This window comes from Struthio camelus, chromosome 7, assembly GCF_040807025.1.
Source record: "Struthio camelus isolate bStrCam1 chromosome 7, bStrCam1.hap1, whole genome shotgun sequence".
NCBI classification, from domain to species: Eukaryota; Metazoa; Chordata; class Aves; order Struthioniformes; family Struthionidae; genus Struthio; species Struthio camelus.
In genome coordinates this window covers 7,656,488-7,800,666 of record NC_090948.1, presented here as the reverse complement: position 1 = coordinate 7,800,666, position 144,179 = coordinate 7,656,488, and the positions used below count along the sequence as shown (strand labels likewise).

The following is a 144,179-nucleotide window of genomic DNA, read 5'->3' as shown; positions in this document are numbered from 1 at the left end:
CCTGCAGCACGGTGCTCATCTGCATTGATAAATGTTGGTAATGAGGACTATACAGAAACGTGCAGTGTTTTCCCTCTTACATACACATGCACACACATGCAGGCACACACACACACACACAAAATACTCAGAACATTAAAGAAAGCTGTTAAGCTAATCTGGTGCATCTAAATGGGCAATATATATTGAATCCATGCTCCATTGATCATAATTATTGTGGTGCCCTTTATCAAGTAACCATCTTAAACCATTATTTAGAGATCATTTTGCTTTCCATTACTGTCACTATATTGCAGAATTCACTAGGAATTGGCCGCTGTGTGATAGAGGGGTATGCAGCTGTATTAGTCTGGAATCTGCTCATGTTATCCAACAATGTTTCTAAAATGAGGGACTTAGCACTGTATTCACACAACTTTTGGACAGCTTTTAACTTCATTCTGGAGTAACAAATCATTCACATGAGCTTTGTTTTTCATATGACTGCTTCCTCCTCAAATTATTTGCTTATTTTCCGTAACATCAAATAATTTACCTTAACATTAAATAGTCTTCATGTGAAGGCACAGATTGTATATGTTGAAAGTATTATTTTTTAAAGAAATTAAGAGTTACTAAAAGGTTACACTGCTAGTCTCAGAGCGTATTTGAAATGATTTATTAGCCTTCACAACATCTTTATTATGCTTTTGGGAATGTGAAAGAGGGAAAGAAAAGTATTTTATTCTCAGTTGGCCATTTTAAGCTATACATTACACAGACAATACAATAATTGCTCCGAACACAGTGTATAATCATCTGGAGCAGTACAGTATTCTCACAAGTACTCTGAAAACACTTGGTTTGTTTGTCATGTAAGAAGATTACAGGAACACAGCGAGAAAGAGGAAAGCATGGTTCTTAATGAGGCCAGCATCATTTTAGACTGAATCCCTATCCCAAACCTCTCTAAGTAATGCACCTGATGTGTGCTGCATGCTGTGATATTAACAGATGTATCAGGAACTCAGGCATTTAAGCTGATACTTGCCAGTTTCACCAGATGGTAAGGAGATGCTAATGTCAGCAAAAAGTAAGAGGATGGAAAAACAGAAGTTTCGGACACTCATCATCAGTGTTAGACTGTGAAGTGATACTAAACATGTTTGATATAACTAAGTCAGCATTAATCTTCTGTCAAAAAGCTAGGTGCTCAACACATTAAACTTCAATTCAACTCTTGATCAGAGTTTGATCCATACCTTGTCACTTAAGTGTAGAAGTCCTTGTGAATGGCCTTCATGCTTGCCTTCGTGATGTCCTTTTGTACATGACAACCTGAGGGACCTCTGCAAAAATCACTTAACCTTTCAAAGCCTTTCTTTTCCTATTTGTAAAATGAAGACAATAATAATTCCTAATCTCAGAAATGGTGAGCCTTTAATTGATTATTTGCATTTGTATAATCATTTTGAACTCAGCGCATATGTAGTGCATATGTAGTATAACAGATAAACATCTTGCCTAGCCGTGGAGACGGTCATCGAATCTTATCTCCTAGGAGCTTAAGGTCAAAGTCAGAGAGAAAGCCACTGAATCAGATAAGGGCTTAAAGATTACAGGGGAACTACTTATATTCTGAAGAAGTCACCAGTATCACTTTCTCTTTGACTCTCATCCACTCTGAGATGCTGTATGTGCTCTCAGGCCAAAATCTATATCTTTCTCCATGTCTGAGGAAGAGAGCATATTGACTAAAACTGGATAAGGAAGCCAAGTGAGAAAATACTCAGTGTCTTCATAGCAGCTACGAGTTTCTACAGTTCTTGTCTCTGTAAAAACTCTTCTAGTCTCCTTAACCCTTGGTAGAAGAAAGGGAAGAAATGAGAACGGTTTGACTAGTCAAACTCTAACCGTATTGAGACGGCAGGTAGAGCCACTTAACAGCTGTTTGTGGGATCCAACCACTCATATTATAGATGCACAACCAAATTGCTGATATAATTTCAAAGCTTCACAACTCTCCAGCCATACTGGGGGTACATTACACAGTAGAGTAATGGTGTTACTAGGAGCAGACAGAGTACCTTCTACCTGTGCAAAGTGCTAACGGAAGAATTTGTGGAATAGGAGCATCAAAGACTGATGGACATCCTGAGATCTGAAAAGCTACCACCTATTTCCAGCTGTGAAAGTCAACCGAGCAACCAATGAGGAACCATTAAGGATAACACTGTGATGTCCAAATTCAGATGTGAATTTGCATTAGATATATCACTGTGAAATCACTGTGAAACTCAGAATTCCTCCATAGGGACTGTTTCTGCAGCATCTGTCTTTTTAGAGCAAAATACGTTTTCTCCATATGGTCAGATATTATATTAGTTCAATGACACCCCTTCCCTTCTTCCCCTCAAAGAAGCATATGAAACACATTGCTGCCTCACATTTTCCACTAACCCAGAGTTTTCAGTGTCCTTCTCATACATAGATCAAGCCATGCACTCTGGTTTACGCACTAATGTTACCAGGTGCAGGCCTGAGAACAGTTAGTGTCTGCATTAGTTCATTAATATTTCTTAAAAAGGGATGAGACTGTCAAATCATGCTGTTACATCTCACCACCAAGAAGTGTTAAGAGAACTCTTTGCTTACCTATTCATTTTCTCCCAGGTGATAGTATGCTTTCCAATTCTAACTTGAGGAGTTTTACAATGGCTGAATTAAATAGTATGACTTACCTCCAGATGGTGTATGAGTTGCCATCAAAATCTTTAGTCTGCAGATCTTGCTGACAGAATTAGAATTTGAAGGGATATTTTGTAAAATTGTCATTTTCTCCACCATAATGACAGATGCTGAGCCAGGAAACAGAGCTAATTAATGTAAAGCCTGAGATAGTTGTTATGAAGGATCATGCTAGATTCAGTGATTCATACCTTCCTGGGTTAGACTAAGCCTTGGTAATTTCTATTTTCCATTTTATTGCATAAAGGAGTTCACGATTTTGCAGTTTAATATCTTTCTAGTTAATTTGAACCTAATTGTTTTCAAAGGTGTAAAATACGTTTGTCTTTCTTCTTCCACCCTTTAGAAAGATAATGTCCTTGAAAACACCAAGGAGGCAGAAGAAGCAAACCTGGCCCTATCCTGGTATCAATCTGCTGTACTTCTCTTAAAGAGAACAGCAGTAATTCTCCGCCGTAGCTTGATTCTTTCAAAACTGAGTTACAGGCAGAACTATGCTATCTTTGTGAGTGTTGCTAGTTTTCTTAAGCACTCTTCACATGGTGTTACTCATGGTCACCTCCAGGTACTCTACTTTACTTTAAAGCATCACATCTATAAAAGTCTAATATAAAGTTGTTTGTGAACACCTATCTCAACTCACTAACTACCCTACAATAGCAAAGTAATCAGAGTTTTATTATGAGGGAGAAAAAATCTGAAAACTAATCATGTGGTCTTTGCAAATACAACTCAAATGTACAATGGATTCTGAGCAGCCAACCTTGACTGTGTCTCTTTAATCTTCCTTGAGGTTAACAATAAAATTCAAATTAAGGTCCTGATTCTGCCCTGAGATTGGTGTTTGCACATTGCTGCTTATCAGGTTCCATCAGCTACTGCTCTCCTGTGCTGCGCGGCAGATTCTACAGAGTGTAGTGCTGATGGACGGGATCAGCCCCTTGAGGTTTAGCTCCTGTGAGTCATTAGAGAAAGATTTTTTTTTCCTTCATTTAATCAACAGAGAGCTTTCCCACATACAATTTTAAAAGTGTTTGCATTGATTGCATTGACTAAATTTCATTAAATAATTGCAGTCACATAATTAATACCATTGAGAAACCCTAAAGGATTTCTTGAAAAGGTAAAAAAATTGATGTCTTCTCAAACCAAGTTACATATATGAATAAAAAATAAAGGAATGCACTTAATATCACAGGTAAAACAATGTGAAAAACAAAGTGACTATATGATTTCCAGCAAATACATAGCTTGCATTTTTAAATTCTTCTCCAAAGCTAAGCTTTTTCTTCTTGTCAGAGTATAAGTCAATTATGCTGTAGCACGAAAAGAAATCTGCAGTATTTTACTGTCATTGTTGGTAATTTGTCCCTTAGGGTGTTAGTATTCATACATAATTGCATATTGTCTCTCCCTGTAACATTTTTCTACTTTCTTTCTCTGTTAGAACAACATAAGAATTATTGCATCCATGGGTTTTAGCAAATTATCCAGCTAACTTGATTTACATTTTATTCACAAACAGAATTACAGAAGGGAAAAACACATTTGCTTTGTTTTTTTCCCTAGCTATCTTTTGGCCCTGAAAGATTAGAGTTTGTTCGTTTTTTAGTTTGTGTGTGAGCTTTCTTTAAAAATACAAACAAAACCAAGGAAACACAATTGTAAATAATGATATTGAAATCACTAAGTGAATCTGTTTGGAAAGATGAGATGCAGTTTGCAGACAATTCCATTGTAACTTGCATAAGAAATATTTGCAGTTTGTAAAAATAAAACTGAAAACGCTCATTACACAGGTGAAGGCTATATCTTGAGCTCCTTGAAATCCCTGAAAGGAAAAAACTTCCCCAAAAAACTGAATAGATTTTTTCTTGTAAATGCTACATATTCTGGAATAAACTGTTCACCATCAAAAGTGTTCTAAATACTGGCAGAACAATGCACTTAATTCCTATTGCATTTAAATATGGATACTCTAGTGACTATGCTGTCCTAAACTGTGGGCATATTTCTCATCTGGCCAAGCTGCAGGACTGATGGAGCAGCCAAAAGTGTCTTTAGGCTTGCTTGTTGCCTCCTTGGTTCCCTGGCCAATTTAGAGTGTCTAGAGCTGATTCTTGCAGGTAGTATTATCTACAAATAACCAGGGCGATGTCCTGAAGATTATTCAGGATATTAAAGATGCAAGTTGGCTGTGAAAAGCTGTATAAGGGCCTTATCACTCAATAGAGTTATAGGGCAAGAAAATGACAATTGAAATTCAATGTAGGAAATGCAAAATGAATGAACATGGAAAAATTCCTTAGTTTTGCGTAGACTATGATGAAGTCTTAGTTGTCTGCAAGCATGAGGAACAAAATGTTGGGGCTGTAATGAATAATTTTCTGGAAATATCAGCTCAATGCCACATAGCAGTCAAAATGCATAAAAAGCTGGGTATTATTTGGAAAGGAAGAGAGAACAACACAGGAAACTTAATCTTTCTCCTTTATAAATTCATGATGTACCCAAATTTTGAAAACAGTGTAAAGTTAGAGTCCCCTTATGTCAAAAGCAGCATGTAGAGCTGGAAAAGGCATGAGACAAGGTGACAAGAACGGTTACGGTTTTGACATGGTTTCCACTTGAGCAGATGGTGACTTTAGCCTGGAGATGAGTGAAATGAGAAGGAACATAAAATCATAAAAGGAACAAGAATAGAAAATTGCTGTTCGCTGTCCCTTGCAGGGAGAAAAACAGAGAGCTGCAGGCAAGCAGAGAGCTGCATCTTCATTAAGTTCATAGTAAACCTGTGTAACTCTGCTACAAGATACAGTGAGTGCAAAAAATTCCATACAGGCTCAGACAGCGATGGGAAAAGTCAGCTTAGCCAATGCAATACAAGGGCAGCAGTCATTGATCAGGGAATGACAGATACCTGGAGAAAGCTTGTTCTTTTCGTATTCTTTTCCCAGCCAGAGATAGGATACAGGCTAGGCAGATCTTCAGTTTGACCTGTGTCAAACTTGTATCCTTACATACTTATGACCTTGGCAGGTCTTCCACCTGTCCAGTAGTTGGAAGATCACCTGGAAATCTCAGACAACAGAGATTTTTGTATGAACACAAACCCACGGACAGAGAGTGAGTGGAGAGCTATTTTGCACCGTTGTTGCTGCTGAACTGACAGGCAGGAAGAAGAGGATCCTGACTGCAATTAACAAAGCAGCTTAACTACTAATACCTTCGTTATGTCCCTCATATTTTAGATGAAAGTCTCAATCAGTAATTTGATCCGAGAAGAAACACACTGAAGGGATAGGTACTGTGAAAAAAGGAGTACATGAAAATAACAATTTATCCAAAATGACAGGTTTTCTGGATGGGCTCACAGGCTGTGGAAACTACTTTTGCAGAGTCGAATCAATATAGCTAAAGCAGGTGAACTGAAATCTAGTGCAAGTCTTACCTAACAGTTCCCAAAGCAGCTTAGGCAGTATTTCACAGATAAACAAACAACAAAAACAAGAACACGCACAAAAAACCTTCCAAATGCCTATTTGAGTTTTTTTTAGAGTATACATCTGCTTCAATGGGCAAAACTAATAAAAGGGCCCAATTCTGTCTGGGGAAAAACGGGAAAACAAACAAACAAAAAAACTTGCAGATTTTCAGCTGGGAATTTACTGTAGTGTTTTTCCACATGCATGCTTTTGCCATACAGAAACCTCTAGGTTTCATTCCACAAATCTCAGAGTGGGAAACGTTTTTTCAGATGCAGAGTACTCCTACACAAAACCACTTTGCTTTATCCCTCCTGGTCCATCAGCTCTCCAAATAAATACACATTGGTATTTTAGTTAGGAAATCACCATTACTTCTTAGTATACATAATGGCTTGGGTATTATTGCTAAGTAGCAAAACAGGTTGAAGAGGAGAGCAGTTGAGCAGCCTTATGCCCAAAAGGTTCAAGATTCCTTAGGATGGCTGCTCTTTTCCTGATTAATCTTGATATTTTATGCATTCCAGGAGGCCAGTCTTACCTGCGTGAAGGTAAATCTATTTAATGTATAGCTCTCTAATATTTTGGTTACTTCTTCACCCTGAGCTCCGTTGATTTAACAGCAGACAACTTAACCTTTCCTGGCAAGGAACTGACACTTGGCAACAAAGGTATTGACAGCTCTGTAGGATCTCACTGAATTACATGAAGCGAAGCTGATGATTGCCAGCTGACGACCTGGTACATTTCTATTTTGTGTTTTTTTACCATTCTTTGAACATGATAACACTAGGGAATATGCCTGCACAAAGAATTGATTTATACATATAAAAAGAAATGTTTTTCATTTTTTGGAGGTAGTATGGCAATCGTCTAATAACTCCACAGTACAATAACTATGAATCTCACCCCATGGATGCTTTTGGCTAGCATAGCTAAGCCATAGGTATCATAGCTAAACCAGAGAAGAAGCAGTGACTGTGGAGCTGATAATTTCTTCTGAGATGCTTATCTAGAAATACTTTTTATTAAGAATTTTTTTGCATAAATTTTGAAATCCAGATGTTGAATTTTTCCCCATTTCAGTTCTGTCTGATAGAGCTCCTACTTTTATGGCTTAGTGGCTCTCTGTATTCATTGCTCATACAGCATGGGCTATGTTTGCTTTGCTCTTCTCCTCCTCCTCCATCTCTCATGAATAACAAAACCACAGGAACAGTCTGAATGTATTTGGAGTCACTCAGGTAGCAGATGAACTTTGAATGTTGACTTTTTCACCCTCGTAGGCATTGTCCATTTACTTACTTCTTATATCCCTTCTCTAATTTGTACAAAGATACTTGTGATTAGCTGACATTTACCAACATGTATCGATCTTTTCATTTTTTTATAAAGAGTTCAAACAAATAGTGGTAGTCAATTCTAGCAATAATCCCCCAAGAGGCTAGGAAAGATACAGAAAAAAAAAGATACACAATCTGTAGACAGAGCACAATGTGTTAGGGGGTGAGATTTCAGATGTCTGTGGATACTTTCACAATATCCTTTATACAACACACAATCATATAAAAAGCAGTATAGTGGGTCATTAAATATGTGCTGTCAGGTGTCAAAGGATTCCTTCCTAGCTTATGCATCTTTTGAGAAAAAAGGTATGTCTAAATCGCACTAAACACTAAATGCCAGAGGAGGAAACAGAATAGTTAATTTAGTGTCTTAGTTCTAAAGCAAGGAAGGCTCCTGCTTCAGATCTCCCTTGACTTAATTCAAGGCTATTCAGTGACAGGGGAATACCAAAAATGAAGTTCGCTTCATTACAGTGTAAATGGAGATACTAAACAAATTCAATTGGGAGGTACACACTCCCTAGCTAGGCAGTCTTCTATGCTGAAGACATCTACAGAGGCATAGTCAGGGCTATGGATACAGGTATTTGTATAAATCACATTGCTGACAGGTTTACTCTTCAGGTATGGCAATGTTTCTCTACGTACCATGTCAAGTTGTTCTTTGCTTGTGAAAAAGTTATTGATAAGCATTTCCACAGCTGAGAGGCCATATGTCAGCTTGGGTAATTTTTTTTTCCAGTAGGACTCAATTTAGTGAAATGGGTTAAATGAATGTTACAAAAGAAAATACTCAATTTGCTTAAAAACACCCACATTTATTTTTTAATGCAACTAGGTGCTTCAAACAGCTCTGCCAGTAATACGGGTAGTATGTTAAACTGAATGCTTATTGGAGACTGTAGTGGGGTTCTGACTTGAAGCAAGGATTATCCTATGCCTCTCTAAAAGACTGCCTACATGGGGGATCATTCAGTTCCAGAAGCCCTGGAATTAGATTGCAGCTAGCTGTTAAGGGAACACTCTTTGTTATTCATAGACTTCGCCTAGCACCCTCATCCGAAGGTTTGATAAATTAAGTGCATGGATAAAAAGTAAGTGTTTCTTATGCAATGAAATGTCCTGTGAATATAGGAGCTAGCAGAGGGAGCAGGAGTGAGGGATTAAGTTTTGGGAGATCTGGTCCCAGATATGAGAAATTCTCTGCAAGTATTCAGAGTGAGTTGCCTTATTCCACCACAGACTGGTATACCTAATTGCTCTAGCTTTCGGGGTTCTGCCTCTCATCTCCCTAATAAATCTAAGGCATTCAGAATGCCTTCGTGTCTCAGAGTGTGTGCAAATAATTGCAAGAATCATCTGAATAAAATAAAACCACCGTCAGATAGTCTTAGATGGTGTATCACAGAATGTTATTAGCCAAACAGCCCAGCAGTCCTGTGGTATTTAGAATCCTCTGGCATTTCAGTGACCTTTTACAAGGCATACTGCGTTGAACTACTAATTTATTTCATGATCATCCTATTGTATCCAAGAAAAAAATGTGAGACAAAAACCAGGTGTCCCGATCTGGGTCATGTATTGCATTTCAAAACCCATTGAGTAGAAGCTAATTTCAACAATTTGCATGAGAGCCTTTTGCTATCAATTCTATCATAGTATCAGTGTCAGCTCAATTTTCAGAGCAGCTGTAGCTCAAACACTGACCTGCTGCCTATTACAGTAGTGTAATGAAGTGCAATGAACTCGTAATTATTCTACATTACCGTAGATCAAGTAACATGCAGCCCTCAGTTATCACAATGGAATCCCAGTTCTTGCTCAAAATGAGAAAACTGTCCATGAAGTTGATTTAAGGGTGTCATCAAAAATTACTTTTGGAGCCTGAAAATGTACTGCTTATTTCCCAGATAGCATCTGACATTGCTGTGTAAATGTCTCAAAGTCACTGCATACTTGAATAAACTAGTTTCAAATAATAAATGAAGAGTTATATCTGAGAGGCAGGAGTAAACTGAGATGGGATGTTCTTAAAAAGTTCTAGCAATGAAATTGCATTAGGCAAATTATTTCAGTGTCTCTTTTCTAACACCAGCTGTGAAACAGCCTAACAAATTATTCAGGAAATCATACTTTTTTTTTGCTATTGCTGCATATGAAATATTGAGCATTATGAATTTGACTTGAAAGCATGGCAAATCACTCTCTACCTGCCTGTGCAAATAATGACCTCAGCCTGTACAGATCATTCCGAAGAATAAGCCAAGATTTTCATCAGCTGTATGTTTAGTCCTGCTCCTTACTCAGCCCTCTGGATGCAACTGTCTCAAATCTTGCATTTAACCCTGTATTTTGGAGGGAGGAGACCCTGAAGGCAACTCACAGCTTAACAGCTCTAGATAGTTTGGGGGTCAACTGCTCCAGCAAAGTCAGGTTTTATCACTAATTACTGATGCACTCCCTCAGAATGGGAGGAAGTGAGAGCTCCTCCTCGGAAGTCTGCATTTACTGCCTAGAGAATGGGGAGGGGAGGCATGGTTGCGGGCTACATACTTTCATTTTCCAAGTTTTTACTTGGCTAGTGGTATTATCGGTAGGTGCTCAGCAAGTTACGTTGTGGCTGTTAGAGGTAATTATTTCTGATTTTGTTAAGCAAGCTTTTAAAAAATATATTCCCATGTCATCCGCAGTATCTGCCACAAAATTTAAGCTCTTCCCTACTAGAGGTAACAGGATATTAAAATATATGGAACAAGTAGACTGGAAAGTTTAACTGTCTAAAACACTAACATTTTATCAGAGGTAAAATCAAATTAAGTTCTAAAAAGGTAAAATAATCCCTGCAGAGAAATTCATAAGAATCTGTTTTCTTTTTTGTGGAGCGAGGGGAAAGGGAATGTGGCTTAGATTTCAGCCTGCACAAAATTAACACATAGTAATTCACTTCAGGTAAAATATATAGAGATGCACAGCCTATCTAGATAAATATACAGTCCCAGTAGCCTAGTCAAGAGTCTAAATGTTCTTTGGGACAGAAAGGGGAAAGTGCTGGGAAGGAGGGAATCACAGGGATTATGGGAAGGTACAAGAAGATGGAAAATTCAGGAGCAAGCATAGGCTGCAATGTATCAGAATAATTGCTTTCTCTTTTGGTTAAAGCGAAAGGACAGGAGGATAATTATCTTCAGAATAATAGCAATGCATCACGTTTAAGTAAGTTTCAGACTGTCTGCTGAATACTGGTGCTGGTTTCGCATTTTGAGGGGATTATAAAACCTGAACTCCCAGCCGTGTATTCCACTGATATCCTTCCCTGATCCAGTTGTTCCTGTTCACAGGTCAAGAAAACCATCAGGTGATACCAGTCATCTGGATGAACTCAGCGGGGTAACCATCTCCCAGGACAGCTTTTAAAGCATCAGTCTGTCTGTGTGCCCATCCACTCCTGAGCTGAACTCCGCAGTGTCAAAACAAGCCAACAGGCTGTCTGCAACAGTTAGTTACTTACAAACAATAGTGAAGATAAATATTTAGGTAATGCTAGAAAAGAATATGGATGTGACACTGCAAACTCAGTTCAACTAGGTGGGTTTTTTTCCCTCTTTAATATTCTCCTTCTGTAAATGATCACTGGCAGGATGTTTGACAAAGAGTGGATTTTAAATAAATGTCTTGTGTTACTAAAAAGCAAATTTTTACTTTTGAGATACAGGGGAGTTATTTATACAATTTTAAAATCAGAAACCTAATTCTAGATGTGACAAAACTTCAGTCAAGGGCACACTGATATCACAAGACCAATGTGACCAAGCAAAAGAATTTACATATTGAATCTTCACTATTTGCAGCAAGTGACTCACTAATGAGCTGGCAAGATTTGATTATAGCAACTATTGTAGAAGCAGTCACAACAATAATTATCAGAAGAGCATAACCTAGTTTTGCATACTTCAGATAAAAGAGACAAAATTCATCACATAGACTTCGTTACGAAGACATATTCACCAGCACTTAATATGTATTATTCACTGGCACTAAATTACGATTCTAAATCATGAGAGTAACAAGGTGTTTTCCTATATAAGATTTAGCTAAACCTCTGGAGTTTTTAATCTGTTTTCCTAACAAAGTTTGTTCAGAAACATTGGCTCTATTCTGACTGTCAAGAGACTTCAAGTCTCCCTGTGTAAATTGAAAGAGGCTCCCCATGCTTGCTCATTCTTTTATTATGGGAATCACACTAAATGTGATAATTTCAGTGAAGTGTGTGTTTGCTGTTGCATCAACTTTTAATTGTGCTTCCTCTGCATCAACAGAATATGAATGAATAATGTCAGTCTAACTTTGGTCTTGTCACCAAACATAGGAACGGTTCCCTCATGACCCAAGGAGAAGATACATCTAAAATGTGGCAATTTGCAGTGGGTCCTTTTCAACTGCTCTTGGTAAGAGAAACATCTAAAACTTCTACCTTCGTTTCTTCACAAACTTTATTCTGAATATTTTCCAAGGGAAAAGCTGTAGGTCCAAAGTCGACCTTTATTTATTCTAAAATTCTTTATTCTTATTATTCTGCCTTCATTTGCATTGGAAAACCACTATTGGGCCAAAAGTAACATGGGTGAAAGTGAATCAATTCTCTTCAGCATGACAGTGAACTTGGCCAAATGTTTTAGTGGCTGTCCTGGCTAAGGGCTGGTTTGTGTCTGGGAAGGTCATAGGCAGGACTCAACTTCAGCCATGCATGGAAGCTCTGCACCTTTTAGAGGACACACATGAAGACTTTGAGAATTGAGAGAGAAAGTTGAAGGGCTAGTATAGCATTCAGGTATTCTGGAGAACGCCTCTTATTGCAGTATAGATGATTTAATTTAACATCCATCCACATAATATTAGGAGAGAGCACTTGAAAATGTAGAAATGCATCTTCAGCTTTTGTCAATCAGTGTGGCTCTTTTCCCTTGAATCTGCTTATTCCTACCTGCCAAAAATTTGGCTCATGAACCAGACACATTTAAAATGTAAATCTCTGATGCAAATATCCAGAGTTGGCTGGGAACCTTTTATAAGGATGATAAATAAAATAAAATAACAATAAATATTTTTTCCAGTAAAAAATGCAGTTTCTGCCAGTTCAGAATTTTCTAATAGAAAGTTTTTTTTTTCACTGAAGATTGAATTAACTATTTCATTTGACCTGAAACACATTTAAAATCATTAGTGGTTTTTTTTTTCCTGGAGTGAATTTCCCTATGATTCTTTGCCATATGCAGCTGGAGTTCAGCTTCCAGTGTTCATGTGCATGCATCCATGATCTTGATGTTCAAAGTCACTCATCCACCATGTGACCCAGGACATATGTTTCACAAAGGGTTGTTAGCAAAGAGGGAGAATGGCAGCCTCCCATCATGCTTCTGCATAAACCCATGCCTTGTTGTCTGGATTCTCAAGAGGACTGTAAGTCAATCTGCTGATTTTCTCCTGACCTGGACTGATATAACTTCAGGGGATCACAGGATTTTGGGGGCATCATAGAAGTGATGGTCTAGTTAGGAAGTCTGAGCTCCAGGAAGAACAGATCACAGCTACAGCTCCATTAAGGCTGTACCTGGCTCCCATATGCTTCAGAGAAATAGATTTTTGAAGTAAAAAACTATTACTGAAGTAAAAAAACCATCAATTTCAAAATTGCTGAATGTTTCATTTTGTTAGAACATCCAAATTAATGTTTATCATTTCCTAGCTGGAGTTCATGTAGAATTTCTATCCCACAAAAAAATTCTGAACTTCATTTTTTAATACTCTTTTAGGTGGAAAGAAAGGCTGAAATGTCAACATTTCTTCTGGAATAGGAAAGCTGTACCTGCTATGTTCTGTAAACAACTTTGAATAGGAGACCATTTCAATGGAGATCACATTCTGAAATGTTTGATTTATGAACTTACAGTAGCACTAACAGCAGATTAAGTGACTGTAAAGATCTTTTTTACCTGAATAGTCTATGACTTTAACATAAACTTCCCTAAACTGTAAGAAAGCAAGAGAGATGAATAGGATAGAAAAGAATAAAACAATAAAACACTTGGCAAACACTAAATTTCCTCCTAAAAACTGTAAAGAAACAACATGACACTGACTGCATACTCGACCTGAGTGAGCAAACTGGTTGCTACTTTAAAGTGGTGTCGCTCTCTCCCTGCTCACTGTGTTACACATTCCCCTCTAGTGGCTTAATAAAAGATTTATGGGATTAATTTTTTCTGAGAGCTAGAACCAAATTTGTAAAGGGAAATCAAGGGGAATTAGGCATGTGAGTACTTTTAACAACCTAAACAGAGGTCTTTAGGTCATGCAGTGACAGAACTCACCCTTATTGTGCTATAAGCAAAGATCAAATCACTCTTTTGGCCTAAGGCCGATTACATCCAGAAAGCAAAGTCTGAGTAGCATTTTTGGTACAGCTTGAGGGGGGAACAGAGTTATGGATGTGAAGAAGTGTGGAAAATTTGTTTTGTACAAGTTTGGAAAGTGTTTATGAATTTTTTAGTACTTGTTTGCCCTGCTCCTCTTTGTCTGTCATTCCTTCTTTTCCCTTTTTTTTTTTAAATAGACGTAAGTAGCTTTATGATGGCTGTTGTTTTGCTTTTGTGGGGTGGGTGGGTGGGTGCGTTGCTTTGCTTGCTTAGCTGCTCTGAGTTTCAACTCCATCTGGGTCTCCTGGAATTGGGGATTGGGGTCTGGAGTGTGTTTGTTCTGATTCAAAGTAAAATTGCAGTGCGTTTGCGCTGAGCATACCTGGTTCTTCTGTTGTTTGCTATGTTGTTCCTGCCCAAACCTGGGAAAGGAACAAACAGGGGAAAAAAATCACAAAAAACTGCTGTATGGCTCTGTGTCTGCTTGCTGCATCCATAAAGCTTTGTGGGATATTTCAAAAATCCCTGTCCTTTTCTGCAAGGATACTGCCTTGTAGGTTAGACCTTAAGTTTGGATTTACCCTAACACATATGAATCGTGAGTTATGTTCCAGGTGTGGGGAGCACCGGGGACATAGTCTCACTGCCTGTTTCTCAGGGCCAACTCCAGCATTGGTGCTAGGTAAAACTGCAGTGGGCAACTTCAGCTGCAACATTTTCTTAGCTATCGAGGACTTCAGCCCAGAGCAGGAGTGCCATGCAGAGCAAGTCTTCCTTACACCCTTTTTGCTAGCAGACTCCTGCTCTAGGAGGATGAGGCATAGGTACATATACCAGCAGTGACGACTCCTTCAGTAAAAATATTTTCTGCTGGATATGTGGAGCTGCCTTATGGCTTGCTTGTATTGACTGAAAGGTGCCTTAATCCACCTGGTAATGTCCTAAACTTACCAGCCTTTGCTCAAACAAATGTATACTTCATTCTCAGTGTAAATGATCACATAACCTCTATTGATACAGGACCAGCAATGTTTTACTGCCAGCAGCCAGAACATATGTTAACTAGCAAACGAGTTTTCTCTAATTCCTCTTTCAATAAGGGGGGGTGAATCAGGCTCATCAGTTGGAGAATATGTCACTACCACCTTCTGACTGTGTTTTCAAACAACATTTGGGAACGATTTATGCTGCGTTATGACACTGGTACCATCTGCTCATCATCATAAGCATAAATGAAGTGATAATGAAGAAAACGTTCTAAGCAGCTAACAAGACGATTATGTTATAATAACCTAATTTTGACACAATCTGGATCTTCAACAATCTACACACACTTCATTTCAGAATCTAAAGATCTGGAGTCTTACTGGAGCTTCGCATAACTCTCCTGACTTAACTGTACGGCCAGAGCAAAACTGGTGGTTAAATGTATCAGAATTCTTGCTCCACCTGTTTGCTGACTCACACTTTCTCCTACATGGCATCTGCTGTGCTGCAGGTTCGTGGTTCATTTTCTTGCCTGCTTCACCCGCATTTCGGAAACTTTCCCCCTCAGAGTAGGTTCAGTATCTCCCCAAGGCAGGAACAATCTCTCCCTCCTGCCAAGGGTTTCAACCTGATCTAGTCCCTCTGTTCTTAAGGGAAAACAACAGGAAATGTGCCTTACAACTTTTATCAGACCTCTCCTTTTTTTTATTGAAGAGTAAACTAAGAGTTCCGAGAAAACCTAGACTAGTGGTGATTTTGCACTGGATTCAGTGAAGTTTCAGCCAAAAAAAAAAGAGGAGCAAAATTTTAAAAATATTTTTAGATTTTTTTTTTTACTTTTTGTTTAAAAATGGCAATTTGCTTAGAAAAATACATCTAATTTCTTTAAAGTCAGAGAGTGAAATGTATCTTTTCTTTTGAGTCTAACAGAAATGTTTCAGTTCAGCCACTAAATGAAGAACTTCAGTTTCCCTGGGGTTAAGACAGTCTGATACAGTTTGACATGAGTTTCTATTTTTCCCCAAGATTTTTCTTCTTAGTTGCCAGTATTGTTCTAAGAGGGAATATCCTGGCCATCCTTACAAGTGTTAGGTCCTGCAGCACTGTGGTTAGTGGTTATTTCCAAGAGCCCTGATTTTCCAAGCAGGCCTGCTGAGACAAGTTTGAATTTTCCTCTATGATTCAGAGCCTTCCATAATTGTCATCTGCTTTGTGATCTCACAATCAGATATTTCTTATGTACTCAGTATTTCGATGTATCAGAATTCAGATGTTCACACAGAGTGGTGGATATGCTACCACACAGATCCTCAGAAGAAAATGGTAGATAAGGTATTTTGAGATACACTAACAGAATTTACTCTCATTTATCTTTCAAACTGGAGCACGGCCTAGGGGATGTTCCAACAAACCGGAAGGACCTGAGTGCACAATGCTCTTGATGACTCCTGCTTCCCCTCCACCCCCCGGGACTACAAGGGAGAAGAGCAGAGGGATGGCACTGAAGCTACACACTCACTACCCAGGAAACAAACTTGTCTTGGGAAATTCTACACAAGGCGATTGTTTTCCACCTGCTCTAGTTCACTTGAGTAGCAAGAAGCAAAAAATATCTCCCAGACTAAAGGCAAACATTTCATAGCAATGCTTGAGATCTCTGTGTGGAGGCACAGGATCAAAGACACAACCAACTTCCTAAAAAATGAATGGCACGAAGAAATGTTAGCAGGTGCTCCTCAGTGATTTAAAGAAGCAGAGAAGTAAATTAATAAGGGTCTGTAAGTAGTAAGAACTCAGTCAAAACAAAACAAAACAAACAAAGTTGTGTTGGTTTTGTACAAATATCTTTCCTGATTTATATTTAATTGTGAGAAGGGAAAAATAGGGGGAGAAAGGGAGTAGCAGCCTTTGCCAAGTGTTCAGTGATTCTCGTGTACCTGATTCCCAGCTGAATCTAACTCATTATCACCCTTGTGAGTATAACACTTCTCTGCAAATGCTCCAGCCACTTAGGTTTCTGAAGAGGGTTTTTCAATAAGGATGGAATGTGATAAATGTAATTTAAACAAGCCACTTAATCAACTTATTTATATTAGATAACAATATAATCAGAGCGAGTGTGTCTTCCACACAGAAGCCCACAGGAAACCCCTGTGGAAAAGAAAATACTGCAAGATCCCTTCTTGCACAGACACCCTCAAATTATTCTTCTGCTGGGTGATGGATTGGTGTCCCTTGTGCTCAGAATGGGCAGTCTGGGAATGTTTATAGTACAAAACTAGTAGGTGAGAATTCATACCATGGCTGAGTGCAGGTCCCTCACCCCCTGTAGATCTCCGAGGCACCCTCTGAGGTTCTGGCATTGCTTGTGCATGAGCTCTGACACTCCATGTCCCTCTCACTGTACCACAGTTTTATAGAGCTCTGCTGAGTTTGTCCTATTGATTTTAGCAGAAGACTTTCATTTTCTGGAAGACCAAGGAAGAGGAGTCCAGGAAAAAGAAAACAATGGCAGGTTTTGTTAACTTTGAGAAGCTTCCCCCTCGGAAATGCTATGTGTCTGCCTCTGTCCTTCTGCCACACTATTAATTATGCACTGGGTGAAGAAATGAGAATGTGGAACTAAAATCTCTAGTGCAGCTTACTCTGCCCAAAATGCCAAAAGGTCTCAGGAAGATATTTGAGAAAAAATTATGTGTAGGTGAAGCTACCAAAAAAGACAATAAACAAGAACAATTTTTAAAATTATGTTTTCGGATCATAAATAAAAGATGATGTTGACATAAGGTGACGGATAGGAGAACAGAGAGAGAAATTTTTTATTCATTGTATTAATCTGAGACTTCTGAGTTCATCATTATTTTGCTTACGGAATCTCTAATTTGAGATCAGAAGCGGAATCAGAGACCCCAGACTGAGAGGACGACTAATACAGGTTTAAGCTGACAGAAATTTAAAAGGAAACAAATGACTTTTGCCATTCTGAGAATGTAAGTAGAGAAGACCACAGTTTTGGATGAAAAACAAGACAAATTCATGGAAAAATGATTCATAAACCACGCACTCCACATTAGAAAATGCAAAGCCAAAGGTGAAACTACAGGAGATGGAGAAAAATAGAGTGAGTTTGCAAGAAGCATCTCAAAGTTTACATATACAAGCACAAACCTAGCCAACTTTTGGAAGCCCTCTTGCCTTTGTAAGAAGCTAACACATTGCAATGGTTGGAGGTATATAAAGAGAAACAGAATGTACGTCATTTGCACAGACAAGAAGGTTTTTGGAAGCGTTCAAGAGACAACTATATACAGTGACTTAATATTACACTGAACATGAGTGGAGCCCTTTTTACTTATCATTTAAACACTGTTAACCAATTCATAGGTTATCAGAAATTAGGTCAAAAATTGTGAAGAAAGAAATCAGTAATCAGTTGAAAACAGGAGGGTAGAACTTCAGCCCAGTAAGAGGGGAATTTGTGAGTTGGGTATGGAGAGAAGATGGCTTTCTGTCAGGATCCTCCCAAGCTGTGAAACAGAACAAGAGAAGACAATTAAAACCCACGAGGCCTTTGAAGATTTGCAAGACATTGGAGACCAGCTCAAACTGATTGATATCTTTTGATACGCCTGGCATATTGGGACTTTTTCTTTTTAATTATTAATTGATTTTTCCCTTTTAATGAAGGAAAGGTAAGTGGAATTAGCCTATTATGAGATGTAGGATGAAAAATAGCACTTTCTACAGTGTTGTAACTAAGACTAAATGCTGAAATTAGCTGATGAGCTATCTGCAGGAAACATACAGACCAGTCCCTCACCCTCCATCACAAGGACCCTTTCCTCAAACATGTGTTGAGCAACCTATTATTCCATCAAGAAACATGTTTCTACTTTGCAGCTCAGGTTTCTCCTACATAACCATGTATGAGCACATACATGAAAGACTGTGATTCATTCTTTCTTCCCCTGGAGTTCCAGAGCGGATCTGCCGCTCACCCTAAGACCATGACTCCCCCATTATGAATGGCCTTGATTGCACCCAGGATTAGGCCTAAATTCAGCCTTTCATAACTGTCACACTTGTCTTAGCCACGTTCAGTGTTTGCATTTATACAGCAATAACAGCTGTCAGCCACTGATGGCAGGATCCCAAGTCTTGACCGGGTTTATGGTTTCAGTGTTACATGCACACTTGCCATATGGACAATCCTACAGTAACATGTCTCCTAGACTATCATGGGTTGGAGCTGGAAGTTCATATGGAAATATTTTTTTGTGTGTGCTAGTTTTGCCAAACGTCCTGTTTTAATTATTCATCTCTCCTCATGAAGAACTGAAAAGGGGAAACATCAAAAGTTGCCAAATACTCTGTGCTGGTCACAAACGCTGAAGGTTTCTTTTTAATGTACAATCAGAAAGTTGGATTAAGATTCACTCCTTTGATATGCAGCTGATTATTTTTATATATATAAAAAAGAGAAAATTCCTGTTCCCTGCAATTAACTATATATTTTTTGAAGTGCAACAGGCATAGAGAAATCACATATCTGTGGCGACTCTTTTCAAAGAAAACAATTAGCATCCATATCAAAAAGCTAATTCAGAGAAATTAAAGAACACATACATCAGTAAAATATAATATTTCCTCTTTAGCACATCTCATTGTGTACAATGTGTCACTGTAAAATTGTTAGGCTTGGAGATAATGAAGAGTGACAGTTGAAGGGTTCAGGGCTTCATATAAGACTTTTGGGTATGTAAAGATTTTAATTGCACATAATTATGAATGTGGAAGTGGAACGATTTAATTTTTTAGCTTTCATGCTATTAGAAGGCTAATAGAACCAATATCAAACTGAGTTAGTTACAGCAGAATTACTAGAAGAAGCTATTTTTCATTCAGCAATTTAAATTAATCAAAACAAAAAAATTAAAATAGCTCATTTGTTTCTCTCTTCTTTTACATTTCTATAGTGGTAGCAAGATATCTGGTGTATGTATGCTATTAACAAAGATGAAAAAAACAGTTCTAATAAGATTAGACTGTCCTGGAATAATGGGAATGGGTAGTGGGGGGCATAGAAGAAAAAGGACAACTATAAATAGTACAGTTAAAGTGAGAAAGTCATCTATTAAGTTTGAGAGATACTATTGTCTAAGGAAACCCCCCATTCTTGCTATAAATATATAAGCATACCCTCTCCCTAGTCTAGACAGACACACTGCTGATTAGCATAACAAGAGGAGGAATGAGCGCACTTTTTTCAGGCTCTGTGCTGTTTGTGACTGCTGAAAGTACACAAATAGCAGAGTCAAAATGTGCTGAACAGCTGGCAAGATTTCTGAACAGCGCCTCACTTCAAACTGTCTGTGAGTGAACTGTATTTCTCACCTTGGCAATGTCAACAGGGACCACAGCAAGGATTGTCCTCTCGCAGTGTCCTGGGTGTCCATAAGAGTGAGGACAACTTCCAGGAGAGCACGGAGTGTGATAAAACAAGATTTGCGTCATAGCCCATTTTCTGGAGGGTTTAGACCACCCCATTAATATTTCCTCGTTTGTTCCCAGAGCTCTGGAGCCAGCCATCCTACGCACATCTTTCCTTCTTCTCTTTGTAGTGCCTCAGTTTCACATTCCCTTTCTATCACTCCCTTCTCCTCTTGTATATCCCCAGTTCTAGTGAGCATTTCCTTCAAGCAGCCATTAATTCAGCCTTTCTCTAATACCTCACGACCCTGTCTGCTAAGCAAAAGCTCAAGCTGGGGGAGACTTGAGTTTCCCTTCCCGACTTTTCATCTCAGTGCCTGTTCCTTACTGTACAGCTGTAACACAGCCTGCACAGCACAGGGGACAGAGGGCAGGAAGAGCAGTTATCAGCAGAGAGGAATGAGAGGAAATAATGTCCAGACACTCAACATTTTCTGTATCTATAACCTGGTGTTTCAGTACTGGATCACTTTTGCGTTCTGCATATCAGTCTTTGTAACAGAAATAGAAAATGAGTTCCTGTCCACTCCTAAGCTGTATGTAAGTCCATTTTTCAGCAGCAATTAGAAGTCTGCTGATGTTAGGATCTCTTTGCAGATCTTAGACTTTTTCAATTAATTTTAATCAGGTTCATTAACACTTTTTTTAATGTGTAAGAAATGGGCAAATACATAACTGAAGAGTCACTTACCTTGTAATGAAGGTAACAAATACGCAATTAAAAAAGCTTCATCTTTCCACAACTTTGCAGTAAATTAACTTGTTTTGTCATTATTGTGCATGCAGAATGTCACTTACTCTGCAGTTTTGACATGCAATTCTTTATAATTGGCAGAATTAGCAAGTAGCATTAAGAACTAGGAAATGACAATTAGTTCATGAGTTAGGTGGGATGTACAATGTGTTAATTATTGAGGGACCAAACTTCATGCAATTAAAATTTCAAATCAAGATAAGGATAATGTATTATTAGGTGACTAAGTATTCAATGAAGTTGCAAATGACTATGAAATTTTATACATTAATTTTAAGGTTTCTTGACTATTCTTATGAATTTTTGTGCTGTAGGACTTATAATGGGCTGTGTCTGTTTGGATGTAGACTAGTAATATGAATATCTGAAATATTATAGGAAGCTTTACTTTTTTCAAGTATATGTATACCTACAAAGATGTTTATTAAATGTCTGCTTCTAAAAAAGGGTATGCTGATGCTACCAGTGTATATACCTTGCTACACCAAGACCCTAATTTTAAAGCTGCATTTCATATGAAGCTCCCACACTAAATAGTTTATTGCTTGCGCATTAATAAGCTGTTGGAAGTTCACTCTTCATTGTAAGCCCAGTCTAAGTCCCCTTAAAGTCAATGTGCATCTTCCCAAGTGGGCCACGTTCTATCTGTGCAACATTCATGGAAATATGGAGTAAACGCTAACAGCAGCTGGCCGTTGGCTGCTGTTGCACTTGGATTACATCCAGAATGCATGAGTCTTGATCCTATGGCTGCAGGTGGAGGTTGGAAGAGTCATGAAATTAGACTAATAAGTTATCACTTCTCTGTGAACTGCCAGCCCTATATCCTACCAATAAACTAAACAGGGTAATAATAGGCCCTCAAGAGGGATTATATCCGGGATGTATCACACTCACCCTGCTAACTACAGGGTTAGGGTGGATTTTAGAAAAGGAGCCAGCTGTGTGCTGTTGTTTGAGGGATGCAAAGGAAACAGGTTGCAGAACTGGCCAGGAAAGAGCTGAGGATACCCATGATGATCTCTTCATGTGTCCTCAGCTGCCTTTAATTCAAGAATCCCATGACTAAGAGGAAAGGGTCTGTCAACGCATTGCTGTTCTTCAGGTGCCTGCAGTCTTCAGCCCTCAAGGTGACTGTTAGTGTAATGGCCCCTCAAGATGCTCTCAGCTCTGCAACTCCAGAGCCTGAGTTGACTCCTAGGAAGCATCATGACACCAGATTAGTGCAGGGAATAACCCCCAGCTCTTACTAAGCTCCCATTGCAAAGGTAATTCAGCTAGCCTGATGAAAAAAATGGCCTTACCATTTTTGGATTCTCTGCCTCTCATGGCCACCTTGGTGCCAGTCAGTGACTGCCTGATATATGTAATAAAAAATAGCCTATAATTTGCCATAGAATAGAGCAACAGAATAGGCTTAAACACCTAGTTGGGGGGCAGGAGGGAAAGTTTCTGTGGCTCCCTTTAGCTTAACTGGAGGTCTGGGTTATAAACACTATCTTTGGAAGAATAAACAAATAGAAAAACCTCTTGCAAGCAGCAGAGCTGTCTTGCTGACAACAGACTCTGTCCAAACTCTGCTTCCTCTCCCCGTGGACTGTTGTTTCCTAAGCATTTTGGCATCTTCCTCCTGCAGGGGTCTGCTTATCTCCACTTTCTGACCATGTATTCACCCATCTCACACACAGTTAGCGCTGTTTTGGCATCCCTAGGCAGCTACAGTTGAAATCTAGCTGCTGAGGACAGAGGAATCTACCTAGTCAACCTTCTCATCAGGGAGAAGATACAGCATTGCTGGAAGGTCAGAGCAGTGTCATACTGAAGGCGCAAAATGAGGGCCTCATGCACAGCCTGAAGCATGAATCTTGCCTTTGCCACCCTCATACTGAAGGACTTGCAGTGACCAAGCTGATGAGTAGGCCTGCTCCATGGTCTGGGGTACTGGGCAGGTTGCACTGGTTTCTTGCCTTTAAAAATATTTTTAAAAGGCAACTTGGCCATGACCCTGACAAACATGAATCACACCCTAAACCACTGCTGTAGGTACAAGTGCCCCACGCTTGCCCTAACACTGTAAGCCAGTGTCAGAATCCATTAGCAGGAGGTGCCAAAATTGCACTGGGCAATGAAACACCACATCCGACCCTTGCCCTTGAGGAGGTCCAGTCTCCGTAGAAGCCGAGTCTCAGCTCCTTACAGCTCCTGACACGCGGCACTGCAGGACCAGCACGGCCTCTGGGTTGTGCCAGGGCCCAGATGGCCCTGTGCAGCCAGTATTGGTGCCCATTAGCCTTGGGTGGCAGTGCAGGCTTGGTTTCATCACCAGCCAAGCACTGGACTTGCCACCTGCTCTCGCAGGGCCAAATGTGACAGCGTGAAAAGCATATCCCACATCACTGGGCTGTATTGGGCAGTGCGGGACAAAGGCAGCAAGCTTGGCTGGCCCCGTCTCTTACTCCCTTGTAGGGCCACTTACCTTAATTTCAACAACTTCCGCAAGATTGCTTCTTCTGTAAAAATCTTCATATTTCAACACCCTCGTTTGCAAGAGCCAGGAGTAAACTTCACAGCAGTCTTGTTGGTGTGCTCTTGGATATCAGCCTCAAGTTTTGTCACACTTTCTCCACTGCAGTGAAATAAATCTGCTGTACTTACGAATCAACGTCACAGATGATTATATAGCATTCCCAACATGAGTTACTTGAGCCTGCATCTGCTCTTCTAGCTGGATGATCCAACAGCAATGAAGCCTTCAAAAATCTGAAGTCATAGGACGCCCTACTTAAACTAAAGCTGTGGCCTGCTATTTATGCCTGTCATAATGAATGAGAAATATTAAACAAAAAGTGTTCAGAATATAGAGGCTCTTCTTATTAGACTTACAGAGTTAAAATAAGGTCAGAAAATGGCTAAAGCCTGATCATACAGAAGGGCTCTCAGTGCTTTTTTTGTTCTGTGTAAATGTGAGAGGCATGTACTGAACAGACCTACGAGAGGCATTCAGTTTGTGCACATTTAGGGCTGTGTGGAGATGCCCTCTGATGACTCGTCAAGCTTTTGTTGTTTTTTTCCACCTTTTTGCTCCAGAGTCTGCAAAGGACTGAATGAGAGAGTAAAGCGTTCATATCTTAAGGAAAAAAAAGATCATAGAGAAATACCAGTGGAGATGCCCTGTAACAAATGCGTCAGTCCTAGAACAGTGTCTCTATAACAGAAGATTTGCTGTGTCCTTTTCATCCTGCGGAACGGGCACATTTCTCCTTCAGCAGTAGTCACACTCCTGGTGGCTGTACTTGGGCTCTTGTGCTGGCTGTGGGTGTTACTTGCTGTTCCTGTGCTTAAAGTAGTGCAGCATGTGCCAGTGATTCTACATGCAGTCCACAAACAATGCTCTATGTAAACTATCTTTTTTGTTTCACTATCCTTCCCTCATTCACCAGGCAAATTATCACATGTGTATTCAGTTTCAATAAGATAAAAAATTGCCTAATAAAATATTTACTCAACCTTTGTCCCTGCAAGTGCAAACTCATGTAATTACAGAGTACTCCAGAACCTATGACTATAAATCTCTAGAAATAAAATCCTCAGCTCATTGACAGAATGGCTCTTATTGTGAAAATGGGTAGCTAGTCCACACCAAGCTGTTAGATTAATTTAATATGCTCCAACTCACGCTCCTTTTTTCTCTTCAGTCTCTAGGGAAGGATGTTTATCTCTCCCGACTGCCTAATGAGGGCTGTCATTATCTTTCAATCATACTTTGAAAGAGTGGTGATTCCACCTTTCTCACTGAAAACATTGTCTCTCAACCCGGTATTGACTCTAGCTGTTGGCTACAGCGGCGGCTGTGGTCAGTGGCTCCTGGGACATGCTGTTACTGGACTTAGGCACAGGGTGAAGGAGGTAAAGGGACTTTGGATGCTGAAACAGGCACAAGTTAACCAGCACTAGTAATGAGCACTGGGAGCTTCAGTGTAGAAGAAAGGAAGAGATCAAGAGGATAAGAACAGGCTGAGAGAGGAGTCGACAGAGGGAAGAAGCTGGACTGTGTTTCAGATAGCTGGGTGCCACATGGCCGCAATCGTTTTAAGCTATCAGAACAAGAATGTGGTCATACCTGAGGGGCACTCAGCAATTGCATCTCCCAGGTCTCCCGGTAGAGAGGAGTTAATGCAGAACTGCGTGTGGTAAAAGAAAGGCCGATATGTACAAATGCACCCAGAAAATTCAAAAAACTCATTAAAAAGGAGGCTTGGATTATCTCAGCTACTAATGAGTATTTGGTGGATATTGAAGTGCCTGATCTTCCTTGAGTGTGCAGCATGACACTTCCACAGGAAATACTGTCAGCAGAAACACAGTGTGACAAAACTGCTATTTCCAGGAAAACATTCCTGAGACTTCAGGGCTAAATCTTGCCAGGGAATGGGAACGTAAGTCTGAGGAGGCTGCCTTGAAAAGACAAATGGTTAGTGATAGTCTGTTCATTAGACGGACAGGGGAGAAGAAAGGGTATTATTTTTATTTTAAATAATGTTTACATTGGGACTGTAGTGCAAAGGGATCAGTAGAGAAGGGAGCACAAAGAATAACAACATCTTTTGTGCCTGTCACTTTAATATATGCCTGCTCCCACTTTGGCACAGCACCAGGGTTTTTGAAACACAGTAGCTTACAGCAGTAGGGAGTATATTTTGAAGGAACTTTTAATTAAGTCTGCCCTTGGGCTCCTGAGAAGAGAAAGGTGGGGGCTCTGGTGGTTGTTTTTAAAGGGTTCTTCTATAAAGGCAATTTTTTTCCCAGGCTATCACAGATCTGGAATTGGGGGGGGGGGGGGAGGAACAGGTAACCTCTCTAACTCAGCAGGTAACCTAACCCACTAGTCGCTGAAAAAGCACAGCTTCATAAGCTTTTACTTCCCAAACTAATTACTTGAAAAAAATGACTGCTTGGATGTAAAACAGGTATCAACATTGCCATTCAGCATTGTCAGTCCAAGCCGCAGCAGTAGGCCAACAGACAAAAGGGGGAAGTAGTAAGCAGGAAAAAAATCCTTTACTGTCCTATAAAGGATCAAGGAGACTCTCAGAAAACCCTGCACAGGAATAGGTGAGTGACTCATTCCTCAAGTTAGTCATGCGCCTGGGGTCTCCCTTCAAAAACCAGAGAAGTTTTCTTGATGAAGAAGATTTTTTTTCTTCTTGGCTAGATAGACCACCGCAAAACGTAGGTTTTCCTCAGTCAGTATTTCTGCAATGGAAAACATTTTGTTGAAGAAACCCCCCAATGAGATGCACTGCCAGCTTCTGCTAAGAAGTGACCCAAGGTGACAACGACTGGATGGGATATGAGAGAGGAATTTCTTTATTTACAAAAAACAACCCAAGTTTCGTGATGGCAGTGATTATGAAAATAAGGCTGTCATATCAGCTTGGGTGATCATGTGACCTCTGAGCTTAAGCTCAGAAATCTGTTTTCAGTAGGACGCTCTGATGCCACATTTGCAATGGAGCACATTGACAAGAAAAGCTGTCAGCAGGGATGTACAGCCACAAAAATCAACTTGAAATGAAGTCAGGCTGAGCTGAGCACTCACACCTTTAGTGGAGGAGTTTTTCATTTGTAGCGCAGAAGGGTGATCGGAGATGGCAACCTGGCCATTACAGTTTGAAACAACTGCAGGCGGTGCACTTCTAAGGCAGGAGGGAGCTGCCTAGATAAGTTGGATAAAATAAACTTGCCTCATCTGTTTGGTAAGTGCTGGCCTGGGAAACCAAAGGGAACAATTTTGAGGAAAGCAGCTCAGAGGACTAAACTCCAGCCGAATGGGAGGTGGTGGTGCATGGCAGGCTGCTTTGCAAGCGCTGCATGTTACCATGATGGCCCTCCACTAATTATACACTTTCAGAGGCCAAAACACACCCTCACCTGAGAGGTCACACACCCTCACCTGAGAGGTCAAAAATGGGAACTGGGATTTCCTGCTTCCTCCAGGTTAGTCCAATATTACTTATAGCACCAACAGGTGCTTCTCTCTGGATTTCTAAGTTGTTTAAGATTCTGCTTTTTGAGCACAGGAGCAAAACTGAAACCTTCTCATGCCTTTCTTCCATCCGTTTCTCCTTTACTTTCTCTCCATGTCAGTGCCCTATAGTCACCTCATTTCCAACTGGATGCCAAATGGGATCTAATTCCAGCCTAGACGGCAAGAAGATGACTGCTTAGGTCTCCTCTGCCTCCTCTGCTCCGCGACTCTGTCCCATACTGTCTTGACTCCCTGTCCCGATGAATGTCCATCTGACTCAAAACACAAGAAACCCTCCCCATCTCCAGTTGCCCCGAGCATCTGATTGGGTTTTATTGTCTTTTTCCTAATGGAAGGGAAGAGGAGGGTGAAAAATGCTGTTTCTGCCAACGTGGTATGAGACAGTCTCCAGGCTGGCAAGGCAGGATTACATTCCAGAGAATGAATTCAGTCATGCCCTTAAAAAGTAGAACAGATCTGCCTTTTCTTATGGCCTGACGGTCCTAGTCTCTGAGCCTCCTACTGCGGATTATGTTTCTAGTGTGACAAGTGCTGCACCAGCACTGGGCAGAGGCAAGAGTCCTGCCCCAAGGACTGTCCTGTAGAGAGGGACATGACCCAGTACATCCATTCCAGAGGTTATTTGCTTTAAAAAATGATCATAACAGCTAAAATAAATGACTGAAGGGTTGCCTTTCTTACTGCTTTTGCCCAGTCTTAATAAAAAACAAACATCCCTTGTGCAGAATTACATTAACAAAGTAGAATTAATTTTTGGAAAGCTAACTTTGAATTCACTGAAGCAGCATTAACTTTCCCAAACACATCCATCACATGCCACCCTGTGGCTGAAAAGTACCTCTTGCAGCTATTGTCCAAAGCTATGTCTCCACTGCTAGCTGATAATTAATTGTGTTTCCCAGCTCTGCCAGATCAAGACTGCTGAGTACGCAGGGTAGCAGAGGTGAACTCACACGCTCCAGTCTGAGGCAGACCCAAGAATACTGTGCAATTGCCAAGCCAGTGCTCTAGACCACAGCTGCTGGAAAGCCCACCCTACATGTGGGTGCACGTTATGCAATTCCCGTGACGTCTGTATATGTTCTTGCATGTCTTCCTTGTGAAAACTATATTGGCTTTCACCCAACAATCTTTTATATATACAAAACATGAATATGGAAATGCTTGTGTGTAATTGTACACAAGAACTATTTTTGTACATATAGAACTATTTACCATATGGGAGCAGCTGGAGCCCTTTGATCCTTCTCACTCATAACGTTTGGCTCAAGTGGGCTGGTGTGAGAGAGCTGGGTCGTGGGGGGGCTAACACTGCTACCCTTTCATTTCAGTGAAGGCCAGGGCTGTGCCTGTATTTTCTCATTTCCCATGAATGTTTGGGAAAGCTATTTCCCAGCACAGCTGGAAGAAAGCGGGGGAGTTTTGCTGGTGTCATCTCGAGCCATTGTCAGAGGCCTTTGTTAACAAGCCAGAAGGGTGCTCTGGAGAGTTTTGCTGAAGCCAGAGGCTCACCTCCCTCCCCAGAAGGGACCTGCTGCCCTCACCTCTCCCGCTGCAGCCCGAGAGGAGGGTACCGCTCATTTAAAACAGCAGCAACTGAATAAAAAGTCTTATTGGGAAACTTCTGCAATAAAGAGATTACTTGCACTAAGATCATAACGCCTGAAGGTGGGAGGAAATCTGTTCACATCACAGACCACTCTGTAAAACGGGTGGTTGTGTCCTGAGAGCGTGGACAGCTGTATTACTCGACTCAAACACCTATTCTGGAAAGGCTCAGTTTTTCTGCTTTCTCCCCCCACCAGCTCGTCGTCCTTCTTACTAGTCCTGAAGTGTCTCCAACCGCTTCAGTAACACTCATTGGTGGCACAAGTGTTTGTAGGGTAAGGCCTAGTAGTAGTTGTTCACTGATTTGAACAGGATTTTATAACAGCAATACCTATTTTTCCATTGTTTGCACAGTTCCCTGAGTGAATGATGCTGAGACTACTTCGTGAAAGGTGAATTATGTACTACAAACACTACCTACAGTCAGTTACTTCTTTTATAGCTTGCCTCTTGAAAAAAAATCCTCTAACAGAAACACTGGGAATTTAGTTGTATTTCACATGGTTTGGTGGGCTCAGGTTGTGATCCAGCCAGCCTGAGTCTGATTTTTGACTCTGCCAGTGAACTATGTTTGGGTAACCCTGGACAGATCACTTGCCTCTCTGACTCGGTTTCTTCCTCCCTCCTTCCTTTCCCCTCATTACAAATTCCTTGATATAAGAGCTGGTTGTTAGTTTACATTTACAGGGCATATAGCACAAGGGAGGAAGAGCTTAGGGGCGAAGAGCAGGCGCTAAAGAGATCCTGCTCACGGCGTGATAAAAATAATCAACCAGTTGCATTTCCAAAGGCAACAGTTTTAGTTCCACAACTTATCCATCCCCCTAACCCATGTGCTGGCCAGTTTAGATCTGGGCTGGCCTCAAAAATGGGCTTACCCTCAGCTAAGGTGCAGCTCTGGCATCTGCCTACACGGGCTGCAGTCAGAGAGGATGTGCCAGGCGTTCAAGTTTTGTGATTTAAAAATACGCGGGGAGCTACCCCCAAGATCAAAGACGCTGGCACTCTCAGGAAACAAGCTGCGCGGCCGGGTCTGAGTCGCCAGAGAGGGGCCAGCGCTGCCGACGTCTCGCCCCGGGGCACCCCGCTCTGCCCCTCCGCGTCGGGGGCCTGCTGCCCACCGCCCCCCGGCCGGGCTGCTTTTGGAAACAGCTGGGAAAACGCGAACGGGTTCGGACCCATCTCTGCTCGGAGCCAGATAGGAGTTTGCAAGGCACGTCCGCCCGAGCGAGCAGCCAGCCTGCCATCCTCCCCTTCGCAGAGACGGAGAGGAGGGGGTGTATCGCCCGCGCTGCACGGTGGGGGCAGCCGGGAGGTGCAGCGGCCAGGGAGGAAGAGGCCTCCCCTCCCGCGGCTGCGCTCGGCTGCAGGGATGGCAGGTCGGCAGGGCGGGAATGGGGCACAAAGCTCCACAGTCTTTGGCAGGAGGCATAACTTATTTTTAAGGGCCTGCTTACAAGCATTTATTTGTAGAGAAAAATCTAGTGAGAGAACTTTAATGAACGGTAATGGTGCTAATGCTTTGTGTACTTTACTCATCCATATCTATTATTTGGGCAGTCCCGCTGAAGCCAAGTGAGATGCTTGGGTTCAGGACCGCTTACCTAAGAAATATTCACTGATATAAAAGAATTTTGTACATTTGGGGCCATAAAAGTGAATCTCATTGGAGCCATCTATCCTGCCTTTCTTATTGCTAGAAGGTGAGAAAAGATGCATGCATGCAGTTTGCAGTGTTAAAGTACAAGCATTACTGTCAGTAAATCCGCATCACATAACAGGTACCTGTAAACGCCATCCATTCATCCTATATGGACAACGCTGAATTTGATTTAAACATTTTCCCCTCTTTCTGTCTTTTCCAGGCTATCTGACCACAAAACTGGCCAACAGACACAGCTGGGAAACACACTACAGCACAAAGAAAAAATCATAAGGGTTGGGAGGAGTTTTTTTCCCCTCTACAGAACTGTAATTGGGCCTTCTATTTTATTTTTTGTAAGCTCAGCTGGGATATGAACTCCTTAATGTTAGTTTGACTTATGGGAAAGGGAGGGCATTAGCATATTTATAAAAATTTACCTTGTTCTGAAACTGTAGACATGCTTCGTCCTTTAATTTCATGATTAGTGTCATTTCATCATAGGGTAAAAGCCATTTTTTGTATCCAGCGGCACAAAACGAATACAAATCAAACACATGCTTTCTGGAATTATTCACACAATGTTTTCAAAAATCGACATAGTTCAATAGTTGAGCAATAAATTTTCTTACTAATGAGACACTAAAAAATGTTTTTGATGTTACGCCCAGGGAGAACTAGTTATTGCAGATTTATAGGCAATCTGTGCAAAGACTGTCCTTTCCTTCCAATGAGTTTCTAATTTTGATTTGATGATATCCAGCTGCAGAGATTTGGCCATGATATTATATAACTTGTGATATCACATCTATACAGTATTTGCTTCACCCTCAGTGACTGGTCCTTTCATACGTGAGCTGGACTGTAACTTCCCTTGGTTTCCCTGTGCAAACACCCGTGGTATGTAGTGTTTAGGAACCCATCTAAGAAGCATATGTAGTTATGGCACGTGTATCTCATAACTCTCTGACATAAATGGGGCAAATTTAAGTTTTGCTTAAAACACCACTTTTCCTTTCAGTTCCTCCTGCACTCACTGCATTACTGGGAGTCATAGACCAGAGTGGGTTGAAGTGTGGGCAGCAACACACTAAAGGCATTTTGCCTTTCCCATTCTTCTAAGCATCTCTTCGAGCATTAGACTAGAGCTGAACCTGTCAGGCTTATGACCTCCAAGGGCCAACTACCAAATCAGGGACCAAAGTCACTGCAATCTGCTCCTCCACAGAGGAAGGTTCAAAGGTGGCCAAAGGTGGCCAAAGGCGGCCATGACATGCCTTGAACCTCCGCCATGGCTCAGACAGAAAATGCAGCTTATGTACAGATGGCTTTCATAACAAGGTACATACATAGCCACAAAAAAAAAAAAAAAAAACAGCAGGCTGCATGCAGGTGACTTCTTCTGTCACCATTTTATCAACAAGAAGCCTGAGGTGGAGAGTCTCTCAATTCAGGCACAAAGTATTTTCTCCACTCAGCAAAAGCAAAGCAGCACGTTTAGCAAAGGGTAACCGCTGGTGGCCCAGTGCCTAAGTTTATTCCTGGGACTGCACTGAGATCCCCACTGAAGATGAACCCAGATCTTCCCTGGGGACATTTTTAATCTGAAACAAACTAAGCAGTGCCGATATTGATACTGCTGGCAGGCCCCCTTCCGTAGGAAATGAGGGAATGTGGTATCTCTCAAAGGGTAATAACAAGGCTCCTTGCCTGGATACAAGAATGATGAGTGCTTCAGAAGTGCTGATGATTAAGGCCCATGTTTAGGACGCTTGGAAAAAGTAGTCTCCAAAACGAAACAGCCATAAGCCAGTTTGTTCTACCGCTTGCCTGCCTTCCACCCAGATGGCTTCCTTGTGGGCCGCCTGCAGACAGCCGCCGTGAGCGCATCTGGCAGCAGGCTCCCGCGCCATGTGTGCCTGAACACGCAGGGGCCTGCGTGTGCCGGAGCGTGCGCTCTGGCTCTGCCTGATGCCATGCCTGGCAGGCTCACAATATGTACGGGAAAGAGGCTGGGACTATCCTTAGCAAACGACACAGATATGTCTGCATCCACTTGGCCGTGGTGCTGCTGCATGAGACTAACACGCAATTATCTCAACAGATGAGGAACGCTAATTTTTTTTTTTTTTTAGGGTGTCTGCAACTTCAGCACGCTGTGAGTAGCTAGAAAGCTCAGTTTCTGACAGAGGACAATGGGATGGTGGCATATCCACCATCTAAAGGACTGCAAACAAAATCTGCAGAGCTATTTTTGTTTAAACAAACATTTCTAGTTTCTGAAAAATGAGGAGGACGCTGTGGCCAGCCTAAATAGCACTTAATTAGCTGACAATTGGCTAACTCATAACTCAGCTATTCTTCTCAAGGGGTGCAGGAAGCACACCCGTAGCATAGGCTACAAATACCTTGGGCAGGGAGTCCCCTGTGAATCAGACAGAACCATCCTCTCTCCTTCCTCACATGCCGTATGCACGTGCATGTTCCGTATAAATCACCAGTCTGAACAACGTAGAATTACTGAAGAATGTTAAAAGTCCACAAAAATCACATTCAGAACAGCATCTTATTCCAAAGGTCCGATAAGCACATGATCCATCAGTGGGTTGCCATTCACTTTTTTTTCATAATCCAGGCTTTTGGTCCACTCTTCTTCATATGCACCTTCTAGTCACATTTCTATCTCCAATTCACTGCTCAGGCAAATGGTTTCAATGGCACTTCACAAACATAAGCAGAAAACACAGCCAGATGTCTTACTTGGATTTCAGGAAGGCAAAGATGCGTCAGAATTAAATCTGGATTGCTATAATGTTGCCAAAAATAGTTTCTGCACTCACTCTGTGTCTGTGAAGATGGGTCTCAAGGCCAAACACAGAAATTAGCTTCCATATCAACGTTTTACTGTCACTTTCATCGCCACGCCAATAGATTAGTTAAAATAACATCGTTTACTGGCATTGAGTGTTATTGCAAGCAGATGTCATTGTTAGGATGAAGACCAGTTCTACTATTTCATCCAGGAACTTATTCATGGAAATTTTGATTTTTCTCCTGAAACAACAAACATTTTTCAATCTTTGAATCTCCTACCCTCCAAAAACACTTCTGGAGAGTTTTTTTTTTGTTTCCCCAGTCCTGAAGAAGAAATAAGCATTTTGCCTGACAAGACAAAATTCTGATGGAAATTTCCGGTTAAATGTTTTCCTCCAATGAAAGACAAAAGTTCTTTGGGAAAATATGTATGAACAGCTCTAGTTTCCTGTATAACTTTCATAATCATATTTAAATGCATACAGTTTCTGTCAGCTCTTCTTCTGGAGTTGAATAATACTGCAATATATGCATTTTTCTCCATATGTCTAGTTATTGAGCTGCCTTCTCTGTTATTCAAATAAAACAGGACATACTATTTAAATGATTGTTTTTCACTGTCTTTATTATGCAGGAAACATGTATGGATAATGGATATGCATTTTACTTCATTTACGAGAAAGGAATATGAAACGGTGTAACAGAATGAGATTGGCCTCCAGAATACAGCAGTTCAGAACAGATAAAGTAATAGAGCACCCTGCAGAAACCTGCATTCTTAGTCCCACTGGAATGAAAGACAGCACTCCTATTGAGTTCAGTGTGGCTAGGATTTCACTCTAAGAATTTGATAACACAGCAATTTCAGGTAAGTTCAAGTGGAAATGCATGCTCACTGGAATAGTTTAAGGCTTCAGTCTTACACAAACAAAAGCCCATGCATTCAAGGAAAAGAATTTTGAGACCCAAAGTTGTATTTACTTAATCGACCTGCAACACATTAAATATTAAAAACTACGTTGTCATGGATTTTATGTACCTCTGAGAAATAACTGTAAAAATTACCCAGTGCACACAAAATGCAGTAGTGGCAAATCTGTGCTCTTTCTCATTCTGTTGCGGTGAGGATGGCAAGAAATAAGGTCACATTATAGTGACCGCTTTCATGTAATAGGTTGACTCATTTCTGTTCTCCAAGTCTATTCATTTCATATACTGCAGCTAATGGGTTGTATATAACTTGTATATGAAGCTTGCGAAACATCCCCATCTCATGAGCTCTAGTGCAAAGACAGGAACTCCTAGAGTTTCACCAAAGCCCTGGACTCTGCTCCTACTTAGATAAATGAGAAAGTTCTTTTAGATCTCAGTACTGGAGGATCAGTCACTAAAATCAAAATCCTTAGGGAAAAAGTCCTACTATGATCTATTTTAAAAGTCCAGCAACTCACTCTAAAATAATCTCAAGTCCCTCAACAGTATGGAAGAATTGATACTGGCAACAAAAGACATCTTTGTAATACAGGATAAATGTTTAATCAGGAGAAGCGGGAAGAACTTATAGTAACACTCCCAGCATGCACACAGTAAGTCAGCCTGGCTCCTGCAAAATACCGAGTTGAGCTCTGCACACTCACAAACTGCCTCAAGCATGTACAAAGTGAGCAGAGCAGGGACGGAGTACCAGCCTGGGTGCAGCGAGGCCCGCAGCCCTCAGAGCTGCTGGAGCAGACGGACACCCCACTACGCTCATGAAAACGGCCCTGACTTCTAAATCGATCAAAACGTGAAGGGGCTGTTGACTGTAAACTCTGGCTGGAACGTCGGTTTTGCATCATTGGCACTAACTCTCTCACCATTTTTTCTAGTATAGAGAGTTGTTGTAATGCTACAACTCTCTATTACTGTTCTAGCTAGGATAGGCTGTTGTAGAACAAGTATTTGTCTTATATCCTTACTCATAGCTGTGTGCTGAGTTGCCTTAGTGCGTAAAAAATCTTTATCTTGCATCTACTATAAATGCATATAGGGACCACTGCTATTGTCTCATTATAACAGGTAGAGAAAAGGGCAAGAGTTAGTTACTGATGGCGGAGGAGCCTAGAGAAACTCTAACTGGATTTTCTATCTTTTTCTGCATTTGCCTTTATTGTAATTATGTTTTAGAACAAGTTCTTTGTCAATCTTCCGCTTCCAAATATAAACATTACTTCTTTTACCTGGGTTCGAAATAAACTGTCAGTTTGAAATAGCTTCTAACATGCTAATAATGAAATACCATTTTACCCCCACGGAGAATAAAATGCTAGCACTAATCATTCCACTCTAAAGGGCTTATAAATCAATAAATTGGTAGGCCATGAACAAAATGCTGATGGAAATCATAGGCACATCAAGTACCTGCAGATAATCAAAGTCACATGTTTTAAAAAAAACAATTTTCTTAAACATGTGGATACACACGGTGCCTTGCTAGATTTTTTTCTCACAGTGTGATATGATTACCTCACCAAGGTAGATGAAAGCACAATTTTTCTAGCATAAAGCTAGAAAATTAGAGCAGATCACTTTGTGATGTGACATTCATAATCCAAGATTGGTACAGCTTCATAATAAACTGTGTCCTGTACTTAGGCTTTTTATTGTATTTAATTTTTCTATTCACCACTGGGATACCAGCTTGCATCTTTCGGCTGTGAGCAGTTCTGGTGTGATTTCCAGGCCATGGCTGTGCCAGATGGCCAATAGAGCGGCCGCCAGTTGATCTGACTGCCTGACTGGAGGACGAAGTAGGTTCTGCTGGGTCTCAGATCTCAGACCCAGCTGCCCACCCAGTCCCAGGCTGCACGGGAATGTGGGACTTTTGAGGGTATACCTCACCTCCCACCTCTGAACTGTCTTCCAGAGTTTCTCTTGGCCTTTTCTCCCTGAAGCATGTGCTTTGCTGCTCTTGGCCACACACAGATTTTGGTAAGCAGTTCCAGCCTGGTAGCTACCTCTGCTGTCTTGTATAACATAATTGTTTAATGTTGACAGCTGTGGTGTCCATGTTAGCTGCATGCACAGCACACCTGCAAAGTTCCTCCCTAGGTGAGTCATGTTCTTCCCCACCCCACGGAGGTTAGGAAAGATTTGTAAGTATAGTGTTGGGAAAAGCTTTCCTCAAATGCGTGATGTTGCCTTTAATGAAGAGCTCACGCAACTGCTGTTACAGAATTGCTACCCCACTTAAGTGTCTGCAAAGCTATGGTATATGAAATGCTTAAGAGCATTTCAGCTTCTAAGGCTCCATAGTGTGCCGGCACCTTGGAGGTGTCCGGACACCTTAGCTGGGGCCCCAGCACCCTGGCAACGCAGTTCACAGATGTAAACCCCTCCTGAAGAAAGGAACAGCCCTTTGCTGACCTAGTATCACTTACCAGAGGCACAGCTGCTCTCCCTGCGTTTGTCACCCAAATGAAGTTCTCTGTCAATTATTGATATGATCCTACTTGTAACCTATAAACTTTTGGCCACTTACTGTTACCAGAGCCCCAAAGAATAACTCTCAGGCCCTGGCACAACTAATAGCTCATCTAGTCAGCAAAACCTATCCTTTACATCACCAGATGGAAGTTTGCAGCAAATCCTTGTCACCCTGGGAGGGACTCACTGGAATTTTTAACAAAAACTAGAATTTTTCACAGGAATGACATTAAATGCAAAAAAAAAAAAAAAAACAACAGATGACTTTCAGTTTTTTTGTAAACTGGTGAAATATGACGGAAGCCTATAGGTTTCAGTAATTTCCTGCATGACAGTAAGAATGGTTCTTACTGTAGTTAGCCTCTCAATTATTTCCTAATATACTTTGTTGAATCTTTGCTTAAAGATAGATTTTGTAAACTCATTGCCTTTATGTCGAGAAAAATATTTCCAGGATACATCAAGCATCATCTGTAACTTTTTACTGCGAATTCTGACACAACATAATGAATGAAATAAAATAGAAATGAAGGAAGTTGCTGGGAATTTTTAGAGGTATAGCGTAATGACAGAGCTTTTAATTATAGATCTAGGAATAAATGAAGCGAGATTTTTCTTGCCAGAGAACTGTAAATTCAGATAATGGATATTAAGATTAAGTAATTTTTTTCTGCAATACATGATGTTAATAGAAATTGATTTTATATATTAGCCCAAGTGTCTTTAAAGACTTTTAATGTCATTATTCAATAATGGACACAAGTTTTAATAAATTTGCTTTTCTGAATAGGTAAATGGATTAATTGATAAAGGATGATGAAAAGCTTTGCGAATGTGTGTTGATGAACTTGTTAATAAAACATCACACAAAATGTTTTATTCACATGAGACAGGTGGGTTCACTCCTTGTTAGTATTCAACAAAGTAGTAAAAATGTTCTTTTGAAGTGGCATTTAGACATGATCTCCAAGTGATATGGGGTAGAAACTTCCTTAACAAAATCTTCCAGAGGAATATAGCACATTAGTGGCTTTAAATTGCCACACTTATGTATGTTGAGCAGTACCTTGTTATTTGAATTGTCCAACTATTGATATTACTGATTTCTGAACCTGTCTCCCCAGGTGAGGGTAGCTCTGCACGAGTGAGGTAGCTCTTAATGACTGCTTTCAAAACACGTGGAAGGGATTCAGTATGGAAAATAAAATAATATGAAGCTCTTTTTTTTCTTCCTTTGCAAGGTGAAAATGGTATTTCTTCATCTGTTATTTCCCCAGATCAGAATTTAATAGCCTAATTCTCAAAAGGGTATTTGAGCTACAACTCTAAGTAAGTCAACTAATACTGTCTAGTAACTTTCACTTGTTGGGCCCAGTGAGCCACAGTTTCAAAAGTGCTCAGCAGTGCTATGGAATCCAGGCACCATTCTTCAAAAAGTATTGAGATATCTAACCCCTACTGGAATCAAGTAGAAATTTAATCTGGTGTCTCAGAGCTGGATATTTCAATAACTCCAAGAAGCTAAGCCACAGCTTTTTAGAAATTCTACCTCCAGCTCTACCAAAGTCATGAAGTTCCAGCTCTGTACTTTGTCTGCCTCAGATTGTGTGGTCTATGTCTGCCACTGAAAGTCAGCTAACAGTATTCTGTACTGTGAGTGTGTGTGGTGGGAGGCAGTGCACAAACAGCAATTTCCAGCCTCACAGAAAGTTTCATCGTTTTCTTGGAGAGCCACTGAAAAAAAAATGGAAAGGCCTTTGTGCTTTTTTGAGCAGATATGTAAGCCTCTCCTTTTCCCCAGTCCTCCACTAAGCTGTCTGGATGTGGCAGCATAACTAACTACCTTGGTAATTATGATTTTCTTAGGTCCTCGTTAGTGCTCCGGAGAGTCAGAGCAGAGAATATATCTGACCTTCATCCATCTTCATTCGGCAAACTCTTAGTCCTCTTTCAAAGCACGTATTTGTGTGGTGGTGTTTGTAGTAGTTTTACAGGTAGAGGCCACCCAGGCACCCCTGTATTCATGCTGTTCATTGGCACCAGCATTGGCTTGTGCAGCAAACTGCAGGTCCAGATTTTATGCGCCTTGACCCCAGCTCCCTGTTTGTTCAGGGAATGTTGCCTCTGGGACCATCCAACATTACAGGCAGCCACCAGGAATTAGGAGGCCCACAGGGAGAAAGGTGTGATGTTGCCTGCGACAAGTAACGTTACTGCTCACGGTTCAGAGCAGTAACAGCCGCAACCAGTTTGTGGGAAAAAAGCCAGTGTGGCAGGCTGAAACTGTAGGAAGTGATAATCCTACACCTGTGAGATTTGGGACAATACCTAGGTGGATGTCATACCAGCATGTTTTATAGCTTCTGCCAGTTACAGTTCAAGCACTCAAATTTCGGGAAATGCCAGGATTCAAGTTTCTGAGAGAATTTATCTCTGCCCTTTTGGTGTGTTTGTAAGCGAAAGGCGCTACTCAGGAAAGCGTGAGTGACAGACCTGTAACTGCCTGTAAAAATATGGGGGAAAATTAATTTAAATGTCGAATGTGTCCACTATCCCCTCAATAAGTGATTTAAGGCCTGTTGAGTCACTATCCACTTCTGACAGTCACAACATTCCCCTTGACAAATTCTGGAGTTCTGCTTCAAGCAAGGGGGAAAACAAGAAAAAGTTAAGTAATTTGGCTCAAAATAACTTCTTCCTAGAATGGAGCATTCACTCACCATCCTGGCCAGGGAGAGTGTACTCTCTCCTTTACTCTCTGAGGCTGAGTTCACTTACTGTGACAGTAAAAGGTTAACAAAGCCTGGCTTTGGTTGAGCTACTCCATTCTGTAGCTTCCACTGACACCTGGTGGACACAGGATTTATACTTCAGGCATTTCTTGGTTGGTCATTTTAAATTCAGGGTCCAAACGTGAAGGAGAGAGATTTAGGCACAAAATACACTAATCCACCATTTAATTATTGAAGTACACAGTATACTGGTAACAATAAAATATGGTCAGAATCAAGAAAGCCTGTCTGTTTTAATTTCTGAGTTTATGAAATAAACCTAGCTCTATCTAAAACACAGACTCTATTCACAGTCATATATTCACAGTGGTTTCCCAGCCAAAGAAAAAGCAATGCTTTCTAAACTGGAAGGTGGACTTCAGACCTCAGGTCTAGTTCCAGTGGAAGGAGGTTTGGAGAAGAGACTGAGTAAGCCAGGCCCTTTCTGCTATCCCCAGGAAGCTCTTCAAGAAGCAGTGGTACTGGTTGCCATACTTCATGGTGTACAACAGCCCCACAGAGATGTGGAGATGCCAGCTAAGTTATAGGGCCCAAGTCTTAGTCCCTTTTTCATAATGGTTGGCAACTGGCACTGGGGGAATAACACACTTGTTTTCACTGCTGAGTGCACTTACTCCAGCACTGCTGGAGGAATTTTGTCTGCAACAGGCTTACAGAGACAGACTGATTGCTCAGACTAGCTCCCAACAGGTACACAGACAGAGCTCTGCAAAAGAACAAGAGCACAATTAAATCTGTGTGTAAATGAAGGTGGGTCGTGCGAGCACAGCACAAGAATATGCAATGTTCATACGCAACAGTGGTTTACTTTCCTAGGGAGAAGGCATGACCAAAACTCCATCCTTTTCCTATTAAGGCACCAAGCCCTTGATGAGTAACTGAAACAGGTGAAGAGTGCTTCACTCACTCTGATGAGACATGTTCTTGCCTAGATGCTGTTATGTATGTCCTTGACCCTGTAGGAAACTCACCAATACAGAAACCCTAACTTAAAAGCATCTGGCTTGCCAGCACCCAAGAGCAAAGATTCAGCCAATTTTCTTGCCTGTTTATACAGCCACAATGGCTAGAACTGCATCGAGACTAGCAAATGCAATTGCCAGGACCCATTCTGTGATTTTGAAAGCTAGTGGCATGGCACGGTTTGTTTCTCCAAGACTAAACTCTCTCCTCTTGTAAAAGAGGGTGACTTCCTCTGTATTTCCTACCAGGAACACCCCCTGGTATGCCATCCCCCTGCGTAGGCACAGTCTTGGAAAATGTTACTTGGACAGGGGCCAAAACCTTAGTGGGGGGGCCTGTGAGCAGTCTGGACAACCACAGAGCAGAGCTTCAGCCCATGTCCTGGTATGTTTGTGTCTCTAGCACAAACAAGCCTAAGTGTGCCAAGCAGATACAAGGGCTGCTCCCACAAGGCACATCAAAGTTGTGGGCCCATCTCATAGTTTCGGATGACAGTAAAGCTGGGATACGATGAACAAGAGTTACATCCTTGGTGGATACTGACTAGAAGCACTCTAACTGTGGTCCAGGAGTAGTCCCACTGATTTCAGAGTTACCACAGGGGTGAATATCACTGTAGCGAGAAATATATACTATATTAGAGCAAAACATTTCTCCCCGGAAGCCCACTCTCTGTGCTGACAGGCTCAAGGCAGGTCTAAAGCCTGGTTAGATGCTCTCCCACATATACAGCTTCTGCTGTTGACAAAGCTGGTTGATGCATTTGAACCCATAGGGAAACTGTCCATTTTGTGATAAGATTAACATTTGCAGGCATTTCAAGCGTGCTATTACTCTGATTGACTGTCATTCTGTCATCACAAGAAATGTCTAAGTATTTCAAGCATTTAATGAATTGAGTATTGCTACTGATGACAGTAGACTCTGGAGTTATGGACGTTTGGTTACATTATGGCTGTAAAGTAGCTCTTTCACGTGCAGAAAGCCTTGCTGTATGGCTCCATCAGGAAAATGGAAGACTGCAAACAATCCCTTGGCCATATAATAAGCAAAGGAAGCTCTAGAGAAGGGTGAGTATCAAGGATTTCTAAAGGTCAGAGCATGCCCTGCCCTAGCCAGCAGATGTCTGGCTAGATGGCTGTACAAATCCTGCTGTCAGCTGCCTCACTCAGCCTGCAGACTACAAAATAGACAACAGTTTTCTGAAGACCGTCCCAGCCCTCCACAACAGAAGCACTTGGTGCAGAACACGACACAGTGCAGCACTTACTTAACATCCAGCCAAATGGTGGCATGCTGATACATTTCATGGGGAATAGTTTCAGATCTACATTATTGTATCTGAGAAGAAAGATGCCCTAAAATATAGGCACAGTCCTAGATTTTGGAAACTAGAAAATGCATCAGGATTTTAACAGTAGGTCATTTGCTCTGGTGTAACACTTCCCAATCTACTTAAATGTGAAACAAAGCCAGCCACTGATGGACCTAAGCCTTTCCTTCCATTTCAAATTAACATCATAGTTTGTAAGTTTGGCTGTAACAACTCAGACAGACATGAGCTCTAGGTAACTGAAAATGTCTTGTCCATAATTAGCTCGTGATCTCTAGTTCTCAAACTTTAGTTTTTAACTAAAGCCTCAGAGTGCTAAAAACACCACAGCTCTATACACTTTTCCCTCCCCACAGGTATTTTCTAAAATGGTTAAAAATAAAATGCTAAAATGGCTAATTTTTATTAGGGGGAAAAGGGTCTGTTTTGGGTATACAAAATTGATAATCACATTTTGAGGTCTGGTCAACAGGGGACATTCAGGTGTGTTTATTGCTGGCAGAAATTAAGGAACAGTTCAATCTTCCACTTTATTAGATTTCCAGGTTCATTTAATGCTTCCATTACCACCTTGCTAATGTCAGGCTAAACTCACTCGGTAATCGAGTTTAAATGAGATCCCACTAGACACGACCAGAAGGTGGCGGTGGAGGAGCACCCACTGCTTGACAAATGCTACGTGCCTGTCTATGAGGCAGCAAGGTGCCGTTTAGCACCGCAGTGACAGAAGCAAAGGTGTGTTTTACATGACAGCATAGCCGGCAGCTGTAGTTCAGCGTGTTTTTAGGAGATACCTTCTATCTATGATACCCGAACTGCAAAAAGGTACTATGGTTAATAAACCCACTGGCTCATTTTAAAACTAGGAGGAGAAAAGCTCTTCTCAAAGTGTTATTGCAAAATAGTGCATTTCAAGACAGCTTTAATTATATAATTACTAGGCTCAAACATTTGAATATCCAGCCCAGTTCAACTGCCTAAAAACATAAAGGAGTCTCACTACAAACAAACGTCCCAGAATTGGAGTAACATTGAATTTTTAAGTCCATACTTGTTAATACGCTTGTGCCCCACCTTCTCATTGCCCTTATTCTTGGGCTAACCCAGACAAACCCGCCAGAGGGAATGAAGATTTTTCGGTCAATGTCAGTTTAGCATTAGTTTAAACTATGTTATCATGACTAATACTACAGACATGCAAGCTGCTGCATGTGGAAGGACCTGCCTGCATCTGTTTATAATCCCTTAAAATGGAATGGGCACATTGCTCATTCATCTGTTTTGTGTTTTAGGATGTAGAGAAAGAAAAATTCAACCATGTCTTACTTGAAAAAGTAAATTATCTCTCTAGGAACCATTTACTGCCACACTATATTAATGTTAGCACGGACTGACCTTCCCGTACCACTGCAGGTGTTTCCCTGCCAGCCTGCACTTCCTTCTCATGGACCTGCCCGGGCTGCCCCTCTGCTGCCCCAGGAGCCACCCATGTTCAGCTCAGGGCTAGTCAGGCCATGCAGCTTCTGTATTTCCCTCTCTCTGTTTATGTGAAAAGGATTTGTTTGGAATCAGAAGGCAAAGCAAGCTTTGCAAAACCTCACTGCAAAAGGGAAAACCCTGAAGAAAAACTAATTGGGAAAACCTGGTAACTTTAGATCACATTTCTTTTCCGAAATGAAACATAGCTCAGCTCCCTGGACATCCTAGGGCTCTTCAAGCTTCTTGAAGTCAGTGTCTATTCTGGCCCACAGGCGACCTCCACAGTGAGGGCTCCCAGGATGGACAACCTTCCAGCAAGGTACTTAGAGCCCTGGTGCAACTGGAAGAGCCATAGACCTGCCCCAGGAGAAGGCTAAGGGTTAAAAGAGGTGGGGATGATTCAGATGTAGTCGCAAATACAGATAATGGAAAATTTAAGACACAAAAAAAAAGGGAAAGAAAGGCTGAACTAGGCCCCACTGGAAGGTTTCCTGGTACCTCTCAGGGAGATGGGAGGAAGTACTTTAAACCTATATGACAGTAAACTAAGAATGGGATAAAGAAACTGGAGTGAAGTTGATGGGTCAAACATAATCTGAAGAAAAAAAGTGGAATGTCCTGCCTTACAGGGGTAAGAGACTTCCAAGTGCCCCACCTCAGTGCCCTCAACTAAGAGGGCTGGGGAAGTACATGATGGGTAGAGCCTCGTATCTACCATCTCACTACTCAGTAGACTGGGTCAAAGGAGTTGTGTCCTCTCATGACATCCTGAGCCTGAGTAGAAAGTGTAAGGAATGGAATTTCTTCCTCTCTTTTCCCATGTGTCCTTTCCGTTGCTATATCCTATTTCTTTCTCTTTTTCACCTTCTCTTTTAGAGGAACATGATTTCACCAAGACAGCTTCTTTCACAACACTGCTGTGAGACCAAGGCCAGAAAGGCAGCTACAAGCAGCACTTGAGACAGCTGGTGTTTGTACATATTTGCCAGATCACGGAGTGACTGATCAAACCGCTTGCTGTGCTTGTATTTCTCCCACAGCAAGGTTACAAGTAAAAGCCAGCACCAAAGACAGAAAGGCAACTGGGCTGTTCTTTCCCGTCCCCTGTTATGTTGTGTTTATTTACTAAAGCAGGCAGGATCGGATCATACACAAAAGAAACAATAAAACTTCTCCGTATTTCATATTTCTGAAGGATTTTTGTTGTCGCTGTTCCTTTCCTTTTCTCTATAGTGTTGGTCAAATGGAGGTTTCTTTCCAAAAATTCCTTTTAACAGAAAGGAAAAAAACAAGGAATAATTACTGTGAAAAACTTATAAAGAGCTTTGATTCAAATATTTTACTTTTTAAACTTTTTATGGAAGATGCAGTAAAGAAGGAAAAAGATTTTTAGTAGGCAAGTGAATGGAGGGTAGCAGGGCAGAACTCTGAATCAGGCTTAATTTCTATTTGTGGAACAAGGCAGTGATGTTAACACCTTCTCAGCAGGATTAAAAGAACAATTTGGTGAGCCAGCCAGAGAGGTGGAAGAAGGTTTGGAAATGTGGGAAAAGTCACAAGCTCTTCATTCACCTTAGCTACAGAAAAGAAGCCTATAGTAAATAGAGACTAGATCAGACCACTGAGACGAATATCAAAGACTATTCTAAGTATACAGGGAAAAAAAAATTAAAAAGGCAAAGAATGAGAACTGACAAGAAATTTCAGGAGTAGCAAGAAACAATTCTAAATATACATTAATAGAGAAAGAGAGAGAGAGAGAGAGAGAAAGAAGCTAAGCAAAGTATTGACCCAGTAGCAAATGAAAAAGGGAAATCATGAGCAGAAAATGCCAAGAAAGCCAAAGGTTCAGTGTCTTATTTTGCTTTTGTGAGAGAAAAGATCAAGTGCAAGCAAAGGCTAATTTTAATAGTATCAGCAATAGAGTGATAGGATCTCTTCATAGAAATACAGGAGACATCAGCATACTTAGATGTTTTCACACTGCCTGGGTGTGATGGATTTTATCCCAGGAAACTGCAAAAAAATGGCAGAAGTAAAGTCAGAACATCAGGACATCAGGAAGAGTCAAAAAGGATTTGTCAATTGCAAATCCTCTCAGAGCAAACTGATTTCTTTCTATAAACAAGTAGCAAGTCTAGGTAGAGACAAAACAATAAATGTCATCTACGAATTGCGGAATGGACTTTGATACCTTCTGTAATGAGCCTCTCATTAAGAAGGCAGAGAAAGAAGGCAGAGTCTCTCTAAAGGAGACTCTGATATGGCACTGGCCAAAATGGCTGAATAAACATGCTGAACTAAGCAAAATGTAGCTGTTATCAGCGGTTCACAGTCAAAATAAAAGAATATAACTAATGGGCTGCCCAGGCAACTGTCATGGAGCTGACTCTATTCCAAATGCTTTTATTAGTGACCTGCAGGGTGCAACAGAGAGTTTTACTGTTAAAGCAGTATACCCCAGACAACACTAAGCTAGGAGGAGGTGCAAGGATGTTAAGGGCACAACTAGAAAACTCAAACGAGCTAGACACATTGGAAAAATTCAGTGAAAAAAACTGAATGAAATGTTGTAGGACCAAGTAGAAAGATGTTAATTTGGCAGGAGTGATTAACTGCACAAATAGGAGATGGAGAACACACAGAAACTCCGGGATTAGAGGTTATAGGAACTCATGAACAGAATGTAAGCCAATGTTATATATAGGCTTATGAGTGAAATTCATTCAGCAAAACACTCAAACACACATTTGAGCCAGTGTACACTGGTCCTTTTTCTAACATCAAGTACCTTTACATAGCAATTAAGCAAACATGTTCATGTTCTGTGAGAACAAACCTTGCTGGAAGGGACTGCAATAAAAGAAGAACTTACCTCCTCTAATGATACCAATTCATTTCCCAAAAGCTGAAATTGCTAAGTGACTATCTGTGGTTAAAAGGCCTGATACATTTAAGAAAACCTTTTCCTACCTCTGGCCAGACACTGAAATTTCCCTTTGAGTTTCACAGGAAGTTAATGCAATATCAATTGATTTGGCACTTTTGTAAACCCTTCAGCATAGGCATAAGAAATCAGAACTTTCTACCACAGCTTGTGAGACAACCTTCACTAGCCAGCATCTGCCATTTTTCAGTATTTGCTTTATCTTATTTCAAATTTTCTGTCATATTTTGATGTGCTCATGAACTCATGTTCTAGCAAGAAAATATGAAGTGATTCATTCAAAAAAATCCCCAAAACATAGGTTCAGTGGGGTCAGAAGAGAACATCACAATTAGTAGAGGCTTTAGTAATGTAAGATAAACCACAAGATCTCCCTGTTTATTCTAATTTGAAAAAGAATATCTAGTTTAGGTAGATATATATCTTTGATTTGAGAATTACAAGTGATAAAAAATCCATAGCTGCTATTATGAAACTATTCCAGTAGCTAACAACCCTCACTGTTGAAAACATCTACTGCCTTGTGAGTATGAATACATCCACACGCAATAGCCGGCCATCAGATCTTGCCCTAGCTCTGTCTGCTAGACTGAAAGACCAAATACGAAAATAGTATCCCTCCTGCTAGTATCTAGCTCCTGGAAATGGGAGCTAGATCTGGTTACTCTATGAGAGCTGAATACTTTCAGCTCTTAAGTATTTTTCTGTGTGTTCCAGTCCTCAGGAACTGCTGTATATTAGCAATCAGGCAGCTAAAATGGTCATTCTTACCTGCGTCATCAATGGAAGCAACCCCCCCCGCCTTCCAGCTCTTCTTCCACATCTGTAGGCTCCTTTTATCTCAACCCATGTCGTGACCTTAATAAGCAACTGGTCTTATGTTCCAGGCTACATGTATCAACCCTTGTTTATATGGTGCGATAAAGTAAAGGCAAAAATAGCCTACAGGATTCCTTGCTCCATTACCCACTGTGAACAAACTGTTTACTTTCCGGGGGACCATTAATTAGTATTGATTTGTCTTCTTGCTCAGATTATTCACAAGCATATGGATAGAAGGCTGTGTGCCAGCTTGTACAGTGTCCAGAGCCTGTTTTCCTGCAGCTTTTTACACAAGTTGGAAAGGTTTGCAAACAGAAGACATACTACTTAGTCTGAAGCAAAGGTGATCTTCAGATGACCCATCTTAAGTGGTTAGGGAAAAAAGGAACAGATGAGATAATACCAGTGGGAGTAAGAGACTCATTTGGAACAAAAAGATGTTTAATGAAATAGTGAGGATCAAATTTGAAGTTTACGAAAAGACTCAGGCCCCAGCTCAGGATTCCAGAGCAAGATGTCCCTATGAACTCGTGTGGTGAAGTCCTGCACAGATGCAGGACTGAAAAACAGAAATCAACACTGTAACTGACCTGGCTTATGGAGATGGTCTATAATACAACCATCACAAAATCTGGGTGCACAGGATAACATCTGGAACATCCCCAAGGTAAAGGAAACCAGATAGAAAAGTCTTTCCATATATTCATAAGTGACTGTGTGCACTCAGCAGCCTTAATTGACACTTGTCACTTCTTCCTCTTCCTAGAGACCTTCTCTAGCGCCATGTTAAAAAGACCTCGAAAATGCCAGGTATTTACAAACCTCAACTGCTCTGGCAGCTGGTGCTGTCCTACTACTTCTGGCATAACTAGTTTCACCTGATGTCAGCTGTGTGCTGTTGCAGGGAGGAGAGAGAGCACGGACGGTGATAAGAGGCCTCCGTAGGGTAAATCCTGTCTCCAACAGTGGAGGCTCAACCCTATCTGACTGGAAATGAAAGTAAGTGAAGTGACTTACACAGTTCTTGGGCAAAAAAGGTAACAGCTGAGGAGCTGAGAATGCCACTCCGGTCTGGCCAACAGGCTTGAGTAGCTAGCAAAACAGGACACTTGATGTTTAACTGAGTCAGCTAGAGGTGCAGTTCCCTGAATAATGGTGAGAACAGCTGTACAGACAGGCATATATGCCAAAGCCTGCTTACTGCAGGTAGTACATAGAAGCCCTGCATGAATGATCTGCAAATGTCTCACAGTGTGGCAGAACATAGATTGCATATAAAGAGAGCCCAGTAGTCTCTGGCTCTTCACTGATGGCAGCTCTGTCTGACTGCTGCTCGTCACCACTACATCGTTGTTCTGATACTCACTGTACTGAATGAAAAGGAAGCACAAGGAACAGCTCTGTCATCGAACTGAACTCCTACTAATTGCAAGCACAGACCCTGCAGCAAAAGCCAGTTTCAGGTAGGAATGAGTCTGGTTTTGTACCAACTGATCCTCCTCCCTCCCCCCAGCCAGTCCCAAGACCAGCAGATGCCCAAAACATTGGGAATTAGTGACTCCTGTAAGAAGAGATAGCAATTCTAACCAGAAGATTAAGTTTCTAGAGAAAAATATAACAACTTAGGGACAGCATTCCACTGTTTCAACAGAACTAGGAGATCTAAGATTAAGTGCGACATCAATTCCTTCATGACCTCCCACACCTTTTTTTAATAAATCTTCATTCAATATTCTGTTCAATATTTTTTAAGAGATTAGGAGGAGGCTTCTCTGCTCATATCAGATGGTTATTCTCATCACCCTCTTGTGCATGTGGGTTCTAGCTGACTTTAGGTAACAGTATCTACAAATAATGCAATCATGTAAAACCTGCTAGTTAGTAAACTACCTATAAGACAACCCAGTCCAACCCAGCCTCTAGCAATACTGCATGTGTTTTAGGGGGATGGGGGGAAGGCAGGGTCTCTGTGCTCTACTTAAGGCTCTGCTTACCCAGCTGGGGCCTTGTGATGGTGGAGGAGAAGGGTACCATGCTCCACAAGAGTGTGAGCTCTCCTTAAATAAAGAAGATGTAAGAATTTTTGATGAGGGAAACACAGGTCGTGTTTCTCATTTAGAAAGAATTAGTGAGAAAAACAACTGACTAGCTGATTCTAGAGAAATGAAGAATGATTTATGAAGAAACTTCAGTGAGTAAAGATCTAGCTATTTCATTCAATATAGAAATGCTGAATATTGACATACTGAAAATAAGCTGATACTAGTTTCTTGCAAAGAGCTTGAATGTGGTATAGTGCCTATGTATGAATTAGGGTTCTTTCTTCAGCTCTGGGTTAGGATGATAAATTATATATACTACTGTGCTGCTATCATAGCTGTCAGGAGAAGATAAGGGTCTCCGATCTTGGGCTTTTCCATTTATTGGAACCTGAACAATGTGCATGCAGGAGAATCCTGTGTTGCTGTATCCTGAGGGCTTTTGACCTTCTGCAGAAGATCAGTTCTAGAACAGGATACTAATAGGGTGGAAGCTCAATTATTTTGTGTAGTATTTCCCTTTTACTAGCACAGAAGCGAAAGGCAGGGACCACTTGTAAAACTGTTCTCCTGAATCTAGTATTAAGACAACTACTGACAGCAATAGAGCAGGGATTAAGCTTCTTGGGTACCTTGGAGCAGCCCTAAATGGGACTGCAGCTAGTGGTGCCCTGGGTAATCATTGAGATATAACTTGTATTTGTTCTTCTTCTGCTCAGGTGATTTGTCCAAATATACTTCAGAAGAAAAAGATGTTCAAAACCTGCCGTACCACGGTGCTTAAGTGCTCTGAATTGTAGAGAGGTTACAGGTTCCCATTAGGCTTCTCTGCTTTTCAAATACAATGTAGCTTTTTGTGACAATTTATCCCACACTCCTGCTTATTCTGAACTAAATGAAACTGTCAGTCTCTGGTGGATTCTCAAATGGCTAATTAGTACTTACTGGGAAGCATACATGTGGGGTTAAGAGTCAGTGAATAATAGGTATCTGTTGGATTCTGCTCCATCAATAAAAGGATTTGACATACTTTTGCATAGCCAGACTGACATATTTCGTTGCGAGTCATGTCTTCCTTGCTGTGTTTCAGCAGGGCTGCTTGTCACGGTGATTAAAAGTGGCAGCACCTAGCTTGCAAAGATAGAATATTTTCTAAAATATTCTCTGGAAACATTGGTGGTCCAGAGCTGCAGAAACCAAATGCACAAGACAAAAATTACAGGTCACAAGAGTTGTAGTTTTACAAGAAACACCTCCAGCTATGCGAAGATAAAATGGAGTGCCTTAAGCTTGCAATAGTTCTGTCGTATCTTTTGATTTTAAAAATGTTTAGTCACTGTAAATGGGACATTAGCAAGAGTTTCTACTTACATAACTTGCTGCTGTTTTCTATCTTCTAGTTATGTTGTGAATGTTAAATTAAAATCTAGTGCATGGATGCCTCGTATTTCATTTGGGGACTACTCTCTGCAGTAGAAAACCATACAGGCTCAGTTAACTCTCTCAGATCCATCTGAGAAGAAACAATATACTCACAATAGTGTATGCTCAAAAGTCCTTGTCTTGAAGAACTTACCTTTTATGCAATAAAGGGTCAAGTCAAGCTGTAGATCCATGTTTCAAACACCTATAATTTGGGGTAATCTATGGGGCTTTATAAGTTTTTTAAATAGGTAAATAGCAAAGCTTAATGTGGCTCTAGAGTACTCTTATCCATCTCCTCCATTCTCATTCTTTGGGTGTGAATAGCTCCAGATCTAGAAAACTGTACTGAAACTCTCCAGCTAAGTCTCTATTCTCTACTGTAGTTATGAATTTTAAGACTATTCTTGTCCCAGTCCGGCTTTCCCTCACCCCACCTTCCCTCTCTGTTTTCAAACAGCTCAGGTTAGAACTGGAAGTAACCTCATCTCTGTTGCCAGCATGGCTAGCAATGTAAATTAGGCTGTGTTTGTTGAATGCGATTTTGCAGATTCAGTTCGTCCAGCCAATTCACTTTAGCACTAAAAATCCTGTGCATTTCTCCTTCTCTTTAAAACCTTCTTTGCTTTTCTGATCACTGAGCAAATCCACAATGATCTAGAAAGTCACCAAATATTTAACTTGCATATACGCTTGCATATATCTTCCGTGATGGGTAAGCATTAAAATATCTTCTACTCGTCTAAAAAGAAACAGGAATTAAAACAATTTAAAAACTTATTTTCTATGTTGATCCACTTGTTTAAGTGGGGTTTTACCATATAACAAATTTTGCAAGTATGGAAAAGGTATTTAACCTAGAGCTGCAAGTTACTTTACCACTTATGTTTAAATTTTATTTGTGGGTTTAGCCCAGCTCTTCTTTCCAAGGATTTAAACCTCATAATGACTATATGAGTAAATATGTTGGAATATTCATAGCATCCCAGGCAGGCTATCTGCACAGGGCACTGGGGAAGATGATACACAAAACAGGGAATGCCAGCTTGCAAAATGAGTTGCTCTGTGACCTAAACTAGCTGACAGCTACCAGTGAGGATGTGAAACGAAAATATGATTTAAGCCCTGCATGTCTGGGATTGGGTGTCTCAAACTGGGCTGCAGGGGCATGAGAATTAATAAGCCTGAAATTCAGACACCTTATCTTAAAATATACCGGAGGAGAAGGTAAGTCCTCTTATTGGTGAACCACTGAAAGACAACTTTTCAACAAGCAGCTGTGTTCAATAATTCAATGGCCTTAGGATGTGGAGAGTCCTTCAATCCCCACTTGAGGTTTGACCTCTGTCTTTCATGTTCTTGCCTTATCTCTAATTACCAAAGTTTACAGGCGGTTAATGCCATTTTAAACTGTTTCATGTGAAAATGTTTCTTCATTTAGCAATACGTAAACAACTTTGTGAACTATGAAAATATGATGATGTTGCTAAACACTGCATACAACTTTTCTAGGTGAAAAAAGGGTTTAAAAAATGCTTTCTTCGGTAGATTAAAAAAAAAAATCTACCCCTTGCTAATTACAGCAAAGCATAGCACTTCAAAAGCTTCCCTGTCCTTTCCTGGTGATGTGCCTAGAACTTAGTTTGACTGCTGATGGCTTGTATTTCACTCATCCTGAGTCTTTGGCAGTTTCCAAGAGGAGGCACTATTCAAACCATCTAGAATTTGCTGTGACTAACAGCTGTGGGATGGGTGGTACAAAAGCTTTCACAAATACACATGATTTCATAGAGCAGACATGAATACATGTTTTAATGGAGAAGTGATTTTTAATCTTAACAAAGTCAGTGATATTAAAAACAAATTTGAAACCTTCTGAAGCAGTAGACACAGCATATGGCAGACCTGTTTAAGTTATGCACATTAACAGTAGCCTTTGAATTTAAAATAGATCCAATAATTAAGGGGAAAACATTCCAAAGCTGCATGCTGAAGGTTCTTCTTTGTAATTCGAAATACTTCATATGTAGTGACACAAAAATTAATTTCTAATTGATAATGTAGCTCATGAATAGCTCTTGTATATGGCATTTGGATTATTTTCATCTCAGTTCCTCCAGAGCAGCATGCACTTCCCATGAATGTCATTGCTGAGAGATGGGTTGGTTGAACGCTTGCCTCAGAACTTCAGCCCTGGTTTTCGGCTCCATGTTTTGGCTCCTACTTTCTTCAATGACTTCTATAAAAGACCCTTTCACAAGTGCATCCCCCACAACTCATCTATCTCTGTACCATGAGCTAATGCTTATGGTGTCATGTATATGCTTGGTTTGCCCCTATTCAAGTTCATTGTCTTACTGAGGGATGGGAGGAAAGGGATGACGGGGCTGGGTAGAGGGATGGACAGGGCAATAAACCTCCTAAGATGAACTGACACACTGCAAGTGAGAGACAACACTCAGTCTATACATGAGGGCTAGTTTTATAATTACAGTGCATTGCCTCTCCTTCCTACTCCCATATATAACTGGTTACAGACACGACTGGTTATAACCTGTGATAGCTCTTCACTGCTACCATTTTGTTTCCCTGTCACGCTTTCACTAGAGAGTCCACCTGTCTTGTTGCAGGTGTCAGGTGCGATGGGGTAATTCAACACAACTTCTTATGGCTGAGAAACCTTAGAGAGGGCAATGACATCTCAACCAGCTGAAAACCCCTCATGCTGTTTTACACAAGTGTCCAGCCTCAGAAGAGCACCAGCTTCCGCCAGTTAGGCTTTCTCAGCAGTGGGGAATACAGGAGCGGCTTAGGAATGGTCCTTGGCATGACACGTGTCACTGAGCTGCCAAAATCCACAGAGTTAAACATTTCGCCCTTCTGCTGCTGTAAGCCATAGGTTGGGTTTCTATCATGCTATCTTGAAGCCAAGGAACTACACTCAGTAGGAAAAGGAAATCTTGTTATTCTGGAAAGTATCAAGCTTCCTGAAAAGACTGTCTCTCTGCCTCCATGCTAGCTGCTGAAGAACTAATACCAATGTCTCCAGTGCCTGACAAAGATGTAGAAATTAAAATCATCTCCTCCCCTCATTCATATATTTCCCGTAGAGAAAAAAACAAGGAAATTACAACTTCATGGTGTTAATTAATATAAACAAGATGCAAAGAGGGCAAAGCCCAGTCAGCCACAGATAGCAGTGCTCTCAGGTTGATTTCCAACAGGCTAGAGACACAAAGCAGGGAACTCCTGAGTGCATATATTATTTTTTATACAATTACTAGTTTAATTAACTTAATTTGACAAACCAGGCTGTAGAATGAGAAAGTAAACAAAGCCAGACAAGAAAGTCAAGCCTATCAGCTTTTTGGTGAAGAGATAAGATCCCAAAGAGGCATAACTCCCAATGAGATATTTTTGAGCTTCATGCCTTTAACCCTTGACGTTCTTGGATAATTCAACAGTGCCTGTAGGGAGGCAGCCTGGTCATTTCACAAGTAGTTCTAAACTGCTTACACCATTCCTTAGGTAATCCTGGGGAAATTACACCATACCTAAATAGGATAGCACTTGGATGTCTTTTCCTTCGCTGCTGAACACCAAGAAGACATTAATATTCTTTCTAATTTCACACAACTTACAGGATTTCAGCATCTTTTAGTCTACTGCCTCTACTGACTTTTTCAAATTGATCAATGGTTTCAAAAGACTGGAGGGGGTTAGGAGAGCAGGGAGCAGAGAAATATATACAAAATATGATGGAAATAAGCCTGGGAAAAGCCTGCCCCATCTGATTATATCAGAACATGGTACGAATGAGCTCATTTGTAGCCTGCTCTTGAAACAGGGAGTGTGATAATGATTTTTGAAGGGTAGCTCTCATTAAAGTGGGCAGGGTACCTTTGATGTGTCTGTGGCTGCTCCCTGGGACTTTCAGTAACACAGAGGCCCAATTCTGTTGATTTAGAGGGAAATTAGGTTCAAAGGACCAGATCGGTAGGAGGAGTTAGCAATGCTCTTGCCCCACAATGAGATTGCTGAGTATGGGGAGGCATATTTGCTTGACACAACCACAAAAGCCAGTGCTCCAAGTGGCAAACAGGCGAGGTTCACTCCTACCAGCTGCAAATCAGTTTTACAAAAAGCTTCATGCAGCAGGTGGAGTTTACTGGAAAATTTTGTATGATGTCAGGCAAATGTGCAACTTGATATTTTTGCTGGCAGAAAGAAGTTTAAGGGAGGAGAGGCTGATCTCCACTTTGTAAAGGCTCACTGATTTCCGTATGCTTTTTTGAGGTAGGAATGTCTGCTGCGACTCTTGAGCAACCTTTTCTCCAGGGGAAGAGGTGGGAATGCAACTACTATTTTTATGAGAAAGGAAAAAGATGATGGGCAGTGGGAGGGATGGAGGCAAAAATTCGAGTTATATTTCTTTATGCAGAAGTGGCAGCGACAGCAATTTCCTAGACTTCATTCCAAGCGTACTATTTCTTTCTCTGTGCTCTTCTCATTTGGTGGGCAGATTGACGGATGCATTGTACAGTTCTGTCCAAATTGGCATTTTTTCCAGCTGCAGGTGTAGAGTTTTCAGCTTATATCTGTACTCTGCTTAATCTTAGACAGCTAATTATAACTCACTATTGCTACCTTCACAAGTAAGATTTGCTCAGGTAAAACTATATAGACCATCTGCTGTTCAGTTGGTATAAAAAATACTGCTTCCCCAGTCTATCAGCTGGGAAGCACTCACCATATTCCTCCGAGTAATGGCCTTACACTGGGATCTGCCCTCACCTACCCCAGATGATCTGCCATTCCCCAAATATAATTTGATTTTTGATACAAACCAAAATTTTGATACATTTGATACAAATACAGCACTTACTTTTCCTCTTTGGAGTACAAGCAGTGAACTTATCTAAAGCAATGCATTGCACAATGTAGTCTTTGGTGACTGCTGTGAGTTGTCATTTTCAAGGTCTGGGAGATACACCTGACCCGAACTGAATTTAGATTAAATGCTGTTTTGTTTTCATTGTCTGATTTAAAATTTAGCGGATTTTGGTCTGAAAACCTGGTTTTTCATTTCTGCTCAAATTCTAATTTACATTTTCATGTGGTCCATAACTGCATTGTCTTTTAATATCATCCTACTTTTGACCATAGAGAGTAGCTTAAATCTCATTAAGCATCTCTCCATCTCTAAACTTTGGAAGTACATTGTATTTGCTAGATGCCCTATGAGTCCTTCCAACAGTTATGTGGAATAGCTTCACATAGTGAAGCTGTGATTCCTTCTAGTAAAATCTGTGTTCTTCACTCTAAAGATATCTCACCTTTTCCTGCCTCTCCCCATCACCTCCTTTCCTATCTCTGTTAATCTCTGCTTTTAAGATACGCAAAACCTTCTGAGCAGTAGAGGCCTGGCCCCAATGAAATCTCCTAGTTGATTTTAATACTGAATAAGTATGGTCCTAAATGGGACCTCCATTTCCAAAGTCCAAGGCTCACTGTCCTCTGATAACACACTTGCTGGCTAACACATTTGATATCTACTTGAAGGAAATATCACAAAATAAGGATACAAACTCCACAGCACATCTAGGAGTGTTTACAAGAGATGGCATTTGGGAATAGTCTTAGGAGCCTTCATAAACAGCATTACCGCTGTAAAATGCAGAACACCTGAGTCTTTCACTTACCTACTGAAAGTCTCTCAGTACCTGTGAACATCCGGAATGAAATTCCAGCAGGCAAGGAAGATATAGCATTCTGCTCTACCTCAGCTCAGACATAAACCCTGATCCATCCCTGCAGCAGCGCGAGAGTCCTTGGATTTGAATATATACAAGAAACAACAACTAAAACCCCTACAGGGAAAGTTAATAGGTTCACCAAATTTAGAGCTGTGCCACTTTATAAAATCAAAGCGTGTAATGATTTCTTAAATTGTAATTAAAAATTATACCGCCCAAAATACAGTAGTGATGAGTCCTAGTCCCTCAGAGAACTACATTTGTTCCCCAGAGAATGGTGGAGGCAGCAAACACATTTCACATGAAGGCTTTTAATATAATTATTTGCATAACTGGATTAAAGAAGTGCACCAACATGTTTCTAAATCTTATTATTGTTTATTACTCTGGATATCAGAGAAAACAGTAATTATATTTAACCGAGCTTCTTGGGGCTAGACTCAGGAGCAGGGCTGAGTGAATGCAGTAGTGCCTCAGCCCTCCGTACCCTGCCCCTCCATAGGCCCGCAGCCCTTGTGCTTGTGGCCAGACCTCTTTTGTGCAGCATGCAGGGAAAGCCTGCCAAAAAGGCCCTGCCACTGAGGCAGCAGTCACTGAGCCGGGCCAGTGGGACTGCTGAAGAAAGAGGGAGCTTCAGGACCCCATGAAGGTGGCATACACATGTTTCTGGAGTGTATCTACGAAACCGAGACCCGCAACCGAGTGACTGAGAAGGTCCTCAGGCAAGGGGCAGGCTCTGAGCTTTCTAGTTCAAAATGCAATGTTAACAGCAAAGCCCTGGATGGAAACCCAAGTCCTGACCAATTCAAGGCATGTGCATGTTTAACCAGCACTTAAATAAGAGTGCTGGGAACACCCATGGTGCCTGCAGTGTTGGACATTCCTGACTATCTCCTGCTGGTGATTACAGACCCGGCGCTTCTGCAGCTGCAGCTCCAGAGATGTCTATAGCCACAACTTCCTAGTGAGTTCCTGAGTAAGGTACTCTGGTACCCAGGGACAACATATGCACCGAAAAACGATTCATTTCTGTCATGAAAGAAAAGATAAATCCAAACTCTTATTTGCTTTATACAGCTCTTTGCAGCAGATCACTAACGATCAAGAGAACATTAACAAACCAAACTGTAGTGCCTGCAAATGAGGGTAAAAACATGATGTATAAGAAGGAAGCGATCCAAGGCCTGCTGCGGTTAACAGTCATTATAGTTGCTCCACTGGGCTTTGGATCACTTTGTATTAAGGCGCTGTCCGTATTTAGTGCTTGAAGTTGTAAACGTTATGACACATGAGTGTCATCTCAGCGCTAATTAGCCTTTACAAACTGACAGATTAACAGCTTGAATAACATGATTCTATTGGAGAAAAATCTTTAAAAATCAGGATTTTGTTGTGTTATTTGAAGCTACTTTTTACAAGATAGTTTCGGTGCTCTCTCTTGATGTTTTACTTTCCGTTCTGTTCAAAAAAGTCCTGAAATTTATTGAGTTGAAATGAATCAAGTTTTAGAAACTCTTGTTTGGAGGGTTTTTTTGCCTTTTTGAAAACTCCAGTTATTCCAGTAACTTACTATGTTGGGCTTGAAGAAAAAAATAAATGTTGGAGTTCCTAAAATTCAACAAAAGCAAAACATCTTTTAATAAGTCATTGAAATCTTTAAATCAAGGTAAGCAAGGCAGATAGGTACATTTAATTACAGTGAGAATGCAAGTAATGTCCGCTTTAAAAGGCCTTCCTTGATTCAGCGTCCATAATCAGCTTCTAATAGTCAGTTCTTAATTATAAGCAACAGAGCAGCTTGAAATTCTAAGCAAATTTGCGGAAAGGGATTTCAAATGTTTTCACAATGCTTTTCCTTGTGTGTGCATATGCACGTGTGTATTTGCTTTAACCTGATCAGTTTACCAAATGTTGATGAGCAAAATAACATTCACACTTCCACAGTAGGAGTAGATCTACAAGCTAAAGTAACTTTAATCTTTTTCTTCCCTCTTTTCTTTCCCACTTTTCTATTTGAATTGCCCAGAAGCATATACATTTCTGGCCATGTATAGTTACAGTAGGATAGCTGCCCTTGCAGATTAAAGCTGAAATTGCCCCTTGATTGTGCTGCTTCTATGGATAATCTCAGTTTAATATCTAATAGTTCCTTGCGTCATTAAAGATTCTAAATGAGCAGGCTACAAGAAACCTCTTCAGCAAAAATGTCCGTTTTCAGAGCTTTTTCACTCACACTGGTCCATTATCTCAGATATTTTCGGCTCAGACAGAAGAGGGAAGAAATTAGAAACCATTGGGTTTATTATAGCTTTTAACTCCCTCACTCTATTGAAAGGTAGATGTCCAAGGAAATTTCTTCCCAACAAACTCCTCCAAAAGAGAGCACTTGGCTCTCCCTTCTATTTGACAGGCCTTTCTTTTATTGGTCACACAATACTTATACACAGGTCAACGTCAACAGCACCTTCCACCCGCTATCTCTTAACAGACACATCCAGACGTGTTCCAGAAGACTAAACAGTAACAAAGTCTCTGGCTGTTCTTGGAGAGCAAAACCGATGGGAGCATTGCCACGCATCAGAATCAGTTCCTCGAGGAATGAGCAGAAAGTACCCTGACACTGACAAGGCTATGACAAACTCCACTCCACTAGCTGGGAACGCAGCCACCTTACAGTAGAGTCAGCAAATTAGGTTTACATGAGACAGTGATAAGAACATGATTCGGTGTCAGTGTTAATGGCCATCTGTAAAATGGTGGTATGCCTTGATGTTCTCCTATTTGGATGAGTTTCCATCACACATCATTGTCTCCTGTCCATGCTTCCTTGCTGGCAGCATCAGCAAGTCTACCAGGTGAGTTTGTAAATAAGCAGTCAATCACTCTGCATCACAGTTATACTTCACATAAATAACTTCACTCCAGCTTTATCTACGCTCTCCTATTATTGCAGCTTGCTTTACTACATGCTGTGTTGCAGGGTTGTGAGACGCAGCAGGTTTGGCATCACATGACAATGCTGAGCTCAGAAAGCATGAAGCAAAGATTCCTGCCTAACGCTGCTGGCCACAGAGGACAGACGAGCAGCCCTGCTGCAAATGCTACTGTTCCAGCTGCTTGGCCAACTGCAAGGAGAACATGGTAGTGAGGAAGGATACCATATGGTGTGGGCACAGCACCCCCCCACCAATGGCCTCAGAGTCTTCATCTAGTCATGGACCCCAGGCACGCAACCGTGCCAGTCACCTTGTAGAGAGGTGCTTGGAGGGAGTGTGTGACCGGCAGCCATCGCCCTGGGCAGCTATCAGGAATGATGACCTCTGCACACTGCTGCTGCCAGCACAATTCGGCTAGCAGGAGTAGGCTCAAAGCAGCTCCTGCCAACCTTGCTTCCTGCCCACAGCTGGGTCAGCTCCTCAGGAAGTGCATTTAAGAGAGCATTAGGCTATTCTTACAGCATGGCCCTAATGGAAGAGGTCCCCACAGGAACACTGCTAGTCCTCTACCCTGGATCTTGTGGTAAGGACCGGACTCTGGTAGATGCACAGATTTCATTTCTAACCAGTTGAAAGCATTTCCTCAATGAGGCATCTAGGTGTTACATTCATCCTCGCTCCTCCATGTGCCCATGTCTATGCTGCCAGCAACATCCAAAACAGATGGGAAGGATTCCTGTATGTAAGGGGATCTGATTGTCCTAAAATCTCCTTGGCCTCTAACTTTCATCAAAAAGGCAAAGACATTTCTGGGACATGACCTCTGCCATTCCTTCCCCAGCAGGGGGTGAAGCTGCTGGGGAAGCTATGCATGGGACTTTATCTGGTATGCCTGCCTGAGCCCTAAGGACAAATGTCTGGCACAAGCCCTGATCATTAGTAAAAGTGGAAATGACTTACAGTGCTACCACATGGAAGAAGTGCACTCCCACCAGCTCTCACAGCACTACACTGGCCATAATGCAGTTTGTAGTGGGTCTAATTTTCTTCCTTTTCCAAGCAAACATTTTCTTCAGCTCCCCCCTGAAGCTGTCATGAAGCCAGGCATACAGGAAGGCATTTGTACAAGCAGACATCATTGCAAACCAGTGACATAGCAGTTGGATGAAGTTGAAGTACTGCTTGTCAATCAGGCTGATATCTATGTCCTTTATCATGTTGAAGATATGCAGAGGCAGCCAACAGACTCCAAAGGCTGCCACCACTAAGACGAGCAAGCGAAAAGTCTTTCTCCTCCTTGCTCGGTCCCACTCGGCTTGGCCTTGGGTGACATTGCCTGGAACCACTCGGTTTTTCAGCTTGACTGAGATTCTCAGGTAGGACAGGGAGATGACAGCCAAAGGCAGTACATATGTGATAATGAGAGTGCTGTAGGCATAAGCTAAGCGATCTCGTTTCATGTGGAACCAAAACTCCTCGCAGATGGAGAAGTCCAGTTCTGGGAATTCTGCGTGGTAAGTGTGGACCAAGGCTGGGGCAGCCAAGGTACAACTCAGCAGCCAAATAGCAGCCAGGATATAAGCACAAATAGGGATTGTGAGCCTCCTTCGAAAAGGGTGCACCATGGCATAATACCTATCCACAGCTATTACAGTCAAAGTAAAGACAGAGACACACACAGTGACAGGTTGCATCAGGAAAACAAAGTAACACATGAAACGCCCATACACCCATCCTCTGGGCTCAAAGGCATATGCAAGGGTAAGGGGCACACAGGTTGCACACATGAGCATGTCTGAGAAAGCCAAATTGCCTACCAGAAAGTTGGTGACGTTGTGCATTTTTTTTGTCTTGCAGATAACATAGATGAGAAGATAATTCCCAATGATGCCAATAAAAACCACTAGGGAGTAGCAGGGGATGAGGAGTGGCTTGAAGGACTGAACAAACTGGAGCCCCGAGAATAGAGTGCTGGCATTGCTATGAAACGCAGAGAAGAAGCTCTGGGAGGTTAAATTGTCCGAATTCATCATTTCCCTTGTTTTGTAGTCCATCCTCAGCTGAGTGTAGTAGCTATCACTGCACTAGGCTTGCACTTGATCAGTGCGGGTAACGAATGGATTACTGGATGTCCAGAGGTTACCACATGGATAGTAAACAAGCATCTGTAAAAGCAAAAGGTGAAGTTGTAATCCTCAAGAGGCAGCTTTCAGCAATTCCTAAGAAAAATCAAATACAACCAAGTCCTTCTGTTTTTACTATTAAATCTAGCTTTTGACAGCATGCCATTTAAAAAACATTTAATGCAGTGAGTACTTACTGCTGTGGTTTTTTAGTCCCATAAGATTTTTTCCTTTGGCTGGCAAGAAGTGCCCTGGATGTCTGTCTTCTGCAAATCCAGGAGCCTTTGTGTGTGTGTGAGGGAGCGGGAGAGAGAGAGAACGTATGTGTGAGAAAGAGGCTGATGCGCATTTACAAGCTAAGTGGAGATCAGTGTTTTTAAACAGTCTTCACTACTAGGTCATGACAGATTTGTGTATAAGCTTTTATCCCTATTGGTTGTCCTGGGTATTACGTTGCTCTTTGCGTGTTTCTTACTGAAAGTAATTAGTTCTTGAATATCCTTTCAAGAATTCCCTTCTCCTTGTAGTGCATCTGTAATTGCCCCACTCAGCTATAAATCAATTTATAGTCATTAATGTGACCCTGCTCTGCATGTAATCCAAGATTCACTTTGCCACAGTCCTTTTCAGTGTGTGAAAAGACTACCTGTGAATTTGCTGTTATAATGTGCCTGCAAAATGGAATTTTAACAAAATACTGAAGCAAAATAAATTTTTATGCCACTAGAGGGACTCAGCTACTTACTTGGTGAATGAAGTCCTGATTAGAAATGCACATTGAGCATGTAGCAAAAAGAAGCTCATTTTACTTAAATGTATTTTCTAATGGTAGTACAATGTTTGCTCACCCACTGCCAGTCTTTTCAGTGGGGTTTAAATGCCATTAACTGTAAAAACATATGATAACTTAAGGATCAGAAAAGAAAGATAAGCATCCAAATAGCTTAGCCGTAAGAGCTCATCTGCAGCGAACTTTCCTTGTCTGGTTCAGGCATTAGAAAGCAAGGGATCAGGACAGCTGCTTTCTGAGCACACATTAAAGCAAACTTCACCCTCAGGCTCTTAAATGTTGCCTTAATTCTCCTTTAACTCTCCTCCATTTCAACCACTTCTGGGACCAGGACTTCTGCTGATGAAAAATCAGTCCAATTCTATTTCATCCATTTATACCAGCTAAGATCATTACGAAGAAAAAAAAAAAACTAACAACTTATGAGCACTTCAGCGCAGAGAACGTTGCTCATTTTTTCAAGGCGCACTGGATTTAGAAACAATATCAGTGGACAGTTTATGTTCTAATCTCCTAGACTACTCCAACGAAATATTTACCTATTATTTTCTATGAGGCTGGGGACAGACCCACTTCCTTCTTTTAACTCGATCGGGAGAGTGACTGACACAAAACAAAGATTTAAACAGATTTCAGATGGTTCATAATCCTTTCCCTAATCTGAAAACAGAAATTAATCTGGTGGAGCCTTTGTTCAGACCTGTGCTGTTCTCCCACAACTATACGTGACGGATGGGCATTTCAGACCTAATCAGTGCTGACTCTGTGCCACGCATTTATGATTAGGATATGCTATGGACTGGACTGTGGCTGTAGTTCCAGTTGGAGGGAAGAGCAAGCGTGTAGCTGCAGTGCTCACATGTGCCATTCCTCAGTTCGTGAATGTAGTAACCTACCCATATCTCATATGAAATACAGGATCTTATATCCCAATTCAGTGTCCAGCCTCACCTATCTGATTCAGATGGGGTGCAGGAGAGTATAGTACCTATTCATCTCTACACAACTAAATCCAGAATATCAGAGGGACCCAAGGGTGGAGGTTGCACAGAGGTCATGAAACAGGGGATTCCTACTTCTTTCATCTCCTAGTGTGATCACGTTCTTTGGTCTTGAGCAGTGTTCTGCATAATTATTTCCTAACAACACCCATAAATGCAATTGTTTCACTTAGTCTGGGAGAAAACTACGGTCTGGTCTAAAGCCTACTGAAGTCAAAGTGAACCTCTCAAATGATTTCAGCAGGATTTGGATTTGTAAGCCATGAAAAGTGAAAAGGCATAACAAAACAAACTGAGAACCTTTGTAAATAGCCTTCATATTGCCCACATCCTACTGGAATTGTATCACTTCTTATTCTAAGAAAGAAGCCTCACAACAGTATCAGTGCACACATAATAATTGAAAGCCACATTTTTAACACAATAATTATTCTATATTTCTTTCCCGATAGCTGCACCGTAAATCTCAGTGTAATTTTACAAGAAAAAAGGTTGATACTTTGCTACCTGAGAATAAAAATTAAACAAAATATCACCTAAGCAGCCTTGAAGGTCACCTTAATGCTAAGGTCACATAAACCTATCAATAACCTTAGAGGTTCTTTCATTTCAAGCTGTACCAAGCAATTTTTTCTACATTTTCTCTTATCTTTAAATGTGTTTTCTTCACCTCTGAAACCAATAACTGGTATATCCTTTGTTTAAAGGCTCCCACCCTATTTCTGTTAGGGATGCTCTGTTTGTTTTGGCTTCAGGCAGAAAGCTTCTTCAGCTCAGCTGTATTCTAGAGCCAAGACCTGGAAAGATAGCATTTACTGGGGGATTGAATAGACAAAGTATTTCAGCTTTTTACCCCAAAGAAATCTTCTTTTCTCCTTTTAAAATTGCAGATATTAATCTTGCCCAGAATTTCCTAGATTAGATGACAAAGAAGTTCCTCACAGCCTGAGTATAAGTCCATTTCACACACAGCATTTTCTCATTAAAAAAGAAAGGTTAGCAAAACTGCACTACTGTCATAACAGAATTGTTTTGACATTCCAAGTATATGAGGGTGTCATCCATAGAAATGCTGATTAGTGGCTAATGTGAAACCCAGGTCTTCCTTAAGTCAATGGAAAATGTGATAGCTATATCTGGGCCAACATGTCACAGTAACATTTCACAGCTGAGCTTTCATGGTCTCTTATGCTAACCTGCCCAGCTCTGTACGCATTGAGTAGAAATATTCGGTTAGCTGCTTTGTGACTTTCAGAAAGTGGTAAACTTCTTAAAACACGAATGCTGGTTTTTATATGCATGTCTGATCATGCCTATAGTTCTTAACTAAAACAGCATGATCCAGGAACCAGATTGGACGCTAGTGGCTATTCTTGCAAAGTTCAACAGTACTTCTTAAGCTAGTAAACCTTCTCTTCTACTGCTTAGGCTTTACAGACTTCAAAATGTTTCTTCTCTCATTAAAGTTGTTAAAGTTTCAATTGTTAGTTGTTCGTCTGCCGTGTATCTTTTTCTATAAAAGACAATTTTTTTGCATTACAGAATTATTCTTAAAAATTTTTTGTATTCAGCCAAAGAGCTCAACAACTTGAATGAAGAGCATTGAATTTGAGTCAAAATGTAAAGTGTAATGTGTCTGAAGGTGCATATTACATAAAGAAAAAGGGCTCTACTCTTCGCTAGGTGACTAAGAACTCTTAGTCTGCTGAGCAAAGTAAGCTGAGCAAAGCAAGCTTGTTCTTAGACGGCAAAGGTCTTGCGCTAAAATAAAGATGGCTATGTAAAAATGGAGGGAAAAGTAAGTGGAAATGAAGGTATTGAATCACAATTTACCATAGCAAGATAAAAGCTAAGTGTAAAAGTGAATAAACTCAAATTGTTAGCAGCCAGCTAATCCCCATTACAAAGTTCTTGAAAGAACTGGAAGATGAAACTGGTGGGTGAGAGGTAAAGGCTTTTCATATCTTTATGGCATGGAAATACAACGCTGTGACTGGAGAAAAGCAAATGAACCATCTGTCCTTAAGAATGGAGAGGGAGGAGAAAGGTGATGGGAAAATGCAGGCCCTTTAGTCTGACTGCAGTATTACAGAAGGCTTAAGACTAGTTTAAGGAAAAGGGAGACGAGGGGAGAGACAGAGAGAGACTATCATACAACTTTATTTATCAAAAGAAGCTTTTATCAAACTAGCCGTCCACGTTTTTGTGTTATTAAACTGATTTTTCAAGAGCTAGAAAATGTCGTAGCTCTTGTCAGTTTGGGCTTCAGTAACACATATGATGTAGTAGCATTTGAGAAACTGTGAGTTATATAGGAGAAAATTACAACTATCCTAAGAACTGTAAACTAGGCAAAGAAAGCAACACATAATATGAAGGAATTGGGCCAGAAGGCAGTTCTGCTCCTGGCCATTCATGCTCTTCAAAAATCTTGCTTGGTATTAACCAGTCTTGATAGCTCTTTTCAATTTTATTATGTTAGCACAAAAAGCAGGACTAGGCCAGTTCAGTTTGCTAGCACCACTGTGTTTGGAAATAGAGACAATATGGAGGATGACTGTAATATTACACAGAAAAACTTGGATAATCTCAGGCAGAGGGGAAGAAGGGAAGAAGTTTGATAGCATTACAGAGGAAAGACTTGTCAAAAAATACAGAGCCAAAGTCAGCTGATAGTAAGGATTTTCCCTATGGCTTAGGATGGAGTGAATTCTGTTGCACATCTGACCAATGGAGCAGGCAGTGCATTTGAATGTGCAAGGAAAAGAAAATATACAATTTTGACTGTGACTGACAACTTTGGCTGTGATTGACCCAAAGCTGAATCTGCCACTAGCTTGTTACTGTTAGGACAAAGTTAAATCTCTGGAAAATTTTCCTGCTATGAGTGTCTATTTACTGGAGCAGAATTACACAGTAGGGAAGGACAGTAAACTCCAAGGTGGATAAAGAGGTATTTAAGCTAAGGGACAATACTAATGAAAGCACAGACTCATTATGGGCAAATTTAGGATGGAAAGTAGAACACTTCTAAGCAGGAAGGCAACAAATTGCCCCTCTGAATTGCTGACTTTTGGAGCAATTATTGTAGTATGGAGGCTAAAATACCTTTTAAGAGAAAGCTTGATCCATTTATCACATGCATGACTTATGATTACTTGCACCAGGCTTGGACTTCAGGAGGTACCTTTCCACCTTACACAAAAACAGATTTAGACTAAGGACTTCACGCATTCCTACTTGAAAGTAACATCACTTTCAACAGTATTCCCACTGATAATATTCAAAAGGTATAATTAAAACTTTTACACAGGCACACCCACACATGGGCACCACTGCAAAAGGACTGTAAGTCCTAATATGTTCCTAATAGGGCCTTTAATGGGAAGATTTGCAATTAGTGCCTGTTCAGATCAACTACAACAGAGCCTGAATGTTTGCCAGATGACCTTTCACTGTTGCTCATCTTGGCACCTGCTCAGAGCAGCTGATGTGCAAAGTGGGAACAAAGGCAGGGTCATAAAATCATTCTTTAAAAATTTTCAACCAAGACACTTGAATCAGTACAATCATTGATTCTTCTTTCTCTACTCCTGCTTTACACTGCAGATTGCTACACAGAAATTTGACACAAATAGGTTTCACTCCCCCACCCACCCCCACTGTTGAGGTTTTTTTGCCAGTCAAACCTACACAAGAGCTAACGATCAGGAAAGAAGATGACCAGATTTTTTTTTATTTTTTTCTCTTTTATTTTTTTTTCCCCCTCTTTTTTTCTTTTTCTTAAGCACAGGAGAAGTGGGTTAATGCTATGATGATTTGAGAGGTATTCACATTGAATTGGTTGACTGACCATTTTAAGGCAGAATTTTGCTGAAAAATAAGGACTTGGTGAGCAAGCCTGATCATCTCCCAGTTTTCTGGACTGTAATCAATAGAATTTAAGATCTGTATCAGGGATATCTCAGTAAAACCACCACTGAAATAAAGCCTTCTCCTGTTAGCATCCTTACTACAGTAAAAGACAGTTGCTGTCTTAAGAGTTCACATAGACAGCCCATGAAACACTAGAAATAAGTGGGGCAAAACCTTGAGAAATATCAGATCTAGACTACTTCTTTTCCTTCATTTATAACTATTATCTGAGGCAATAGTGCTGACAAGTGATGGTAAACTCTGTTTATATTTTATTTATGACTAAGTGAGGATTAACTGGAGAAGAGGCATGTGAACTTCTTTGATCTAAAACCTGAAAGGTCTCCCTTACAAGGAAGGATTACACTGAAACCATATGGAGAAAAACTAAATCCAACAGTTCCTACATCCCCAGAAAAACTGCCAATTCTGCTCTGCTCATGAGCCCTGGAGGGATGTAGACTGCAATAACAATACATGCCCAAGTTAGAACAGACTGTGGGAATTAGTTCCCAGAAACACCTGCAGATTGAATACTGAGCCCTGGAGAAACTCAGCATTAGAAATGTTCCCTGCAGATGTAAACAGGCAGGAGTCAGGATCACACATACCCCTAGGGGTGGGGGTATGCTGTTCAGCTCTGGTAGAGGGTTGCCCAGAAAAGCTGAGCCTTTCCAGCAACAGGGCAAAATGCTGCCTGGCCAGTGACATTTCTTTTACAGCACCACGGAGAAATAGTGCTTCTCTGCTATCCTCTGCTGCTGGTGTCTGAAAACCCTCCAGGGAAGCGGTGCTCCGTGTGGGCAGGCATCACCTGAGGGACTGAAAAGTATGGCTCTCCCCAGGCTCTCCCTACCTGCAGAGAGGTGGCCACCCGGGGACCTTGCTCGGGACTCGGACCTCCGCCGGCTGGGGAAGCCGGCAGCTCAGCCACCGCCGCGCCGCAGAGCTGGGCGCGGAGCCTTCAGCACCACGGACAGCATCGGCCCCCGCCGCCCCGCACAGCCCCGCACCGTCCAGCACCCCACTGCACCCCACCGCCCCGCACAGCCCCGCATCACACAGCACCCCACTGCCCTCCACATCACCGCACCACATAGCACCCCACCACCGCACAAAGCACCACACTATACTGGACCCCACTGCCCTGTATAGCACCTCACTGTCCTGTATAGCACTGCACCATATAGCACCCCACTACCCTGCATACTGTCCCACCCCATATAGCACCACACTGTATAGCACCTGACTGCCCCACATACCACCATGCCATTTAGCACCTCAGTGCTTCGCATAGCACCGCATAGCACTGCACTGTACAGCACCCCACTGCCCTGTATAGTACTCCACCACCCCATATTGCATCTCACCGTGCAGCTTCCCACCACCCCATATAGCATTGCACCATGTACTTCCCACCACCTGTATAGCATTGTTCCACTCCATATAGCACCCCACTGCCTCACCCCATATAGTACTGCCGTGTATAGCACCCTACCACCCCATATAGCATCACTCTGCTCCATATAGCACCCACCCCATCCTGTATAGCACTGCACCACACTGCCCTGGGACTCCGCACTGCACGACATTGTATAGTACCACCTCAGATAGCACTGCACCGCCCCAGGGCCCTGCAGCACAGAGCCCCGTGTAGTAGCACACCACCCAGCCCTGGGGTCCTGCACTGCACGGCCACATAGAGGCACCACACCACTCTGAGGGCCTGCACTGCACGGCCCCCAACTGCACTACCCCAGGTCCTGCACCCCATGGCCCCTCACAGCATCACCCTGCCCCATCAGCCGGGGTACCCCACAGCTCAGGCCCCACCACAGAGCAGCGCCCTGGACAGCACCCACACCCCTCGCTGTCCCATCTAGCTGAAGGGACGTGGCTTTGCACAAGATGAACTTCCAATCCCCCGGGTGTGACAAGGCAGACCAGCCAGAGTGTGGCTGAAAGACAATAGAAGGACTCTCACAATCCCCCTTGTACCTACGAGTTTTCACGTCACATGCAAAATTTACTTTTTCAACAAAAAATACTTAGTGTGCAATCTATGAAAACTGCACAAACCAATATTTATACTGAACCCTAAATCCAAAGGGGATCTCTCCCTAACAGCAAGAAGAAGAAAAAAAAAACATTTGATGCTTCCTGGGATGCGAAGTTACCCTGATGATGGGCAAAGGGCAGAATCAGAACAGAACACCTGCTAGTTCTGTTCCATCTAGTAGTCCATCGTGTCCATAGTGCCGCAAATAAGCTTGCTGTTTTCACAGGGGAGTGAGTTCAATTAATGTTTGTCAAACAGAAAGAGAAAAACCCCAGAGCACCAATACCATTCCAGCTGTTCTTAGTTGTTTGTATACAGCAGTAACAAACAACTTCCACTTAATTAACTGTCCCACTAGCAACAGTCTGCCCTAGAGCTTTGAAAGCTCTTAACACTAAGGGTTCATCTGGAAGACTGTCATCTAATTTGATTATAGTTTGCATAATAACACTGTACAGAGATGAAAACACTATTTCGAAATGTATTGGTCTGCTCTGTCATGCAAACTCAAGTCTGAAAAGAAGGAGGAGAAAGATTGATGCCAAGCCTACCACCAAACGAGTCCCTACTGCTTCATTAAATGAGTGAACTCCACTGCTTTATGAGTATTGATTTCACATTCAATAACCAAAGAATGTGGGGACTTTAACCCGGAATTATATTTTGTTTTGTCTTCGGTAAAACCTTGCAGTAGATCACTGCAATTTCAGAACAACTGATGGCGCAGGTGCAGTATTGTCTGATATTATATAATATGTGAGCAGACCTTGGCTGAAATCTGTTACGTCCAGCCTGCCCCAGAGGTTTACATTTCTTACCTCAGTTTGCATATATTTTATTTCATCATTTCAACAAAACAATTCTCTCCTGTCAAGAAAGAGAAGTATTATGTTCTCAAATTTTTCATTCCCAGTGGTACTGCATCTTGAGGGCCCTATCCTCATTAGAGTAAAATGACAAAGCTCCATAAAAGTCAGTTGATATTTGCTACATTGGATTTGTGTATTATCTAATCCTATTGCTTTAGTAGTACTTTGGGTGTTCAGAGGGCCTTGCAATCAGCATTATTTCTTGAGCCCAAACCAAAGACAGTTTCATGCCTGCAAACTAAACAAGCCGAGAATATCACAGCATTTTGAACATGATAATGAACATGCCTTCTGACTTCAACCAAAGATCAGGGTCATCTCCTTATTAGAGAGAGTGAAGCTGAGGATAATTTTTACACTGCAGCAGTACAGGGATAATTTTACACTGGAGCAGCACAAACACTGATGGCAGAACTGACCAAGGAATCTAGGTGTGCTGACATCTCCTCTATGTAAATCACCTTTCCCTGTTACTATATGAGGTGTCACCATTTCAGAGGAAGAGAAGGTAAGGCAAGAATTAACCATTCTCCCTCCCTCTCCCATTCCTTTTTCAACATTGCAAAAGCCTAGTTTCAAGCAGACAAAAATCAAAAGAGACAGCCCTAGGCAACAACTGCCTCCAAAGCTTTTTCTGAAGATGCCCCCACAACTGCACTTTCAAAAAATACAAGACTCTATCCTATATTATTAATGGTTCCTATTTATGGTTTTCATAGGCAAAAAAGCTTTTAAGCCTGGATAGATTTTTACTTAGCAAAAAAACCAAAAAGAAAACCAATAAAATTCTGTTTAATAGAAACCGAAGAAGAAAAACACACTGAATTTTGACCTCACAATTAGTCTCTCTGAGCACTGGAACAGTCTTTTTAAGGTCGTGAACCCAAACTCCCTTCTCTTCAATAGCTGGGAGAGAACTGGAGTGTCTTGTAAATGGAACAGAAAACATTGCTGATTTGGAATGATTAAGTAAGACGTATACTCAGGAGTTCAGAGGAAATGGAATAGCTATATTTATTTAAGCTTTTTTTTTTTAAATGAAAGTTCCCACTGAGTATTTTAATAGAAAAATACCTACGAGCTCCTCCAGAATATTCAGGAAAATGCATTATCAAATGGTAATTTATCAAATATTATTAAAAATAATAGTAAGCAGCCTGATGCCATGTTGAGTGAAGTGAAATACTTCAGTCAGTCAGTTCCTTTATGCTCCCCTCAGTCTTGTTCTGGTTTATACCAACTAGCATTAGCCTGCAAGATGCAGGGCTCTCAGCTGAAAGAAGGCAGCACAGATGAAACTGGACTGTGCTGACTAAAGGCAGGCAGAGGCTGTAAGCAGTGTGACATGGGCCCTTATGACTCCAGTCTCCCTTCCAGCCATTCCTGTCTGCTCAACAGCACTCCCAGGCAGCATGAGACCTCTCTCCTCTGGCAGCACTACATAAACATTGACAATATTTCAACAGCTGGCACGAGCCCACCTGGCTGCAGACCATCCCTTTCAATGAAAATATATTCCTACACAACTGCATTACTGTGATCCAGAGGCAGAGGCAGGAAATGGGCCAATAGAAGAGTGATCAGGCCACCTGTTCATAGACTGCACAGATGTCTTTTTCAGGGTAGAGTTGGTAAAGACTCAACCTTTGTTCTGATGCATAGCGAAAAATTAAAAAGCTTGGAATTATTCTCAGACCATTTTCCCTCTAGTCCCTCTGAGTCATGTGTTACCTCACAAGGTAGTAGTGAAGTCAATGGCTCCAGAAACATTTCCTATTGAAGAGGAATAATCCCTCACAAACTATCCTTGTGTCATTCTGACTCAGTGATTGCCCTTAATCATTATCTGTGGGCCACAGTAAGAGCCCAGTGAATAGACAGTGGTGTATTCAATTGCCCCATATCCCAGCTTGACTGCTGTGCACTGCTATCCCCTCTGCCAGCACATTTCTTCCATCATGTAAGTAGCCCTATTTTCCCTACAGCTCTGCTAGCTATCTCCTGTTAAAAAGAAGCTCACACTGAATACTAAAGAGGAGAGATCTCTGAGTAAAGCAGTCAAGCAATAGGTTGTAAAACAATTTGTATCTCTTTGTTTGTATACTTGGAAAAATGGACGTACTGTGAATCCGGAACCTAAACACCTGGGAGACGTCTATTCCCTCATCGACAACCTTCTGCAACTAAGACTCAAGCTCCCATCTTACCCCTAAAGACTCACCTTTGCCATCTGTGGAGCAACACAGGACGACAGACATATATCTTCCCACACTGGTTTTAAATACTCAAGATTATAATTCCCCTTGACATGACCTCTGACCCAAACTCACACAGCCCTGGCTGCGTTCATACCTCACTTCATGATGGGAAGTTTAACAAATTGCAGTGGAATCTCAATAGCTGAGAGCCAGACAAAGCCATCTTTTAATAATCAAATTAGCTGGAGGGAAGGGCTGGAACTGCTTTCAGTCTGGAAAGAAGGGGAAATCATTAAAGGAAATCATCCCCTTTTCTTTTCCCAAGTAATTAGAAGAACCATCTGTATATTCATTCCACTACTGTTAAGGGCGCAGATTAGCATTTCAGAGAGATTTTAGTTCAACCAGCAATACTTTGATGTGTTAACGTGAATAATGCTAAAATTTCTAAGGCACTCAACGTTATACAAGTTAAAAAGGGTACACATGTCACTATCCAGTCACTCTTTTTAAATGACTAGTCAGTGGAGCCAAATTTACATTCAGATAAGTTTCCTTTTACGACCAAAAGCATATTAAAAGAATCTTTCCATTAATATAAGTATTATGTTTACATAATGCCCAGCTACAACCTTATGGATTTATACTGCCGGACTATGTAGCATGCTCTGCCATTATGAAGTCAGAACTGTACAAAGAGCTTGCCAAAATAGTCCAGATATAAACAGGTTAAGAAAGCCTTCTAGTTATGAATATTTTTACCCAGCAGCAAAAGTAGTTCCTCAAAATTTTAATCTATGAGTTACCAGGGTGTATCAAAATTTCAGGCACAAAATCATAAATAACTAAAGCCAACTGAGAGCAGTAAAGGAAAACCAAAAAGTTTTAGTGACTTAGTTTTACATACATAAAATATGACAGTCTCTGGTGTGGGGCCACCTCTGATTAATCCGGAAACAAATCTTTACCACTGTTAGTTCTCTGCATATTATAGAAATCTGTATTTGACCTAAGGCCAAATGGAAATTATCAGATAATATAATGGACCCTATAATAGACCCTACAGACCTTTTAAATAAAAGATCATGGGCTGTATAAATCCTTCAACACAGAGCTCTCTCCATCACTGAAATTAACTCATATAGATAAGTAAAGCTGAATTCAGTTCCCTCAAGCTCCTTTGTGACTGTCCAGTTCTTTCAATGTACCTGTCCAATGCACTAGACAAAGTTCTGCCCATTTATTTACTAATAAATGGTAAACTCCAGCTCTAGCTAGGCTAGAATTGCCCTCCCTGAACCCAAGTCTGTTCTCATCATCCATTATTATTACTAATCCTTAACTTTCACATGAACATGTGTGTCTCAGGAAAGAGTGCCTTGAGTAATGATCACATTACTAACCACTGGAATATCCTTGCTCCATAAATGAAAACAGAACCTGGGGAATGCTTGTCCAAATGGCAGTGGTTCCGAATTTTGGAGCTGAAGAACGACAAGGGAGGAAAGAAGCAATTTATTTTGCTGCATTAATTTTGCAGAAGAACTAGTGTGGTAGTGCCATCTCAACACCATGTCCAAGAGTTTTGTCCTTAACATCTGCTGGGCAATGAATTTTATTAACACAATGTTAAAATAATTTAGCTAATGTACTCTATTGATTAATTCAATTTAAATTAAATGGCAACATGTGGCATACTGATCTGATGATTAAATTTGAACAAACACACTTTCAAGATCAAATGGTAATCTGTAACACTCTCTCAGCATTCCTGTTTCATAATGAGAGAACTTCCTGCTAAAATAGATTCTCATTTAATATGGTATAACAGCCTGTGGCAGAGATGGATATTCACAGAGACTAAATTTAGCCTACTGAGATTCATTTCCGTGGGCTTCCTGTGTGGTCAATGGAATGAGAGACTGAGAGAGGGTAATTAAAGCAGCTAAGTCTGCCTCCTGAATCACTGTCCATAGAAATCCCTGTTTTCTTCTCCCCACTCCCACTCTTTGCTAATGAGCCAAGGGGTGTTAGCCTTGTGGATACCACCTGAGTCCCCATTCTTCTCATGCAATCACAGAATGGCCAAAGTTGGAAGGGACCTCTGGAGAACATCTAGTTCAACCCTCCTGCTCAAGCAGGGTCACCTAGAGCACATTACGCAGGATTGTGTCCAGATGGCTTTTGAATATCTCCAGGAAAGGAGATTCCACAACCTCCCTGGGCAACCTGTTCCAGTGCTCTGTCACCCTCACAGGAAAGAAATTTTTCCTCATATTCAGACAGAGCTTCCTGTGTTTCAGTTTGTGGCCGTTGCCTCTTGTCCTGTCACTGGGCACCACAGAGAAGAGTCTGGTGCCATCCTCTTGACACCCTCCCTTCAGATGCTTATACACATTGATCAGATCCCCCCTCAGTCTTCTCTTCTCCAGGCTGAACAGCCCCAGCTCTCAGCCTTTCCTCATAAGAGAGATGCTCCAGTCCCCCCATCATCTTTGTAGCCCTCTGCTGGACTCTTTGCAGTAGTGCCATGTCCCTCTTGTACTGGGGAGCCCAGAACTGGACACAGTACTCCAGGGGAGGCCTCGCCAGGGCTGAGGAGAGAGGGAAGATCCCCTCCCTTGACCTGCTGGCAACACTCTGCCTAATGCACCCCAGGATCCCATTGGCCTTCTTGGCCACAAGGCCACATTGCTGGCTCATGGTTAACTTGCTGTTCACCAGCACTCCCAGGTCCTTCTCTGCAGAGCTACTTTCCAGCAGGGCAGCCCCCAGCCTCTACTGGTGCATGGGGTTATTCTTCTGCAGGTGCAGGACCCTGCACTTGCCTTTGTTGAACTTCAGGAGGTTCCTCTCGGCCCATCTCTCCAGCCTGTCCAGGTCCCTCTGAATGGCAATACAGCCTTCTGGTGTGTCAGCCACTCCTCCTAGTTTTGTATCATCTGCAAACTTGCTGAGAGTGCACTCTGTCCCTTCCTCCAGGTCACTGATGAGCAAGTTGAACAAGACCGGACCCAGTACTGACCCCTGGGGGACACCACTGGCTACAGGCCTCCAACTAGACTGTGCCACTGACAACCCTCTGAGCTCTGCCATCCAGCCAGTTCTCAATCCACCTCACCGTCCCCTCATCTAACCCACACTTCCTGAGCTTGCCTCTGAGGATGTGATGGGAGACAGCATCAAAAGCCTTGCTGAAGTCCAGGTAGACAACATCCACTGCTCTCCCCTCATCTGCCCCGCCAGTCATTGCATCGTAGAAGGCTATCAGGTTGGTTAAGCATGGTTTCCCTTTGGTGAATCCATGCGGACTACTCCTGGTCACCTTCTTGTCCTCCACATGCTTAGAGATGGCCTCCAGGATGAGCTGTTCCATCACCGTTCCAGGGATGGAGGGGAGGCTGACAGGCCTGTAGTTTCCTGGCTCCTCCTTCTTGCCCTTTTTGAAGACTGAGGTGATATTTATTTTCTTCCAGTCCTCAGGCACCTCTCCTGATCTCCAGGACCTTTCCAAGATGATGGGGAGTGGCCTAGCAATGATGTCTAACAGCTCACTTAGCACTCGTGGGTGCATCCCATCAGAGCCCATGGATTTATGGATGTCAGGTTTGGACAAATGATCTCTAACCTGATCCTCCTCCACCAAGGGAGAGTCTTCCTTTCTCCAGACTTCCTCTCTTGTCCCCAGGGTCTGGAATTCCTCAGGACTGGCCTTAGCAGTGAAGACTGAAGCAAAGGCAGCATTCAGTAACTCTGCCTTCTCTATATCCTTTGTCACCAGGGCACCCGCCCCCTTCAGCAGCAGGCCCACATTTTCCCTAGTCTTCCTTTTGCTATCGATGTATTTGAAGAACCCCTTCTTCTTATCCTTGACATCCCTTGCCAGATTTAATTCCAGCTGGGCCTTAGCCTTCCTTGTCGCATCCCTGCACGCTCTGACAACGTCCCTGTATTCCTCCCAAGTGGCCTGTCCCCTTTTCCACATTCTGTACACTTCCTTCTTCTGTTGGAGTTTGGCCAGGAGTTCCTTGCTCATCCATGCAGGTCTCCTGCCCACTTTGCTCGACTTCTTCCTCAGAGGGATGCACCTGTCTTGAGCCTGGAGGAAGTGATGCTTAATATTAACCAGCTCTCCTGGACCCCCCTTCCTTCAGGGCCTTACCCCATTAGATTCCTCCAAGTAGGTCCCTGAAGAGGCCAAAGTTAGATCTCCTGAAGTCCAGCATTGCAATCTTACTTATTGCCCTGCTTCTGCCTTGTAGGATCCTGAACTCCACCATCTCATGGTCACTGCAGCCAAGGCTGCCCTCAGCGTTCACATCTCCAGCCAGACCACCTTTGTTTGTTAGTACTGTACAAACTGCAGTACCATAGGAGCATCCTTCTCTACTAAATAAGATAAGGACATAGTTTTAAAAGCTCTGTGTCCAGCCTATGTCTACAGACATCTCTGTTATTAGTGGGTTAAAAAATAAGATTGAGAGGTTCCAAAGTTATTACTTCACAGACTGGTTTTCCAAAATGCTTATCAAGACATCGGTCCCCTGGACCTCACTGTGAAATGTGTCCTTGGTATTTTTTAACACCAGAAAACATATTTAGTATCCAGATAAATCTTCAGGGTCAAGACTTTCTAATGAGTGGCTAGCAATTTGGAAGTGTCTTAACCTATCAATCCAAACTGTTCAAGCTGGCAGTGGTTAGACCTCAACATTTGCTGAAAAATCCTTTCAGTTAGCATCAAGGTTGCGTACCTTCATTTACCAGGCCCTCATAAAAATGGCTGCACAGAGCCTATCTTTTGTCTCACGTTTTGAAAGTCTTAATTCCCATTTGTGAAAATACGAGATTTTTCTGCTACTTCTGGTGCAGTATCAGTTTAAGAGCTGTTAACATGTAAGTCAGAATTATATTCTATGATTAACACCTGTTACTCCTTGCCTTGATTACTCAGACACTCTTTAACTTACTTATAGCCATATAATGTATTACTTCAACATCAAAGGGGCCTAGAAGGACGGATCTGAATGAGAAGAGTGAAATAATTTAGTATTGCTACAGTGCTTGCCCACACAAAATATCCCATTACCAAGGGAGCCATTTCCCTTTTGTCCCATCTCTCTCTGAAGTTAATACTGCTTGGCTACAATGAATCATAGTAGATGGTATTTCCCATTATCAGGGCAGCAAAAGTAGCCTACAATTCATAATGAAGCAAATTTTAAACCACTTGAAATTCTTATCATACTTACTATTTTCTGCCATGTATAGAAGGAGTTGCCTACATCCAGTCTAGATGATTGGTTGCTATACACAGACTTATTTCACATGAGTGAAATTAAACACTGCTTGAAGGCTACAAAATGCTGCAGAAACAGTGAGGAAGGAAAAAGATAGCAAACATCACAGAGGTTGTGACTGGGTGGAAAACATGCTTCATGTTGATGGGGATTAGAGGAAAAAAATACAAGCATTTGGTCATTTGTCAAAGGTGAATCAGAATCAAAGCTCTCAGAGTAAGAAATTGCAAAGATTTGGGTATCTTCAGATCTTTATCACAGGAAAAGACACATGTAAGCTGTTGGAGCAGTTTGTATATATCAGTTTATCCAGGATCAGATACCAGGTTCATAAACTGATGAAGCAGTTCTAGAAGGCTCAGATAGAGGTGCACATTTGGTGCAAAGGGGAGAGAAGAAGAAGCCACATAGATTCCCCTCCAGTTTGCCATACCAAACTGACAGCGCCTTCAAAGTCACGTAACATAGCCATAGCCTTACTGCTATATTTCCACCTTCCCCCTTGTCAACATGGCTGGAAATGGCTCAAGGTAGCTACCATAAATGGGTGTAGTTCTATGTCTCCCAGGGTCTAAATGTGTTTTAAGACACAGTCTCCAACAGGAGAGTCTGAAGTTACTAAGCAGGAAGCATAGGAGTTTAACTCCAGCAGAAGGAAAAAGGATCAATTTTAAGAGACACACAGAGCAAGAAAGGAAGACATACTATCGCTGTAGCTGATAAATTTAGTTTTATCCTGCTCTAAAACTCATATGGAGAAACTCAGACAACCTGTAGGATATCACTGAAACCTGGTGGGGAAAAGGGGTTGTTTGCATAGTACCCACACGTAATAAGGCATTTGGAGTCCTCCTTTTAAGTGAAAAGACAATTTTGCCAGTGACTACCATGTATAGAACGTAGAGTCCTCATTATCCCAGAGATCTAATAAGTTGTTCCATGAAAAGCAGAACTACAAAAGCTTGGATTCATACAGCTACGTACCTTACATTTCCTATTTAACACATACATGACACATGCTTTCACATGCTCATGCCCACCATGACGTATTCACTGCAGTATTCTCAGCTACTCACTATAGCCACCAGCTGGTGAGGACTGACTGGCCCCAGGAATATCTAGTAGTAAAGTTGAAATTAATGTTAATGCTAGGGATAAAAAGAAGCAGAAGAACTAACTCTATTGCAGGACTTCTTATTTATTAAGCAGATATTTCTCAAGCTTTTTAATCCAACAAGATAATCTTTCAGGAACCCCCTCCTACACACTTGCACGCACATGTACCGTGCTATCACAGCCATTAAATTTTACAACTAAATAAAAGTTTAGTGTTGAAACCTTGGTCTTTCTGCCTAACATTATAATGTCTAATTATTTTATAGAGAAGCTATTTCCATATATTTTTGAAAGAAAAAAAAGGCAAGTGTCTCGGGAAATAAGGTACAGGGATGATTTTGGGTGGCAACTAGGCACAGAGATGATATAAAGCTATTTCAGAAGATAAATAGTCCCATAACAGGAGGTGAAAGCAGAAATTATGAGTATGATGTCTTTCGTGCCCATAGAATGTGAAAAAAAAACTACAAGGCAACACTGGCCAAATCTTTCTGCTACTTATCCTTGAACAAGACAGTTGTAATTTGTAGCTTCTTGAGTCACAGTCTAAGCTCATGATTAAATGAATTTAAATTACATATCAGGAGAATGGCAGTAGGAGGTTGGCCAAAGAGGTATCTAATCCACAGGCCTATCTCTGACAGTGCCTCTTGCGGGAAGGAAAAGGGGAAGGGAAACAGAATATAGTGGCTCATTCCCTGTGACAGCCTTCCAGTAATTAAAATTTTAGGTTCTTTTAAGCCAAAAGTTAAAATCAGATAGGAACATTCCATGAGCTTTTCTTACACAAACCTGTCTAACTGCTTTCCGATCTCTATTCATCATAAATCCAAAATACCTTCTGCCAAAAAAATGCACATTTCAATTATTCAGCTCTGCTTTTTAAGCCTATTGCCTGATGGGTTGCTTCCTGGTTTCTACTTCCTCAAGGTTTCACCACATAGTTTGTTTGCTACACTAAATACATGACAGTATGGTATCTGACTGTCTGACTTTATTTTTCCTATAGAACAAGCAATATCGAAAATGTCTTTAGTACTGCTGAAGGCACAGACCAAACTGCAACACAGGAGACCACAGCCTACAATATTTGGCACTTCACCATCTTTAGAAAAAAATACTGTTAGGATGTTGTCACTGAAAGTGATTAACATAGCAGAAATTATGTGATCTCATTGTTAAGTTTTGACATGATTTTATTCTCCATCCCCTATCCAGCAGTACTCTCCTGACTTCATTAATTAATTAGCATTGCCTGGAGGAATAAGCCTGTAACATTTAAGAAACAACCAGAAAATCAGTAATTCAGGAGACCTTCAGAAGCTTTGATCATTCGTTCACTTATTTTAACCTACAAATACTTCTATCTTTTTCCTTTGAAAACTCTTATTGTAAGACAAGAGCCCTAGATGTTGTTGCTGAGGTCCTTTCAGGTAAACTTCTTGTAAATAGCTTCAATCTCATGCTGCTATACAGAGTTCTTCACAGGAGCTGTACACGATGGATTGAAACCATTAACCAGCTAGTCAGAGCTTCTCCAAATGATTAAGCATCATTATGAGATATTCCAGATGTAAATAAGCCCAGCAATTTTGGGTTCTAATTTCACCCCCTCAGTAAAACCAAGCAGAAGCCAGCCATGAAACTGTGATGACCCAGAAAAAGTTATTTACCAATGCCAGCACTGAAATAAGTTACCACAAACCTCATTCTAAATCAACAGCAGTGTTTACTTCTTCATACAATGATCACTTCTCGTTTGCTCTGCAGTAATTAATTCATCCGTAATTTGATAGTGAAGAATATCTTGCATCTATTGCTCACCTTAACAAGATCAGCAGCCTAATCTCAGAGGAAAAGAAACTGAATATTTTTGAAGACTCCCCATGCATTTCATCTGGAATCAATACTGAGCTGGTTTTGCATACCTAGCACTAATAGCTGTAAATACTACTAGAAGGAAAAACAACACTATGTTTTATACAAAAAAAATCATTCCTTCTTCAAGTAAGAAATTGCATCATTAACCTTTCCGTTCAAGTGCTGTCTACATAAGATTCACACATTTCCCAGAAGAGTCATTGATTTCAAGTTAGGCAGTTTATTGAAATTTAAGCTCTTTTGTAATTTAAAACTATTCAAAACAGCTCTTGGATTATCTTATGTACTGGATGACTGAAGAGTTAATAATGCAATAATGAATTTCCCAACTTAAACTGTTTCCAAAGGGCAATCACACTGTAAAAGCCTGATTATCTTGTTTAAAAATACATGTTAGTAGTGAAATTCACAGACTAAGGGGGGGGGGGGGGATATTCCCCAAAATTTACGTTTGGGAGATTTTGATCACGATAGTACCAAAGCCTACTAAACCAGCAAACTGAGGCCAAATAAAGATAGCAGCATTAGGAGTCAGGAATTTCTGAGTTCTCCTAATTCTACCTTTGCTTCAGTCTCAAGAGTTTAAGTGGTATTTTAAACATAAGGAATGCCACCCACTCACAAGCATTCACCCCAATAACCATTAATTACAGAATATTCTATTTTGAAGTATTACAAGAATAAGGATTTATCAGTATTTTATTCTGAAGATATAAGGGAGTATAGATTTTGTTTGTAAAGCTGGAATTACAGATATTCAGCTAAACCTACCAACATGTTAGGTGTCCTTTGAAAAACATGCACCTTGACAGGGATCACATTTTCCCATCCTCCCAGCCCTGTCCAAGGCAAGGAATTAAACTGGGTAAGCTCTTGAGTTTTGGATCTTTTAAAAATCAGTTCCTTCTCAGTTTCAGTCCCCTTGGCAGCTTACTGGAAGAACAGCCATGGAGCACTGGTGACTGCACAGCAAGTATATGACCCCTTTCCTTCAGTGTCTCCCAGCCTGTAGACAGGTACTGATCCCTACAGAAGCCGAAGAAGCTTTTCCTCTTTTGCCTTTACGGGCATGCCCAGGTTCAAATTTCCACATTCCTGTGCTGAGCTAACCAGCCAAGAAGTTGCACTGTCAAGACTGCTATTAGAGTTCAAGGAGGTTTTTTTGCCTTGCCTTTGAAATGCAGAACTCCTTCAAATAGCAGTGCCAGCTGATGCAGTTCCCACTTCCTCTTCCTGCCTCCTGCTGCTGACTTGCTTCTGCCTCTCAGGTCTGCCACTGAAAGTGTTTGGGCAGCTGCCTGGTGAGCTGGACTGGGGAACTGAGCTGGCTTAAAAATAATACAGCAAAAAGAAAAATGATTAATAATCAGAGATGGTTCACAGGCTGTCCCAAAACACTGTATCTCTGACTCATTAGCTCTGATGTAGTGCCACAGGCTGTATGTGAGCAGACCATAACCTTGACATAGTGTTCTTTGTACCTTTCTGAAAATGGCATAAAACATGCAGCTATTTGCAAGGCAGCACAAGGGACATTTTACTGCGGTGCCCACAGTGCTGACAAAGATCCCTGCCAACCTCACCTCCAGAAGACTGCGCTAACAGTTCACTGATTCCTGGGAAAAGCTTATTTGACTAGATCACTTGCCTGTGTGGCCCTCAAACGTCCTCATGGGTATTACTAGGGAGAGCCATTCACATATTTTCAACTTTTTACCCTGTAGATATTCTACTGCTATCCAACAGATCAAGCTAATTTTTGCTACACCCCACACTTAACGCATGATATTTCTCAGCAAGTGGCAGCCAGATCTGCATGAATCATCTTCAGAAATTATCATTTCCTACGAAGCTCCAACTGATACAAAATTCCACATGAGCTGCTTGCCATCTCATAACAACTGATACCACTGATTGAATCCATCTTTTCAGTGCTATTGCTGGTTGCTTCAGCCACACAAGTGGCACTTAGCAATGCAGGAAAAGTGTCTTTCATGCACTACTTCCAGCTGTGAAGAGATCAGTGTGGCAGACATGGACTGTGCTACAAAGTGACTCTATCGGCTGAGCTTACTGACACACTGCTTACCACTCTACACAGCGAAGAGAGGAAGATGATGCCTGTGTTAAAAATCAACAGCCTGGATGCAACCTCCAAATGTGTCAGCAGAGAGTCAATGGCGCGATGCCTCCACTTGCCTCTTCACTAGCATAGGCAGACAAAAATAGACTTAAAAGCTTCCCAAAGAAAGCAACCAGTGCAATACAGGCAATACAGGACTACCGTGCTTACAAGTGAACAGAAAAGTTCTGCCTCTCTACTGGATAACTAGGAAAGAAAAAATAGTTTATTGTGTGACAGACAATAGTTTCTAGTGCGCCATTATCTCTCTCCCAGCTCATATGTGCCTAAAAATAAGTGTACTTTTAGTAAGTTTTTTCAGACCCTTTTGTCAGACAATAGACCTTTCTGTTCCTTCCACCCATATCAGATGATGTTCAGGAGGTATCAGCTAGACTAAAGGTCAACGGATTTAAAGATCTAAAGATTTGCAGGGCAGCAAATACTATTTATATTTGCAATATTAGTAACTACCCATGCAGGAATTATTTTCTCCCACCGGTATTATGCTGTGCTCAAAACCAACAGGACTCCGCACCCATATTTATTGCTGTGAAAAGTACCTTCACAAAGTAAGCTTTGTGGGACAGATCCACAGCTTGCAGAGACTCAGCATAGAGCAGACATCAAGGTCCATGTAGCAGCATCCCATAGAAAAAGCATTATCTGGTAATTTAGGAATCAGATTGAATGGTATACTGCCCTGAACAATCAATAGGAATTCTTTGAAGGCTTAAAATATGAAGATTCAATGATTATACTGGAAGATTTTCTTTGATACTTTACATATTAGCCTATTACCCCCTTTTCTTTTAAACCTTAGTTGTTCTCTGTAACGATTAGGTATAATGGAACCATACAACGTTAACTTTTCTGGAAAGATGACTAAGTATTTAAAGCGTCCTTGAGTAAAATTAGGATAAATAAATAAGTAAATAAATAAAGAGAGAGAGAGAGGGGGGAGGAGAATTACAGTGAAAATCATTTGCATTTTTAAAAATATAATCCTATTGACTTCCATATAACTCAAGTAACATGGAGAACACTGAAATGGAAATTACTCTTTCATCTACACAAATTATTGGAAAGTAGTTAGAAAGGGTGATTGTTATGTAAATGTAGACAAAAATGCAATTGCAAGTTCTGGGAGTATTTTCTAAGAGAACATGTTCATTCTGTGTCTATCACATCATATCTACCCCCTTCTAATGGCCTTTGAGTCAGTATTTTCCAGTCAGCCCCAAATACTCCCTCTTGAACAGAAATATTGGGAACTATGAACATTCACACACAAGTTTTCATGAATTACAAACTTGGTGGATGAAGGAAACTATGCTAATGTGTTTGTATTTTTGTAAAGCATTTAAGATAGTGTTACATGGCATCTGGATAAAAAACAAATAAAAAAACAATGTATCAGAAGGAGGCAAGATCAAACCCAGATGACTGAGATGATATCTGAGAAAGTAAAAGGTTATCACGCCAGCTAAGCGGAGAGGTTGTGTTGTTTTGCTTTGTTTGTTATAAAATTTGCCGATGACACAAGGGATAGGCTAGCTTCAAAGGAGCAGCAGCAGAGATGCAATCAGGGGATGGAACAACAGTCACGTAGCACTTGGGGACAGGAAAACAGATATCCCAGGGCATGTGCCGGACAGCCTTGTTACAGCCTTAGCTTAGAAGTGTAGGGACACGAATGGCCACAGATCCCAAATACCACATATCAAATGGGCAGATGTCTTGTATGCCAGCTTTAACCCTGGGGTAATAGTAGTGGCTGGAGGAAGCTGATCCTTCAGTGACGAGACAGTTGTCTCAGTTCTTCTTTGAGTAAGGCTGTATGCAAGGATAGTTACTATGCAGCAGTTAGTTACACAGGCTATGAGCTGCTGGAGCACAAACATGATCCTTGGATATAAAAGCAGAGGAATAGCATCTAGAGGGCGAGAAATGTTTGACAGAAAATGATCCAGCCTCATTAGCAGCAGAGCCCAAGCCTCGCTTAGGGTGTGCTTTCATGGGCCTTGCTGATAGATCAGCTGCAATCCCTGACTGCCACATTTTTCCAGCTCCGTCACCTCCTTCTGAACGGCCTCACAGCTCAGGCTTAAAATGTCCCATTCATTTAAGTGCCTAGTTAGCTCTCCAGGTAGCCTGTTCTAGGCTAGAAATAAGGCACAAGACATTAACTGTGAAGGTAATTGGACATTGGAGCAATTTTCTGAGAATATGGATTCTCTGTTATTTAAAACCTTTCTAAAGTTTCTAAGATTCAAGGATTGATTACCTTTCTAAAAGATGCTCTTTTGCTCACGTAGGCTTTGCACATTTGGTGAAAAGATTGCCATTGCTCGTGCTGTACAGAACATCCTATTAGACTGACAGAGTACTCCCCTCTTTCCTGAGGAGAATATATACTCCTCTATGAATCTGCATTTGTGTCTGATGTACGCATCTTCTTCCTTGCCTGGAATGTGATTATGGTTCTTGCTAAGGACTTTGATTTCTATTTAAAGCTATTAAAAGAGATGCTCATGGAACACACGCTCCATTCCTGGGTCACAAGCACAATTTCAGATGGAACTTGGAATAAAAATCTGTAAGTTTTTATGGCTCTGCGATAAGGAAGGCAGAGTGAAATTAAATTACAGGGGCAGCAGCTGAGCATTTTCTAAGCAATTCAAGAATATTTTATGTGTTCATTACTAACTGAAAGCATGCTTTACTCTTCGCACTGTTTTAATCAGGCAGCAATGCATAGAATCAAGGTACACTTCTCTCAACAGACTCGATGTCTTCTCTGTGTACTTCTACCTCTTCTCAGTCTCGACCTCTTCTCTTCCCAGTGCAAAGACAGATTACCACACAGCAGAGGGACTATGCAGTTTTCTGAGTGCTGGGCTCACATCATGAACCAAGGACCATAACTGAACAATCATATTGCTTTGTTGATGATTTCTTTATTTTAACATGAGGAAAGACAAGAATTCTAGTTCTTTAATAAAACTAAGCAAGGGGCATGTTGTCACATCCACAGATAATAATTGAATGTTCCTACTGGCTAGAGCAGACTCTGTATCTGGCCCTTATCTCCATACAATTCTTCTGCTATGGCATATAAAAATGCAGAATACCTGAAACATAATTCTTTAGGTAAAAGCATGAAATCTGTGTAGGTTGGTTTTCAAGTTTTTTGGGGGCCTTTCGGGTTTTTTTGCAACAATGTTGGGATGATCTCTGCCTGCTTTGCCCTATCCATTGAACTTACATATCAAGTGCTGCCACAGAGGAGACTTGGAACTGAACCAAGTCCTTAAATGGATCCATAGTTAGTAACAAGCTCTTTAAAAACCTACCTTGACTAAAATCTGCAATCCTTTTTTTATTAGTACAAAAGTGGACTCTTTTATTATCAGTGTATCATATACCTATACAAATCCCAGCACTGGAATCTTTCCAAAGGAGGCCCATTGCATACAGGAATAAAAATCACTGAACCTTGCCTCAGAGCGGTCAGCTACCAACCTCCAAACTTTGCCAGTATATTACTCCAGTTTTGGCCTCCCCTTAGTTTTTTGGAGCTCGCCACACTTTTTTCTTGATCTTAAATGGTCGGTACAAGAAAATGCTACAGTGCTCGGTCTAACAGGCAGAAAGTCATGAACTAGTTTGCAAATACATCAAACCACTGCAGATTTGCTTTGTGTGCTTCTCTTGGGATAAGTCTCTCACAATAGGCTGTAGCAAATTCCCCTGTATGTTACCGTCACGTTATATACCAACAACCACAGAGAAGGCAGATGTACAGTTACCAAACCACCACTTGCACGAGTCATGATTTTGGGAGATCAACACCAAAATTTCATTACTAAGGTTTACTTGGTGTGTAACTTTGGCCACCATCCTTCACGCAGAAGAAACTGGGCATGATTCAGGCACCAAGAAACTTGTGCCTCAAATGGATCTACTTCTTACACAAGGGGATACTCCTGACATAATTTCAACCTATTTTCAACGCATCCCTTTGGTAAGTGTAAGGAACAGCTCCAAGGCACCAGTGCACTAAAACCCTTTGAGCCAATAAAGCTGATTCTCTGAGTCACCTTTTCAAATCCACCCCCTCTTATCCTGCAGGCACAGCCCTTCACATTTCTGCTTTGCCAATTAGCAGTTGCCTCTTTGCACTTCATATTAATTGAGTTGCAGCTTAATACACTGCCAGGCAGCACAACTGTTTCTCCTCACCAGATGAATAATAGATTTTTCAGTTTGAGGAAAGAACTAAACCATAATTCTAAAACCTTAGTTTAGGATAAGCACAAGAAAAGAGGAGCTTGACTGGAATAAAAAAAAAAAATAATAATAATAAATTTCATTTTGGGTAATGTTCTGGCCATTTGAGGTTACTTCCCCTCATACCTCATCACCAAAATATATCATGTCAATATAAAAAGTTGATTTCTTTTTGGGAAAAAACAACAACACGGAAATAAAATATTTGGGCAATTCTAGGGTGAAGTTTTTCTAAAACGCTGAGCAGAGATGTGTTTTCAAAACTTCTCCCTCCTTTTTTCCCCGCCAGCAGACTCTACTTCCTCAGTTCTGTTCAAATTCACAAATAATTTCTGCCCTTCCACCTTCTGAAAAAACCCTCTGATTTTGTGATGAGTTTGTTATTTCTAAAAATCAGCCACCAAACCAGTGCTAAAGGCACTCAAACATCTAGCAGCCCCTCTATCCCTCTTGGCCCAGGTCCATCCCCACTGTAGGTAGTTCCCTTCCCTGGAACCATGGAGGCAGCTCCCCAATACCTCCCCTCACCCCACTCCTATCCCCCACACTCTCAGCTCACCCCAGAACTGTTAGATCTTGCAGGAATGAAGGTATTAACGGCCCAAGAAGTCCAGCTTTCCTGAGTTTAAGGCTGCTCCTCATAAAAACATTTTTTCTAATGCCCAGCCTGAACCTTCCAAGTGGCAATTTGTGGCTGCGATCACACCAAGTTCAATCCACAGTGGATTTAACTGTCTGAATCTCACCTAACTGCGGCTTTCAGCATTCCTACTTGAAAACATTTAAAATGCATAGGAGTCACTATTTTCCCGAGCTGAAATAGCATCAATAGGAAGGATTAGGATCTCTTCACCACTGAGGCAGTCCAGCTTACTGCCTGGGTACTCATGGTGTTTGAACTGCTCTCAGGCAGGGGTTTCCAACAGTGTTTGGTTAGGTGGTCTCATAGAACAAGGGGTAAAGGTGGAGCACCCTTGCCTTTTCCTAATCTCTTCCTCCCTACAGTCTCTTCGGTGTTATGAAAGAAAGGACATCCCTAACGTCAGGAAAGACTTCATGGAGGTAACTAACTGCTACAGCCCAGAACCTGGATATTTTCTGCTGGGCGTCCTTGCTTGCACCAGCTTTGAGGACAAAAAGCAATTTGCCCTCACAGCTACGCTTGCCCAACTGGGAACCTCTGCTTTTAAACTGACAGCTCTCATTTGCAAGGCATACTCTATGCCTATTCATATACATATGGATACGTAGATATGCACATTTGGAGGAAATCCTACTCATATAGGAGTTAGGACACCAAGTTCAGTGCTTGGGGTTCATGTTCATCAATTAACTTTAAATGTTCCTGGTGTTGCCATGCATACAAAGCCAAAGCATCCTTCCAAAAATGTCCTTGTTCCTCTAAGGAGCATCACTTCCAACACGTTTACAACTAAACCTCTAGGCTAGTCACTGGATAAAACAACCCGACAAAGCCCCACTGGCATCAGCAGAGCTCTGGTGATTTACCCAATACAAGGAGCTTTTCTCCCAGCTCCAGCTTCAACCTGTGCCTGCAGTTTATGCAGGCTGCACCCGCAGACAGCTGCCACATGCCTTGCCAGGAAGCAGATTCCTCCTGTTGCGGGCTCTCATTTCAAACAGGTCACTACAAGCCTCCGAAGGGAATAAGTGTAAATGACACGAGCAATGTCAGGAAAGAGCAAGAAATGACAATAAAGCAACATGCATAAACATTGGTCCTTTCATTCAACGTGCACAATAAAAGCCCTGAAAGTAAATTAAACCCGCCAAGGCTGCTGCTGCTGTTCTCAGAAGCACAGTGACAGTACAGCCCAGACCACGCGGCATGACTACGACAGTTGCTAGGCTACCTGGGGACTTACTGCGTTCAATGCAAAGCGGCACGCTCAGGTAGCAAAGCGCAGCTGTACGCTAATCTTTGTCGAATAGATCTGTTTCATAAAAAAAAGAGACTAAATCAAACTCGCATCCGAGTCCATGCGAGTCTGACACAGCGAGGAGTTGAGTGTTCTTTGCCAAGCATTCAGACTGCTAGATAAATGAAAAGAGCGTGTCAAAATTTTTCATCAAAATAGTTTTACCAAAAATCTAAGCTCTCACCCAAACCGTTATTATTTTATGCAGTGTCTGAAGTCCATGAAAGTTTCCATTCTGACCAAAAGATGAAAGCCACTCAGATCTGAACTATTCCACCAGGATATCCTGTCACGTCCTGGCAATTTAAATTTAGAAAGCAGGTCTGGAAGAGAAAACCTAAGGCATTGCCTCCAGCTGGCAGAGCCACCCTAAATTATATAATCCTTTTAATAAACAGATTGAGCTCAGTACTAAGACCATCTAGTTTTTCTGTCCATGCCCCTCCTCCTGAAGGCAGGGTGCAAATCCAAGTGCTTCAACAGAAGCCTCTTCAACTTGCAATTAAATCTGGCTCAGTGACAGTTCGATAACGTAGTCCTGCCATCCAGCAGACAGCAGGGAAGGCTCAGCAACGGGGCCTGAAATAATGGGTACACTTTGACTGGTAGATTGTGTGTGGCCTGCCCTTACCTGAGTCAAACAAAGGGAAGTCAGTGGCATTATATAAACCTCACAGTAGGTTAGACTAGACTGGCTTACTGGTCATCCTCCTGTTCCTCTTCTGTTCCTCAAACTTGCTAATCTTCTGTTCTAATAACTGACCACCAGGTTACACAGAAACCCAACTAAAATCAAGTCTATCTTATGCTGAATACCATTCATAATGGCAAATAACCCATGGTCTAAAGGATGAGCCTAATGATTTTAAAACAAGGTAGACAAAGAATATATTGAATTTAGGAAGAATGTTGTTGTTTTTAATATTTAGCTAGTATGCCAAATTTTCAAAGGAAAAGCACATGTCCCGGTCATGAAAAGTGAATAATCATTCATTGCTTCAATTACAGTTCAATCCCATAAACCATTTGCAAAGAGGCTCCTGGGTCCATCCCACCACCTGGCTTTCTACCTTACATGACAGTTACAAAATACATCCCCAAAGTAATTTAAAAGCTGGCTAGAATAGCCTGGAGTTTTCCAAGATTATGACAGAAAGAAGCGTGATGGAAAAGCTGTTTATTAGGAAAATACTAGCAGTTGGATATATTTCACTTTTAAACGCATATCAGCCCTATTGACCTTTGTCAGATGGACAGGATAAAAGAAGCTGAAGCACTTCTTTTCAAACACTTTTGTTTCCACTGGCAAACAGTGGAACAAAAGGGACAATCATATTTAGTCTATTGATTTCTATGTGCCATTTTCAAATAGGTTTCCGTTAAATGATTCAAGACACACAAAAAGGGGAGAGAAAAGTCAAGCAATAACATAATAGTTTAATAAATCACTAGAAATTGACTGTTTCATAGTTTAATTTTGGTTTTTCACATTTTGAACAGATAAGGTCTTATTTCCAAGCAAAGTGACAAAACTTAAATCCAGACTTCAGTCCTTTGTTTGGGTGTTGACTTCAGATTAGATCAATTTTAAGTTATTTTCCCAATAATTACAAACAATCAAAATAACTTTTTCAGTCTAAAATGCATTTCTCTTTAATAAATCTTAATACATGAATCATCTGTATTTTTATGCTATTGCCAAAAGGACACAAAAGCATTACGCTCAAACTGAAAATGCTGTGAAACTAGATGACATTTGCAAAGAACGTCTTGTCAGAATAGTTTTCCCCCTAACCTTTAATGAGTTTATTTTCTGTATATGTATTACTGTCAATGGAAGAACATTGTGTCCTGAAATAAAATATTTGTGGATTTTCTATGTCTTTGCTGCCTAGGTCTCCCAGTTCAAAGTACTATTCAGAGGCTTTTAAACTGTTCACCATATCACTCCTGTCAAGTGGAACTTGAGCTGGCCTATCTGTCCTTCTTCTGCAGTATTGATGTATCGGCAGGAAAGGTTTTCTTAAAGCCTAAATAGTTTTCTCAAATGCATTTAGCAAAACATACATATTTGCGGTATTATTGCATATTGCTAACAGTAGTGCGATTGCAAGCCACCAGAAGTGGCACCACAGGCCGTATCCAGCTCACAGACTTTAGGTTCCTCGTGTTCAATTTAATGTTAATAAATCTAAATATTTGTGTACCCTGTACAGATTCTTCACATCCAAGTCAGCAGGTATGGGACAGCTCCTGAATCATATAGTTAGCATATAAATAAGCCTTTTTTTCTCTCCTTCACATTTCTTTCCTCTTTATAATTACCCAGCCAGTATTAACCTTCAAGTTCTTTGTGGATTTTGGATACTTGTTTCCAAATAGGCACACATGTATTGATGCTTCTCTTTATGACAGCTGTAAGGTGTTTTGACATCCTAACATCAGAACACAGCTTTGGCCAACCTGACATTCCAAAACCCTCTGTCTTTTTTTGCAGATGGTATTTTTTTTGTGTGGCTCTTTCACCTCATTCTTGGTCATGACCAGTAAGAATGTTCCCTGGAACTTAAGCAGAAAGTGAGATTCTTGTGCTTAACTCCTCCTTTTGTTTTACTTGCTTCCCTCTAATTTCTCCTATTTTTTTCCACACACCTTGTTATTTCTGTTGCTTTGTGTGGTTCCTTTTAACCTGATTCACAGATGTGCATTTCATGTATAGTCTTACAGTATGCACCTTTATATCTCTCAAAGGAAAGAGCAAAAAGCAACAAAAGCGGAAAACATCTCCTCTTTGTCTAGAGAAAAGCTTGCATGATGTTTTTCAAGCTACCACCTTGTGATGAGATTTTGCTGCCTGGGAACTTGACACGGCAGCCTAAAGTGAGAATAGGATGCTCACTCACAACCCACAATAGTCTCCAAGCCTGTAAACCAGTTCCAATTTTTCTTTGGAGCAGATCTGTTGTTTCAAGCATATGACAATATTCACAGCCTTTTCTCAGGAGTTGCACAATTCTTCAAGTTTAATGAGGAGACTGAAAATTTGGTAAACAAATTGAAGAAGGTAGAAGACAACAGGGAAAAGGTCAGACAAAATAAAAATTGCACTGCATTAAGAACAAAAGTAAAGAGGTATGCAATACACAACGAGCCTCACCAGATTACTGAATTCTTAGTGCAGACAGTAATTCTCTGCTTGACTGAAGGTGAGAGGTCATACTGGTACACATGAGACTAGGGTCAAAAAAAACATTAATTATGTTGCAAAGTATTGGTAAAAAACATCTTTTAAAAATTCACTGCTGGTAAGAGAGAGAAAGCAGAAGATAAAAGTTCAAATAGGATTTTAATTAGATGCCTTATTTACTGCGCTCTGTACACAGACCCATGCTAACTGGACACTTTTTTCATCACACTACAGAATGGCTACAGCCATGCTTGGGGATCGGAAAAGGAGCAAAAGAATTATACCCATCAACATAACTTCAAACTGGCTGTAAAGATCTAGAGTTAAACCTGGAGATAAGTAAAGCCAAAAGATTTGCTAAGAATCAATCACAAAGCAAATCAATTTAATGTCCTTGTCTGACTGCATAACAAGCCTTAAAGATAGAGAGGAGCAATAAATATGACTCATGCTGATTTTCAGTAGGACTGTAGGCTCTTATATGAGCAAGCTAACAAACATGACCTCCCTAGATAAAATAGTGTGGGATGGGTGAAAAATCCCATTTAGGCACAAGCAGCTCTGCTCTCAAACACACTTCTCCTATATAGTACAATTTGGAGGACAAGGATCTTGCCCCATTCAGTACTTTCAGCATGCATCTGGAAGATGGACTAGAAAGGATGCCTATTAAAATGCATACAATAGCCCGCTGGAACTGGCTTCAGGCATGTTCAAGGAGAAGTTTAGTATATCAAAGGGTTTTGTCAAACTAGAGAAATGGCCTGAGAAAAACAGCATGTGACAAAAAGGACAAGTATGAAGCACTATGTTTGGGCAGGAATAGTCAGCTGCAGGGGTACGGACTGCAGAGATCATAGAGACGGTCCTCTTCAACAGCCAGCTAGAGGAAAAACACCCAGAAAATAGGCAGCTTGCAAATAATTAATTCCTTGCTTTACATGGATCCCAGTGCCCACTGGAATGCTTCCTCCCTCAATATCAAGCCTCAGTATTTTGACTGAAAACATTCTTAGAAGAGTTATGTAGCGGTCCTTGCCACTCTTATCCCATGCAGTAGAAAGCACCTGGAAATTCTTGTGGAATCAGCAGTTTGCGTGGATTACAGGTTCAGCCGGAGGAAGTAAAAAAATCTAACATGCACTCCCATGTCAATCAGCTTTTGGCCACCCCAGTGGTAATGCACATCATCCCATAAATATTACATCTCCATTAGTTCTCTCCGCAACAAGTGTTACAACCTCAGACCACTAGAAAGCAGGGTGTTGCTAACTGACCCCCTCCAGGTGTCATATTGCCTACACATGAGAACCTGCATTTTAAGAGAGGAAAGCCATTATTCATACCTAATGGTGTACACTTCAAATCTCATGCCTTTCTTCCTCTCAAGGGTCTTGCTATTTCCAAAACTAATCTTTCAGTGAAGAGCAGATTTTAGGAACCAATTCAGACTTAAATGAATTATGTTTGCCTTTATCTTTCTTATTTTCATCTGATCCATTTTCACTTTTTTATCTGTTATTCTAGCATGCTGTTGTTTGCTGTACAATCAGAAGTCGAAAAGTATGCTCTTCTTATCATGGATCAGAGTTGGCAAATCTTCTCATTCCTTAGTTTTCCCTTCCTTTCCATACACCCCCACCCCTTCAACAATTCATTGGGTAATCTAAGAAATTTTCATACCTTTGTTTTCCTTACCAAAAGAAAAATATGTCACAGTTTAGAGGTTATTTGAGTACTGAGCATGGAGCTAAGGATTTTCTCTAGATTCTCTATTATATTCCACATATTGCGGAAAGTAAGGTGTAGGTGTCATAAGGCTTGGTTAAAACAAACCTACAGATCATTTTAAAATGATTTGAGTGCTCAATTCCTGCAGCCAAATCTTCCATTAATTCCAATGCCAGACTGAGGTACTCATCACCATAAAGTTGGTGCACAGTAACTTACAGGATCATACATAATGTAGGGAAATTTATTTTACACTTTGCAAAGTACCAACTGTGGAAGAAATTCTATTTGTGCCTGGAACTGACCTGCCAGACTGGGCTGGTGCCATAATCCAGCATTTATTCTTGTTCTTGGAAGGGTAAAAGCAGGTTGCAAACTGGGAGATTAAAAAAAAAAAAAAAAAAAAAAAAAAGGTCTCTCCTGACTCCCTTGAGCTAAGAATAAAATATGAATCCATGACCAGTGTGAATAATCAGATTAAGAACCTTGTAGTGGAATATGGGTTGAGGTATTAGATAAAAGGATGGTTGATCAGAGCACAAAAGTTTCAGTCCAACAAACTGTGGTGTAAGAATCTTGAAATGGCCACCAGTATGCTCTAACTTTAGGTGGGAGATAAGCCAGATATTCATCTCCACACTCCCACTTTACTCACCAGAGTTCAGCTTCCTCCCAGTACAGAATCGGCAGAGGGGAGAGCTGTCTCCCGCACCCACAGGAGACATTGGAGAAGTGAGTAACACACAACTGTGGAATAGCCATCTCTGATTACAAAAGCCATCGGAGAGAGAGAGAGACAGAGAATCAGGTAGTTCCTGAAATGAAATTTCCAACCTGAAGATACTTGAGAGAAGAAATATTGACTGATGATATATAAAAGAAATGAAAACCCTACTTTGGAAAGTCAATACTTAAATATACAGGCTAGCACTCAAGGACATTTCATGGCTGGGAAGAAAAACAAGTGCAGCAAGGACATCAGAGAGAGAAGTCCCTGTGGAAAAAGCATGAAGGGGATTGACAGGGCTTAAGGAAATCCCTGTGGAATGAATGCAGTCTGCAGAAGAATCAACATTCACAACCTTAGCAGGAGTATGCTTAGCTTTGTAACGATGTGAACTGAGAAGTATGAATCAAAAATTCTGTTCTAAGATCTTTAAGTCACAGGATTTTGTATGTACAAAGGGTGAATGTTCTTGTCTAGCTAGGAGAAGAAATAACTTCTGAAAGTTAAGACCTGTGATGAGTTATATCTAAACAGCATCATGTCTTCTTCTACATCTATTGTCCCCATCTCTTTCTGGCATCCATTTTATTTCATTGTATTGTATTCTTTTTTCTATAGAAACTAAAACAGTGTAAGATTTGATCACTCCTGCAAGGTTTAAGGGTTATAGTTCCCCCAAGCAATCCAAGTGGAGGTCATGTAGCACTTAACCTCCTCTAGCATGTTAAGAAGCTGACCTGACGCAGGGGTAACACCAGAAATGCATAAGCGTAACTTCTGCAGAGGAGTCCAAGACACTGTCGGAGCCTTTCTCCATACTGGGCACAGCCAGTCTCCAATCCCTGCTGGAGGTCACCTTTTGTTTGGAAATAAATTATTGGGGTTTTTTTTATTTGGGGTATTTTTGCTTTGGCTTACCCCAAAGCAGCTCTCCTGAGATCACTGCAGTTTGCCATAGAGCAAAGTAGCCCAAGGTGCAAGTGCAAGTGTTAGAGCTGGCTCGCAAAAGACAGTACTGAGACATGTGAGTCCACAGAACTGGGAGTATGCTACCATAGCAGTGTGGCTTCAGGCTATATCCTTTTTCCTTCTCTCATACTTATTAATATTTCACTCTGAGGAAGAAGGACTAATATTCATTTTACATGATTAAACAACTCATCAGTAAGGAGCAACTATAATTTATGCAATACTTGACTGCAGAGTAGAAACAGTTCATTGTTCTGAATCTATTCTAAAGGATGAAATTAAAAGATAAAAGTAAATGTCTACAGAGATATAAATACATAGTATTTCTCCCAGTTCTTCCTCTTTTTCAGTCTCCTTACAACATAAATTACTAATGTTTTTATTATCCTGTCTTCAGCAGGCAAGCATCAAGACATTGAGTAGTAAAGTCAGTTTGCTATGGAACTTAAACAACTGTAAGAATATAAACATGTAATTGTAAAAGCGGAGCAAAGAAAACTTTGGGGAGAAGATTGACTGTTATATACTACTTGAGCCTCAGAACACTGCTACCTGAGACACTAAGTCAAGATTTAGCACACTAGGAGGCCAAATCCCCAAAGTATTTTATAAGTGCATGTTCTGCAGCAATTACAAACCATAAACCACTGTTGCCGGTCTCACGTGTTGCCATTCAACTATTCCTATCACTGAATCCACTGGACAACAAGCTGTCAAGGATTCAAGTTACTGTAGCTTTTGCATGCTTATTAGCCTGATTATCAAAGGGCAGAACTGCGGTCAATCTGTTGACTACTTAGATTTTTCTTGTAACAATGAATAGGGGATTTTAATAGAAATTGTTATGACTCGATCATTCTAACTACCCTACTGGAGAGGGTGCACCTTACACTGGTTTGGACATGAGCTGAGGGACCTGAAGAGGTTAGCAATTTTCCATCTCATACTGCAGGAGCATTGCTACACAGCCGCTTTCACTCTTCACAACACTGTGTGACTCATTTCCACAGGACAGGGCAGTGTGCATACAGAGAGAGGAACATGTCAGTGGATGTCCTTTGAGTTATAATAATTTAACTCCAGCTGTTTTCATTATCCTATGAAAGGGATAAAAAACAAACACAGTCAATTCTGAACATAATGCAAGACGTTCTTGTTCATGTCAGAGACATTAAAATTATGTCTAGCAACAGAGCAGAGAAATATCAGAAATAAACTGTTTACTTATGTAAAGAGCCAAATACTGGGCAATACAATACTGAATTTCAGTAATTAATTACACGTTGCTGAAGTTCAGCTGTATAACCTGTGGTTTTCCTGAAATGCTAGCAGTAGTTTCAGCTATTCTTTACGGCTCTGTTTCAAAGCCCCCTGAAATGGATCACAATCTCTGTATTGACTTCAAGAGGCCTTAAGTCAGACCCCAAATACTCAATGCTGGGGATACATCTGCAGAAAATTTAGGATTCAGACTCCAGTCTTACTCAGAGAAGAGTGGAAATGAGGTCTTTGTACAGCATTTGCTAAAATGTCAGTATCCAAGCTCTGATTTTGCACATATTAAAAAGTTAAAAAACAGAGAATCGGGTCCATTAGTCTTCAGTATTTGGTTAGTCAGTATTAGTAGCACAGGGGATAATTTTAGAATTGTGTAAATTACATAGAATATGCATTTGTCATTAGGAAGGAAAGTTATTTTGCTGCCAATAGGCCCAAGTAGCAAATACTGTCAAAAGCAGCTGAAAATTGGACAGATATATAACTGTGTTAGGCTACAGAAACAGGAACAGAGAGGTAGAGCTCCACACATTCATACTCTCATGACCACGTATCAATGAATAGGACATGCACGGAAGCAGTTGAAAATAATCTGAGAAACTTAGCCCAGTTTAATTAATGGGGAATTTTCCCTACTGTAGGTAGTACCCACAGGTTATCATCACCCATGGGTATCCAAATGATAACCAACCTTTCTCAGGAATGGTTTCCTATTACAACATATGTTTGCTATGGTTGTCCCTTCATGCATTTGTAACCTTTACGAGACTAAAGTCCAAAAAAAATTAATTCCTCCAAATCCATGTCTTATGCAACATAATGAATATCTTACAAACCAAACCATTTCTAACCAAATTTTATATAACGTGTCACAACTGTATTTCTTCCATAGAAAGTTCTGCATGTAGATGTTCCCGTCTTAATTCAATAGAACTTTCTGTAAAGCTGTATTAATTTGGGGAATAGCAAAGGCAAGCGAAACATGAACTGCTATATGAACCCTTAGTAAATATCTTCCTTAAACAGGAAATGTTGAAAAGCTCTGAAGGGGCCAGGACCTAAAGGCAAGAGAAGCAGCCTTTGCAGCTGAGCTAGTGGCACGTACATAATCTTTTCCTGCATCCCAGGATGACAGATGGTTGCATCTCAGAACTGGCTAATGTGATCACTGTGATCACATGATCATACCTATGTGTTGTATTACACAAGGATGTAAAAGTTATTGCTATATGATAGCAAGGGATCAATTCAGCTGTCTAAATATAGGCACCTAACTGCATTTGAGACGCACTAGGATATTTAAGACATCTACATGGGGCTGGCAAATAGGACACAGGACTGAGAAAAGCAGTGCCCTCTTGGAGCCACAGCTAGATGCCAAGAAAGATATACAAAAGGATAATAGATGCCCATATTTAGGCAACTGAATCAAGACCTAGTTGACATAACAAGTAGAAGAAGAACCTGCCATATGAGAGATCTAAAAAATCTCAGTTATCTACAGGAAAATCATTTAGAATTAGCCCTTTTATGAGTAACCTAGAAGCAAAAAATAACAGAAAGGAGTACTAGCCACTGAATGGATAAGCCCAGTCACACAAAGCAATCAGAATCACTTGGCAAACACAGCAAACTCAAAAAAGCCCAACAAATTCTTTCATGGATGTGAAGTATATGCTGAAAGTTCTTTTTTTCAAGCAGTGAAAGGACCTATGGCTAGAAACCGTTGAGAGGTAGAAAGGAAAACAAAAGGAGCTCATTCATGCAAAATGTTCAAGATAGTATCCATTCCTTCCAATCGTATTACCAAGCCTTCATGTGCCTTTCTGAAACACACATTTTAGCAAAACACAAACTGTACTTTACTTGAGCCTAAGCTATTAAGTCCAGCACAGCAAATGCTCTAGAAATGTAATGGCTCATGGCATACAGGAAGATCAAATGGTCTCTTATGGATTTAATGACTATATCACTGGACACTATGGGGGAATCAGTATATTATTACCTTTCTTCAATAGGGTTTCGCAGAAATTCTAAGATGGCCAAGTCAAATATGTCTTAGCAGACAGAGAACGGGATTCATCCTCTTTAACTCCAGCTATCTAATCTTAATAAGTTATCAAGGTTTCCTATTATCTATGGAAGAAAGCTGGTGGTTCAACCCCAGCTATTGTTAAGTATAGACACCCTTTACCGGGGTGTTTTCTCTCTCCTTCTCACTTTCCATAAAGGGATGCTGGGCTACTAGCTGAGATGAGACACCTATCTTTTAGATTGCTAAGTGAGATGTGATTAGTCAATTACTGCTGACCAAATGATTTTCAGCTGTTTCATTTTCAGTAGCTTCAGTGTATGCATGTTGTTCATGCTCTTGTCATTCTGATAACTGTTCACTTGCTAGCAACATGATGTCCAGAGTGCCAGCACTTGTCAGGTTTACCCAACAAAACTTGTATATTCACAGAAGGAAAGGTACGTTTTCATATCGCCGATTTGAGAGGAACAGAAAAACTAACCTTTTTAGGTTAAAAAACCCAAGAAGCATAAGAGGAATAAATGCAACTCCCATTAAACAACTGAGAGATTAAATAGGAAATATACATGAATGAAGCTGAAAAGTCCAAAGTGCATTATAAAAAAACAGTGTTACCCTTTTCTAATAAAATTCAGCACTGAAAATAAAGTGACTCCTGCAAATTTCTACCATTCTGCATAGTACTGATTTACCTCTTAACCTGCACTTCTTACATCTGCAGCTGCCATGGCTCAGTTTTTTAACTTCTAATAATCCTATAAGAAATGACAATGATCTGGCATGAATGACAGATGGGAAATTGCGAGCCTTAAAAGATATAGTGTCAAATATATAACAAATTCTGAAGTCTAGAGACAAAGGACACCCACCCACACATAAGATTCCTATGTTCTACGAAATTCCTATCATCAGTCAAAGCCTTTTATTTCCCTTGCCTTCATCCTTTTATGTGGTATTTCTGTAAGTAGCCACTCATCAAGTATCTAGACACCTAAAAGATAAGGCAAGTGACTACCACAAAGAGAGAAAAGTCAGACAAAAACGATCTCTGGATCATGACCTCAAACAGTCAGAGGATCTTCTGTTATCTTTGCTCTCCTTGGACATGTTTCAAAGCTAACTGGAATCATAGAACTACCAAACGTCTTCTTTTTTCTCTGAAAACTGAAACACTCATCAGGCAGTAGGCTTATTTGGAACAACTATTTCAAGAAAGAACTGAAATAGTTTAATTCGGAAATGTTGCTTTGGTGCTATATGGGAGTTGGAGCCTGGCTCCCTTATGCTTTCAGTCTCCCATCAGAAAAAGCAACAGCTAGATCTAGAACAACCCACAATTAAAGGAAGATGGTCCTCATGCTGTAGTCAAACATGGAAAACCAGAAAAACTTATGACAATAATGGAAGTCCAGCAAAATTAGCTTGCCTATATTGTCACTAATCATTTAAAAATATGAGGTTAAAAAGCACCAAAGAAATTACTTTGGAGCTGAAGCAATCCAAAATAACAGCCCTAATAACTGAATTGTGTCACTGGAGATTAGCCTGCTGTGAATTACAGCAGAACACATGTCTGGAGCAGCCTCTTCTGCTATATTTCCCCTGCTACAAGTTATTCGTCACACAAGTGAAGCAACAACCTTGGGGTTTTCTCTCTTGTTTTACTTCAGAGATAATGAAAGATATCCTGGTTTGCAAAGGAACTGCTATCTCCTTAAAATAAAGGCCGAACCCAGATATTTGAATAAGCAACCTTGTGTGAAACACGTGCTAATCCACTTCTAATTGAAATATTCACTTTAAATATGGAACACGGATTAAATTTACAGATATCCAGTTATCTGAGCAGATTAGTCCAACCTGCAGGATCCCCATATTATAATTACATTGTGCTGCTGTGCGACCCAGGAACCTACACACAACTCATGAATCTCGCTATCCACGTCTAGATCTAGCATCAAGGAACGCAAGCAGCTAAATGAATTCTGCCTGGGAGAAAAACGACGTGCAGCTTTCATAAAACTCAATTTTCTCTAACTTCTTTCCCATGGGAGTAAGCTTCACTCCCAACACACAAAAAAAGCTCAGTTGTTAAAAAGTGCAGACCGCTGCCACTTAGGAGGGACTCCCAGAGAAAAATAGAAATTTGGAGAAGGAAGATTTATTTCTGCTGTAGGACCAGCTGAAGGAAAAAGAAACTGACCATAGAAGGAAGAGGACTCCTGGAGTCTGAGGAGAAGTCATGTAAAAGATGGATGATCTTTGACTTCTTAGAGGTCTGTGACTTGTGACCAAAAAAGAACAACGAGAAAACTTGAGCAAGAAAAAAAAAAAACTTTATTTTAATGTTTTGCCTACACCAGGAACAGTTGAATTGGGAACATTTTGCAAAAAGCTCTGTTGCTTCCTCTGTCACAGATCCGTTATGAACATATAGTGAGCCTCTGAGTGCCTAAGATACAAAGGTGTCTACATGGAGAGTCCTTGTTTGGAAAGTGAAGGATAGCTGGGCCAGAAGTTCCTAGTTCCTTGAAGAGGTGAGAGAAGCTACACCTGTGAGGAGTTTGAGATGCCAAAGAGGTACTGCTGAAATTGTTAGGACTTCAAAACTATAACAGACTGACCACTGTCAAGCAGGGAGGGTTCCACAGTTAAACAGGGTATTGAACAGAAGTTCAATGAGAACTTTCTCACTACTAATTTTACTTCTGTCTGTATCACAAATACACCTAACTCAGTAATATAGCTGAGCTGTACATGACCACGACCACGACTTTGAGAGCAGGCAGAACATCCTGCAGTGTGCTGTGCTTTTTTGATTAATTAAACTTCAAGGCACCTCAGCAAGTAATGCACCAAAAAATTTAAAAATTTCATACTATGTATAAGAAATACCTGCTGCTTTGACGTCTCTCACCAGCACACCTTGAAACAGACACAATGCACTGAGGCTGCTAACTTCTCTGTCTGCTGCCAGAGATGTTAAAACTATGTTTATGGATCAGGCAGCTCAGTCAATCTGAACAGTCAAGACTGCCAAGGGAATAGCATAAATCTGTAAAATAATCCTCCTTGAGGTTAGAGTTTATCAACTTCTGGTTTGCCTGAACTAAGCCTAGCTTCTCGCATTGACAGCTCGCTACAGACTCTGTAGCCTCAGAACACGAAGATCATAAATAACTCTTTCCAGAATCAACTGTAATCTACATATTTGGGAAAATCATGTACTCTCCCATTTGGGAAGGGAAGAGATTAGCCTTTGTTTATGCCAGAAGTTTGCCATGCATTGAGGAAGATAGCACAAGCCCATTAAATTTTGCATTTGGCCCAGTGCCTGCCATGTTCAGTGTCAACTCTATTGATATTCCCTCAGGGGAGTAACTCATGTCAAAGCCCAGCAACCTGCAACACAGATAGAACAAGGAAGTTTGCCCTTCAGTTTACGTACACATTCATAACTCATGCAGTCAGACATCTCCTCCTATGTGTTGGGAATGTGCTTCACCGTTGACATTTGCAGCAGTTTCAACTTATTATAGTATTTTATAGCTAGCTTTTGGGTAGGTCATTAACAAAAATAGCGCAAGCATAACCTTTACAAAGAAGTGTTAGAAACCATCCAGAGTGAGAGAAGTTCCTTTATATAGAAAGTAACTCCTTCTAAAATACCAATCAAAATTCGGGGGGCCAGGCAGGGAAGGAAGTGGAACTCACACCACAAAAATCTTTCCTAATATCAGCGTCAAGATTTTGAATTAACAGCGCTTGTGCAATTGATTCCCAAATTCTTTACTTAACATGCTTTGATGGCAAGTGCATCATATGTCATTTTCCATGCTTAGGGATTCCACGTTGGGACAAAAACTTATGTATACACCTACCTCTCTCATCCAAATTTAAGTTAAAAAAGTCATATCCCTGATGACACCAGCTTTTAGCAGTTTTTATTTTGTAATTAATTGCTCTATTCACAGAGTATAGCTGCTGGAATTACAATTCGTCTGATGTGGAAGTAGAGTTGTTTTAAATATCAACCAGTATTCAGTAATACTCTATATTTTTTACTTGAAGTAGCAGGATAATTTACCTATTTCTATTTTTATATTACACTTACCAGTCTTTACCTGTCTTATGCATGGTTTGAAGCTTGTTTGTTGTTCATGTAAAATTTAGCAAGTCAGTTAACACACACCCTCAAAGCGCTAGGTATACGTCAGGATCACTGCTCTACACATATGATTTATGGGTACCATCCTGATCTATTATATAACACAGTTTGGCAGGAGTTCAAACATTAAATCAACAAGATTTAAGGCTCTAAGGCTTAAGCAGATTCTTAAAGTTAAGCCAGTACCTAAAAGACGTCCTAGTCGTGGACTTGTATACGTTATTTTAATCTTTTACATTGCAGAAGCATTAAAAATCATTGAAACATAGCTATCTTTAGTGGTTTTATATACTGTAATAATCACACATAAACAGGTGCAATAACTTACTTGCTCTGTAACAATAGTGTTCCAGCTACATGCATCTTGGCAACTTAGAACAGAATAATATAACCAGATTATTTAATTAATACCTTCACTGCCTTTTCCGTAGTTTAGACACCCCTTGGAACACAAACTTAAGGTTTATGAGACTACATACATGTTTGGGACACTATAGGGTCTGATGCGCCATATGCTGAGCATCCATGCGCTTCACTACAGTCCATAGGGGTATATAACTTCTTGCAAGATTTCCCCTTTAGGCGGTTAGTGTTTCCCCACTCAGTTCCCATTTGGTACTTGAGATATCACCATATTAGCAGGGTAGGTAATGAAAAAGCATGAGAAACTGAAAAAGCAAAGTCTTTGCCATCTTCTATGTCCTCTTGTACCAATTTGTTCATTCTCTGTCTTCCTAAGAGCACTGCCCAAAGGAAACAAATTAAAAATGCAAATTACCAGGAAATATCTTCATATAACTCCAGATAGCAGAAAAGAGACTGTGGTTAGTAGGATATGCACCTCATCAGCTACAAACTATTGTTTTCTAATGATTTTATGGCCAGAGAGTAACAGTGCTTCTGATGAGGATGATGCCTCTTAGCTAAGAGCTGAAGCCTTGGCTCCTTGCCCTCATTCAGCTGTGCTTCGCAACTTGCTGACTATACTTTGCTTGCTGTTTTAACTGAACATTTTTGGTCCTCACATTCCCTCTCACTATGGAATCTGTCAGTCTTCCCCTTCCTGGGGATATCCCTTCACCAGGGATATTATCCCTTGGGAATAATATCCCTGTATCCCAGTTTTCCATTTCTAAGTAAATAACTCCAGCGTGCCTATTAGGAAGAAAACCTTTGAAATGGGCCTCTCGCAGAACTTGTTCTGCTATCAGCTTTGCACCAAATGTTCACATCAGTCTGGCATAAACTCAGAATCTTCTGAATACTGCAACCGACAGATGACCAAATGAAATGTTTTGATTTCTACTTGAGTTGCAATACATTATTTTGACACAAGTAGGTAATCCCTCAAGCCACTTGCTACATTTCTTAAAGTGCTATAAGTCCCAATTGTCCCATAGGTAATGTCATAAGCATACGTTTCCTACCAACGAGTTTTAATACAATGGTGTGAATACATCTACAAATGCAAATGTGAGGGTAATGGAAAATAAATCGGAAGACAGGCAGCTCTCACAGATACCATACTGTATCAGTACCTATACGACAGATACTGATCATATATTCAGATTGAATTAGTAAAGACTTCATTTAACATCTTTAGGAAACGACCAAAGAGGCTCATAGAAACTGCAAGGTCTAGTGATTCAGGGCACTGGAAAAATATCTGGACTGTTCAATATTTGTGCAGCAGTCAACCAGCAAAACCATTGAAGTGCTATTTGTCTGGAAGCAGAGTTAATCACCACAGGCAAAGCAATTGCTAGAGAGGAGAAACAAAACTCAAAAGATGAAATAATATGCATAAGAAGGAAACACACATCTAGGAAGAGAATCCCAATCCAGTCTTGGGTGACAGGGCTGAATTAACAAGGCTTACTTTAAAGAGATCAAAGGACATTGATCTGTCGGAAAGATCAATCCTACAGAAAGGAGGAGGATTTTCATAAGTTAGCTAAGTAATAGACAAGAGAAAGCAATAGAAGTAATTTCCTTTCATTTCTCTGCCTAAAATCCTTACTGCTTTCAAAAATTTTGAGACTTACAGTCCAAGGTCTCCTGGTCTCCATGCGGCTTTTCTTCAGGCCATTCTTCTGCACCTAGTTTCTCTTAGTCTCAGCTGAAGCTAGAAAGGATCCTTTTGCTATAAAAGCATGTTTCTCTGAGGATCTTTCTTGCTGAAATATTCTTGTCTCCAAGGCTGCCATTTGTAAACAATCAAACTGTGAACACAAAAACAAATTACAAAGATGTAAACTACATATATGCACAGTCTCCAAAACACGAGCTGTGCGCTAATAATGATGCAGGCCAGAAATGCACTAAACTTCTTCATAAAACAATGAAAGAGAATTTTGCTAAGGTGAATTTAAGTAGGATTTGTAGTTTATATCTCTATCCTTCATATTCTGTATTTTTGGATTTGTTAAGAAATAGAGTTCTGTTCTGAGAAGTATCATGTTTGAGGCACTTCAGTCAACTGTCAGAACAGTAACACACTTGGAACACAGACATACCTGGAGCCCCTGAAGCAGTCATGATGAAAGAGATTTTTGTGGGTCCTTCATATTGTTAAAATGAGGACAAATGGTGGACTCATTTGCCTTAGGTGCAGCTCCTAGGATGGAACTCCAAGTCCTCCAACATCTGTGGGGATGAGACTTGGGATGAATTCAGATGGGACAGCAATGTCGCTAATCTAGTAACCTTAACAGCCATATTGCTCACTGCAGGAATCCAAAACATGTGCCTTGCTGCTCTTTCTCCTTAGAGGTGCTTCAACACCAGTAAAATGGAAACATTAAATTAGAACTTATCACAAAACTTTGCTACAAGTGAAGTTAAAACATTAGTTGCTTCATTATACCCTCCTCAATTATCTGTGTGAACAAGGTAGTCAAAGGAGAATTAAAATAGGCCTCTCTCTAAATGCACATCAATATCTGGTTATACAGATCGTATTAGTCACAATTTAGTTCAAAACTATGCTGGCAATTATATAAGCATACTATATTTGAAAGTTCAGCTGAAAATTGTTCTTCAGCGATTCTCACAATGAAAAAAATTATTAGAACCCCAACAACATGTTAATACAGTAATTTAGCTGTTCTCTAGCATTTTATATTACCTGCTCTAATTGGTTCCTTTTATGTTAATTGTACCTCCATGTAATAAATGTAGACATATTCTGCTTTTAGTAATGCTACAAACTAAAAGAGTCACTTTGCACTTGCAAACAGATTAATCTAAGTTTACATAAACAGAGGCAAGGAATAGTCCCATTTCAAGAGCTTATGTCTTTTAGTGCTCACTTAAGACATCTGAACAAAGGGATAAGAAGGCTTACTAAGGGATTGGTGCTGCAGAAGTCAAGTTCTCAAGCAATTGAAACTCCCACGTGATAAGCCCAGGGACAGTTCTGCTCCTGGTTCTGCGGAAGACTTGTCTTTAGTCCCAGACTGCAGCCACATTGTACCTTACTTGAACCGCGTTGTCTCAAAGATGTAACAAATCAAGCTGTTAGATGCAGAGCATCTTCTCTTTCATCCTGAAAATCCTCATTTACTCTATTGACAGCCCAGATGCTGTTGAAGTCCCACGCCTTGTATCAGCTCCCTTTCTGCAGAGCTCTCTCCTACACCCATGCTTCTCCTGGCAGGTGGTAGCCTTGCTTTTGAATTTGCTTTCTCCAGTACAGCAGGAATGGTCAGCAACTCCCTAAAGGGACATTGGGTACTGTTTCAACATAGCACAAGAATGTTAAGGCCTAGGGTTGACTTGGGAAATAAATTTATATCCTGCACAGCAGCATCAATTAACCTCTTTGCTTAGCAGTGCAATCCAAACTGTATTCACCTACCCTAAAGCCTTTGGGTGAGTTGTGGTTAGAGAATCCCCCCTTTACCACCTTGCCTGCTGGCAGCCACTGGGCACCCCCCAGGTTTTGGACTCTCTCCACTCTGGGATTCATTTTCCTCTTTGGCCCAGTAAGGTCAAGGTTTGCTGATGCCTGGGAAGCACTGAAGAGACTAAGTCCTCAAGTATTTAATTACCAACTCACCTCATCCTGCTGGTCCTCCTCTCACTATAAAGATTAAATCCACAAATTTGCTTTCCTGTAGTTTTCCTTAATCAGCAGGAATGCAATCATACTTATGCTAATTGATCTCTTCTTACCCTTTCCATTCTGCAGACTTCCAAATCACCCTGGTCCTGTCTTTCTGCAGCACTGAAAACTATACATAATCTTTATAAGGATACCAGCCAGCTAATCTTTTTTCAATGATTTTCAGTAGAGAAATACTTTTTGGCTTCTCTCTTTATTACCTCCCCCCATAACACAGAAAACCACTGTGACTCATTCTCATCATGAAAACAGCAGCTTACTAATGAAAAATTAAAAGCACTGTACTCCCATCTCCAATTTTTGCCAAGATAAATCATAATGTATGCCAAAAGCACACTGTCAAGGGCAGAAGCCTTTTCCGGATGTAAAAAGCTCATGATTTTTAAGGAAAGTGGTAAAGAGCAATGACATCTACACTAACAATTTTTTCAGTGTAAAAGTTTGGTAATTTTAGCTCATTTCTCTCACTCCAGTCATACCTTGTCCTTTTAGTGACATCATTCACAGAACTTCCAGAAATTATCCCATTCAGGGTAAATAGTCACATATTTGCTGACAATAACTGATTTATTTCCCTTTTACTAGGACAAAGGCTCCATTCAGAGGACACTTTTACAGAAGGAATTCTTGCAATGTCACTGACAGATTCCCCCCTCACCCTTCTGATCAACTCGTGCAGCAGAGATAAAAGCTAGACTCCCTCTATGAAGCAAAACGCAGTAGAACAAAAGAACAAAATGAATTTCAGACATCAGGTGCGGTGCATTTGAAGGATTCTGCGGTGACTGTAAAGACCTTTGATGAGAGGGTGATACCAGCAATGCTGGAGTGATTTTTTACCCAAGCCAGGCCTCACTACCCAATCCTGCCCAGGGAGGGGCTCCCAGTAGTGCCACACATCCCCATCGGAGTGATTCCACAAAGGCAGCCCTGAAACACATAAGGTGACTGAGGGCTTGCACAGGAGCAAACAACATCTCTAGAGCCCTCAACTTTCTCCTACGGTTATTGAATCAAGCAGACACTCTGCTGAAGGAATGAAAGGTTTGAAGGCAAATTTTCCTATTATCGTGTAGCACAAGAAAAGGAGGATCTTGCCACCTTCACGGCTCTGCAGAAGGAGCAGCTGTCCCCTCCTCTCCTCTGTTCACCCAAATGACCACTGCTTCCCTCTCAGCAAAAGCAGCAGTCAGATCAAACCCCCTGTGGCAGCCAGGAAGCAAGAAGGGACTAAGTAGAGCCTCTTCCAGCTCCAGGATCCAGGCTGCTCCCACTGAAAAACCTGCTGATGTTTCTGCTGCTCCTGGTCAAACCTGCCTGAGGAAGGTTTGTCCCCTTCTCCACGCCAGCACCCTCCAGCGCTCTCTCAGCAGCGACAGGACTCTCAGACACTTGTGGGACTATCAGTCCTCCTCACTTTGCCTGCTCTGCTTGTCCAGGAGGATGACTGCCAGTCTGACCCGTGACTTTGTAGTGTGAGCAGGACCTGGTATATAGAGAAGGACTCCCAAAAGAACTTCAGTGATTTTATATAAAAGGTCTATGGACAGGATGAACTTAGACACTTTAGAAATCTTCTAATAAAATACCATTGATTCTCTGAATTGTCTCTGTTGAGAGTCTGTATTCTGACTTTCTAGCAGTATGTTTCAAGGTGAGGAGGGCAAGGGAAGCTGAAATTAAGAGAGGATGGCAAACAACTTGTACCAGTACAGGTTGGGGGTTGACCTGTTGGAAAGCAGCTCTGCAGAAAAGGACCTGGGAGTCCTGGTAGACAACAAGTTGACCATGAGCCAGCAGTGTGCCCTTGGGGCCAGGTGGGCCAAAGGGATCCTAGGGTGCATTAGGAAGAGTGTTGCCAGCAGGTCGAGGGAGGTGATCCTGCCCAGAGGGGCAGGATCAGCCCTGGAGAGGCCTCCCCTGGAGTACTGTGCCCAGTTCTGGGCTCCCCAGTACAAGAGGGACATGGCACTACTGCAAAGAGTCCGGCGGAGGGCTACAAAGATGATGAGGGGACTGGAGCATCTCTTCTATAAGGAAAGGCTGAGGTAGCTGGGGCTGTTCAGCCTGGAGAAGAGAAGACTGAGGGGGGATCTGATCAATGTGTATAAGCATCTGAAGGCAGGGTGTCAAGAGGATAGGGCCAGACCATTCTCTGTGGTGCCCAGTGACAGGACAAGAGGCAACGGGCACAAACTGGAACACAGGCAGTTCCATCTGAACATGAGGAAGAACTTCTTTCCTGTGAGGGTGACTGAGCACTGGAACAGGTTGCCCAGAGAGGTTGTGGAATCTCCTTCCCTGGAGATATTCAAAAACCATCTGGACACAATCCTGGGAAATGTACTCTAGATGATCCTGCTTGAGTAGGGGGGGTTGAACTAGATGATCTCCAGAGGTCCCTTCCGACCTCAACTGTTCTGTGATTCTGTGACACTCAAGATACAAAGGGCTACACAAATGGCAGAACAAAGCACATTCCTTGGTACAGCAGTAAATGGGATGTGCTATAGTTATTGGCCTTTAAATACTCTGACCCACTGAAACACCCAAAAGAACCATTTGGTAACTTAGGTAATTTTCTGTTAAATCACATCAGTAATACAAACCCTATCATGTTTAAAGCTCTCACAAGTACTCCTTATATATGATAATAGAAATCTGCCTAGTCTAACACTATCATTTCAACTAAGAGTTCTATTCTTCCTGACAGGAAGAAGTCAAAGAAAACACAGCAGGAACCTCACTCAATTCTCATGAAAAATATGAACGCATTCCTCGGTAAAATGATAAGCCTGTTGCATTTGCTTACTCTAATTTGCTAACAGCCAAAGTGGAATAACCCCATGAACCTTCTCCTCTTCAGAGGACATTTTAATTCCTTTTTTCTGAAACATTTTTCATATAGAATTTTCAAAAAATAACTGAGCCTTCTAGTTATACCATGTGAAATATGTTTTCAAAATTTAATTCTGCTGAAAACTGTCACATTTTATTCAATTTGTGAGTTGCCCATTAAATAGAAAATCTAGTTTCCAACAAGCTCTATTTAATAACTATGCTGTGAAGAATATGATGGTTTGAGTCCACACTCCAGCAGTGCTCTTGACCAAGGCAGTAGGTCCAAATCTGTAGATCACTAGGTGCAATAGATCACAACAGCTGCTACACGAATTTTTACTGTCTGGATCACAGCCTTCTATAACATACTTAAACTGTTTGTAAGACCTGGAGCATTCCCATATCATTCACAAAATCCAGTTTGCACCTATTAAAAAAAAAAGTCATGCTGGCACACATACCAGGGAGAGGACCACAAACCTCATCAGCTGTTAAATACATCATCTTCCTAAATGACTGGTAACAGCCTGCATTGCCATTTCTACCTTTCAAAGTGCTGAGACATTAATTTGAATAAATATTAAAGAGCCAACGTAGTACACTAATCATTCACTATATGCGAGTAGCAATTCTTGTCCTTTGGGGTGTACGCAAAGAGGATTGGAGTCTTTTCAGAATGCCTTTCTATCAAATTGAGCAGTCTAATTTTTCTTCTGGGTGTTCATGCATACCTAGTAGGTTGTAGACATAACAGACTTCCATTTCCATGCCCCAGCAGGCCAAGAACGCTGCTGAGGGAAGTAATCAACGCTCAGAGAACGTCTCAGAAGCTAACAGCAGAGACCAACAATTATTGTTAAGAATAATAGTTTTGCAACAAACTTCTCTAGCTGCAGAAAATGAAGGACAACAACGACCTCAACATATCTTTGTTACTTTGAAAATAAACACACGCACACACTACTGAGGCCGTAGCTAAGAGACCGGTTTCTTTACAAAACCTTGCTGAGGGGAAGCAAAGAGGAAACTCAGTGCTAACCTGTACAGCGAAGCTGCTCATTACTGCCCATTACTGCTGGGCTCTTCTCCACTCCTGAGGGGCAAGGAGCAATGATGTAGCATAACAGTTCAGTGGGGTCTCTGCCCCATTTTCTGCTCTTCTGTTCCCAGCCATCCCACTGCATTTGGGCACAGCTGAGCCACAACATACTGTTCTCCAGTTGAAACTGTTGAAATTCACCCTCTTCCGGCTCCAGCTCCCAGCTGCTGCTTCTGCCCTGTCAGGTATGCCCTTGCACTGATCACACAAACGCTCCCTAGGCCACTAATGAGCTAGGAGAGCTTACCCAGGTCAGCTGGTCTTCCCTTAAAAGCTTGTTTGGCTGATACGGCAGTACGACACTAGCAGATGTGATGGGGTACTTGCCCTGGTGGGACTGTGTGACAAGCAGCTGAGGACACCAATGCCTTTAGCTGGCACACCTGCATGCAGAGGAGACTGTGGGTAAGCACAACCCTCACATCTCTCAGGCCATATCCCAGCAAATCTTTATTTATGCAAGCACATTTCCTGCTACCTTCACCAGACTTTAGTGAAATGTCATGATTTCTCAGGGTCCCCACATCTAAATCAGGCCGAAGAACTTCTGCTAGGGAAAAATTTGAAGATCTGGGGTTCTTATTCAATGACTTCATAGGAGGAATTCGCTACTTAGTGCTTCCGACACAAGTGAAGGAACAGTAATTTCACCATTCTCATAGCGCTTGAGCGTCTAGGAATCCTGTAACACTGCAGAAGTTCAAAAACATACCAGAAAATGTCTTTTCCTTATCAGCGTGAAATTCCTATGGAGTACATGCAGGCCACAGCATATTATATAACAGCACATACTGACTATTTTGAGAACAAATGGAAGCTAATGGAGGCACTTATTTTTCTAGATTAGGCAGTAAAGCATTTGTCTATTGCATTACTTCGTTATGTATATTTTGTACCTAAACAGCATCTATAATTTGACTACTCTTTTGTGATATAACCAATGGGAGTCATTGTATTATGTTGCATTACTATGGTTTTCCTCACAGGAATGAATCATATCCTTTTACAACCACCAGGATATAGTTTTGCCTAGTAACACATGGCAACCACTATATTCTGAATGCTAAAGAGCAAAGAGATGGCTATAGAAGTATGTAGCTATTTACATACCTATGATGCTTTACATTTTCCAAGGGCGTTTAGAAACGTACATGATACTCACAGAACACATTTCAAGCCATTTGGTATTTATCTGGTTTTTAGTTTGTTTTCTAAAAAGCCACTAAGGTCTGCAAACCCTTTAAGTGACACTGAAATTAATGCAAATGACTGATATAATGACTGTCATTTTGAAACACTTATTTTTAAAGTCAGTTCACAAACAGCTCAAGTTTATAAGTAGGAGGCAAAAATGAGCAAAACGGAGATTTTTCTTTTTTGTGAAATCTCCAGAGTCCCCAAGAAGTTTGTGTAAAATGAGTTCACCACATTTGTCAAAGTCAAATCTGAATGATACAGAAATGCAGACATACATCATTAAATAGCAGATAGTGTCACCTACAGCCAAGGTAATAGGCATGTCACGAAGACTTCAGACTGTCCAACAGAACACATAGTATTCATGTATCAATATATACGGATGTTCATACACGTGAAGTAGTCTAAATAGATGTTCTTCCAGTTCTACACGCACTAAACCCTGTTTCTTCAGGTTACTTGCAGACCATGGCAACAGGACTCCAATAACCATGAGTCTGCTCTGCAAGCACCCATCACTGCACCCCCGAGGGCTCTGCGCTGCCGCCTAACACCATGGCAGAGCCACGGCAGAGCAGGTAAAGGTGCTCTCAGTCTACAGCCTACCAGAGGAACACAGTTCAAAGAACCAGTCATGTGCCTTACACTTTAAGTGGCGGCATTTCTCTTGCTGGCCCCAGGGAACAAGCTTTGGGCTAACTAATCTCTCCGCGGCAGCACAGTCGGATCCAGTTCACTCTCACCCCAGTATGTCTCAAACCCCGTTAAGGCATGGGTCAAGGATAAGGGATGTAAGCTGAGACTACCCAGTGCTTGCATACGAGCTTGACTTTGGAAAATACCAGCCTTGCTGTACACAGAAGGAAAGGGGACATGGCCTTTTGAAAGATGGTACATGGCTTGCTACATCAGCAGAGCTGAGTTTTTACTGATTCATGTTGCAGAATTGCTGCATGTTCCCCATTTAGATCAGGCTCCGCGGACACAGTAAGGTAAGAGACAGAAGAACAGACAGATTTAAGCCCTGATTCAAATTGCCTTGCCAAGGCAGAAGAGTTAAAGGTTACAAAGCTTACTCCACGTTACTCCAGTACCGTAAGCACAAAACCATCTTTATCTTTAGAGACCACAGCCTGTGACATCTGCTGTCTGGATGCAGATTTGCATTTCTCTTTCCTAATGCGAGTTATAGAAAAAATATACCACTATCATTTCTTTTTCCTGTGAGTTCTTGAGCACCCTAACTCTTCACAAACATTCATACTCTTTATTAATTCATTTCCTTTGCTGTTAATTAAAACTGTCCTACTCCCATGCTGATTTCAGACATTGCACAAAAGCAAATCTCTTCCCACAACTTCCTTAGCTTCCTTGGTTCATGGTAAAACTGTTGAATAAAATATCTGCAGCAGAAATAATGTATATTAATAATGGAAAATTAATTAAGATAGCATCAACAATCATATACCACTATGCATGCACAGCAATAAATGAGTTTGAACATACAGTCTGGGATTTCTGAAGATGACTGCCACCCATAGGCATGCCTCTCTCCTGCCTGCCTTTGATTAACTTCCCTAGAGGTTTTTAAGTGGGTAGATCAGTTTCTCAATCATATGTTTTTTTTAGTAAACATGCATTTTTAAACAGAAAGTAAGCCAAAATGAAATGCAAAGCTAAACATGCTTATGACATAAATTAAAAGAGCATTTTTCTCTTTCAACCATATTCACCACTCTATATCAGAAATGCAAACCTACCTTCCTTCATCGAGCAAGTCACAAGGGATGACTGCCAGAGGGCTTCATGACACATTCGTGAGGATGCATGATGCATTCATGAGCATGCATCTGTCCCAGTGTCCAAGAGCCAATGAAGCAAGTATCCAAGTCTTGTTCATTGTTAAAAAGCATACATGCTGAAATCATCGCTAGAATGATGCATTTCATTCTCTGCGTTTTTCCTCTACTAGAGTATGATGAGACCCATAAAACCGTGCTGGATCTTGCTTAGGAACATCCCTTGTTCTACAGGGGTTGACCACTTTTTGCAAAAATATCAAGAAAACCTGATGTGTGACTGCAAGAAATGTATTCACCTTTAGCTCCTTGAATAACTGCTCTTTGTCTATTCACAGAAGATAGCAGAGGAGGTAGAAGTGCATTTTATTTTCCAAAGTATCAACATTTCTTGATTGGGTGGTTACGGGGACACATAGAAATGGAGTCTGTGACAGCAAACACTGTGTAAGAGAATATCCTCTTTTTATCTTCATTCCATTAAGACCTAAGGAATTTGTGTGGAAGGAGGGAGTAGAAATCCTTGGAGAAACCCAGCTTTTGGGCTCAGGAAGTCCAGACTCAGAGAAGTAGCTAGGAAAGGTTCCAGCAGGACTTACATCAAACCTATGTGTTCAGAGTGGACCTAGTGATGGGAATTGGCTATTGGTTCCATCAGCCTGCAACAGAAAGTCTTTCCTTTTATGCCCTGTCGGTACAGACAGTACTCACTGGCAGAGTAATAAAACAGTCAGCCAGGAAAAGCAATAACTAAGAATTTTCGTGTGCAATAGAATAGCTACTGAAGCTTGAAACTGGTAGTGTATTTAATCACTAGAGCCCCAAGAGAGCACTGAATTATGAGCTTCTGTTTTCATGAGTCCTGTTAATTAAAATTAAGCTTACATAACTTGGAAATTGCTCTATGACAAACAGATCAGGATTTATTATGTATTATCTACTTTACAGCCATATATAAATGCCAAAATGGTAGAAGTTTGACACTGACCAAAGGGACCGTTTTCATTTCGTACTTATATTCTGTACAGCATGGCATTCTATATTTATAGAGCACTCACCTCCTGTGTCTCCAGTACCCTCAGCTCCACCCAGAAGATAAGTTTAAGCCTTGAAATAGCAGGTATTTTTCACAGTTCTCCACACAGTACAGGCATAACTTGGGGATTCAACTTTACCACTTTGCTCAACAGACTTCCCCATATCACAGCGTGGCGACACCACATGGACCCTGATCCAGCTGTTTTTACACCCTACAGAATGCAGATTACAATGAACCTCAGTAGGACACTGGCCAGTTTCCCGGGAATGGAGATGGGTGACCAGCCCAAGAACAGCCGCCACACACTGCCACAGTGAAAACAGCTTTGAAGCATAAAAAAATTTTCTGATACTGGCGGATGGCTAAAATGAAAATTGAGACATAACACATCTCCTTTCTTCCACTGCTCATCCATTACTGACAAGTGAAACAGTATTGCAGTCTGTGTCACGGTTCAAAGGGGCCAGCAATCTCTGCAGGCTGCTGCGTATTTTCTGGGACAGAGGGATAAAGGTCAATAATGAAGAAAGCACTGCCCTACCCTCTGCCAGGAAACATTAACCAGTGGAGCTGAGCACACCGGAAAGTAGTTCTCAGAAGAGGCCGATATGAAGTTATTTTCCTCCTGCAGAAAAGGGGGAAAAGAGACTGAGCTGCAAGTTCAAATATGACTTTGTTGTAGGGCTAGCACTGCATTGTTATCTTTTAAAAATAAAGCTCAAATCTAGCTTCTCAAAAAGTATTCCACTGAATCAATGCCCTGCTCAAAACTCATGTGGGATTTTCCATTTTCCAGCCTGCTTCAATCTCCTTCTCATCATCTTCCTCTCCCGGATTATGCTTCCCTTCGGTGTCTACACAGGCCAAGTCAAGCAGGCTCACAGGATTAGGAAGCACAGAGTGCTGCATGTCTGGGTTTTTAACAAATGTTTTCAACATAATGGTGCCGCCAACACTTAACCTTGTTATTCCATCCTCTTACAGAATTTGCTAAATCACTAATGGACAAAAACATCCTTAGGTCCAGGCTCAGCATTGCCCACTTCTTTTTCTCTCATTAGTTAGTACTTTCTATAATTAGGCTTTCCCCACATTTCACTATATTAAACAATAAACTAGCAAGGGTTGTGAAAATAGTTATGAATAGCATAGGCCTTCACTCAGCCATGCATCATAACAGCCAAATGTTCATCATATCCACTATATAGAAAGGCCTCCTCCAGCACAGTTATAACAGAACGGAAAATCTGAATATGTAGCCCTGTCAAAAACTTCTTTGGCGTGTAGCAGGCAGGTACCCACATATGAAACTCTGCATCACATAGCGCTGTTCTTTCCAGCCATTCTTTCATTTTTCTGCAATTAGTTTGCAATGCCATGGTGAGAGCATTGCTTTAGGGTATACTTGGAACACACAACAGATTAGGGGCTAGATCTTGTAATCTATACTCCTGTTAATTGAAGAATTTACCCTTAGATTTTTCAGCTGAAGTCAATAAAGGTCATCCATTCAAGCCCAACACAAATAAGAGCTGAACTGAACACTGCTGGGAGATTTCATATTTTCAAACTCTATTACAGAGTTAAAAATATTAAAAGCAGCAACTTAATGGACCCTTTTCAAACTATGAGTAGACGTTTAAATAACCCCAACAAGTCTGCCAAAAAATTAACATGTCACATGTAGCACTTCACCGCCTTTTTTCCCTTTCAATTCAAATAAAGGGGAAGGTTCGTTTAATTATCTAAGTGAATAACTTAATGATAAATTCCCTTCCATCTCCGACAGCTGAGTAATTCAGGAGAATTTTAATAGGAAATAACAAACCAGACTTTTTTAAAATTCACTTTGATTCAGTCTCATCTTTAATTAAGGTCTGGAAAGTTTCCAGTCATAAAGGTCATTGAAAGATGTTGGCAAATTCATCAATCAGCATTAAAGTCTACAAAATATATAGGTCCAATTTTAACACATGCATTAAGGTAACCTTAGACAAAATTACATGTCATTACCAAAATATCACTATATATTAGTTTGAAATGTAAGAGTTACCTAAGGTTAGCTGTAAAATAAACACTTTTTTTTAATTGCACGTCTGATAAATTTGCTTTAGCCAAGAGTAAAATAATGTTGTTTTCCAAATAATGACTAAAACTAGGTAAATAATGGATTTTTCAGGTTTTGAGATGGACTTTGGAAAACTATTTGTTTCCATATAAATCAAACTAGAAGCTTTTCTTTCAAGTTTTCACTGAGACAAGCTAACAAGATCATTCTGCTTGGGGTCAGCCTACAAAATTGTTTGTCTCAAAAGGTCATTTAAACCCTTTTATTAACATTTGTTATTGGATCAAATTTTAAATAAGGGAAACTAGAAAAAACGTCAACCTTTCTAATAAAAAAAATCAGTGCTTCCAAATAAGAAATTGATGGGGTTTTTTCCCTTAACTGAAACAATCCATTAAACTTGCTCTAAATTCACAGCTTACATCCATTTTTTGGATCGATTCAATCTGTTGAAAACCCTTCAACCAGATCCAGTTAAAAACACTTTCAAAGAGTTTCCTACACCAGTTAGCAAAAGACATTGCTTGAATGTCATCCGTACTGAATGGAATAGATGAGTGTGACTATAGGCATCTACCAAAATGCAACACCTTTTTATCGTTCAATAACGGTATCTCAGGTTAGGCTGAACATCACCTGGGACTTTCCTTGCGGCCAAGGTGAGGGAGCTGAAGGGAGCTAAAGGTAGAAGAAAGAGACAAGTGCCCCAGGGCTCTATCCCCAGCTCTGCCACAGTCTGTCCTCCTGCACAGAAAGGCTTTTCTCTACTCCTGCTCTTTGTAGCCAAAAGACGACAATAGAGTCTTTTATAGCCATTAATCAGATTATAAAAGCGTTAGACTGCTTACCGCCCCGTAGGGTTGCTACGTAGTCTAGCAGTGGTACACTGTTGGCTGTCAATACTTTATGTAATGACAAGTGCACAAAAAATACAGGAATACAATTAGAATGACTTTTCCAGTACATATGGGAAATGTACACTGCACCTGCTCTCATGGAGTAGAGTTGCACTCCCCAAATCCTCAGCCTAAATGGATTAATACTGAAATTTATTACCTTTTTAGTCCAGAACGGACAGAGGCAGAACTGAAATCCCTTGGGGAAATGAACTTGTCCTCTCCAACCATCTCATCAGGCAGGAATAAGACAAAATGCAGGTCTAGAACTAAATGCAGCCATTCAGTAAGCTAAGGACTAGTTTGCGCCTCAGTTTAGGCCTGATGACCAGAAATACCCACCCTTCTGTTTCCCTGTGAAGCGAGATTCCAGCAGCTAGACAAGCACCAGCTAGTTTCCTGCTGTTGTGAAAATTGATTCCATACCCACATGCCTGGTGAAAATGTATTTTGTCCTTGAGAAAAACCAAGGTCAGAGAAGGCCATTTGCAGATAGTGATGACTTAATACAAACATTAAAGCAAACCCTGCACTGAATTTGCATTGGTTTAGGGTTTGGAGATTTTCAACTTGCTTCATGAGGCAAGGTTCCTTATAAATTCCAGTTCAGACAAGATCCCTAGTCATCAGTGCCATCCAAAAGCCATGTAGAATTAGAAACAAAACAATATCTGGAAAGTTATGCTGTTCATCAGCGTTGTCTGCTAGCGTTCAGATGCTTGGCTATTTCCAAATCACGAGCCTTATCTACCTCCCAAACAAAAGCCAGTAGTAACCAGAATGTAAAAACTGTGGGACATTTATCATCCTCACATTATTCATCCGGCTTCTTCCTTCAAAGAGAGGAAAGCTGAAGCTGCCTAATACTAAAGCAGATACTGCATGCAGAAGATTCACTCTGCGCATCAAGGAGCTGTTGTTACCACAAAGGTGTGTTTTCTTCTGATTGCTCAAGGATAACCTCACAGGCACAACCGAACTGCATAAAAAGCTCCCTCTTCTATGGTTCATCCCCTTTTATGAAATTGTAACTTCAGGCTTCAGCAAAGGCCAGACTGGGTTGGCCTCTGTACGCACTAACAAGAGGAAAAGGCCTTGCACTCTTCCCTGCAAAAGCCAGCCAAAAGACGGAGAAGAAAAATACAAATCAAAAAAAAAAAAAAAAAGTGGCCTGATGATGTAACGCAATGCTGTGCTGCCACTTCTGCAAGTCAAGGAGAGGAGGAGGTCTGTTTTGAATAGATAAAAAGACACAAGAGGAAGAGGCAGCAGAACATTGTTCTTCAGCTACAGGCATGAGGAGAAGCTCACTCCAAGCTGTTAGCTCCTTTCTCCTGCAGAAGGAGAGGATGCCCATGGTGCCTGGTTCCTCCGCTTCCACCGATTGGGAGGGGTTGGGCAAGAGCCTCTACAGGAATGAGGAGGGCTGCTCACTCCCACCCCACCACCTATCCATACCACAGGGCCCCAAGGAGGAACTATTCCCCCTTGAGCTCTCCACAGGTTGCTGCCACCATCACGTGCTCCCAGCACTGGGCACTGGGACAACACCCACAAAAAAACACCGTCCTGGGGCAATGTCAGATTGTCCACCTGCACGTTATAAGGAAAATCTTGGTAACTGTTTATGTACAATTGCATGTCTTATTTGCATAGATTTATCAAGGCTGTGGGACCAATTGAGGGAAAACACATATCTGCATACAAAATCTCCAAGTTTGCATGTGAGCAAGACGAGAGAGTACGCAGTCTAGACAAGCAACTGGAATGAATTTAGCAGCCTCAGTCCACGTGGCCACTAAGCAAAACACTGTCCAGATACCACATGGACACATCTTAGGTGGCTAAAGAGGTACACTGGGTCAGATGTTGGCTTTTCACCTGAGTGTGCATTTTTAAAGAAAATATAGAAAGAATGATAGACTAAAATGAGACACAAAACAGAAGATTAAACCTGCACAGTTTTCTTTCCTTGCGGGATTTATAGAAATATAAGCTTTGTCTTGCTGCTCTTCTCAAAATCATGAAATGTGGGGGCTAACTTGGGCCTTTGCTTTGTGCTTGGTTGTATCCCTAAGCTGGCAGACCGTTCATCTCGTGTGCGCTCTTTGCAGTTACTCACCAGTGCGCTGGAATGCTCTGGGCACTCTGCCAAACTTAGGTGATGGGGGGACAGAGACTGGCAGATGCACATGCGGAGTCATTGCCCATCTGTTTTCCCCTTGTAGTTTATATTAGATGCCTCAGAGAAAAAAAAAAATGCAGACTGCTCTTAAGCTTCATGCCTTTCCCTCCTCCCCTCCCCCATAGTCCACCATTTCCTCCTTTGTCACCTTGAGATCCCTCCATTGAGGGATCCCTTTTAAATAGGGAATTAAATTCCCTCCTCTCCAAGCGGGGCCAAAGTGAGCACTGGTGGCAGACTCACTGCTGCCACCCACATCACGGGCTGAAGCCACGGCATCTGCATGTGCTTCCACCTGCACGGCACCATCCGGAGCAGGTGATCACACGGTCATTTCTGCACCCAGAGAGGCAGGTAGTAAGCCTGTTTCTGTTCCAATTCAGAAAAGCTGTGCAGAATTTACAAAGTGTAGAGGATTTTCCTTTTAAAGAGGGGAGATCAGGTATTATAATTCGTCCTACCATGTCCTAGAACAAAAGAATTCTGCCTGTTTCCTGGAGAAACTCTTCCAAGTATGAGATAGATTCTTGCCCAGGATACAGGACTCTCTCCCCATCTACCCCAGCTGTCCCAGCACAATGACTTCTGCATCAGGTCCTGTGTCCCATCACAGGGTCCATGCTCCAACTGACTTCACTCCTTAAGCTACTTATTTCTAAGTCAATTGTACCAGAGCTACATTTCATCAGTATTGCTGTCCTGCTTTTGCATGCATCCAAACTGGCCACTGCCAATTTAATTTTGCTGCAACTCGTCCTTCCCCTCTGCACAAGTTTTCATAGAGGAATCCAGCTGAACTGAGGCAATAGCCTTTTCTCACCCTTCTCTCCTCTACCTTAAAAAACATCAACGCCAACATCAGTAACAGGAAATTCATTGCAAAGGATCAACAATCTGATTTAATACCAGCCGTAGATATCTAAACTGTGCGACATAGCTCATTAATCAAAGTTCACATGATTGCCACAGAAATTTCAGTATATATGTTGTTTTTTGAAACTATGTAGAATCCTGTAATTTGTGATGTGCTTTAAAGCACAGCTAGTCTTTGCCTAAAAGCTCTCAGACCATTACACACAGTTGCACTCTACCTGTGAACAGGCAAATGTGCTTTTGACCAAAGTATAGCACAAATTTGGCAAAGATTAATTCAAAAATGAGCCAGTCGAGAGATGGGGACATCTGGACACAGAGAACCTGCCACTGTCTCAGCAGTTTGTTCCAATAGGTTGATATCTTAAAAAGAGATTGCTCCTAATTTGTCTGGCTTCAGCTTCTAACCATTCTTTCTCACTATTATTTCTATTGATACATAAAATAGCCCTTTTAACACCAGGAATCACCTCTCCATGAACGAATTAACATGCTGCGATCAAGTATCCTCACAGTTTTTTCTATCAGCTAAACAGATATGCCTGTCTGAGTCTCTGCAAGGCAGTTTTCTTGACTGTGGCTCTTTTCTATCTGCTCTCTATTTTTTCTACTTTTATTTTAAGCACACAAATGGCAGCACTGTCCCCAACGGTGGTCTCACCAGCAGCATGGGAGCTGGCTCCCACAAAATGCTCCCCTGCCCAGTCACCCAGTTTTGCCAGTCTACTTTGCCAGTAGCTTGCCTCATGATTAGCAAGAAAAAAGTGTCACGCCTGCAAAAACTAAGCACTGTATGAAGGATTCCTGTTTATTTCACCATATTTCTCTGCTTTTTAGCTATTCATCTCCATATCCCAAATTTAAAATTAATACTCTGTAGAAAAAAAGTGTCATGAAATTTAAAATGCTTCACAACCAAACAATCTGTCTTTCATAGGGAAGGTAAGTATTTTCAGTTCCTCTGTTCTTTCACCTTGCACTACAACTAAATAAGATAAATAAGAATTCTCAGAATTCTATTCTATGAAACTTTTAAAAATACTTTTCAAACTTCAAAGCAAAATGCCATCACCTAAAAGCAAAGTATTTGCAAAGGACAAAATATCCCCAGTTTATACAGACCATGTACGTAAACCAAGCTGGACTGCAACCTCTGATCTAGTAAAGGTTCTATTTCAATCATTAATGCCTTGTCCCTTGGGTAACAGACTTTTCTGATGAGCTGCCCATACTTAGATGATTATTTAGTTTTAGATGGAGATGTTTTAATTAAGTGCATGCTGATTTTCAATAACTTTGGGAAGATTTGTTTATCAGACAAGAATTACTGACAATCTCAACAAGGACATTAGGACTGACATATAATTGCATCAGATTTTAGTCTTTAAAGGTATTAAATGGAGCATTCATGGTAATAAACATATAACCATTTTTTAAAATTATGATGTACTAATAACAATTATCCCATCAATAATTGACTTAATCTGTCTCATAAATATTCCTGAGGTTATTATTCAATAAAAGTTCTCATTATTTTCCTCTTCCTAATTTGCCATACCAGAAGTATCACCACAACTAACCTGCCATTTTTTTCCTATATTCAAACAGCCTGACCAAGACCAGGATATTAAAACTACCTGTTTACAAGATATATATAGCAAAACCAAGCATTTGCATTGACTCTGAATCAATCAACTCACAGCACTTCCAGCCTCATTGCTTGCATGCAAGGCAGCGAGAGTTATTTTCTACTTTAATGGATTCACAGAGAGGTGTGAAGGTTAGAACAGGTCATTGAGATAGCAACAGCTTTATCTAAGGACTCTTGCCTGTTACTAATGGCCCAAAATCTATGCTACACTGCTATCCATGAAGAGATGCGCTGCATGAACAATTGCAGCAATCAAGTACGTGCAAAATTTGAAAATCAGGAATGTTCATGTTCGTGAATTGTATCCCTAAACACTATAAAATGCTAGACTTAAATAGCCTTCGTTCAAGTAATAAGTGGATTCAGTTATGAACTTTGCACCACAGTTGAGGTATGTGGTGCAGTGCATGTTGCTTGTAGGGCAAATAAAAATGGATACAACACGCAGGAGTCTCCCGTTCAGTGCCTCATCAGGGACTCAGAGACTCTCTCTGCAGAGAAACACTAATAATAAAAATGAAGCCCAGAGATTTTCTTGAAGCATCTCCTGGAGAACATCCACTTATGCATGGTCTCAAAAGGTTTTATCTTGGTTCCAGTGACAAGCCCATGCTCATGGACAAAAGTGTGACAATGGGAACCTGGAGAATATTAGTAAGAACAAAGCAGCTGGATGCAGCACAAAATGTAAATATAAGAGAGAGAAGGGAAACAACTCATCCAAGGCAGCCCTGGAAGCAGAATTCCCACAATCACAAGGCATCCTTAGTCTCTTAATGCATTAAGTGGATTCAGTAATCCTAGCAACTGTCTAAGCATTTAAAGGTTAATCGCAACCAAGATCTTTTAACAAGGTTATGCCAAAGAATAAAGGTTTTAGGAAATGAAGCAACTATAACTATGAGATTGATATCACAGATTCACGTCTACCAGCTTTGTACAGTGCCTAATGCAGACCCCTCTTTCTCTGAGACTCAAAACAATACAAGAACATACACTTCTCTGTGAGGCATAAGACTTTAAAATCCAACAGATCATTGCCACTGGGTCTAATTACTAAATCCATAACTAGACTTGGAAGATTCCAGCTATTTCTTTCTGGATGAGCAATAGCACTCCGGACACACGTATTTGAATTCTCTTTTCTGTGGCTACTTTGTTAAGAGCTTTACTTGTGCTTCTTCTGCAGACTGTTAAAGACAAAGCCCCATAGTGACACACAAAGAGGTCATTAAAAGCTAAGTGGAAGGGGAGTCACTTCTTACTATAGCAGATGGGAAGCTGGTTGCCTAACCTGTGCCCTCAATAGACTTCTTCGTATCTTTATGTTTCCATACTGTCAGGTTTGGCTCCTGACTCAGCCCTGGTCTGAGATTAAGCTGTGAAGGACCTAGAAAACGACCGGACATAACATGAGAAACTGCAGATGCGACAGAGAGCAGTGTAAGAAACTGACAAATGTCAGAGCTGGCAGGCGAGAAACGGCTGGATGCACAGGTGATTGCAAGGGCATTATATGAAAAATGGCCACACTTCACGCAATTCAAAGGGAATACTGAGAACCTTTTGGAGAGCTGAGTCTTCAAGGCCAGCACTGCCTAAGCAATCACATCAGTAATACCGTACCATGCCAAGAGTAGCTGTGTGATGGCATCAGAAATATCAAATTTGGCATGGATTAATGGGGGAAAAAGAATTAGGGGCAGGTTGTTTATTTGAGACAGAGTGGCAAGGGGAGAGGTTTACAAGAATGGTGAAAAGGAGGGTCAAGAAACAGGAAATGGGATAATAAAGTTTCCTAATCATGTGACGGGACTGTCTGAGGAGCAGCTGCTGGGAAACCCTGCACTTGATCACTGCAGCCTACACCAGAACAATAAAGCAAACCTGTTGCTCTGACCATATCACATGAATCAAACCTGCTTCTGCGGTCAGGAAGAACTGGGGAGAAGGGTGCTTTCCCAGGCTGGCACAACAGCACTCAGACAGGCAGATCAAGATCATCCAGTGTCACTGTGTCACTGCCCGTTCCAGGCCTGACCACACTGACATCCACCCATCACTTCCTAGGGCACATGTTCCAACATTTATTGTTTAGCTGATACAGGGGGAAAGAGGGAAAGCAAAGAACTGGCAAAAAAGAGGCTGGGCTGGTGACAGCTCTCAAGAAGCAGGAAACCAATAGCCATGGCATTTCCAAGCAAAGCCACATAACAATTTCTTGCCCTAATCCTACTAGAATCAGTTCAATCATAGAGGAGTGCTCTAAGAAGCAAAAAAGCAGACAAGAGCCAGATCTTGTAGACTCTCCTGCTTCAGGTGGTACCTGCCTGCTTGAAAAAAACAATAGGAAACTAGAAACAATTCTCTTAATCAATGGTGTCTTACAGCCCAAAGTTCCCTGCTTTGGGACAGTGCTTGTCCCACCACATAGGCAAGAACAGGCTGAGATGTGGGGCTGGCAGGTCTCACCCTGGTATCCCAAATTCAGAATTTCTTGATTCTCCACCCGGTCTCTCTCATGTCAAGCAACACTCTTCAAAGCCCAAGATCATTTATAAGCAGAAGGAGACGCCCAATATCAGACAGAGTAACAAAGTCTCAGCCAAGCACACAGGATCTTTTGGACTAAGCTTATGTAAGTCCAGGTTTCCCCCTCTATCTTTACAGAAGTGCCTAGCAGATATAAGATCAGAACTTTGCTCCTTCAGAATAGTAGAAAACACAAAATGTAAGTAAGTGAAGAAGAAGCAAAGGATCACTGCTATCCTCTAAAAAAACATGACTGTTGGGCCAGTGACATTTCACTCAGGTGGAATCAGATCTTTGCTCTGTTTTCAAAAGGATAGCTGAAGAAGGGGGTTAGTGTCATGCCAAGAACATCTCTATTTATGAAATAAGTTAGGAAATCATTTGGATTTTTCTGTAGAGTATTCACTGCTCAAAACCTCTCCTCTGACATCCTGTGAGCCCATGTTTTAGGACTCTATTTCAAAATGCTTTAAAGTCCAATTACCATGGTAAAAATGTAAGTGCTTTGTTCAAATTTCACACGGGGAAGCAGGGAGGGACTAAATAAAGAAAAACCCTTTCCAATACTGAATAGCTGAGAAATGAACTCCTGGAATTAACTGCCTTTTATTTAATTTGAGGATTTTTTTTAACCTGTTTTACACACTTTTGTGCTACTGCTGTTCAGCCAGTAGCTTAAAACTGAAACATGGAAGTACAAATGTACCCTTGCAACATTTTCTCCTAAACACTTTCTCTTTCTCTTTCTGGGTGTGATAAGAATTCAAAGATATTCTGCATGTAAATTTCCTAGATGGAACAAACCTCAAGCACTGCTTTTACTACTTCCTATAGTGAGTTTTGGTCAACTTGCTGTCCCCAGGAGGGAAAATGCTCCCTCAATCTTGATCTTGTTTCTCATTAGGAAGTTTGCTAACTGAAACACTGGGCCAGCTGACCAATGGTAAAGGTAAGTCTGATAAACAACCAGCAGGAAGAGTTCTCAGTTTCTAAAGGTCGCAAAGCATATGTAATGAAAATTCTAATAACCAGGTGGACTTCTGAAGGTTGCAATGAATCTTTAAATTTGGGAGGGACTAGAGAGGGGAAGAAGCAGAAACGTGCAATTTAGTTGTTACATGTAGCATCCAATTCAACCACCACAAAACACAGAAAAAACATCATTTTTGCAATCAACTTGGCAAGTAAAGAACCAGATGTTAACAATAAGTGTTTAAATGTTCTATTACACAACGTAAACAACCCTCTAAAACTGAGAATTGGTACCAGGCACCTGAGATCAGTCCTTCAGAGCTGTAGAGAGCAGTATAAGAGATATCAAGATCAAACGCAGGGCATTGGCTTTCATCTGTAACGCAAGAGCATGGCAGAAATTTATGACTTTGTCTAAGCCTGAAAAATAAGCTGAGTTCCATTTCACTAGCTTTTCAAAAGCGATTAGGGCAGCATTTTGGAGCAACGGCCTCATGGGAGCCCTATGTGAGCTCACCTTTAGAAACGCAGAGGATCCCCCATGGAAAAGATAGAATACTAAAAGCTAAGAGTATTTAAGTTGAGACACCTATGATGAACTCAGCCTGAGTTCAAAAGGGACAAGACTGTTTTTATGCTGCTGTTTGAAGTATGAGAGGCCTCTTTCATGGTGCATTCACGCAGAATCACTGGGAACAGTCTTTGCTCTGCACAATACACAGGCAGAAAGCTGTTTCAGCAGGGACTGCTGGGAGGTAAATGGGAGTGGCATAGTATAAAAAAGGGTGTGGAAAAAACTGAGGATCAACAGTCTAAGGCTGCTGTAATGTTAACTTTACTTAACATTTGCAGAGAACTTCACATCTGCACACCAACATAAAGGAATCCTGACTACTCAAATAATAGTAGAGAGACCTTGTGATGGAAAGATCTACTTCACGTACATGTGCATGCACACAGGCAGGGGCTGTGGCAGGGGCTGAGATATGATACTCGGTCCCTTTTCTGTAGGGGAGCAACCCAGAGGGCTCTCCCTAAGGTCAATCTTCGAGAGCTGATGGCTAGGAAGGGAGTTTAGTCCGGGCAGCTTTGCTCCCTGTATCTGTGAGCAGCCTTTGCTAGCACACTGAGCTGAAAGGCTTCTGCAGCTCCTGCTTTAAGGTCCTATAAAGACACATTTGCCTCCACTACCATGAGCAGCAGAACCCCTCAGGCTAGCAAAGGCAAACTTAAAACCTCACCTCCACAAGATACCTCACTACACACAATCTTCTCCTGACAGAAACAATAGAGGAACCCATGACAGATGCTAGATATTCTCCTTAATGCACCTCTGAAAAGTGCTCTGCTATTGTATCAACACTACAAGTGATGAGCTCAGCTCAATAACTTGTACAGAAGAGAAACCAGGCAGTGATAAGGTCATTTGGAAATTAAATTCTAAAAGAGAGAATATACATTCAGAATTTTCCAGCCTCTAGAGGACAGAACTAATTCGTTTATTCAGAATGAAGCACGTCTTACTAATGTAGAATTGGTATTTAATTGGCATTGATGAACAATAAAGTTGCAAACTCATTTCACCAGTGTATGAACGTGCAGAAAGCAATCCACCACAGAACATTATAAAGGAAATATTGTGTTTCAGCAACATGCAGCCTTCTACAATGTGAATCACAGCCCATTTAACAGTGACATTGATGTTAGGTTTCTCAGAGGAAGGAAAGGCAGCTCGGACCATTACATACCAACAGATATCATTAGGGTCAATTACCTTTTTACCACTGAAACAGGCCATAGATCTCCTTATACATGAGCAGAGAGCTTCAATACTTTTTTCAAGTAATGCTTTCAACTAGAGATCAAAAAGTGGGCACATGAAGATATTCAGCTACTTACAAACAGCACTGAGCACCTGGCAGAATTGGGTCCTTAATTAGAATTTAATAAGCTAGTAATTGTAATGGCAATGGTCTCATTAGCCTGATGCCTCATTACTGTGAGCACAGATCAAGCTGAGAAAGCCAGTCAACCTTGCAAGCCTTTCCAAACAATGAGTGAGACTAGAATTAATTAAAGCAAGCACTGCTTTTGTGGCAGTTACTAATGAAAAGAGAATTCACAGCCAATGTAAAACTAGCAGTAATTTGTGTCACTCTTTTTGAGAATGTCTTTAGTAAGAGGCATGGGACCAGGAAATTTGTTAATACTAAATAAAGGCCAAAAATAGAAAGGAAGAATTCATAGTCAGCACTACAAAATTAGGAACGTTGCACTGGAAGGATGTTTGTTTCAAAGGCAGTTTATGGAAGTTACCAAATGACTGTTCTTTGTAAAATTGCTAAAGCAGATCAGCATGTTTCTGGGTCATAAAGAATATAATGGCCTTTGGTTACCCATTACGTTTATTTAAGCTGTCAGTCCAGGTATAAATTTGGATATTGCTCAATAGAAGGTGGAATCAAGGTGTATTTTCCTTGAAGCATTCAACTTGCCTTTGATCAAACAAATACTGATCCTCATCTGCCTTTTTTTGTAGAAGATCATAGCTATAGGTCTAAGATATAGTTGCACATTCATTAAAAATAGTGTTGCAATGCTTTTTATAATTTTTTCTTCCTCTAGGTTTCAGAAATTTAGTAAAAAAGCCAGACTCTTCCATGGACAAAACTGGAGTACAAATGCCATCTCAGATCTGTGCTGGACAATACCCTAGGTGCCTTTCAGCTAGGTATTTCTGGATGCAAATCAAGAAAGTGAGTCCTCTAGGCTCTATTATTAATCCACTTTCAATCCAGAGCATTAAGTTTACTGAGGCTAGGACACTGCAGCAAGTCATCCTACATCTTCTCACCACAAGAAAGTAATGTGAGCAGAGAGTTGGTAAAACGAACTCAAAATAGCTGACTGCCTTAAAAATAAATATTTAAGTGGTTTTAACAAAAATAAATCACTAACATGAAGCAACACACTCCTCTGAGCTTGATTTCTGGGCATCCTACTAGACAATTCTGAAGTTTCTGCAAGTGTTTATGGAGGAAAACATAGTCATATTTGAAAAGTCTTGTACAGAAAGGAATTGAAACTTTTCAAGTGAATAGTGACATGAAGGTTCAACCACAACATTCTTAAAGCGAACAGATGCCTGTAGAACAAATCTTTATATAGACTGCTCTTCAGTCAGAAATACAAGAGCTGACCTACCACAGAGAGCAAACTGTGCTATTATTGTTGTGAATCATTTTACACTGGTACAGGCTGTTTTTGCAATGAAGCCTTGGAGAAGCAGCCAACAATTACACACTGCATGGATCATAACAGATCTCGCTTAGTAAGTGTTATGCAACTGTTAAGAACAGTAACAATGCTCTTGGCCATCAAAAGTGGAGAAATCCCTCAGGAGCCTGAGGAGGCGATTCTGCAGCTGTTAAGGGGTCTTATTTTATTAAACTTACTTTAGTATCAGTTCTCCTGAAGGCCTGTCTGCAGCAGCATTCCTGCCCTTTCCCTGCGTGGGTCCTGGTAGCTACCTGATTCTGCAGGTGCCTGGTTCAGGGAAGGCACCTAGTAGAAAAGCACTCATTTTTCTTTTTTGCTGGATTATTTCTCTGTTAGTTTGGTTCCCTGAACCAGCTCGCTTTGGGGTCAAAAAAGCATCAATATAATCACTCAGAGCATCAATTGTGGGCTTACAGAATCGGCAGTGAATAAAAAGCACCACTTTTATGCATAATACACACAGAGAGACCCCAAAGGATGGCCCAAGACTGTTAAAAGAGAGTAAATGTGAATTTCACACAATGAGTTAAAATAAAACAAGAACAAAGAGCAGTGACACTAAGTCTAGATGCCTGTTATTGATTTTACACCACAGGCTACTGGAATCTAGCAATGAGAGGATTCAAGGAGAGAGTCTTCACGGAAGGCTTCTCTGGGCTCAGTTAGCCTTCAGAGCGCTGTTTCATTAGAAATTATTGCAGTAAACAGATGACTTTGGTCTGATAAAGGGACTTCTACCACCAAGCTATCACTGTGAGCTGCACAGCACCCGCTTTACCAGACAAATTCAGTGACTCCTACAACAACAGCTGCCTGTAAACAACAAGAGCCCCAAGTCTTGCATACAGGACACCAGGGCACTCTAACAAGTTTGGTTCTTGCTCTTCCTGTGCTTTATCTTGGGCAACTCATACAACCACTTTTGTCTAGGAAACTGTAGTGGTTCAGGCATTAGTGACTTACTTCTTCTATTACTGTCTATGTCTCCCTTGAAACATTAATGCCTTCTTCTCCGGGCAGTTTCAGCCGAAAAGAGTATATTGGGCAGGTGGGAGCATGTGATTTAGTGTTGTCATTTCTGTAGCAGTATTCTCCCAGACCACCTCTGAGCAACAGCTGAGAGCAGAGCACAGTTTTATTTCTTTCATCAGAGAGGAAAGAGAGGGATACATCCCATAGCAAAACCTCAGCAGCTTCTCCACTCACATGAGAGCTATCGAGACTACCACCTCCTCTAATTCTTACCTAAAGTGTGCCCAGATAAGGTACGCAGTATAGGAGGGCTGCCAAGCCATCAGAGGTTAAGCGAGAACTAGCATGAAAACTATCACTGCCTGTTGAAGACTACTGCTATGTCTCTCTTACTAGGTGGGAAAGGAAAAGATTAGTATATAGCGCCTTTCTGCAGCTACAGCATTTGCCTGGCCCATGAACTGACCAGGAGTGTGCCATCTGCCCATCAGGCAACCACAGCCGCTCTTGTATCCCTGTCCACAGCTTGCACATACTTGCAGTGGAGCTTTACAAGCGTAAATCAGGCCTGATCCTCTTAATCTGCGATTTTGCACAGAACAAGGAAGGAGTAGCTGGTACAGTTTAATATCTCCTCCTGCTGTCAGGTAACGGGTTGTTTTTGCATTGGTATGAAACCTCCAGGCAGCTGCCAAATGAACCAGGACAGCGCAGGAGCGGTGAGGGGAACATCAGAGTCAGGACACTATCTGTTCACCTACCAGCTATCAGCTTTGCATTCCCCCTGTGAGGCAGCACACAGCAAACATGATCTGAGAATGGTAATTCCAGCAAATGAACATGCTGTATTAAACATAGCCAGCTGTGATATGCAACTGCTCTTTTGAAGGAAATGTGTACCTCACTACCAAAAACACCATTTCTAGAGATTTAACAGCACTGGTAACAATTGTATATGCTGCAGTACTATTTAGAAGGAGCAATCTGCATCCAAACCCTGTAGTATATCAGAAAACTTATGGTCTAAACCAGACAATGAGATGGAAAGGAAGGCAGAGAGGATGTCAAAATCTGACAAAGCCTTCCTCAAGTTTGTGAATTATTTAATGAGGTAAGAAGAGCCTGGATCTCTGCGCAGCACCATGTATGGAGAAACAACGCTGGTTGGACTGAATTGGAGAGGAAGAAGATAGACAGGTACCCTGCTGTGTGAACTACTGAGATAAGGAAAAGCAACTATGTGCTTTCCACAGGTGAGGAGTGGAGGTTTAGTGTGGCTAAAAGTCACATTTTAAAATTTAAGTACCTCAATATTTGGAAAAGCATCTAGAATACTAGACAGAAGAGGACTGAAAGTACCCAGACATCAAGCTCCATAGATTTCAGCAGCATTTCCATACCCAGTTGCTTTGAGAGAAGTTGAAATAGATACCAAAGCAACTGGGTATGACTGAGCTGCAGCAAGAAGGAAATACAAGTTTCCAAAGTCACTGGCGTCCTCCCTCCCACCCCCTCCTATCAGAGTATAATTTCTCTCCAAAACACTACAGTCAAATCTCCATAGTCTGTACAAATTCAATAGCATGGCATGGGGAACTCTTACCTCCCTAGGCTTTTCCTGGGGAGAAATACAATGGCCAAAGTCATGTAAGGGTGCAGCAGAGAAAAAATAAGCTGAAAGACTGCAAAACACAAATCAGTATCAAGTTAGGAAGGATGGCCCAAAAAAGCCAACCCGCAAGAAAACTGTGGACAGCAATGAGAAATATTATAGTTTACAGCCTTTGTGAGTTCATCTCGCAGATCCGTGAAAAGGTCTGGCATTTCCCCCAGGAAAAGCAGTACATGGAAATGTCAACGCATAACAGTTGATAAGTGGGTAAGACCTATCTCACAACACCTCATTAATGTGCTTCTCTCTGACGCCTTCAGTAGTCCTGTTGACTTTGCAGCAGGTAACTAATCATTGCAAATCAGGGCCTCCATATTTGCCTCATTCCAAAAGGATTTGTGGAATTATTGTGCAAGGGACTGCCATACCAGTAATCTGTGTGAGGAAAAGCAGAGCTGGGTTTTTTTTCAAAGTTATAATTTTGTCATAAATGTAAGTGCTGAACTCTTTTTTTTTTAACTATTCATAAAATACCATTACTCTAATATTATTAATTTGGATGTTAGTGAATACTAACTTTATGTACTTTATGGAGTTCAATGAATTATACCAAGCAAAATCCAATTTTAGACAAAGGAAAAGATCTTGTAAGTAAGTGGAACAAAAACTCTCTTCCCCTTATGCTAAAACCATATAGTTATTTACCAAAGTCTTTGGCATTTTTTCCCACAAAGGTATACATTCCCTGGTATAGAGAGTAACAACCAGCTTTCAGTCTTCATGTGGTCATTTGGACTACTAGCAATTTCTGTTAGTTAATTGCCCATCAAACTACCTCTGAGAACATCCAGCAGATACACAGGCCACAGACAGCAGAGATGAAAGGGGAACCCTGCCTGCAGTGCTGAAGCTGTGACTTGCAGAGTGAGTTTAACGTCCTTTTGGAGGGCTAGAACCTTATGCCCATCTAATTTATAACTTCCTCTGTTTTATGCATCTGCTAGCTGTACTTGAAGATATGGAGGTGCGGATGGGACAGACGATAGGCTGTCTAAGAACATAATTTTGAGATACAAATCTGAGTAATTCAGCAGATGGAGGGAGCGCCTAACAGCATACAAAGGGGGAAGCCTACAAGGCTTTATACCCTGGAGATGCAGGTTCAGATCCCTGCTTCTCAGCAATAGTCCTTCATGATCCCAGGAAATCAAGAGTGCCTGTTTCTCACCAGGAGATATTTTCATTTCCCTGGTTCAGGGAGGTGCTACGAAGAAAACTATCTGAAACACTGAGGAGCACAGAAACATCATTGTAACAAGAATTCATGTAAAATTATCTAACGGTTAGTTATAAGCAGCATAGCCGAGATCCCCCCAAGCAGCGCTCCAGGACCAGAGCAGTACCAAGACAGCCACAGCATCTGGAGGTTTGCAAAGGGCAGTTGGATTCTTAAGGTGTTTCAGACAAACTGAGTCAGAGATACTAATCCTGCAACTTCCTACATGTATAAAGACTCTTCTAGCCATGCTGTCTCACTAACTTCACTTTTGCAGACAGCACACCACAGCTGTATGGGCTGCATCGCCCATGTTAAATGTTCAAACATCTTACCAAAACTCCCAAATTTGCTGTTAAGCGTACAATAAAAGGTCTTCAAAACAGCACTGTTTTCTTTTTCTCTTCAAAGCTTGTTCCCAGTCTGTAAGCATACGTTCACAGGGAACAGAAACTTGACAAAAGGAAAGACAAACAGGGCCAGACTAGGTGACCACAGTCTCCTTTCTGACTTCCTGCTACAAAAACAGTATCAGAGACAAGACTGACATTTCCTTCCTTCCTCCATCCTCCCCGCTCCTGTCAGAAGATGCACTGGGCACAGCACATACTTAACATGCTTAGGAGGTTTGCATGCTGTTTGTGCTCACTAGAGAGAGAGCAGTAAAGTTTCCCACCTGGCACATGACTGGGATTTTTGTTAACAATAGACAATAGCATCAGCTAGGTTAGAAAGTAGCACTCTCTTTCTGTTATATAAGTGTCCCAGGAGGCCTTGCTCTCCCCAGCCATCCGTTGCACGAGTTCAGTTCGGATAGTACATGCCTACATTAGATCAGATGTCCTTTAACAACGTTTGGTGCTATATTATGTTGCCACTCAAACCTGCAGGTTCCACTGTATTTTCCCTGAGGCCAGGCAGCTCTGTTGCCTGATAAGGAAATCTATCTATCCAAACACTTAGAGGCCTGACAAGATTTGATAATGTTTGCCTCTTCAGCCCAAATGAATTGTGCATTTTTCCCTTTTGTTCCTCAGCAGCACAATATTTGCTGTCAGGGGGAGAGGAATGGGCCATAGGGCACCTCACAGACAAAGACACTTTGTGTTGGCAGATAGAGCAGACTGACTGCTTGCATTGCCAAATGATGTATTTTCTTTAATCTTTCTAGTACTGTCATTCTTCAAGAGCTGTGAGCAGTCCTATTTCTTTTGGGCAAGCTCCTACTCTGAAAAAGGCAGCTTTGTGAAGTAGCTACTGAGAAATTAAACCTGGATATCTGTGAAGAGTCACATACCTTTGCCAGGTTCTTCATCTCTAACTTCACCACCACCTATTTTATCCCTTGAGACAAAGGCAACCTAGTTCCAATGAAATCCTCATTAAAAGTCTCCTAAGTAGAGCAACTGTATTTTACATGTCTCAAAATCCTTGACCATATGCATAGCTGCTATATGTCAGCCTCTCTCCTTGACTGCCATGGAGCTTTGCGCACAGAGGCTAGCTGGAGACAGGAATCCATTAGCTGCTTGTCTTCAAGACTAGATAGCTTGGTTGCCAATGAGACACCTGGAGTGGAAGTGCTGTCTGACATGTAAACCATCAACCAATATTAAACCTGAACTGAATTTGATGAGGTTGCATCAAGGCTCCAGAACAAGGAAGCCAAGTGGTGCTAAAGCCAAACCAGCTGGTCCACCCTCTTCACGTCCTAGGCTGATCTTTGTATCCAACCTGCAGCAAAGCCTACAAAACATTTTGAGTAAAACAAGAGCACCTGTCCAAAGCTCAAGTGAGTTACTATGCAGTGAAGCTATGGAAGTCATAGATCAGGGAAAGGCCTTACAAAATCCACTAACTCTGTGCTCTCACGAACTCTGTAGCCATACAGGATCTCTGCTGAGCCTCTTCTTGAAGGGGACTCTCACTCCCTGGTGGATGAACCAATAACCAGCCTTGGCTCATTGTCTAGTCTGTCTGCAGAGAACTGACAACATGGCAAAAAGACATGAAGCACGTCCACCCCTCCACCACTAGCGTTCAGAAAACTTCCCTTAGGGAGGCTTTGCAAAGTCTTACAGAGCCAAGTGTATCTCATGTCATCTGGTGCACTAGCTTCCAGCCAGCCTCTTTCACCCCCTACAGAGCCAGCCTGGCTCCAAACTCCCCGCCTGGTGGAGAAACACCACACAAGGAAGTCACAAACATGCATAAAGGCGCTCGAGAGATTAAATGCTCTATTTCCCCCTCTTGCTCTTTCAAATGACAGGCACAGCTGAAAGACAGGGGCCAAGGATCTTTGTAATCTCTATAGCTAACAATGCAAGAGTTCAGTTTTCCACAGATTATGTCCACTCTCAAATCACCCCACCTATTCCCCTGCACGCTTGTTGTGTAATGATCACAGATGCTTCAGGGATGGTTGAATTCATGAGTGTTATTTGTACCTCAGATTCATTTGGGATGGTCCAAGCTGGAACACCACAGCTCCCCAAACTAAAAAAGATTACTCAGAGGTAACAAATCAAAATCAAGCCTGCATCATGCCTACCTTCTCCCAGACAAATTTTGCAGAAGCAGCCCATTAGCATGTTCCTCGTCCAAATAAAGCTCTCACAGAGCAGTAGCCGAGATGTCTTGTCTCTTTCTGCTCTGTTCCTTCAAAATTGGACATCTTCACCAGGTATAAAAAATATTTTTAAAAAAAATCACGGCAAACTGAGCCTATAGCATCTCTTTTGACATTTCTTGGTAAAGGTTTTTAAACCTTTTTTTTTTTTAGGGTTTTTAAAAAATACTTACGGACACATTAGGAAAAACACTTCCATCTAACCTGCTTCCCCAGGGATTCATTAGAACATCAGACATCCCAGCCCACATATAAAATTCTCTTCATCAATGTTTGAGACCTCTCAAACAGCCAGTGATTTCTCTGCAGTAAGAAGTACAACTGGCCCATGTTGTACTATCTCCAGGCTGCAGAAAGAAGGGACCTGGGGCAAGGAGAGATTAGTTCTCTTGTTCAAGGTGACATGGGACATTTGTAGAAAGCAGAGATCTGAAGCCAGATATCACCACCAGCACATCTGAGATGGAAGCTCTTTGTCACAAACTCCAGTGCAAGTTGAAGATTCTTTGCAATTTGTCAGGCGGAGCCTGAAGTTGCATGTGACCAGAGCACGCACCATAGCTCTGAACTACAGCAATCTGTACGCACCTTTGCAATGTATTCACGTGGTGCTGTACCAGGCCAAAATTGAACAGAGTTATTTTATGTCTAGCAACAGTTTTAGTGAATAGGCCAGTCAATTATTGAGTTATGACACACCGCAGCTCTTCACTGATCACCATTATCAGCAGAAAAGCATTTTATTTCGCAAGTTCTATCCAAAGGACCATAAGGGAGAAACTGACCAACCCAAGCTTCCAGCAAAAGCTGATTTTTAAAATAACTAAGTGATGCATGCAAAAACAAGATTTTGCAAGGATATATAAACAAGTAACAATTCCAGTCCCTACAAAAAAGCCTAAAGTTGAGGAAAGACAAAACACATTGCCACACAGTATCCAACCACTTACAGGACCCAGCCAGCCTCAGTCTGAGCTAAGGTTAGCAAGCATATTGCATTGACTTCAACAGCCACTTGCTGAGGCTTCTCTTTAGTTCTGTGCATTTAACCTAGTGGTTCCTAACCCACAGGTAACAGTCTTTAACATCACTTGAAGTTAGTTAGCGGAAAACTCAAGTCTGATAAGGAAAATTGACCCTGATGCTGCCAACAGATTAGCGACAACTGGGGATCAATGGTCTGAATGCTCCCCTAACGCTCACGCTGAAATGACATGCTTTCCCCCTAGAAGCTATGGGAGAAGGTCATCCCAAATAACTGCAGTAGGGACCCAGTCGGAACCCAGCTTTTGCAGAGCAACAGCCCACCAGAGAATACTTTAACTCCTGCTCAGAAGCATGTATACAGTGGCATGACACTCAATTAAATTGCTTTCGAGACCCACTGAGGTAACATGTGCAATTTCTGCATGTTGACTTCCAACTTTGTCAAATGGAACAGACAATGGTGTAACATTGATGGCCAAGAGGCTTCAAACAGTACTAATGAAAACAGCAAATAGCAGCTTGGAGGGGAGAAGTGGTTCATTCTCCCTTATTACAGAAGTTACAGCCCTAGATTCAAACTCAATATTATGTGACTTTTCATGACAAGCCAAATGCTTGTCAGTAGGTCTTTTCATCGAAGACCTGTCCACAGAAGTTTTCCAGCTCTAGCTTCCCATTTAAAGTAACACATCTCACTGAGTACAATACCACTATATTGACATAAAAGCAGTAAGCTTGGAGTATCTTTTTGAAAAGGAGGAAGATACATCTATCCATTGATTATCTCCTGCTATTTCTCCCTTTTCTTCTACTACCATTATTTTATTTACCTATGCTATTGCTATGACCAAAGAAAGATTATTGAAAGTTAGATGTTTCTCATTTCCTCCACCTTCAGGAGTTCGCCACAAAATAAGAACAAGCCTTTCTGAAAGTTCTGACTCTTGAGTGAAAGCCAGAAGTGACAGTTTAGACAGCTTGAGAATAAAAATAGAGGAAACACCTGCAAATGACATCATCTTCATACATATGGAAGTAAACTAAATAAAGGTGACAGGGGAAGAAATTGATACATTGTAGGAACCCACAAGTCAGGAGTACTTGCCTGACAGCATAGTAACACCTGGAGAATAACAGACTAGGATTGCTCGTAGAAAATTTAAATGTATTTAAATTAATTCCCTCATGCCTGAGAAAGCCATTGTGTTGACGCTGGAAGTATCTAAGATTTCAATCTATTTTGGAATATCACGCTGCCAATATTTTCATCTTTTCTACAATACCACTATTAGGGAGAATTAAAACGCAACATTCCTAAATGATTGCCCGTACATCAGCTATGCAGGAAGGCAGACCGATTAAAGTTGCTTTGACAACTGCAGCCTCATGCAGCTCTAGGGGGAGTATTGCTTATGATAAATGGCTTATGCCTGAGCTGCAGTCAAGGAGAGCAGCTCAGAAGGGGAAGGCTGCAGTTAGCTTTAACACAGTGTAAACGCTCCTTAGAATGCATTTGGAAAACCCAAAAAGCGCAGTTGCCAGTGGCTAAGACAGTGTTATTAAGGCTAGGGGAATTCAGGTCATGCTATTTCTCCTGAGAAAGGGACAAAGAAGAGACCACCTATTTGCAGCCATCTTCCTTTCTTAACTGGGTAGTCCTGTCCTGTCCTTCGCAGCCCTTCTGCTGAATTTTCTAAACACAGCATCTGCTTATCAAGATGCACAATCAGAGCAGCCCACTTGAAAGCATGTTATCCACAGGGGGTGCCAGTGGAAAAGCTAATGGAGGTCCATGCCCTAAAGCTAACAGAGGAGTCAGTGGGATTTGAAGGTGTTCAGTATCTCTGCAAATCAGAAGACTTGGAAGAGCTTAACATTTGACATCTACCTCGGAAAATTTCAGCTATGATTTTCAGATATGATTCATGCAACACGTTGAAGGAGCTATAACGTGATGAAATTGTGCCTGATAAGGGCACACACAGAGCACACGTATTCTTAGCATGCGATCAAACATAATTTCTTCCGAAGGAGTAAGTGCTCCCTCCTTTCTGTTTATGAGTTGTCATATTTGACAAGACTTGAAAATTCTCCACAAAATTTTAAAAGATTAGTATCTAGGACTGAGCCTTTTTTTCCCCCGAATTTTATCTAGCCAAGGGGACAATTATTTCTTCTGTGAGAAAATCACTCATTGGCCTTTGATTCAGTTTATTAGCCTTTCTTTGAGCAATATAAAAATAAAGCAAGTCACAATGGCTCAAAAGCAGCCAGATTTGGGTTCTTTTTCCTATGCATATGTAGCTCACGGAAAAAATAAAGAACAATTTAATCGTGGCCAAAGCATCTGCTTATACTCAACACAGGAAGAATTCATCAGACTGAAGTCAGCTTGAAATAATTCATCCTAAAGACGCAAAGTTAAATTAGTTCCAGTGCAAGCTAACTTCATACACATTATTTTGTAGGATGCTTTAACCTAAAAATCAATAAAGCTCTTAAGATAACTTAAATACAACCAAAGACATGCTTCAAAGTCGCTAAATCAATTTAAGAACAGAGGTTTGTTCTACCCTGGGAATTGCTAAATTGAAATACAAGCACCATATGATGGTACAAATAATAACATCCTCCATAGTCCAACACACGCCTCCTGCATAGGCATGGTGGCTAGCAGCTCTTTCACAATCAGTAGCAGTACCTACACAAATGTTGGAGAATCCTGCTCTATTCAGCACCCTTTTTTCCAGCACATAGCTGTAACACTCTAGGAGCATGTAGAAAAGCTCTGTTAGCCAAAAGCTCTGCCAGCCAGAAATCCTTGAATAGACACTGTTACTCTGTCAGAAAATTGTTTTTGTAGCTTGCCCAGCGTAATTCAGCTTTCTACTGCATTCTTTCCCAAAGCCCGAGGGAGATGTCTCTTTTCTGCTCACTTAAGCAAGACCAGGGGAAAAGCACAACCCTTTGTTTCCCTGCTTATTAGGCAAACCAGCTACTAATCCTGAAGGTTAGCTATGGGCCATATGCACACTATCATTACACCTTTAATTAAAAACTTTACTGCAATGCACATGGTACACAGCACATTGGTCAGGGCCTTGGGTACCAGAGCTTGCCTCGTCCTTCCTTAGCTGTACTGAGAATCTCAGAGCAGTCGTATCCATCTCGCACAAGTTTCAGAAAGAGAAAGCAAACATTTTCATTTTATTTCAAAAGAGCCCACAGATGGCATATTTCAGGAGGGATACAGTTGCTTTGGTAAATATGCCTCACAGGCTGTTCCTGAAATATGCAGATCACCGACTGTGGTTCACTTTAATATAATAACCAAAGAAAACCAAGTGTGATGATAGGCAATTTCAATAAGGCGGCACTAACACGCCCTGCAGATGAAAGAGAACCATTCTGTAGCAATGACTGCAGATGTTAATTCTCAGCTACAGCAGCTGAACTGCTGCTGAACTGCTCTGCCCAGGCTTCTTTGATCAGTTTGCATCTTCAGATGCAAGGAGGTTCTTAGAAGATGAGTAGCTGTGTTGGCAAGTAGACAAGAGGACTTGAGCATATAAGAAGCTTTCCTTCTTTCTTGACCTAATACTGGCAAATCATGAAGTGGCTGACGACCAGTTAGTTTGACTTCAGAGAATTTGCATTACAGAACATCACTGCAATTTCTGCTGCAGAATCTCTGTTAAGCAAAATGAATGAGGCATTTTCATGCCAAAAATCTTGTGCATTTCCTTTTACCTAAAAAAATCTTCTGGATAATTTCCAATCCACCAGCAGGATTAGAGCGTGACATCACAAAGTCCCACTTGGACGCTTGTTATTTGGGTTATCAGAGTTTGGCACTTGAGTCTGTCCAGTTATACCTACATGCTAAAACAGTACACTATAAAATATGAATGATGAGGGCTTGTTTCAGTAGTTTATAGCATGGATTCTCCTGCTTATCTGTACTCAACAGCTATGACATTCTCTTGAAAGAGAAGACTAGAGCAGTAACTGGAAACCACATAATCACTAGAACATGCTCTCAGAAGCTGTAATTAAGGGAACAAATAGGGTAATGAACTTATAAATAAGTAATCACTAGGTATAATGCATCTCTGTACTTTAAAAGAAATGGTTCAATATCTTGAGTGAAATTCCACCTAGCATTGATTCTAACAGATTGAAATGTGGCCAGCATGAAAACACAGCAGCAGCCAAGACAATTGTGCCTATTACCAAAATATAACAGTAAAACCTCCATGTGATTACTACACATAGCACGCACTTTACATGTGTAATTTAAAAGGAACTTCAGGCTTACAGCAGTCAAGGTCACATACCCGGAATAATTTGTGTAATACAAGCAACTGGGAAACAGTAGATGCCTACTCAATGGAAACTAAACACAACATTCATCTAAGAAAGAGAACCATACAGGCCTGTTTTCCTTCTACCCTTGCAATGGTAAAACAAGTCCTGTCTGGCAAGTTCTACTTCCAGCTCCTTTGGTGAGAAGGCTTCAAGCAGCAGCAATCCCTGGCTAGTAACACACCAGAACACAGACACCCCCAAAATGGAAATCTTCAAGTATGTACATTTAGTACCATGTGGTACCTGCTGGAGAAGTCTTTTGCTTCACAGTAACTCTATAATGAATTTAAGTCAGACACCTTACTTACTAGTACTGTTAGTACTAGTTAACATCTCATACCCTGACCCACTACAAACATGAGGCGTATGTCATTGCTTAGCCATATCTGGCACAGGAACAAGTTACTATGAAGATGTGAATTTGCAGTACATCATTATTCCATGGAAGCTGACTGTGTATATACATTTGGAGTATACGCTCACAAATTAATTTACTTCACAGTCACTGTACGTGTCTGTGGGAATAGCATCACAAACCTAATCAGATGCATCACCTCAGCTCTTTGGTAGTAAATTCATACCCCCACTTATCTTCTTGTACTTTGAGCAGGTAACTCTTGTCCTGACAAAGCACCTCATCCAGAGGGTAACATCTACTGAGCTTTTCGAGTCGTTCTTTGTACAAAACTATGGAACACAGTGCTAACAAACAAATTACCTGCTGTCTGATAATAGAAACTAGTTATAACCCAGGTCACGATAACAGTTTGTCTTAAGGAATAATTAGTTGAAAAACAACACTAAAGAGACAATAAGCACTATTATTAAATTCATTCTGAGGTCATCATTAGAGGAATCAACTTTCCTGTTCTGTGCTAATTAAATCCATTAGCAGAAGCTCAGAAACAGAAACATTAACACTGTCAATGTGGAACACTGTGGGGACAGACGGAGAGAAAGCCAGAAGGGATTTCTGGATACTCATATGAAATTTTGGAATCCCCTTAAACCAGTCATTCAAGTTGAGATGAATTTAATCTTTCCACCCCCTCTGGTAAAGTACAGAGTACTTTGTCAGGGAGCTTCCAACTGAGGCTATAATCAGAGTTAGTCTATTCTGCCCATCCGTGAAATCTTTGGCACCTTCTGACAGAAGTCAAGCCTTCCTCTCACACATTACTGTGCTCCCCACTCAAAGCCAGTGTATTTAGGTCCTGATAAAGAAGAAAATTAGATCTTATGAACTTTTTCCATTAACAGACCCCATGGATATAGAAAACAACTTTTTAGACCAGTAACGCATTTATTTATGGCATAACAAGTAACGTCCTATGGGACAAAATAAAGACTTCTGTACTGCAATCATATAGGACAATGACACCTACCAGAATAAGCCCACCCCTGCTGCAAGCCTTCTGTGATTGCTGCTTTCTATCTGAAGTTTGCAAGCCTACCAAAAAGATCATTATTTATCCTAGATTAAATCCAGAATTAAAATCTTGCAGTGCTGTAAGCACAGTACCCTCACTACGGTTGATTCTTTTGCATCAGGTTGCCTTGGAGACCAGCAGTCAAAATCTGAGACAAATGACCCGTAAACCTCTTCCTGAAAGAAAAACACATCCTCCTGCTCTATCAACCAAAGAGTATTTCAAGAGAAAGGTCCAAAGAGAAAGATTCCTAATTCTATCTCCAGATTATGTTCTCTACTTTACATAGAGACAAAAGATTAGATCAGAGACCTCCTTTTTCTCTCACAAAAGGTTTAATAGCTGCAGACTGAAATCAGACTCTTTCCTAAGATCTACAAAAAGAATACATGCTACAGCACTGACATGATTTGCATACAGCAGTTTAGCAAAGCAACCACACTGCAGGAACGCACCCTTCCCCTGCTTGGACTCAGCCAAAGGAATGGCAGAGAGAAGGCTGCACCTCATACTAGTGAGGCACATGCATCTGTTGTCTGACTTCATACTGCACATCTGTCACTATTTTTTTCATGACACTGATGTTTTATATGCAAGAGAACCTTCTCAGCTTTCCCCTCTTTTCCAAGTGCTTGAGCACCAAGGTTTTTAAGATTTGACATTATTTAGAGCAGGAAGCAGTTGAAGAGGGGAGGCTAAGCAGAGAAGAACCTAGTGGGGGGAAACATTAAGCCCATGACACTGGGATCTCATCCTCAGTTTGGTTTTAACACTCTTTCCATTGGGGAAGGCCCGAGAGCTATAATAATTCCGAAAACTGGATTTCTGAGGCTTCTGGTAGGATCCTGTCAATCCAGGCAAGTGATACCCTCCATCAGAGATTTATTCACATACCATGGAACACAGAAGGCTAGTATGCTTTGAGGCAAGCGTGCCGTGGAGTTTTGTGCCATCAAAAGCTGGAAAGCTTTACCTGCAGGAGGAGTTCTCAGGAAGCGAGAGCCAGGAGTGACAGGAAACCCGCAGGCACAAAACTCCCAAGCAGTGTTACCAGAATACAGAGATGTGGCTACCAACAGATTTGAGAATCTCTCCTCCTTGCCTCTTCATGAACAGTATATAGAGAACAAACAGAACCAAAAAAACCTGAAGCCTACAAGTAAGTTTACACCATTAGGGCTTTTAAACCTTTGTCTTAGGAAACACTTTAACAGTAACTAAGACCTACAGCAACCTCTACGTACATGTCTACGCTTACCAGCAGAGATACCCCTCACCACAACTGCTTTTCTCCTTTTTACACAGTACACTACCGACAAAATGGAATCAAGAGATAAGAGGAGTGATTAAAGTTTGCTGGGCAGCCCTTCCCTGCAG

The 144,179-nt window shown here is 41.1% G+C and overlaps 1 protein-coding gene and 1 long non-coding RNA gene across 4 annotated transcripts in view; one reads left to right on the top strand and one right to left on the bottom strand.

The window, feature by feature from the left end:
• LOC138067922 (uncharacterized) overlaps nucleotides 1–11,244 on the top strand; it is a 79,210-nt gene extending 67,966 nt beyond the window's left edge. Inside the window, exon 4 of the long non-coding RNA XR_011142392.1 lies at nucleotides 10,897–11,244. This is a non-coding gene — a long non-coding RNA (uncharacterized lncRNA). The remainder of the gene's footprint in view (nucleotides 1–10,896) is intronic.
• Nucleotides 11,245–52,181: 40,937 nt separating this feature from the next.
• On the bottom strand, nucleotides 52,182–115,679 carry PRLHR (prolactin releasing hormone receptor). 3 transcript variants are annotated; one of them, XM_068951614.1, is made up of 4 exons: nucleotides 115,614–115,679; nucleotides 105,488–105,617; nucleotides 105,017–105,193; nucleotides 52,182–61,434 (listed from the first exon to the last, which is right to left on the bottom strand). In XM_068951614.1, exon 4 carries the CDS (start codon nucleotides 61,321–61,323, stop codon nucleotides 60,268–60,270), a length of 1,056 nt encoding a protein of 351 aa, XP_068807715.1. In that variant the 5' UTR covers nucleotides 61,324–61,434; nucleotides 105,017–105,193; nucleotides 105,488–105,617; nucleotides 115,614–115,679; the 3' UTR covers nucleotides 52,182–60,267. The 3 variants fall into 3 exon arrangements, with proteins under 3 accessions (XP_068807715.1, XP_068807714.1, XP_009666909.1); XM_068951613.1 differs by lacking the exon at nucleotides 115,614–115,679 and having other exon boundaries at nucleotides 105,488–105,719; XM_009668614.2 differs by lacking the exons at nucleotides 105,017–105,193; nucleotides 105,488–105,617; nucleotides 115,614–115,679 and adding an exon at nucleotides 61,590–64,097.
• Between the last annotated feature and the right edge of the window lie 28,500 nt (nucleotides 115,680–144,179).

Bases quoted from the DNA above. Each gene is read 5' to 3' on its own strand.
- PRLHR (XM_068951614.1), bottom strand. From the start codon at position 61,323: ATGGACTACAAAACAAGGGAAATGATGAATTCGGACAATTTAACCTCC.